Source organism: Phyllostomus discolor, chromosome 9 (assembly GCF_004126475.2).
Source record: "Phyllostomus discolor isolate MPI-MPIP mPhyDis1 chromosome 9, mPhyDis1.pri.v3, whole genome shotgun sequence".
Taxonomy (NCBI): Eukaryota; Metazoa; Chordata; class Mammalia; order Chiroptera; family Phyllostomidae; genus Phyllostomus; species Phyllostomus discolor.
The window spans coordinates 97,644,546-97,784,261 of record NC_040911.2 but is presented as its reverse complement, the minus strand read 5'-3'; the positions used below and the strand labels follow the sequence as shown (position 1 = coordinate 97,784,261).

The window sequence follows — 139,716 nt, the reverse complement described above, 5'->3', positions numbered from 1 at the left end:
ACAGAGAGGAGAGACACAGAGAGAGACAGAAGGGAGAGCAGACAGGACAGCGATAAACAGAAGGATGGAGAGGAGAGGAGAGGAGAGGAGAGGAGAGGAGAGGAGAGGAGAGGAGAGGGGAAGAGAGGCGGATAGAAGAGAGAGACAGATGCAGAGAGAGAGAGAGAAACACAGAAAGGGAGATGAAGCGGGGGAGAGACAATGAGAGGGAGGAGAGAGACAGAGATGAGGAGACAGGAGCGGGCAGAGAGGGAGAGAGAACACCAGCGAGCGAGCGTGGCCTGGCTGGCGGGGGGCTCCAGGGCCTGCCGCATCTCAGTGCCTCCAAGTCTGCAACTATTGATCTGCAGGATGTTAAGAACCTTGCAACGATTGCAGGTTTGATGTTAAATCACTAAGGCTCATTCATTTGCCAAGCACACATTGAGCACCTACTGCATACTGCATGCCAGTCCTGTTCCGGGCACGAGGACACAGCCCCTCCCAGGGCTGACCTCCTGCGGGGACGCGGGTGTTTTCGAGTGAGCAGACAGACCCTCAGTGTGCTTCTCCCTGATAAAGGACTCAGAGGGTGGAGATAGACGGATCCAGAGTGGGTGTCTCAGGAGACCCTGTCCCCAAAGGCTGGGCGGGGAAGGCTGCTGGGAGCCAGGCCGGCCGCACGAGAGGAAGGGGAGAAACGGCTGAGTACACGGGGAGGGTACGGCGGGGGCGGAGCAGGGGCGGGAGGCCCTCAGCGCGGTGATGGGGCCCCTTCGTGCCAGGCCCTGTAGGACCTCACAGGGCCCCTGAGCAAGCCAGGGCCCTGGGGGGCTCTGGGCAGAGGAGCGACACGGTCTGCCTGAGCTCTAAGGGTTCCTCTGGTTGCCGAGGAGGAGAAGTGACGGAGGGGCCCAGGGCGGACGCAAGGAGCCCGGGGTGGGGGGAGGCGACCGCAGTGGTCAGAGGGGGAGATGAGGGGGTGGACCAGGCAGTGTCTGGGGAGGCGGGGAGACACCGAGGGGCCCGGAGGCTCCGTTCTGGAGACAGGGAGAGGACTGCAGGTGGGACCGGGGCGGGTCCTGTTCCGAGGCTCTCGTCCCCAAGCGCTCCGTGAACCACCGCCCCCTTTCTGACAGTGAGCCGCCTCCGGCCTCCGTGCCACAGACCCCAGAGAACTCCCGCATTCTCAGTGGCCCCTGAAACGAGACTTCCCGGATTCGGGGGCTTCCTTCTGCTGAACAGTTTGCAGAAGGGAAAGAGGAGGGGAGGGGAGGCGGGGGAGGGGAGGGGAGGGGAGGGGAAAGAGGCACCCTCCCCTTACCACAGACACAGATACAGATACACCCACCCCACACAACCACCTTCCAGACACCCTCAGAACGCTGGGGTAGAAGAAGGACGCTCCACTGGAGGTGTTTGCTAACGCCGCAGGGATAATCATTTCACAGTGCACAAGTGTACCAGATCAACACCCAGTACCCCTTACACTTACATGTCACACGTCAGTCACATCTCACAGGAGCTGGGACAGAAGAAGAAAGGCGCTCCACAGTGGGGCAAGGCACAAGGGTCCGTTGCCTGTTTAGGAAAAGTTAGAAATAAGTGATTCATCCCTACCAGAAATAAGAAAAAGAAATAATAATAGCAGTTACTGCTCCTGCAGTTAAACAACATGCCAAGAGCTTCCCAGGTATTATTCCTATTTTTATAGGCTGTCATTTGCATATTTGGACCAAATATTAAGAGGCTCATTGTTAAACAGAATAACAATGACGATGAGAGAGGAGGAGGAGGGGCGGGGGAGGAAGGAGAGGGGAGGAGAGGAACGCCGACATCACGGAAATGCACAACTCACCCTCCCCCAGTCACACTGGCCTTTCCGCTGCCCCTCGAGCACTCCAGGCCCCTGCCTGCCTCGGGGCCTTTGCACGTGCTGCTCCCCCACGTGGGATGCTCTGACTGCAGGGAGCCAGCCAGGAGGCCTGCTCCCTCTCTGCTCACGGAGGGGCCTTCCCGACCCAGCAGCAGCCCCTGCGTCACGCCTGCAGCTCTTGGTCACAGACCTGAGTGCCCCCTGACCCTGCGCAGTTTGTCTGCCACCCTTAGAACGTCAGCCCCGTGATGGCGGGGGCTTTTGTCTGGTGTGCTCAGCGCCGCATCCTCTGCATTCTGAACAACTCCCGGCACACAGTGGGTGTTCAATAAACACATGTGAATAAATAAGTGCACCCAGTGTCTCTCCTCCCAGCAAGACCAGGAAGAAGACTTCCCCGGCCAGCAGCTGGGTCTCACAGGTGCCTGGCACACAGTAGGCATTTGTGGAACACACAGATGGACAGTGGGGGCATCAGCAAATGGGAGGTGCCAACGCCAGGAAGACAGAGAAGGAAAACAAGAATGAGAAGGAAATATTTGCCCAGGTTCCCCAGGTGCCTGGTCAGAGCAGGCCCTGCCCTGGGCACAGCCCGGGTATTAGTTCACTTCCTCCTCACCACAAGCCCATTTTCTAGATGAGGAAACTGAGGCTATGCGAGCAGAAATGCTTTTTCCCAGGTCCCACAGGCAGGAAGGGGCGGAGCTGGCACTGAAAGTCAGGCCCGTCTGCTGCCAAAGCCCAGGCTCCAGGCTGAGTACGTCTGGTCCATTCTTGCTGTCGGCTGCGGCCAAACACCTACTGTGTGCCAGGCGGAGGCTGGGCCAGCTGGTGGGAGGTGAGCCGGGCTGTCAGGCTGTCCACGCTTTTACGAGAGGCTGGGTGTCCGCACGCTGTACATGAAATCTCCTACTCCAGTGCTAGCTGCCCTTCACACTGTGCGGGGTACAGAAAGCACATCTGAGGGCCTCTAGTCTGAGACCCTTGGTCTAGGCTTGGGATTTCGGGAAACATGTACATCATTGGTTGGGGGCAGGCAGGGAAGACTTCCTGGAGGAGGTAGAATGAGGCTGGGCTGGGGCTTGAGGAAGGTGAGGCCAGCCTGAGTGGGGGAGGCCTTGGGAGAGAGAAAGCAGGAGGGTCTTTGGTCTTGCCCCAGGCCACGTGGGGAGTCCGGGCGGGCTCCTGTTGAAGACGCCCCGCTGAGGAAGGCCAGAAGGTCAGGCCAGGCTGAGACCAGGAGCACATGGGGTCCGGGCACCAAGGCTGCCTGTCCCCTCCTTGCGCCCCGGCTTCCTTCCCATCCCTCTTCAGCCTGCTGGGATCCGCGCTGCCTGGGAAACGCTTCCCAGAATACTCTGTGTTTCTGCAGATTCCCGCGGGGCCGGCTGAAGAGAGGCTTGGGAAGGACGGCCCATCGCAGCGGCTGGGTGAACCGGTGCCAGCGATGCCCGGGCTCTGGCACCCACCGGTCACGGGAGAACCTCGAGCAGAGGGTGTCTGAGACCCGAAGCACCATGGCACTGGCCTTGAAGGAAACCACGCCGTGTGTGTTTGGCGTCTTTGAACTCTTCCACGTCCACCACTCAACTGCAAGGCGGCGTTTCGTCGGCTTGTTTTGATTTTAGCTGCGTGTGAATTCTATTTGGTGAGAGACGTGGATGCCTTTTACTGTTTGACGTGACAGCGGAGCCTGGGTTTGAAGCCTACCTCATCACTCACTCGCTGGAAGGCTTTGGGCAAGATACGGATCTTCTCCGTGCCTCCATCTTCCCATCTGTTCAGTGGGGTTGAGGGCAGTAACCAAGGTCTGGGCCTGTCACGCAACTTAAAGGAGACAATGTCGTTAAACACTTAGAAAGTCCTCCGCACAAAATAAACAGTGAGTGGTAGTGATAATGACGGCTATCCACGTGGTGATGTAACGCTGTTTTAAGTCCCATCATAAAATGCAATGGATTCTGGAGACATCAATATGAGCTCATGTTTGGCTAAATATAGATCTAGACGGTTACATATAGACATATTTACAGATACGGGCCTGTACGTGGGTTGTTATACCTACATGCATGCACATGCATGAATATGTCTTCGTTCTGTCCGCTGAGAAGGCCTGAAAGAAAATGCCACCCCACTCGCAATGGGCATGCCTGACACCCAGATCTTGGTTTCTAACACCATTCTCCAATCAAAGGCGCCAGCACTCCGTGGAGAAACAAAGGACTGATTCTCAGACTGGGGCAGGACACAGGCCAGATGAGCCTGAAGCATCTTGTAATGCCAGAAGTAAGGGATGCTGGGGAAAGAAGGAGGAGGGGAAGAAGAAGAGGTGGAGGAGGGGGGAGAGGAGCAGGGGGAGGGGAGAGGGGAAGGAAGGAAGAAAGGAAAGGAGAGGAGAGGAGGGGGAGGGGAGGAGAGGGGGGAGGGGAGGGGAGAAAAAAGCCCTACATTGATGCGGGCACAGCAAGGGACAAGAGAGCCACTGAAAGAACTCCCAAAGCTCAAGGTTGGAACAATTCAAGCAACAAAATTAACTAGTATTGAATTACAACCCCAAGCATAAATAAAATAAATACCCAGGAGTCCCTACTGACACATGTAAAAGCCTGAGTAAATAAGCGGGGGAGAGCAGACAAATTTCCCGTGCAGAAGAATTCCAAGCCATGTACGCAGGGGGCCTGGCTCTCTTCTCCTTCGGGTGGGGCTACACGGAGCGACCCCCTTCCACACAGGACAGGACAGGAAGGGGAAAAGAGTGTAGCTTGACAGTAGAGACGCACGACAAGCAACTACCTGAGCCAGGTGATCGAGGTCAACATCAGATGAGATCGGGGGCGTTCAGGGCGGCATGGCCACAGACAAGGTCAATATTGACGCTGTTAAGTCGTGTCGATAGTACGTGCCATTGGTAGACAATAAAAACGACGTTTGACTTCTGAGAGCTCCCTCCCCCAACCCCAAAGCCCCAGGGTAACCGTGAGAACATCGGACATATTCCCGACAGAGGAGCGGCCTCTGAAACACGTGCCCGCCCGCCTCAGAACTGTCCGAGTCTCCGAAAACTGGGGAGACCAGAGGAAATGTCCCAGCCGAGAGGAGCCTACAGGGACATGACAGCCAAACTCGATGGGGAGTCCCGAGTGGGACCCTGGAACGGGAAGAGGACACCAGGTAAAACCACGGCACACTGGACGCACCGCGGGCTTCAGTTCGTAGCAACGCACCAACCGCGGTGCGCCGGCGGCGACCAGAGGTGTAATAACCACAGGAGAGTCTGGGTGCAAGGTGCTATCTCTTCCACTTGTCTGTGAATCCAAAACTGCTCTAAAAAGCCAGTCTATTTTTTATAACTAGATTCTTTTTCCAATATGCTCTGCCCCCACACTCTTATAGAGCCTGGGATGACCTTTTTTCTGAACCCGGCTGATGTGTCTTTGACGTTAGACTCTGTATTGCCCTGCCACCCGTTCTGTGAGCTCCAGACCTCAGGCTTCCAGAGCCTGGCCCGGTCATCCCCGGGTCGGTGGGAGGTGGCCCGTGTAAAGCCGTTCCTGTGCGAAAACTGGGACTTAAGCCAAAGGACCTCTTCGTCTGACATGGGACTGGTTCTCCGGTGACCTCACCCTACAGACACCTGGACGCCCAGAGCAGGCCGTCTCAGGCGCCATCACTAACGCTGGGTTCCGAGTCTTTCTTCCTTCCCTGTTCTCCAGCCCTATGACCTCAAGGGGCACCCCGGGGTCCGTCTCCAGGCAGGGGTCCGTCCAGCCCTGCAGAGGTGGTCTGTGAGCTCCGCCAGGACTGGAAGCCCCCACAACAGAGAAGTGGCTGGTTCAACACGGCAGTCGGGACTCCGAGGGGCACCCCTGTGGTGGAGCAGGGCGTGGGCCCCGAACCCCTGGACCCCTGCCCCGGCTCTCCACCCGGCCCCAGGGCAGCTGACTCCGTCTGGGAGGAAAGACAAAAGGGGAAACACGTGACAGAACACCCATTTCTCAGAAAGTCTGGGTTGGAAGTCAGGGGGCTTGGGTTCAAGTCCTGAGTCTGCCTGTGACTCACACTGTCACCTTTGGCCACTCACTTCCCCTTGTCTGGACCTCAGGTTCCTCATCTGGGGGTCAGGGGGTTGCACCGGCTGCTCTCCCAACCCTTCCCCAATCCCCACGGTGCTGTCGAAATCGGGGCAGGCGGTGCTGGGCCCCCTCCCCAGCCCACCTCACTCTCCCCACGAGCCCCGAAGTCCAGAGACGAGGCCGCATCCCCGACCCACAAACTCCCCTCTGCGTCTGACACGCTGCCCTTGCATCTAACAGGTTGCAGGGAACCGCTACCTCTGCATTTCTTCATGTAAAAGGGCCTGTGGGGAGGGGTGTGCTGGCGCTCTTCTTTAAGGTATCTGGGTCCCGAGTGCCCAGTGCTGGGCGGGAAGTGAATCACCGTGAGTTTGCACTTTGTCGTACACTGTTGTCTCTCATAAACTCTGGTCCTTGTTTATCATCGTCACCACTGGAATGAAACCCGAATTCCTTGCCCCCGTTTGGAGGCCCTGCAGAACTACACCCCCCACCCCACCCCCACCCCTCTCTGGCTCACTCTGTTCCCCCCGCAGAGGCTGCCCTGACTCCCCGTGAACCCACCCAGGTTGTTTCTACCCCAGGGCCTTTGCCTCTGCCGTTCCCTTCACCTTCCATGCCCCAGCTGCGTCTCAGGAAGGCCCTCTCCAGACGTGCCCCATGTAACGAAGTCCCCGGTCCCTCCCCATCACACTCCCTGCTCATTTCCTTCCGAACCTTTCCTGCGGGCTCAAGCGATGCTGTTTCCTTACTGGCGTGAGGTCCATCTGTCCATAGGCAGGGACTGTGTCTGTTCTGCTCTGTGATGAGAACCCAACATTCTGCCCTGGGCTGGGCACATAGTAGGGTCTCAGGAAAGCCGGGTGAAAGCAGCGGGTGAGTGGAACTGGCATCACAGACGCTTCCAGCGGCGGCCTGGCCTGCAGCTAGCACATCCTGTCTCCAGTGTGAGCAGCTCACCGTGCTACTGTCTCAGGCCTGGGGCCGGCAGGTTTACGGTCCCCATTTTGCCCGTGAGAGGACCAAGATTCCCAGGCCTCAGAGCCTCCGAGGACAGAGCTGGCCTTGAACCCAGGGGGACTCCAGGGTTCGGGCCCCTTGCAGCCTCCGGGTGTCCCTGTGAGAGGGACGTGGGAAGGGGAGCTGAGCCGTGCCTCCCCACCCTGACCCACCCCTTGTCTGAGCCAGAACCTCCTTAGCACCTCCCTGTCCCAGCCGCCTGGTGGAGCCTCTGGGGCCCAGATGGGAGCTGGGTGTGCGGGCAGCCTGGGCTGGTGCCAGTCGGTGCCAGGAACCGGCTTGGGGAGTAGGGAGTCTGGACCAGTCAAGGGGTAGGTGATGGAGGCCACCTGTCCCGGGTGGGTTCCTAATGTTCGCTGGGGCATGTAGGGTGAGAGTGGGTACCGGGTGGTTCTGGGAGGCCAAAGGCTTACATGCCCACTTGCCTTCCCCAGGGGTAGAGCTACCCCCGGGGCCCTGGCCCAGCCCCTTGCGCAGTTTCCTGCTCTCAGCCAGGCACCGGTCGGATCAGTCCGCAGGGCTTCTCCAGGCCCGGAGCTGAGCAACGCCAGGCACAGAGCTCACCTGGGCTCCCAGCACCGGCCCTCGAGGGGCCCCAGGGCGGGCAGGGAGGGGGGCAGGCAAACAACTGCCAAGGGGCGGCTCCTAAGCCCTTCGGGCAGATCTCTCCCTGGGCACTCGGGCTGTGTGTCCTTGGGCGAGTCCCTTAACCCCCCTGGACCTCCACTCTGGCAGGAGGGCGTGCTGCTGCCAACGCCCAGGCAGGCTCCTGTATTCAAGGTCTGCCCCGGGAATAGGGAGGAAAGAGGAGACAGTGCGGGGCGGGGGGGCAAGAGGGAGGACAGTGCCTCCGTGGGTCCGGGAAGCCCCCCAGTGCACCCCCCAGTCTGCCTCCCACCCGTAGAAGAGATGACTGCCCAGCCGGGCAGAGAACAGTGAGCGAGGGTTCAGCTCGGAGAAGCAAAGGGAAGGGCGCTCCGGGCAGGAAGGCACCGCGGAGGAGGCAAGCGGCAGGCCTGCTGCCCGGGGAGCCTCCTTCTCTCTCCCCCTTAGGTCTCAGCTCACATAGCACGTCCTCTGAGGGAGCCCCACCCCCTGCCCTCCAGCAAAGCGGCTTATTTTCCTCCTTGCACTTAACGACAAGCTTCCTCTTCTGTTTATTATTTGTCTCCCTTGCTGAGTTCCCCCAAGGCAGGGACAACGTCTGCCCTGCCCACTGCTCTGTCCCAGACTCCAGCGCAGTACTGGACTGCACACAGTGTGAGCGGCTCACTCCCCTGCCCGTGCCTCAGTTTCCTCATTGGTGAAACAAGCGTCACCCCAGCACCCACCTCGTGGGGCTGTTGTAGGAATGAAATGAGTGGATCTTTGTAGAGCCCTTAGAACAGATCCTGGCCCACAGCGTGGGCTCTGCACGGCGTGTCAGTAAGAAAATACGGTAAACACGCTACGAGAATTAAGGGTGCAAAGATTAGAACATCATAACTTTGTACGTTCCCAGGCTGTATAATCTAGTAGACGGCAGTTTACGTTTATATCTCATTTTCTGTTTCCCTTTTTCCAGAATCTTCCATTGTGACTCATTTCAAACCCATAGACACTCAAAAAAACAGGACACTGAACCCCTCAGCTCACCAGCCCTTGACTTTTTGCTTTGTGTGTTTTCTCTCACGCTGGGTAGAACAAGAAAAAGATGAATGTTTGTATTTTTATCTTTCTTACTGCAAAAATAAAATAGAGTTTTTCAAACTCTTCCGCTGCTGTGGTTGTTTTAAAAATCTCTTGCTCCGTGAATTTATGAATTCTCCGGAACCAATTGTAACTGAGTCGCTTGCTGATCTTGTGGGTCTGTAATTAGTCTGTAACTACTGGCTCACGGGTCCTCAACCTGGAAGCTGGTTCTTGGAGTCGGCACCTGACCGAGGGTCTCTCTCGAGCGCTGACTTGGGACTCCTGATCCCTTGCCCCCGTGGTCCAGTAACTCTACAAAGCCGGTGCCTCTGACCCCTGATTCCCACTTCCCAGAAGCCGGTGTCCGGGCCTGACGGAGGGGAAGGCCCAGCCTGCCCCAGCTCCCGATGGAACACCTGTACCCAAGGATGCCGAGTGACACGGGGCTGAGACCCTGGCTTTGCTGCGCCCAGTGGCCCTGCAGGGCCTCCTCGGGCCAGCTGGGCGAGGGGCAGATGGGCGGCCCCCACCCCCGCCCTGTGCGTGAAGCAATCGTCTGAGTCACCCCCACCTCATGACTTGCCTGTCCGCCACCACCAAGGCCTGTAATTACGGCCGCCGCCTCCTCGGGGGCTGGGTCTTATCGGCCCATCGGAGCAGGCCAAGGAGGGAGATGCCCTGGAGGTCCCCCCCAGACGCGGCCGGCCAGTCCCGGGGCCTGGTGGCACGCGATCCAGGCGTGCCTCTGCCCTCGGTGGCAGCTGCCCCAAGCCCAGCGGTTCGCTTTCAGCTCCCAGGATTCCCACTGTCCATCCCTTCCCTGCATGCTTTCTGCCTTGAATTCCGCCCTTCAAGCCATCTTCCTGCTAACGTGTTAACTGATCACTCACATGACGTTTCAGAGTGAGATTTTCCAAAGGCCGGCGGGGGCACCCAGTCTGTGAGGCATTCCAGGGGTCAAGGAAGACCCGGCAGAGAGTTTGCCGTGGTCGTGGCTGCCGGGCTGGCCTTGTCGTGGGTGCTGGAGGTGGGGAGAAAGGAAGGGTGGCAGTGGGGGGGACAGTCCCTGGGGACTGGTGCTGGACGGGAGGAGAAAGATGATGGGCAGGAGGCAAAGCTACCCTTTACCTCCATGCCTTCCCCCCTTGTTGGCTGCCCCTGCCCCTGGAAGAAGACACTCTGGGTCCCATTCTACAGATGAGGAAGCTGAGGTCCAAAGAGGCTTCACACCAATGCCCGTCCTCTCGGGGGTGCATTGGGGACCGTGCTGATATTGGGGGCGTGGGTGGCAGCCTTTTCTAGGGAATGGGGATCCCTGCACCCCCAGCAGAGTGGGGAGATGCCAACGAAGACAGTCTAGCTGCAATCAGACATCCTGAGTTCAGCCCTGACTTAATCCCTCTGTGCCTCAGTTTCCCCAACCGTCAACTGGAGATAACCATGCCAACCTCATCTGGCTGTTGTGAGAATTAAATCCAGCACATAGTGAGGTGCCTTCTAAAGACACATAGTCAGCTTTTTCCTTCCTCCTCTTGACATCGGCAGACCCCTCCTTCCCTGGGTTGACAGGAAGCAGGGAGGCCAAGATGTGTCACAACTCTGGGAGGCTGGCTCTGCCCCCCTCAAGGCCTCCCCCACCCACCCAGGCCCCTGGGAAGCTCCAGCTGATCCTCAGGCTGCTCCCCACTCCAGGGCAGGGTCCCTAGGATTAGCACCCCGAACCCCACACCTTCGAAGACACACGTGGACACATTTCAAGGCCTGCATAGGGCTGGCCGCTGCTCAATTATTAATAATTTCCTCCCTCCGTCCCTCCCCCAGACCTGCTCAACCAGTCTCCCCACAGGCTGCAGAGCAGGCCTGACATTTGAACCGACTATTTTTCTCTCCCTCCTGGGAGAAGCGAGGAGAGAACACGGGCCCTGTGCCTTGGTGCTGGGGGAGGGGGGCCAGCGCAGACAATCTACAGGTCCCCCCGGATCTTGCGCCCAGCATTGCAGCTCCCCGGGGAGTGGGTTCGTTGCCCCTTTCCTGAGCCCAGGTGAGAGAGAGCTCTAGCCCCCCACTAGGGGATGCACTGGGAAACCCTCCTGAACAGGAGCAGGAGTGTGGGGAGGTTAAGAGTCAAACTCAGGGTCTGTGTTCATGCCCTGGCTCTGCCCTTTCCTTGCTGTGTGGCCTTAGACAAGTCAGTTCACCTCTCTGAACCTCTTTTTTCTCATCTGTAAAATGGGGCAGTTATGTTTCCACCCTGCAGGGCCGGTGGGATGTAAAAGCCCCAGGTCCAGGTCCAGTGCCCAGTAGGACACGTACAGGACAGGTCTCTGGGCCTAGGGTCCACTCACACTCTCTCCAGAGGGCCTGGGCCCAAGTGCCAACCAGAGCTGCACCCGAGGCAGAGCCCTGAGGCCCAGAGACATCAAGACCTCAAGGTCGAGTTCCGTCTCCAACCACATCCAAAACCCACCAGTGGGGACAGGCCAGGGTATGTGCCCCCCTAGTTACTCCCTTGCTCCCTAATTACTGTCCGTGGCTCTTCCCTGATAGTTAGGGAGCACCTACAGCACCCAGCATACCTGGCCAGACCTAGAATTGTTGGGGGGTTTAAACGCAGCAATGACTTGTAAAAATAACTGAGCACAGTACCTGGCACATAGTAGGTGCTCAATAAATCGAAGCTACTAGTTGTTTCTGCATCCACCAAGTAGTGACGGTCTTCATGCTGTTCCCTCCACCAGGTAGGCCCATCTCCAAACTTTTCATATGAACACCTATGCAGCCCTCAAGGCCCCACTTAAATAGTTCCTCCTCTGAGGAGCCATGCATGGCCCCTTCCATACACATGCACACGCACACGCGTGCGCACACACACAGAAATCCTGTCCTCTGGGTTTCCTGGCACCGCACAGGGGCACCTCCTGCCAGAGCCTGGCCACACTGCAAGGTGATAAGCAGGTGCCTGTGGGGTTCACCATTAGATCCCCAGCACCCGGCGCAAGGAGATGTGGGTGGAAGGTGCTCTTTCTCTCTGATGCACGCTCTCTTTTTCTTCTATTTCTCATATGCTTCCAACCAAAAACAGACACCCCCCCCCACCCCCTGCAAACATGACACAGACATGGGAAAAGCATATGACTCCAGTCAAACTTTGAAAATGTCCTCTGGCCACCACAGAGTGAAGGACAGCACAGATCCAAAAAAAAAAAAAAAATCAAATTCAGAATTTAAAAGCCCTTTCAGCCAATGTGTTATAGATTCTTTTTCAGAAATAAAAGGAATGCCATGTGACGAGGTAAGAAGAATGAAGCAGCTCCGTGTGTGCTGACCTGGAACAGTCTCCAAGATGAGTTATCAAGAAAAACAAAAATAAAATGAGGGTCAGGACGGGGAAGGAAGTGTGTTGGCTCTCACCTGTGTGGGAAGGGGGCAGGGAGGAAAGAACAATTTATATATGTATTTGCTCGTATGCACATATATTAGCTCTGGGAGGGAATCCGTTCATGGTGGCTGTTTCTGGGGAAGGGAAGTCTGAGACTGGGGTCGGGGAGAGTGGAGGCCTACTTTGTGCTCCATAGCCTCTTGTATTTTTGGATTTTGTACCATTTGCTCACAACAGCTACTCAAAATATGCAGATGAGTAAAGCTTAGGGGTTTGGAAGCCATGTCCTTCAGCACCAGGCCCCACCTGATGCAGGAACGTTCCTCGGCACCCCCGACAGGCTATCCTTCCTTGAATGCTCCTGATGACAGGGAGCTCAGTAACTCACCAACCAGCTAATCCAGCCTGGAGTAGCTTGGAAGTATGGGTGTGGGCACAGTGAGAGGAGGCACGAAAGTGCTTCTTGGACGGCGAACAGGTGCTTCTCCCTTGTCCCCAGAGTCGGCAGAAATTGGAGTTCCTGACTTGGGACCGGCTCAGAGGACCTGCCTATTCCCAGGCCCAGGTGGAAGGGAGGTAGGGTGGTAGGGCGTGCTCTGCCGTGACTCAGGTCCCACGGGTGCCCGGGGCACAGTCAGCTTCCCAGGACATAAGGCTGTGACTCAGGGCCACACAGCAGGGCCAACCCAGGTGGCAGCTGGCGGGCCACCAGCACACCCGTGCCCTTCCCAGGCTCGAACCCCAGTGGGGCCTCGGTCCCAGGCACATATCGCCTGCCTTGCCGCTGCCCCTTGGCGGGGGGCAGGATGGGGAGATTAAGGCTCTGGCGCCAAGCAGCCTCAGTGCAGAGCCTGCCCTGCTGTTCACTGGCTTGAGCCTCAGTTTCTCCGTCTGTAGAGCAGGCAGCCGCGTGGCCCTGCCTTCTCATAGGGCTGCCCGACCAGACCGAGTGGAGTCCACACTCAGTACCTGTCCGACATGGGGTCTGGTGCTGGAGCCTCTCACGGGCACTTGGGTGTCCCAGCTCACCACGCAGGGCCTGGTCGCCTGGCCTCTGGGGGCCCCTGGCTCCAGAAAGACCTACCCAGAAACCTCTGAACAGGAGTCCCAGGTCCCCCCAGCAGACTGTCAGCTCCACGAGAGGACGGGTTTTTCTGTGTTTTATTAGCTGTGCCCTGTGCCTGGAATGGTGCCCGGCACACTGTGGGGACAGGCTGCACAGGGGGGCGACCCAGGCCATCCCATGGACCCATCACATGGGGCTCCGAAGTTCTCGTGCTTGGTTTACTGCTGGCGTCACATTGAGATTCTTGATTTTGAACAAGGGGACAGCATTTGATTTTGCACCGCGCCCCCAAAATTCTGTAACTGGTGCTGTTGGTCGCTGACACCCAGTATTGTTTTTGAATGAATGAACGAATGAATGAATGAATGCCGCCCTGTGGCATCACCTGTCTCGTGGTGGCATCGCTTGTCTCATTTTACTGTGGGTTTCAAGTCTCCTTTAACGGGTGGAGAAAGTAAGGCTCGTGGAGGTGAAGAGACCCACCCAAAATCACTCAGAATTTCAACCCAGGCCTGCCGGGCCCCGAGCCCTGGCGCCCACGGCCCCCTCGGGTGGAGTCGGGACAGCTTCTGTGCGGCAGGAAAGCCGAGGACCCCAGCACCAAGGGTCGCAGGGCAGCTGGGTCCGACATCAAGCTCTGTCCCCCACACTGGAGCTGTCCTGCTGCCCTTTTCTCAGACAGGGAAACTGAGGCCCAGCTCATGGTAGGAGCCGGCCCAGCACATGGCAGGAGCTGGCCCAGCTTGGTGAGGGTGCCTGCCCAGGAGGCAGCCTGGCTGGGTGCCCGGTCAGGGGGCGGGGGCCTCTGTGAATTGCTCCTCAGTCCCCGCCGACCACAGGCGGGTTGGGTGAAAGGCGGCTGCTCCCCGCCCGCTTCCCCGCCAACGTGGGCCCAAACAATGGGCCTTTGTGCCCGTCGTGGGCGGGTTGTCAAGGTGCGCGGCCCTGGCCCAGAGCCCTGGCCTCAGCCTCCACACGGGCAGGAGGGCCGAGCCAGGGGGTCTGCAGGGGCCAGGAACCCCGCAGACAAGGGACCAAGGCCTCCCTGAGGCCATCGGAGCCAAGGAGACTGGGGCACAGAGAGGGTCCACCAGAGGCCCGGCACCACATGTGTCTCGGGGGCAGGTAGGAGCCTGGGACACAGCCTCCCTCTCACTGTGGCCTCAGGGTCCCCGCCCTGCAGCGAGGGGCTCGGACACCCCTGCTGCTGAAGTCTGCCCTCATGGGGTTGGCAAGGCCAGAATCCTCCTGGTTCTCTCCTCTCATTGCCCCCCACGCCCCCTTGGCACAGGGGCTCAGCCAGAAGCTCCGACCCCCTCCCCGTCTCTGGGAGGCCCCCTGGACTACATGAACCATAACATGGCTAGGAAAATGTCACTCCCTCACAGGGCCCCGCCTGACCCGCTCTGAAACTTTCCTCCTTCAAGATCATGCGCCCAGCAGGAAACCGCCTGGTCAGAAACAGGCGCTGCCATGGACCCCGTTTTATAAGCAAACACTGGGGTTCTGAGAGGGGACAGGGCTCATCCAAGGTCGCCCACCCAGGACACAGCGGAGGCATGTGGTTGGCTCCAAAGGTTTTCAGAGGCCCCCAGGAGGAAGGGCAGGGCCTGCCCCCCACAGCACCCACCTGCTGGTGGGAAAGACAGAGGAGTTGACCCCGCCACCAGTAGTAACCACAGGCGCTGTCCATTACTGAGTGTTGAGTAAGTGCTTTACGTGCAGGCTCTCATTTCAAGGTCGCAGAATCACTGGGCGGCAGGAATTATGGTTACAATGCCCATTTGTACAGATGAGGAAACTGAGGCTCAGACGAGGCAACCTGCCTTAAAGTCAACCAGCTAATAAATAAATGTAAACCCTGGCGAGTGTCCCCTGAATGCCTTGCTTACCCAATGCTCACAACCACCTTGCAAGGCAGGGCGAATGGTCCAAACGACAGATGAGGAAACTGTGAGGACCTCGGCGGCAAAGTCACGTGCTCAAGGTCACACGGCCAGAAAGTGGGCAGAGGGATTCGACCCTGGGCGTCTGGCCCCCAGAGCGTCCCAGGCTTGTTTCCTTCCTCCCCCAGCACAGCCAAGGTCCCTGGGTGCCCCTCAGACCTGTCTGCACCAGCAGCCCCTCGTCTTTGTCTCCCACTCGGATGGAGGTGGCCGGCCAGCCGCCCGCCTCGTGCTCCCTGGCCTCGCCCAGGGCAGAACCAACAACCGTGAAAATCCAGAAGGAAAATCCAGGCAGGAACGAGCCCAACATCTGCACACCGGAGCTCGGAGGAGAGCGCTGTGGCCTGTTCACACCACAGACCCGACATCGAGAATGAACGGCGACACCCAGGCCGCCACGCCGTCTCCAGAACAGAGCTTCCGGGGGGGAGAAAGCGCATTGTAGAAGCAAAGGTGCAAGAGGCGTCGTCTGCACCGTCACACCCACAACCAAAGTGGCGACCCAAACCCCTGCCCCTCCGGGATGCATACGTGTGCGTGTCCAAGCATAAAGAGGTGGTAGAACTCCTTTGGGAAACAGGCCGTAGATACAAAAACTAAATGTGTGCCTATCCCATCAGCTAGCGACTTCACTCTCCACACTAAAAAAGTCCACCCAAACATGCGTAGGAGGGCGTTAGAGCAGCACCACCGAGCATCCTGGGACCTGGACACGACGTGCCTCTCCACAGACGGCAGGGCGGCTGAACACACCGCGGTCCATTGACACAGTGGAGGGCGTCGCGGCCGTGAAAAGGAAGGGACCACCGACGCAACGCACGGAGAGCTCGAGTGGGTGTCATGTTGCGTGAAAGCACCAGACACACAAGAGCACGCGGGATACGGTTCCATGTACGTGAAGGTCAAGAACAGCACGACCCAAGGCTGGCGGTGGGCTCTGACTCGCTCCGGGTGTGGATCCCGTGGGCTTTCAAACTGTATCATTAAGGTTTGTGCCTTTTCCTCCGTACACTTCATACCTCCATCAAACACACAGCAGAAGGACAAAGACGTGCGTGGAAACACAGTCACCGAACCCAGGACTGCGGTAACTTTTCGGAGAGGTACCAGCGGGGAGGGGCATACAGGGGTGTCACCTACGCTGGGGTGTTTTCTTCTTAAGCTGAGGGATGGCTGCATGGAAGGTGACGTTATTATCCTATGAACATCTTTGCGTCTCTAAAATACTTCACGGAAATCCAACCAAACCAGAACCAAAACCCATGCCCGCAGCCTGTCCTGCCCCAGAGCGCGCGTGAGGGCTCCCCGCCGCCTACACGCTCAGGCCCGCCCTCCTTTTGCGTGCCACGCAGCCTCTCCTCCCGGGCCTCAACCCGTCTTTCCAGCCTCCTCACCTCTCCGCACCAGCCGAGCTGGTCTCCTCGCTGTTCCCCAGCACACCCCGAGCATTCCCGTCTCCACGCCTTCCCTCCCACCTGGAATGCCCTCCCCATTCCTGTCTGCTTGCTCTGCGCCGGGCATTCTGCCGGCCGCCGGAGGCTATTAACTCCCGAAATCGGGGACTGAGCCACGGGGAGGTCGGGCCACAGCTTGCAGCCCCGAATACTCCCTATTTATTGTCACCTCCCAAAGCCACGTGAGACAGTCCAAGTGCAGAGTGGTCTTGCTGTGTCCACAGTTTTGAGACAAATCCCCCCCAAACCCCAGCTGTTCCCTCAGCCCCTCCAGCGTAGAGATTTGGGCTCACCACGGATTTCATCTCCACTGGTCACCGAGGATCAGGGCTTTGCTGTCCTCACTCTATACAGGGGAAGCTGAATTCAGAGAGGGCAAGGGGTTCGTTCAAAACACTCGGCAAAGACTGTCTTGCTCTGCGAAAGCTTCTGATCATGAAAGACCCCCCAAGTCTGTCCCCCACCTCGGGGTCCTGGGACTTGCTCTTCCCTCTTCTAGAAAGCCCTTCTCCCGGAAATTCCTTGTCATCATTCTGGCCCCCGAACCCAGGCCACAGCAGCCTCCCCAGAGCCCTAACTCCAACGTAAAGCAGCCCCACCCCTCTCTTCCCGTCCCATAACCCTATTTTCCTCATCAGATAATGTAGCACTATCTGAAATTGTCCTGCGTGTGTATTCATTTACTTCTATACAATCTGGCACGTGCACACCCCCCAGGATATGAGCACCTTGAGGCGGGGCTCCGGTCCACCGTGCTCACTCGTGCCTCCCAGGGTCCGCGGCAGCAGGTGCTCAGGGAGCCGGCTGGAAGAACTCTGACCAGCAGCTGACTGAGCTCTCGACCGTCTCTCTGTATCCACCCAGGCCCAGAGTCCAGAGGGGCAGACAGGGAGGCGAAGATGGGACCCGGCCACAACCCACCACGCCAGCTGAAAGGACCCCACATCCCGCTAAAAACACAAGTGTTCTGCCGTTACTGTTTTGGAGTTTGTGTAAATGATAGGATTTGCCCTTTATGTTACTGTTAATTTTTAGTTTGCGTGTTTCCCAGGTTTCTAGCATTTCCACAGATGCCCCACAGGCTGGAGGTGAAAACAGGGAGAGACCAACATGGAGAGACAGGGAGACAGAGACCAACATGGAGGGACAGCACAGGGAGAAGCGGCTGGACACGGAGAGACAGGCGGGGGGGACAGGGAGAGGCAGAGTCAGTGGGGGCAACTGAGACAGAAAACGAGACCGACAGGCGGCCCGAGAAATCTGACCGCCCCATCTTCTTACACAGTGTGCACCTCGATAACAATAACAGTATTAATTGAGCACTTGCTATGTCCAAATACGTGCTAAACACTTTTCTGCGAATGATCGAATGATCGTGTTTGACTCTCACCACCACCCTATGAGGTTAATAAGTGCTACTCTCGTTCCCCTTATAGAGACGAGGAAGCTGAGGCACAGAGAGGCCCCTTGGTCACCCCCAGTCACACAGCCGGCGCCCCGAGAAGCCAGGTCTGGCCTCGGGTCTGCCCCAGAGCCCCGGCTGGACGGTTCCCCCCAGGAACAGGTCCTGGGGTCTCTGTGTTTGTTTTAGGGCAGTTCCTCTCCCAACTGGCCGAGCCAGCCACATGCAGGCCCTGGTTCCAGAGGGCGGGGACAGAGCCAAGGCGCGACATCTCTCACGGCCCCCCAGGGGCTGACAGCCCCCCCAGGCAGGCCGATGCCGTGGGTCCCGGTCTGTTCTCCAGCAGGGTGGGGCCGGGGGAGTCTGTTACTCGGAGGAGCCTCTCGGTAACCACTCCAACCCGCGTCCGTGCCCACAGGCCCCGAGGCCACGCTGGCCCCTTCGGTTCAGTTTTCTCTTCTCAGCACTTCCTGTTGATCCGCCTCGGATTCCTGGGAATTCCCCGCGCGATGACGGGCCTGCACACAAAGACAGCCACACAAAGATGTCCATTGTGGCACTGTTTATAGGAAAGACAAATTGGAAGCACCTAGGTGCCCACAAACAGGGGACTGTTAAATACACCAGGGTCTGTGCAGCCGTTCAAAAGGATGACAGAGAAAAGCTCCAACGCCCATGGCGTCTGGCCTGGCAGCTCCACTTCTAGAAACACATCCTACGGACTTGCCCGTGGACACGAGGGGTTTTTGCACAAGGCTGTCTGTTGCTGTGCCTAGGGGGCGAAAGCCAGCAAGCGGCCCAGTGTCTGTCAACAAGGAACTGGTCCCTGTCCTCAGAGTCCACACGACTGCAGCAGAAAAGGCAGGCGCTCCTCGTGCACCGGCGTGGGCCATGCCCTCGATCCACCACGACGTGAAGCCAGCGGGGCACGGGAACAGTGCGTATAGTCAGTCTGCCGCTACAGGAAGCCTGTACACTGCTGACAACATCATTAAAATTTTTTAAAAAGTTACACGATGGAGCAGTGGTGCAACGTTGGATACGGGAAAAGGCCTGTGATAAGTCATTGAGGGAAGAAGGGGCTGACTCAGTTTACATAACAGTCCCATACAGGGAGTGGGCAAAAGTAGGGTCATGGGCGGTTTGCAGTAGGAAACACAGAGTTTATTCTTGTAGTATTTATTTATTTATTGTTACATCATTTTCCATACGGACAACTGCAAACCTGCTTCTGTCTGTCCCTGTACACCCACCCATACAGGGAGGTGCAGAGAGAAAGGTCTGGAAAGGCTGGCATCCAATTGTTAGCAATCGGAGGGGCTGCTATTTACGCTCTGTACGCGTTCATTCATGTAATCCTTGCCACAACCAGGGGAGAGTCTTCAGTTATCAGGTGGGGAAACTGAGGCCCAAGGGGCAAAGTCTCCCGCCCTGGGTCTCACAGCCAGAGAGAGGCAGAGCTGGGATTTGAACCACGACCCTAGGGCTATAGAGCCCACTCAAGTCAAACTGGGTGATGTTTACATTTTGTTGTGAATTTTTTAGCATGGTTGGAAATGGAGCAATGCACCCAAGACTGTCTCTGTCTGTCTGTCTGTCTCTCTCTCTCTCTCTCTTTTTCCCCCTTCCCTCCCTCTCCTTTTAAACCAAGCTTGATTTAAACCATCCTTGATTAGAGTGTAAAAAAAAAAAAAAACACCAGCTACCGAGGACACTTTGGAGCAGTCTCAGCCTCCATGCTTTGGACACGGACTGGTCACGGGGCAGCGTGGCGGAGCCAGGGCTGGATTTGGCTGGTGGGATAGCGCATCGCAGCTGCGTCGCAGGGTACCCCCGCTCCCCGGAGATGTGATTCAGGGTGAAGGGTCACGACGTCTGCAACCTGCCGACGGCTCAGTCCAAGTCACGTGGAGAGAGAGACAAAGGAGGCACACAGGGCCAAGTGTCGGCAGTGGGGATCGGGTGAAGGGACAACAGCAGTTCATTGTGCGGTTGCCTATAAGTTTGAAATGTATAAAAAAAAAAAGTCGGGGGAGACCGGTGGGTGTGCGCTGCCAGCGGTGGGGCGAGACTGACTGCAGAGAAGCTCCAGCGAACTTTCTCCGGGGACGGAACTATTCTCTATCTTGATCGCGGTGGGGGTTATGCAACTGTGTGAGGAGTCCAAATGCACAGAAGTGCACACCGAAAAGGGGTGACTGTTACTGTACGTAGATGATCCTTTCCGAAAGGTGACTTTTACAATGAGAACTTGGGGGTGGGGGCAGAGCCAGCAGGGCTCCGTGGGCACGGGGCTGGGAGGCCTCAGTGTGTCCTACCTCGAGCCGGTCTCGCCCCAGCCTGTCCCCACAGTGACCCCAGGGGCTCAGTAGGGCGAGGGGGTGGCCCTCCAGGGCCTGGGACCCATAGCCCAGCCTCGGACAGCACCGGGCACCAGCCAGGAACTTCCTCCCGAGGCCCGCTGGCCTGAGTCCAAGGCCTCGGTTTCCCCGGGGCCAGGAGAGACGTGCCACAGACCTGCCTTGTGCTCCCCGAGGAAGCAGGTCTGGGTGCCCCTCACGAGGCATCCTCAGCCTCAGAAGAAACAGGGGTGCAGCAGGAAGGACCCCCCCCCCACCACGTGCAGCCAGAGCTCCAGGGGCCCAGAGGAGGGGAGTAACCTCCCAAAGTCACACAGCAAGTCCAGTGGCTCTGTCTGCGGTGCATCACCCCTACACTCAGGCTTTGAGCCCGGGACCATCACCTCCAACCACCGCATCTCTCAGGCCAGAAGGCCAAGGCCCAAGTCTCTATCAGAGTTCAGGCTACCGAGGTCTTGGGAACCCCAGACCCTGCCACTGTTGGTTCTCTTTGGTGTGGTTCCCACAGGCGTGGGGGTTGGGGGGAGGGCTGGGAGGCTGGGAAGTGGGCCTGCAGTCCTGACCACCATCCTCCGTCATCCCCCACGCTCCATCCGCTCCCACCCACCACACAGGAGCAGAGGGAGGACAGTGAGGAGGCGGGGGTCCCACGCCTGCCCCCCACCGCCCCGGGGAGCGCCCACATGGCAAAGAGCCATGGACTCTGCCCAGCCCACGAAACTCACCTCACCCAGAACCTGTTTCAACTCCTCCAGCTCTCCTTGGCAGCTGTGGAGGCCTCATTAAGCGATGCCAGCGCCTCCCACACACCACCCAGAGAAGGGGAGGGGGCACACGCCAACAATGGGGCTCTTTGGCGTCCTCCCCCAGAGACCCCCAGGCCCTGACGGGGGCAAAGACGGGGCCGTGTCTGCCCGGGCCTGGGGGGCAGGGGCCCCACTACGAGACGGCCCTGCCACCTTCTCCCCGGCAGGCCCGCATGGGCCCCGCGGAGTGGCTGAACCTCCTTAATTAACCAGGCGTGATTAACAGGCCACCTTGGAAGGCCCCCAGGGCTTCAAGGAAGGCTGGGGGCCAGGAACTGGGCGCAGGGCCCCCCAGCCACGGCAGGCGGGCTCCCAGGCCCCTCCGCACGAGGAGCGGGGAAGGAGCCCCCATCCCACACCAGAGCATCAAGGGCGAAACAGCCCATCCTCCCGGCCTTGGCTGTGTGATGCTGGGAAAGTGGCCTCACCTCTCTGTGCCTTGGTTTCCAGCGGGAGGGCGGGCAGGGTGGTGGCAGGGCTTGATTAATGACTGTTTGTGAAAAGGTCCCAGAGATGCTGCTGATAATAGGCCCAGCTATTATTCTGGGAAGGCAAGGAGGAGTGCCCGAGCCCATAATTACTGGGAGGAGGAAAACAGTAAGAAAGGGGGAGGCCTGGCTCAGCCCTGCCCGCTGCCCCCCACGCCCACCCCCCCACCACAGGGCAGGGCAGGGGTCCCAGGGGAAGCAGGTCTTGGACCCCAGCTGGGCCCTCAGCCTCCTCTCCCTCCTCCCAGCTCCTGAATTCATGAACGGCTTCCACCCACTCCTCCCTTCCTTCATCCATTCCATTATTTTTCACTGAACACTTTCCATGGGCCACGCAGGACCGCAGGCGGCAAAACAGACAAGGTCCCTGCCCACAGGAGCCTGGGCCACGAGCAGAGGCAGGCGATAACAAATAAGAAAAGTCCATCGAGGGAGCAAGAACGTGTATATTTTAAAGGTGACATGATAGGAAACAACTAGGGGAGGCTCGAGCTCAAGGGCTCAGGGAGGGCTTCTCGGAGGAGGTGACGTTGGAGCTGAGAGCTGAGGGACGGGCTGGAGCCGCCGTGGAAAGAGTGTTCCCAGCAGAGGAAGCCACACGTACGAAGGCCTTGGGGTGAGGGACTGGCGCACTGGAGGAGGCCGGAGCAGAGAGCGAGAAGGGGAGAGCTGTGGGAGGTGAGGTCAGAGAGGCGGGCGGAGCGGGGAGCGGATCGGGTAGGGCCTGATGTGGGATAAGCCTGGATGGTTTCCTTGGGGCAGCTGGCAGCCACACCACAGGGGAACTCGGAGAGGGGAGGGACGAGGGAGGGACCTCTCCCCGGCCCACTGAGCAGGTTCATGGCAATCCAAGCTGACGACCCTAACGGTGGCCGCCCTGCCTGTTTGTGGAATCCTTTCCTCCTTGAGGTTCAAACCCTGACCGCCCCCCCGCCCTGCCACCACAACTCCTGGCTGGGTGATCTTGCACCTCCGTTTCCCTTTCTGTGAAATGGCAGAGACGACCAAGGCTTCCTTTGAAAGGGTGAGGGCTCTCCCAGCTCGAATGGCAGTGATGAATGAAAGCCCCATAAATTCGCAGAGCAGGGATTTCCTGAGCACCTACTGTGTGGAGCATAGACCTGCAGCAGTAGCACCGGCCCTGGGAATTTGGAATAGGACACCCAGCTGTTCCTGGGGACTCTGGGGCACCGACGCCCCTGAGGAGCTGTGTGCCTTGGGCAAACGTCTGAGCCTCTCGGGGCCTCGGTCCCCTCATTGATAAAATAGGGTTAATCGTAATACCTGCCTCATGAGATTATTGGGAGGATTAAATTAGTAAAGTGCTCAACAGTAACAAAAAGAAGAAGGAGGAGGAGAAGGAGAAGGAGGAGGAGGAGGAGGAGGAGAAGAAGAAAGAAAAAGAGAAATATGCAAAGAGCTATGGGGCTGGTTGGGCAGAAAGAGAAAGGCCCACACTAAGCCTGGTGGGGGCTTCCCCCTTTCCTAAGACCCCAAAACCACTCCCTGGTCCCCAGGCTGGGATGGGGCTCTGGGGACACGATGCTGGATCCCAGAAGCTTGTGTCAAGAGTGACTGCCTTGCCCTGGCCAGGTAGCTCGGTTGGTTGGAGTGTCGTCCTGATAGGCCAAGGATGCGGGTTTGCTTCAGGGCACAAACAAGAAGCACCCGATGAATGCTCAAATAAACGGAGCAGCAAATCAGTATCTCTCTTCTCCCCTCTTCTCTCTCTCTCTCTCTCTCTCTCTGCCCCTTCCTCTCTCATAACAGACTCACTGTTCCCTCAGCACCCATGCGGGCCCCAAGGGGCGCAGGAAGACGCACTCTCGGCCATGCACACACCCAATGACACCCCCCGACCTCCAACCGGTGACTTTACCCCCCTGAGCCTCAGTTTGCTCACGGTGGAAGTGGTGAAACATCCCCACTCACAAGGGGGGGGAAAGAGTCATCTCCCACTCAGGATGTCGGGGTGGCCCCACACTGGTCATCAGACTGGTGGAGACCCAAAGCTCCCATTATGGTTTCCCACTGACAGTGCACCCACTGTGCGCCAGGCACCAGACTGGGCACCTTACACCTGTGGTCTGATCCCCGCAGCAAGCCAGGGAGGCAAGGCCGGGACCCAGACCCAGGGCCGCCTGACGCTCCATCCCTGCGGGACCACTAGGCCGTGGGCAGGGGCTGCCAGCAGCCCTGGTCGGGCGCCTACTGAGTTCCGGGCACCGTGCTCAGGGCTGACGTGGGCTCATGTGCCTCGTCACGGGGAACCCTGTGAAGTCAAACCCTCTCCGTGTCCGGTGCATGAACGGAGGCTCAGAGCGGTGTGAGGGCTTGCCGGGGGACACAGAGACGTGGAGAGCTGAGGCCCAAGCGTGCCTGCAGCTGCAGTTCCAGCACACTCCACGGCGCCGGGGTGAGAACAAGACAAGAGCTGCCACGCACTGGGCACTAGCCGTGAGCCTGGCCCTGCCCAGACGCCTTATCTGCACCATCTCCCCGAGTCCTCACCACACCTGGGAGGCCGATGCTGTTATTATCTCATTTTCCAAACGAAGAAACTGAGGCTCAGAGGGAGACGGGAACGTGAATGCGTTCACACAGGGGGAAAGGGGCGGAGCTGAGATCCGAAGGGGCGGCTCTGGGACCGCTCCAGCTTCTGCCGCCCCACCCCTTTAGAGCACACCTCCTTAGTACTCGGTGGGGCTTTTCCAAAATTTACTTGGCATGGGCCGTGAGTACCCTCTTCCCTAGGATTTTTTTCCTTTGACATCCACCCCTTCCCGTTCTCCCCACCAGCCAGAGCCCCATGATGACTAATTAAACCCCCAACTGTGACCTCTGTCCCGGGTCCAGGCCTCGAGCCTGGTGACCTCAGCCAGCAGCGGTGAGGGTGGGACGGATGGGGAAGCGGCGGAGACGTTCCGTGGGACGATGGGGTCCTCCCTACCGCCCGCCTGCGCCCTGAGAGGAGCTTTGGCAATCAGAGAAGGGAGTGGGTTTACCAAGAAAAGGAGGAAGAAAACAGAGGCAGAGGGCAAGAGGCTCGTGGCATGGGTGAATCAACAGCCAGTGGGCGGGCGGGGGCCTAGAGAGTGGACTCCACGGAGCCACCGGCCTAGGGGGGAGTCAGCAGCCCAGCAGGAGGGCCAAGGCCGGAGGGCCTCAGCAGAGAGGGGACAGGCACGCTGCTCTGGGCACCTGTGTGCCAGCCGTCATCCACTGGAACCTCCCTGGCGCCCCCGAGCAGCCCCACGAAGGAGGCACCGCATCCCCATTTAACGCAGCAGGACAGTGAAGATCAGAAAGGTAAAGTGACTAGGTCACATACCACCCAGGTGGCGGGGCTGCGAGTCAAACCCGTATCTACTATGGCTCAAAAAGGGGTAAAAGCACCATCTGTAGAGTCAGATCCCCGCCTGAGTGGCCCCACTCGGAACTGCATGGCCTTGGGCACGTCACAGCACCTCTCCGGGCCTCAGTTTCTCCACTGGCACAGCGGACAGAACAGCACGCCAGCCTCGTCGGGTGGCGTGTGTGAGCCAGCACGAAATTCGCCTCATACCAGACAGGGGTGTTGTGGGGCTGGTCGTGGGCCTCCTATTTGACTGCCCCCGTTGCTGGGGAGCTCAGTGCCTTACAGAACAGATTTTCTAGCCATAAAACGTCTCTTTATTTTGAACTAAACAGAACCTACCTTTCCCAACTCCATCCCCGGCTGGCCGTGGAGGCCTCCCTGCCCTCCGCTCCTCCTCAATAAGAGGACCTTACAGAGGAGGCTCAGGCACTCGGCACACACCGGCTGGGCGCCTACTGTGTGCCAAGCCTTGGTCTCGGCACTGGGGACACGGAAGTAAACAAGACCAGCAAAGTCTCTGGTGACACCGGGCAGAAACCCTTAATAAACATAACCCCTAGATAAGCATTATATAGGAAATCTAAACACAAGAAGCATTCATTCAAACAACAGAGAACACTTAGAATTTATCTTTCTGATCGGCTGTTTGTTAAGTGACAGTATGGTATGAACCAGATAACGCTCCTTCTCGGTTCAAAGCCCCTCCACAGCTTCCAGTATCTTCAGGGTCAAGGCTAGACACCTTCGTGCAGCTGCAGGGCCCGGTGTGGCCCAGCCCCAGCCCACCTCCCTGGTCTCACTCCCTTGCCCCCTCTACTCCTGCCACACGGGTCTCCTAGCTGTTCCTTGAACAGGCCAAGCTCTGTCAGTTCTCAGAGCCACCGTGCGTGCTGTTCCCTCCACCTGAAGCTCTTCCCCACAGTCTCCGACCGGCCGATTCCTCCTCAAGAGAGTCGCCATCCTCTACCCCAGGGAGACACATCTGGGCCCTGCCTGGCCTGTCCACGGCCTCCCTTGGCCTCCTTCCCTGGCCCCTGCAAACATCCACGCAAAAGGAAAAGAAAAAAATGGCCAGGAAAAAAACGTGAGTCATTTGTTTACAGACTAATTAATTACTAAGCTCAAAAACTTGATTTCCATTCTTCCTTTTTTTTTTTTCCTTTCTCTGCCCTTTGAGAATGTTTGGAATCCACATTGTTTCCCAATGCAAAAGTATGTCAAGTTTATTTTTAGCAAATGCACATGATGCCTGGGACTGTTATTCACCCCCTTCCCCTCCTCACCTCACGTCAGTGAGGAGCTGCCACAGAGCGTGTGGGCTGCCTAACACTCTTCAGATGTGGCTCCGGGGATGGATCTGCAATACCCCAACTGGGGCGCTGGGGCCGAGGGACCCAAGCCAGGTGCCCTGCCAAGGGACTGGGGATAGAGCTTCCAAGACGCAATTTCTCCGCCCAACCAGAGAAAGCGCTGTGACACAGGGTGGGGGAGGAGCTTCTGCCAAGCTGGCTGAGCAAATGCCTTCTTCCTGGACTAGCACGTCCAGGATATTGGGGTTTGATACCCGGGAATTGGGGTATTTCAGCAACTGGTCCCTCCACTTCCTGTCTTTAGAAGGCGGGGTGAGAGAAGCCTCATTGGTCCACCTTCAGTCCAACCAGGATGGAAAAGTCCTCATGCTCCGTCTCGCGGACACGACTGTGCCTTCTCAGCCCGTTTCCCCACCCTCCACTCCCGCTCCTGCCCTCCCAGCTCCCCCCGGCCACCCCTGCGATCCCACCCCACTCACCCCGCCTGCTGTCGGAGAGCCCAGGTCAGGGAGCAGGCGCAGCCTGGAGGGAATGCTTGCCAGAAACTTCCTTCCAAGACCACCGCCAACAGGCCCTGTCCTGGGGTGGGATCCACCCGCTGTGGGGACTCTGCGTCCGAGTCCCTTCAGGGGATAGGAAAGGATCTGTCCCCAACAGACACTGCTGCCCAGCAGGAAAGGTGACAACACGGCTGTGGGACAGCAGGGTGTCCCCCCCGCTGCCCCAGAAAGCAGGACTTATATCTGTCCTGCTCCCTCCGTGTCCCCAGGGCCTGGCACTCAGTGGGCACTCGGTGAAGACTTGTCCAGTGACAGCGGCCCGAGTGCCAGGCTCCGTTCGTGACATCAGTTAAGTCACTCGGCGTCTCTGAGCCTGGACGTGCCACCCTGCAGACGGGCGACTGCCCTCGGCCCCCGCAGCAGGGGCTGCGGACTCAACCGCCTGCAGCCTGCAGGAGCCGGGCAGGGACAGGAAGGTGAACCGAGTCGGGGGCCACGGTGGCCGTGCCCCGTCTGCGGGGACGGCCACCCCTCGGCCGCAGCGCATGGCACCGGCGAGCCCAGACTTCCCAGATCTTCCCGTTTCGCAAGAGAAGCCAGAAACCTGGATGTTTGTCGTTTTTAGCGTCAGCAGCTCATTTCGACTTGAAGCGAAAGCACCGCACAGGCGGGACCCAATTCCCCTGGAGGCTGACCTGGCGCACGGCCCCCCGGCGGGAGTCCTCGGGGTCAGCGTCTGCGGCTCCCCGGGCCTTCAACAGGCCTGCCCCGCCCAAGCCTGGGACAGGGGGTTGGCATGGAGACGGCAGCACAAGCCTCGCCCGGTGTGGGAGTAGCTATTATCCCGGCTTATGGGAGGGCCGGGCTGGCCCCGCCGGTGCTGGGTGCTGGGGCCGTGGGCATCGCCGGCAGAGCCCTGCCTGCCACTCAATTAAGGCGGCCGATAACGATCTAGGTGGAGCATGGAGATAGGCCGACAGTGAGTTAGCAAACTGTGGCCTGGTGATGGTATCTATTGTAAAGAGCCCAGATATAATATCAGATTAATACACTTTGTGTGCCTATTATAACACTGTCATTACGGGACACGTTATAATTAAGGCCCAAGCGGGCCCCCTTCTCTCCCTGACTCTGCAGGCCCAGGCACAGTGTCTCCTGCCCACTCCCTCCCGGCCATGATGGGCCCTGCCGGTGGGGCACGGGACACGAACCCGATCAGCCGGTCACTGATGCATCCCCCGGGGTGCCGGGCCCCGTGCTGGGCACCAGGGCACAGACTGAGCACCCAGGCCGACCAGGCCCTGTGTTCAGAGAGCTCAGAGCTGGGCATGGCAGGAGGGGCTGGCTGGTGATAAACACGGAAACACACAAAACGAGTCAGGCCCACCGCGCATGCTGGTGGGGCGCTGGGAGAGGGCCTGGGTGGGAGGTGGGTGGTCTGGGGGCCGCTCAACGGGGTGGCCAGGGAAGCCCCCACTGCAGTCTGAAGTAGGGCAAAGTGCGGGGTGGGCACCATCCTTGAGCCGTCGTCTGGAGAAATGGGGCTCGTGAGGTTGGCTGAGGCACGATTTCGGCCCCTTCTGCCCACCATTCACAGGTTCAGCAAGTCTCCGTGGAGCACCTACTGTGTGCGAGGCCCGGGCCACCTGCCAAGGGAGCGTCACAACCAAAGTGAACAACAGTGCCTGCCCCGAAAAGAGGGATGTTCCAAGAAAGGGGACACCCGACAAACAAATAATAAATAAAGGTATAATATGTTGGCAAGCCGGGAAGAAAGGTGCCGGGGGTGACGGTAGTGGTGACACTTTAGCAGGGGAGCCAGGGCAGGGTTCCCCGAGGCAGTGAGATAAGATTGGAATAAAGTGAGCGATCCAACTGTTGAAAGAGCTGGGGGAAGAGCATTCTAGGCAGAGGCAACAGCAAGTGCAAAGGCCCTGGGGTTGGGTCCTGCCTGGTGTGTTAGAGGAGCAGTGGGAGGCCGGGGTGGCTGGAGCTGAGTGAGCACGAGAGAGAGGGTGGCAGAGCTGCTCGGGGTGGGAAAGGCAACAGGGCCCAATGAGGGGGGACCTGCAGCCCTTGTTGGGACTGGGGCTTGTGGTCTTCCACAGGAACCATGGATGGTTTGAGCAGAGGGATCCCTCTGGCTGCCTGTGGAGCATGGACAGAGAGGAGAGAAGGCGGGGCAGGGAGACCAGAGGCGGATGCTTTGAGTCCAGGTGTGCAAGCGGAGGGGGAACCTGGTTGGATTCTGGACGGATTTTACAGGCGGAGCTGACAGGATTTCCTGACCAACGACTGGACGTGGGGAAAAAGAAGAATCCAGTGGCCTCGAGGTCTAGGCCTGAGCACCTGGAGGGACGGAGCTGCCACTTGCTGAGGGTGACCACAGGGCTCTGGGCAGACCCGTGCCAGGGCTGTCCTCTGACCGCTGCCCGACAGCCCCCCGCTGACCCTCCGCCCCAGCTTCTCTCAGGTCGGGGCCGTGGAGGGAGAGTGAGGAGCCGGCCCCACCCAGGCCTCCGGGCATGAAAGGGGCACCCAGCGCCTGGCCGCAGGATGACACAACACTTAATAATTTCTCCGCTGAGTTTTGCAATGGGCACCCTTTATCGACTGGTGAAGGGAGTGGGATTTTGCAACCTCCGCAACGGGTGAGCAGTGTGCATGCCAGGCCAGGGGCATATCGGTCCAGGCCACGGTCGTCTCCTTGACCCACAGGACTGAGTCCCAAACAGGCCCCCCCGGGGCTGAGCTGCCATGGTGGCACGGAGGGCTGGGAGGGGACACTGGCCTCGGAGCTCCCCGGGTTCAAATCTCCGTTCCTCCACTTGGTGGGTGACCTCGGGCAAGTCGCTCCCCCTCTCAGGAAGACCTTGGCTCTTCCTCTGAACAAAGGGGTGGGGTTAGAATTGTTACCCAGCCTGCTGTTTCAGGTCGATGGAGCACTCGCTGTGGGCCTGGCCCCGTGCGGAGCACCTTCTGCGCATCATCACACGTGACCCTCGTGCCAGCCTTGACACTGTTGTTTTCCTCTTGTACAAACGGGGAAACTGAGGCGGCTCAGGGAGACGTGACTGCCCCGGTCCGCAGCCTCACGGGGGTGGAGCACGGACTCAGCCCCGGGCCTGACAGACCGCAGCCCCGGCTCCGTCGTTAGGAAGTTTCGGGGCTCCCTGAGAGGGCTTCCTCGTTTGTACGTGAAATTGAGAGCCCCTCCCACAGGGCCGGTGGCTGGTGCCCGGGGAGAATTCGGATCAGTGGCTCTCATTCTTCTCCTTCCTGGAACTGTTGTCACCAGCCAGCCTGAGATGCCCACGTCCCTGCCTCCCCGCCCCACCCCACCCAGCCCTGTGGGGCGCAGACAGCACACAGGACTTTGAATCACACAGACCACATCCCTGCTGCCTTCCTGCTGTGACCCTCCGCAGGTCTCCCCCGTCCACTGGGGTGACAGTTCCCATCCCCGCTCCAAGCCATTGACAGGCCAAAGGCAGCTACTGGGCCAGCGGTCATCCCAGTGTGTTGGAGCCCAGGGACAGTCCTGGGGAAGAGGGCCACTGGCCCCGCCTGGCAGAGGAGGACACCAAGGCTCAGGCAGGACACGTGACCAGCCCCCAACATCAAGCCAAAGAGCAGGGGACAGGACACCCCTCCCACTGTGACAGGGCCCCTGCCTTGCTGGCGAAGTCTCTCTCGCTGTCTCCCTCCCTGCCTCTCCCTTTCCCTCTGTCCTGCAAACCCACTCCCAAAGTGTGTCTCTCCTCGCCTGCCTCTCCCCTGCGCCTCGGCCTCTCCCTCCGTGTCTCTCATCGCCCCATCCTGTCTCTCTGCCTCTCCCTCCGTGTCTCCGGCCCAGGTTGCCTCTTCCCTACACTCTCGCCCTCTGGGCCCGCCTACCTCCTCTCCCTTCCTGGCTCTATAAATATTTATGGAGGTGAAGGTGTCTGCCTAATTTACTTGAAACCCTCACCCAGCCCCACCTCCCTCCTCACAGCCACCACCCAAGGGCTCTCCAGGGATGGAAGGCAGGTGGGGGATCCACAGCTTCAGGGACACTCAAAATACCCTCAGTTCAGGGGTCCCCAGCTCGTGGCTGGATCTGGCCCCCTCTAGGTTCCCCCTTACTGGGCAAGGGCAGACTCTGCCCAAGGTGCCCCGGGGGCAAATGCTGATTGGCCCAAGTCAAACACGGTCCTCTCCCTTCCCTGGCAGCGATTGGCGGAGGCCGGACGTGGAATGCGTCTGTGGCCAGTGAGATGGGGAAGTCTGCCAAGGGACTTCTGGGAACAGTTTCTTCATTCTTCAGAGGACACGTGAAGGCCTTTTCCTGCCCTGGCCGAGGCTGTGTGAGGAAGTGACGGCAGGAGCTTTGGCACCTTCGTGGAGTTATGAGGAGCTGGGCTCAAAGGAGATGGCAGAACCACGGGATGGGAAGAACATGGGGTCTTAACGATGCCCAGCCCCCACCCCCTCCACTTCTAACTCACCTGGCCATTATTCATTCAATCGTTCAACAAACATTGACTGAGCACCTACTGTGTGCTAAGCCCTGTGACGGGCACTGGGGGTGGAGCAGGGAACCTTGTCAACATGACCTCTGCCTCACAGTCTGGGGCAGGGGACAGACCTCAACTGAATGATCATCTGAGTGAGTGTAAAATGCAGCCGTGATGAGGGCTGGAAGGAGAGGTCCGTAGAGATCAGACCGGAAGAGGGGATCCAGCAAGGTTTCCCTGGTGACGTGTCTTAAGTCAGGTTGCCCAGAGACAAAGCCCCAGACCAGACGGGAACGCATGTGATTCACTGAGGAATGCTTTCGGGAGAAGAGACAGACGGGAAGCAGGACGGCGCTTGGGAAAGAGCTGTGCTAGGATATGGTCTCAGCTGACGTCTAGCTGCAGCCTGACCCCTCAGGAAGCTCTTGAACATGAACTGGGCTGCAGAGTTGACCCCGCCTTGAACTAAGAGGGTTGAGCTTCATTCCCCTGATTTAATCAGTTATTGGCTATGTCTGCCTCCGATGTTCGGGGTTGAGAGAACCTCCCAGGTGAGGCAGCTCCTGTGCGGTGGGGCAGATCTCCAGAGGGAGATCGGGCTAGCACCCTGTAGCTGCCACCACTGCACGGCAGCTGGGAGACGGGTGCAGGGCCCAGTGTAAGGGAGTCTGGGTGGGTCACCACAGCACCCACGACAGGAGTTGCCCCCGACCTGAGATCTGGGCCCTAAGTAGGTGACAAGGAGAGAGGAAAGCATTCCAGCAGAGGAAGCTGCGTGTGCAAAGGTCCCGAGGCAGTCAGAGTCAGATTCACTGCAAGGAGACCCAGCTGGCTGGGGCAGAGGGAAGGAAAGGGGGGCAGGAGACCACGAGGGAGGGGTCGGCCCCCATGCAGCACTGGCAGGCCCTGATTAGGACGGTCACCTGTATTCTGACGGCAGCGGAAGTCATGGGAGACTGGTGAGCAAAGGAAGGTGGTGATTTGGTTGACATTTTTCAGGCTCCATCGGGCAGCATGTGGAGAATGAACAGAAACTGGGAGCAGGAGACCATTTGGAGGCTATTGTAATCGTCCAGGTGCACTGCCCCAGCCGGAACGGCAGGCGTAGGAAGCACGAAGGAGGGTGAGGCGAGACCTTAGGAGGCAGCACTAACGGTAGTTATGGATCACTTCCCATGATCGGGCCCTGTTCCCAACGCCTCACTGAGAGCACCTCATTCAAGCCCGTGGCTGTCGAGTAGACACTCTTACCCTCCCTGCTTCACAGTGCGGAGACTGAGGCATGGTGTGATCGATGCCCTAGGCATGGCTCACACCCCCACTTGCCAAGACTTCCTGGCCCCCCCTCCGGGGGCCCCCAATCACCTGTCAACCTCAGGCACCCGAGGTGCCTTGGGGCAGGTCAGTCATCCTGGACGCCCCCGACCCCTGGTTGGAGACCCGTGGGAATCCCAGCATGTGTGACCGGTTTCTCCGGCCTTGAGAAGTCAGGGTTGTTACTATGTTTAAGGTGTCCCAGCCACAGACCCCATTTCCGCCCAGTTCCTACTCCTATGGGGCAGGGACTCACCCCGTGAGACCCAGCAACCCAGAGAGAGGCAGGGACTTGCCGAGGCCATCCAGCGTGTCCCTGGTGCAGGTGCCTGTGAGGTGGGGGCTGGGGAGCGCTGTCAGCTGTTATCTGTGGCCAGAGGCTAGTGACCCAGTGAAACACCTGGCTCCTCTGATATGGTGGCCTGTGGTCCTAGCCCCTGTGAGGACGAGGAGATAATCAAGACCAGATGCTGGCCAGTGATTCGTTACAACACCACCACAGCCAGGACCGCCCCGAGGAGTCTCAGAAGAAGATGCAGAAGCAGGATCTTCTGGCGCTGGGACTGGGGAAGGGGTGGGGATGGCGACCCACAGATCAGCCGGGTCCCTTGCCAGGAGGAATCCACACAGCAAAAAAAATGTCCAGGCTGCTTCCTGGAGATCACTGGCTGCTGTTGGAGCACCTGCTGTGTGTCAGGCCCCATGGGACACCGTGGTGACCAAGCAGATCGGTGCCTGCCGCCAGGGAGCTGACCCTTGCAGGAAGGAAGCACATGTCCAATGTGGAATCCCATTAAAAGAACAGAGAGTGCCGAGTGCCGGGAGGCCGGGGTGCAGGGGACTGTACGGGCGTGTACCCAGAGGCGGCTGCGAGCTGAGGCCCGCAGGCTGCACAGAGGAGAGCTCTGAGAGGAGACAGAGGAAGAGCATACGAGGAGGGGATGCAGCGTGTGCAAAGGTCATGGGGTGGCACACGTGTAGAACGTTTGAGGGTCAGAGGGTGGAAAGGGAGGGCCAGAGTGACAGAGGCAGGAGCAAGGACAGATCGGCAGGCATCCCTGCACTGAGGCGAGGAGCTCGGATTTCAGCTCACGGACCATGGCGGGCCACGGAAGGCTCTAGGCAGGGGTTGTGGGGTCGGCACGATCAGACCAGAGTCCAGCAGGTCTGCTACACAGGATGGCCTGTCTGTGGGGGCCTGGGAAACTGTGGTTTCTAAGACCCAAGGAACCAGGCCTCCTGAGTCCCCACCTCCCAACATTCAGGGCTGGAGCAGCCAGCAGGCTGGACCAATCCCAGGTACCCACGGGCCCCGGTTGCCCTCCCTCACCTGGACCTCCTAGGGAACATTCCAGGCCGTGATTATCTCAGTTCTGAGCACTAATTAGCCCGGTTTCTCCTTGGGCCTCCCCAGCTCTGCTCTGAGAGGGGCCCCTGGGGAGGCAGCCTGTAGGTGCAAGGTCCCAGGGGAGAACTGGAGGGGCAAGCAGTGAGGGGCCCCGCGTTGGTTCCTGGGACTGCTCACACCTGCAGCTGCCACCCGGAGGGGTGGAAAACGCCCTTCTGGGGACGCCTCCAGCGCCCTCCGCCCCAGCCCCACAGCCTCCCTCCCCCGGCACCGGCACCTCGGCTTCCTGGCCAGCCCCAGGCACCTGGCCAGAGCAAGCCCAGCCCCCACCTGCCCTGGGAGCGAGCTCTAGGTCTCCTTCCTCCGCGCTCTGATTCTTTGCCTCCCTGGGCCTGAACCTGGCTACCTGTGTGTTTGTGTGTGTCTGTTTCTCCTCTCTCTCTCCCGGCCCCACCCTTCCCTCTCTCTGTCTCCTGTCCCCCAAACCCTCCAGCTCAACGCCCAGTCATTCTCCCCTTCCTCAGGCCTCCAGCCTGAAGTGGGGGGCAGGGGAAGGAGGGGGAACATTCTCCTGGTCCCAGCCCCTCTGGGGCTGGGGGTCGGGGTGAGCATCCCTAACAGCCTCCACTCTGAGGAATGAAGCTGCTGCCTGCACAAGCCGCTCCAACCCTGCGAGTTTCTCCAGCTCAGCCGCGCTCTGAACGGGGCTGCGCCCTGCCCAGGGGCCCACCGCCCCTGGACCCAGCGGGGCTGCTAGCAGGTGAGGCCTGCCCAGGAGCATCCGGAGAAACAGAAGCCAAAGCAGGATCAAGTCGCCTGTGCCCTCCACACGTCCCAGCTGGAAACTTCGTGGCCCCAGTTACACATGGGGAAACGGAGGCACAGGGAGGGCTTAAGGTCACAGGGCTAATTAGCGTCAAAATTCAAACCCAGGACTGCATCACATCAGGAAGTGATGCAGACACGGCCAGGGTCCCCCTCCTGCTCCCGGTTTCCTTCCCCAGAGGCCACCGCAGTCCCCGTTTCCTGCGTGTCCTTGCAGAACCGTCCGCGCATGTGCACATTTTTCTCCTTTCAGGAATGTTTTAACACACGTGATGAAACCCTGGGCGCTATCTTGCACCTGCTTCTTCTACTTAACCATATCCTGGAGATCTCGCCTTGTCAGAACCTTCTTCCTTATTTCTGACACCTGCTGGCCCTCCGGGAGTGGGCGAGCCCAAGGCACTCAACCAACCCCACCGCGGGGCATCCGAGTTGCTCCCACCTTCATGTACGTACACACACAGAGAGGAAAATGTCACAGTGCCCCCAGCCCCCAAGCACCCCAGCTCGTGTGCACCCCTGGCTCCTGACCAGAAGGGCCCAGTTGTCCTGGAAGGGGCAGCGAGTCCCCAGGGCTGAGCTCGGGCCCCTAGGGTGGAGCTTCTTAAAACTGCAGGTTTCTGAGCCTGTTCCAAGGCACCTGAAGGGGAAGCTTGGGCAAAGGAACCCCAAATCTGCACTTTTAGCAAACACCCCAGAGAGGAGGGGCTCGCCGGGGCCATGGCAACGTCATGGACTGTCCAGCCACGTGTTCGACTTGTGTCTCCACCTCGCAGGGCTCCTGGGGGCCACCCTGCCCCCCATCGCAGCAGGGCCCTGTCGTTCCATTCACGTGGTGAGGTTCTGGGAAAACTGGTGGGAGGGGGATGGAAAGGGTTCTGTGCAGTGAGACAGAAGCAGTAATGAAGCTGAAAAACCAACAGACGGGGGAGACAGAGGCAAAGAGGGGATCAGACCAGCCCCAGGCCCCACAGGCCTTGGTGTTAATGTGCAGCAAGGCTGAACTTGGACCCAGGACTCCTAACTCTGGGGCCAGGAGTTTTCTGTTGCATTCCACCCCACCCTGGTCCAGTCTCCTGTCAGCTGGCCGTCACTCGTCCATCCACCCCACACGATAATCGGCCCACCCCCCTTCTCTCCTTCGCCTGCTCACTGCTCAGGGTGGGCAGTGGCTCAGATCGGTCCAATCAGGGTTCCTCTCAGGATTCGCTTGGCAGCCACAAGGAAGCCGACCCCTAGCCATCCGAGTCCATCCACCCACCTGTCCATCCTTCTCTCTGTCCAGAGACACAACCGTTCATCTGGGATTCAGAGCACCTACTGTGTGCCAGAGGCCACCTCAAGGGCTGGGAACACAGCCTCAACACAGCAGACCTGTTCCTATCTCAGCGCCTGTGGGAGAGACCAACCACAGACGGACCATCGCACACAGGGAGACCCCCAAATGCGGGTCCTGGCAGAGAGTGCCACGCACAGGAATGGAGGGGAGCACGCAGGGGTCAGCAGGGGAGGCCTCCCTGGAAGACTGTCTCCTTGGAGAATCAAGCACTGAGCAGGCACCGACCCGGTGAAAAGGGGAGGAGAGGATGTGTCGAGGAGGGAGCAGTACAGGCAAACGGGGGAAGGAGGCACACGAGTGGGAGGGGCGGGGACAGTCACAGAGAAAGGACAGGTGGGAGGCCCACTCTCCTGGGTGGGCCTCCAGGAGAGTCGCTGCGGAGCTGGGAAGCTCCATGGGGACTGGCCCACCTCCTGCCCCCTCCCCGGGAGGACCAGCCGCGGCCTGCCCTCCTGGTCGGAACACCGTCTCCCTGGCGCCGCTCCAGCCCCCAGCTACCTGCCAGCCCCGGCCTGGCTGCCTCCTCCCACTCACCTGCCCATCCTGCTGCACTGCAGGGGGGTCTTCCTGCCCCGCCCCCAGCTCATGGGGGCACCAAACTCTCCATGGGGGGAGGCTGGGGTAGGCGGGTCCCACCAGGAACCCCACTAAAACTTGGCAGGTCAGTCCATCCAGAGCCCCCACACACCCTCTGCAGGGACACAGCGCTGCCTGTTGCGTGCCTAGCGTGGACCGGACCCTGGGCTCAGCCATTTCCACCCGCCCTCTCCTTTTGTTCTGTCCTGCCACCCCATACCCCTGGGGGAGAAGTCCAGCCACACCCCCGTCCGCTGAAAGCCCCGCCCACCCACTACCCCACACACGCCCCCCTCCCGCCCCTGCGGCAGGGGCAGCACGACCCCACCTCGAGGCCTTTGCCCTGGCTGTTCCCTCCGTCCCCAGGGATGCCCTGGCTCTCTCCCTTGCCCCCCTCAGGTCTTTGCTAAGACATCACCTTCTCCCACTGAGCCCTTCCCCGGCCTCCGCGGTTAAATGCGGCACCGCGCAGCACACCGCACACACCGGCGCCCCTTCTCTCCTCCCTCTTCCCGGTCCTTCTCCGCAGCGCTCCACCGCGGCCCGCGGGTCACCCACGAGGGAAAGTCGGCTTCCTGAAGACAGGGTTGGGGCTGCCTTGTTCTCCGCCGTGTGCACTCCGGGGCACAGCCCGCTGCCTGGCGCGTGGTAGGTGCTCAGTGAAGCCCTTCCCGGAGCACACCTGTGAGTGTCTTCTGTCTGCCAGGCGCACGGTCATGGTCACAGACACGGCAGAGGGCAGGGTGAAGATAGCGGGGAGAGCAGAGCACCGAGGCCCTGGGTCCCGGACCTCAAGCAGCCACTGACGCGTAGTGGGGCCCCGGGAAAACACGGGAGGCCTGAGGGGCAGTGCCCTCCCATGGGCCCCTTCCAAGGGCCCCGTGACATCCACGTTACTGTTACTCTTCCCCGGAAAAAGCCGGGCTCGCTTACTGTTGGTGCCGCATCGTCCCCGCTGTCACAGCTTCTGCAGGAAATGCCAACGGACCAACCACCCCAACACACAGAGCTCTCAGCTGCCCGGAGCTGGGTCTCGTTGTCTGTCTGCTCCTTTCGCCTCCACTAGTCCGTGGGCCAGCCACTCCTTTGCTGGGCCCCAAGCACGTGGCTGTGGTGGAGCACCACGGATACTCACCACAGACAGGGACTCGGGAACAAGGGGCGATGGGCCCGGAAATGGGGGGTGGGGGTGAGGCCACAGAAGGACACGTCACAGAGTGGGCGCTGGGCGAGTTGGGGTTGGTGGAGTTGGATCCCCTCCTCCGGCCCCAGGTTATACTTCCATAAAAAGTTTATATTTTAAAAGGTATAACAGGAAAAAAAGAAAGGAAGGAAGGAAAAAGACACATTGGCACACAGGTGAAAGTCACACACACACACACACACACACACACACACACACGGAGGTCTGCAAGGTCACGGCCCAGAATCACAGAGCCGCCCTGGGAGGGCGGGGAGGGGCCGGCCCTGGGTCAAGTCCTCCGAGGTCAGCTTCAGCCTGATCAGAAAGGGTTTCATGGTTTGAGAGGATGGGTGTGTGTATAGCTGGCATCGTTTTACATCAAAATTTAATTGTAAAAAAGGCAAAAAGACAGGCCCACCAGGGAATCAGAGAGCAAGTAGTAGCTATTGAGCACCTACTATGTGCTCCCGTTGGGCCCGCCAAGTCCGTCCTTTCCCAAGTTCCACCTTAGCTCAGCCGCCGACGGAAGCGGGGAACCAGAACACCTAGGTTCCTCTCTCGTCTCCCTGCGGCCTTGCACCACCACGCACTGCTTCCCACCTCCCAGGTGAGGAAACTGAGGTCAGCGAGGTCGGTGATGGGGACACCTACACTCAAAGAATGTTCCTGAACCTCCAAGGAGACAACTCCAGGGAAAGTGCCTCGTGACCTTGCCAGATGCCACAGGCCTGCCCGGGACCGGCTGCCCCTCCTCCTGCAAACGCTTAAGAATTTCGGTGCGAACCAGCAGAGCATTAAACCAGGCTTGGGCCTCGGGAGCACATGCAGCTGCCCAGGAAGCCTGCCCAGTCTCGCCTCCGCTTACCAAGAACTTCTTGAAAACCCAGAGTGGAAAGTTAAGAGTTTTCCCAGTAACCTTCAGACGGTCCGAAAGCTCCTTCCTCTGGAACTTTCCATCCCACGCCAGTGTTAACACGCCGGTGTTCGTAGGGCCTGGGGACACCAGGAGCTCCCCCTGGCCGCACAGGTAGCAACGATAACAACAGCCACAGCTACCATTACTGAGTACTTAGCAAGGGCGGGCATTGTGTCCAGTTCTGTGTGCATTGAACTCCTCGACTCTGCTCAACAATGCTGTTAGGCAGATGTTCTCATGTCTGGAAGTGGAAACTGAGGCACAGAGAGGGGAGCCACTTGCCCCAGGTCGCACAGCCAGTTAGGGGCCCAGCTGGGATTTAGGCAGACAAACCCGCGGGGCTCCAGGGCCCACACGCTGGCCCGGGGAGGAAGGCAAAGGCCAGCTGGAGGCAAGCAAGGTTGGCAGGGCCACCCCGGGCCAGGGAGCAGGGAGCGAGCCCGTGTGCGGGGGCTGCCGGCTGGGCCGCCCTCTGCCCCACTGCCTCCCCTCCCAGTTGGAACCGCCAGCTCTGAGCTGGGCTGGTCTCTGCCAGGCCACGGTTTCGCCATCCCCTGCCAGGCCCCGGGGAGCCCCTGGGAGCTGAACAGGGCCTTCCAGCACAGCGAGTCCAAGCCAGAGTACTGGGTGAGGAGCACGCCCTGGGATCACCCAGACCCACATTCAAATCCTGCCTCCGCCACCCACCAGCTGGGTGGCCTCAGGCAAGGCAGTCCGTCTCTCTGAGCTCCTGGGTCCTCCTCCGTCTTTCCCTCTCGACCTCAGGTGCAAAGGCCTGAGTTGCCCGACTAGATTCATGACGCAGTGTCCTCGTCACCCACGCAGGGCTCCTCTCTGGGCTTACTTATTTCTTCTCTCCAGCCCCACTCCCTGCCCGCCTCATTCTCTCGTGTTTGATGTGGATCTTTAAGCTCATTCTCTTCGACTTTGACTTCGAGCTTAACGTACGCCCAGCAAAGTGCAGAAAGGGAATTCGCCTCCACGAATCTTTGTCTCGGGGAATGTTTACACGTGTGCAAATCCACGTGGCCACCTCCCAGGTCAAGACACAGAACCTTTGCCGCAGCCAGGAGGCTCCCCCAGGCCCCTTCTCGGGCCACAACTCCTCTACCCACGAAGGGAGCCACCACGGTGACTTCCAGACGCGCCTGATCTGTTCCCGAAGTTCGTACCAGGGGCCTCACGCTGGTCTTCTGCATCTGGCTCCCTCCCCCGAGCACGCTGCCGTGAAGGGGCGCCCTGGCATGGATGCATCAGCAGCTGCCTCCGCGTTACTGCCGAACAGTACTCTGCTTCTAGATGGATTGCAGTCTGTGGGTCTCCCTTGCTGAAAGACGTTTGGGTGGTTTCCAGTTCGGCGATGATAAATAAAACTGCTGCAAACGTGCTCCCAGGTCTTTCTTGTGGACGCACATTTTCACTGGTCTTGGGTGCCTTACCAGGGACTCCAGGATATCCTTTGAGCAGACTGTATTCTGTCCGACTTCATCATTTCCCCGCTACTTATAGTCTCTCTCGTATGGGATTATTTGAGGGTCGGTTGTAGACATGTTGTGATTGGATGCCTGACCCCTCCAGCAGGGCCCTCCTGACCCCTGTCATACACACACACACACACACACACACAGAGCACTGTTATCAAAGTCAGGACACTTGTCATCGATAAGCATCGCTATGAAATCCGCACACCATCCTCAACATGCCACGGGGCCCATCAGGGCCTCGCTGATTGTTTTCGGGTCCGGAGTCACACCTCTCTCCTCCCGTCAACTGCATGTAGGGTCTTTCAACAGCTCCTCGGTCTGTCCCTGACACTTCTTTTGAGAGTGACAGCCCTGCTGCTTGGCCACACGTCCCTCATTGGGGATCCGTCTGACGTTTCCCCCCGCCCCCCGAGGCTGGGCTCAGGTCGAGCATCATCTCGGGGCCGTAGCAGGAGCGATGCCGTGCTCTCCTCGTGCGCCCTGTCAGGGGGCACACAATCATGACCGGTCCCAGGGCTGCAAAACGGGGACAATAAACCTCCCGCCTCCCGGAGCTGGTCCAAGGATTAAACGAGGCACAGCCCAGAGCCTGCTGTTGTAATTATTATCTCTCCTGCATTTGGAGGGAGGGCCTGGCACGGAGTGGAGGAACAAACCCAGGGCTGTCCCCACCCACACCTGTCTCCTGGGCCCCAACCCTGGCCCTGCCTCTTAGGACTTGCGCGCAGGATGGAAGGAATGCCCGGGAGCTGGGAGTCTGGTCGGATTGGGCTGGGGAGCCGGTGAGGCCGGGTCACGCTGATCCCCTGACTGAGTGGTGGGCGCCTGCGGCCGTGAGAGGGCAGAGGGGCTTCCCCGGCTCCGCCCGCCAGGCCGTTCGACCCACAGGGCTCAGTCAGGCGGCTGCGCCCTCCACACCAGGGTTTTCAACTGAGGGGACACTTGGCAATGTCTGGGGACACTGGAGTTGCCATAACTGGGGGGAGGGGGATGCCAGTGGCATCTTGTGGGTGGAGGCCAGGACTGCCGCCATGCACAGGACAGTGTGCCTGAGCACAGAATGATCCTGCCCCCAATGCCAACAGTGCTGAGGTCGAGAGGCCCTGGCCCACACTGAACTAAGGACAGTGGGCAACGGGTGAGCCCCTGGCCAACCCACGCTGCCCACTCCCTCCCAGGGCCTGCCTGGCTGGAAGAAACGGACATTCAGGCCCTACAGCAGCGTCTAGGGCCTCAGAAGGGGGTCCCCACTGCACAGACGGGGTTTTACGTGTTGTTTTTCTGAGTCCACGAGGGTTTAAATCAGTGCTGTTGGAGAGGGTGTGTGGACGTCACAGCACCTGAAGAGCTGGCTGGGGCGGTGGGGGGGGGGGTTGCGGTTACAGGGGCGTCAGGAGCCCTGGCCTAGAAATAGAGGGGGCGGGGACCTCAAACCACCCTTGGCAGCCAGAATGCTAGGTGGGGGTGGTTACACCCCAAGAGCTGGTCATTTTTTCTGGGCTCTGATTGTGCAGCACCTGAGGTTCTGGGTGGCTCTACTTGCAGGCAGACAGACAGTTAACCCTGCCATGTAGCAGATTCTCCGTAAACGATATGTTGGAAAAATGAACCGTGGTTAGTAATTGATATTCACTGAGCATTCACTATGTGTCAGACACTGTTCTGAGTGCTAGGCATGTGTCATCTCATTGAATCTCACTACGCCCTATGACATAGGTACTGCCATTGCCATCCCCATTTTGCAGGTGAAAACACTGAGGCACAGAAATGGTAAGTCACTTGCCCAAAGCCACCAGCTGTTCAGAAGAACATGAATGAATGAATGAATGAATGAATGAATATCAGTCCCCACCCAGATTACCACTTTTCCTTCAAGTATCACTGAGTCAGAAGTCTGGTTACCACCCTCCTTGCGACATAACACCTCAGCCCCGGTTCCCCGGCTCCCCGTCCCTCCCCAGCTCTGCCCCTTTCTCTCTCGCTGCCTCGGGGCACTGTGTCCCCAGACCTAAGCTCGAGGTAGACACTTAAGCCATGAAAGCCTGGGGACCCTCCTATAATGGGACCCTTGTGCTTGTCAAGAGCTTGCGGTGCGCCAGGCCCCACACTGCACAACAGTCAGGGGAGAACGCCGAGGCTCCGAAGGGGGGAGCTGCCCATTCCAGGTCCAACACCCACGTGACAAAGCTGGAAGGGGAACTCCCACCCACCTGACTCTCGAGCTGGACAGGGACACAGTGAAGGAGGAGAAAGCATTGAGGAAGAACAGTCCGACACTGGCAGGGGGACCGTGGGGCGTCCACCTTAGTGCCTCTGCCAATCACACACGCACCCCAGAATCCATCTGAGCACCCCGACAACCCTGCTACGGCAGAGGCACCCTCGGTGATTGTCATCACGACCGTGTGTGTGGCTCTGGGGACCTGGAGGCAGCGTCGGCGTCCATCACAAGGGGGAGAGGCCATGGCAATGCCACGAGGAACACTGTGCTTCACGGTAAAAAAATGAACTAGAGGGACACAGAGCAATGCGGAGACGTCTCCAAGGCCCGGTCTTCCGGGAAGGCACGCTGCAAAACGTGACCGATTCGACGTGGTTGTCCCTTACAGCATTGTGAGAGCATGAAAGAAGTTTGGAGACAACCTAAATGTCCATCAAAAGGGGGCTGGTCAAAGAATCATGGTGCGTAACACAATGGAAGACTGAGTGATCATTAAAAAGAATGAAGCAGCTCCATACTACTGACATAAGCAACCTCCAAAATATGTTATCAAGTGAGAAAAGCGAAGTATAGACTGGTGTGGAAAGTGCTTGGATGTGTGACATGTAGAAATATCGTGTGTGTGTGTGTGTGTGTGCAAGCGTGCGAACTGCAGGGTGACCTCCGTGGAAGGGAACTGGGAGTGCGAAGGCAGGAGTGGGGGGCCCACCAAATTTTCACTACAAAACTGCTCATCTGCTTTGGATTTTGAACAATGAGCATCTATTATGTATTCGAGTTAAGTAAAAAAATTTTTTGAAAAAAATTGCACAGAGGTCACGGGGGCGTCGACTGGATGGAGGCCATCCACAGGAAAGGGGGCATGCTGGGGGGCCCGAGGCAGGACCAGAAGGGCCTCCAGTCGGGGAGGGAGCGGGCGAGGGAGCGTGCAGAGACCGGAAGCCGGTTACATGTGGGGGACTCGCCAAACAAGTAAATACATCAACAATAATGGAGGCCAGTTTTCTCACCGTCGGACGAGAGGGCTGCAGATATGGAGAGAGGTGGTTGGGATAACTTGTGTGGTGCTGGCGTGGCACTGGAGGTGTCCGTGTAAACTTCAAGTCCCCTAAACAGACGACAGGCAGACAGACTGTCATCAGGTGCAGAGAGGACACAGGTGCAAGCGAGTACCTACGTGTATGCATGCACCCAGCCCCTGGTTCTGTCCCCTGGGGGGTCTGGGGCCACCCCCCAGCAGCAGTGAGCGCCCTTGGTGCTGACGCCTTGGTTTCTAAATACCACTGTCCACGGAGAGGAGCCAGGGCCCCTTGCAGAGATGGCCGACTCCAGGGCGGGGGCCGGAAAAGCACCCGCCGAGCCTGGAGCACCCGCGCCGGAACGGTAAGGAAGTGCCCGATGGCGGCATGGCAGGAGGGCACAGGAGCCAGCCACAAGGGGCCCTCAGCGGTCACAGGTGGGAAGGGTGAGCAGATACATAATGGACAATAATCACACTCGACTGGAACCCGCTGAATAAAACACAAAACCGTGAGCCCACACTGAGAAAAATGAACGAACCGCTGGAAAGCTGATGAGGAACAGGGTATTTCCATAGTTTCCAAGTACCTCCCCTCCCATACTCATTGCTGCAAAGGGGAAAAGAGGAGCTTGACAGAGGTGAAGGCTGGCAGATACCACTCCAATCGAGTGTCAGCGTGAACATCATTCTCATCGCAAGGAAAACCATTGCAACTGTGTGAGGTCGTGGATGTTGACTAAACTTACTGTGGTCCTCATTTAACAATGTGTGCATAGGCGAATCATTGTGGTGCACGCTTTAAACTTATACAATGTTATATGTCAATTATATCTCAATAAAGCTGGGGGGTGGGAATGGTCATCAAAACAGCAGGACAAAGAGAAGACAGGGGACGAAAAGAGACACAGCAACGAAGTGTGATGTGATTCTGAACAAGATCCTTTTACTGGACATTCTCGGGCAACTGGCAACGGCATGAGATCATGGTAACATATCACGCTCATTTCTGAATTTTGATAGTTACATACTGTGGTTATATGGGAAATGTCTCTCTTTATAGAAACTATATAGCAAAGGATTAGGAGGTGATAAGGCAACAGGTCAGCAATGTAGTCTCAAGTAATTCAAGAAAAAATATTCTTCATCCTGTTTTTGTAACTTTTCTAAAACTTTGAGCTCTATTCGAACGCAAAAAGTGCTACAGACTGGATGCTTGGGTCCACCCAAATCCATGCTTTGAAACAACCCCGTGGGATGGTCTTTGAAGGTGGGTCTTTGGAAGGTCAGGAGGGTGGAGCCCGGGTGGATGGGATTCGTGCCCTTGTACCCGAGAGCCCTCGGAGCCCCGGAGCCCCTCCCACCAGGCCAGCACGGAGTGTCCCTGAACCTGGACGCAGGTCCTCACAAGACAGCAGATGGGCCGGCCGGCAAGTCGATCGTGGACTCCTCAGAACCCAGGACGGTGAGACACAGACTTCTGTTGTTTATATAATCCACCCGGACCACGGTATTGTATTTGAGCAGGCCAAACTGACTAAGACAAATTTTTTTTAAACAGAAAAAACTAAGAAACAGTATAAGGTCTGGGGTTAAATACCATGAACAGGAATTAAAACACACACACACTCATAGCATTTCCTATGAGTCAGCAAGGCGCTCCTGGGTAGATGGCCAACTGAAATATTTATGTGCATATGTTCACCAAAAGACAGGTATTCTAGAAGGTTCATCACAGCCCAGTTCTACAGAGCTAAAGCTGAAAACAACCCGAATGTCCCTCAGCAACAAAATGGGGAAATATACACAGGGTGGGCAAACGTAGGTTTACACTCATTTGTATGGAAAATAATACAATAATTCACACATAATAATACAAGAGTAAATTCTGTGTTTTCACCTACTCACCACCGTAATCCTACCTTTGCCCACCCCTGCACTGCGTCTGTGCAAGCCACGGAATTCTATCTGGCCACAGAAAAGGAACAAATCCTGATCGGTACACTCAGCAGCTCAGATGAATGTTACAGTTACAACAGCGGATAAAAGAAGTCAGATACAAAAGAATACATAGTGTGTGGTTCCACTTATACAAAGTGGAGAAATGGACAAAAGTAACGTTCGCAGTTAGAAATCAGGAGAAGGATCACCCTTGGGTGGGGGTGGTGACTCGAAGGGGCATGCAGGCGTCTGCGCTGCTGGAAGGGCCTGTTTCTTGCTCCGGTTTCGGGTCACAAGTGTGGTTCCTGGCCAGGAAAACTCCCCGGGCTGTGCACCTATGCCGTGCACACTTCCTGTGTGTGTGTGTGTGTGTGTGTGTGTGTGTGTGTGTCACTGAGAGGAAAAGGCACAAAACAACGCAGCGAAGCGCTCAGAGAAGAACAGACATCCACCGCGTTGAAGTGGGGCCGCGAGAAGTGGGTGGGGAGCCAGGACGAAGGCGGAGAATAAAACAACAGGCACCGCAAGCCTTGCAAGGACGGAGGGCAATCGTGCCCTGAGAACGGGCAAGCAGAATCCGCTACATGCCCTGCACCTAAGTTTCAAGAGCAAAGCAATGAAGGGATCCCCATCATTCACACGCCCTTCACCTGAGAGGGTCGGCAAGGCGAACCTGATGCCAGCCACATTTGGCACGAGAGGACAAAGGCCGGGCTTGGGTAGGGTAGCCCAGGTAGACCCACCCTGTCCCTGTCCTCCCTCCTCCACAGCTTGCTGACCCCCCACCACCCACCCATGTCTCTGAAGAGCCGTCCTCCTCCCTAGCCACCTCCGTCCCCCGCAGGGCTCCAGGGCCCAGGCCTGTGAGGCAGGGATCCTGTGACAGCTATAAAAATAAAAGCTCTCCTGCCCAGTTCCCTGGCCTGCAGACTCACCTCGCTCGCAGAGCTCCCGGCTGGGCTGGCCCCAGGCAGGCTGGCAGAGCACTCCGTGGAGCAGGTGGCTGTGGCAGCAGCCTGGGGCACAGGGGTTATTCGGGGTGGTGGGGTATCTGGTCCCAGCACAGCTGCCAACACGCTCTGGGAGCTGCAGTCGGGGCTGGCCCTCTCCGTCCCCGAGCTGGGGGCCTCCTCGGTTGGTCCCATCTGAAGGGTGGGGAGCAGGGTCCCAGCTCACTAGAGTCAGCGGAAGAGATTCCAACCACTCCGGGGCCTGGTTCCTGCCCGGCCCCAGGCACACTGACATTTCAGAGTCTCAGGGGAGACACCTGAGGACAGGCAGAAAATTTTCATGGCACGGTGTCTTCACGCATTACTTCTGCAATTAAAATGGATTCAAAGAAACCCCTCCACCACATCTGAGGCAAATTATCCTTCCCAGGCAAAGAGCGGACCCTTTGTTCTGCACTCACGTGCAGCAGCCTCAGTGGAACACTTTCGGGCGAGGAAGCGCCAGGCATCGTGGAGAAATGCGGGTCACAAAAGAGCTCACACAGATCGATTCTGTGCTGGCACGTGTATCAGAAATAGATTTAGCTGCCGGGAACAGGAAGAGAAAATGGCAGAGGCCTCAATAAGCAGAGATTTCTTTTTCTATCGGGTAAACAAGGTCAGAGCAAGGCAGACAAGGACCTGCACGGCTGGCTCTTCCGCCACCACCAAGAACCCGAGGGCCTTTTATCTTCTGGTGTCACCGGCTTCACCTTGGGGCTTCCTGCTTCAGTGTTTGCCTCATGGTTCAAGATGGCCCTTGGAGCTCCGGCCATCGCATCTCAGTCCCAGGAAGGAAGTAGAAAAAAAGGAATGGGGGGAAAGGAGGTTGCGGAGGAGAGAGGCAGAAGAGATGTCTCTCACAGCTGAGTCAGCCGCTTTGAAAGAGCTCTCCTGGACACCTCACCTACAACTTCTATTTATATCTCTTTGGTCATCCCTAGCTGCAAGAGAAGCAGGGAAATGTAGTCTTCCCCTAGGGTACTTGCTCCAGCAATACAGAGGTCTCATTGCCAGGGAAGAAGAAGGTAGGTATGAATATCAAATAGGCAACGTCAGCTACAGGGAAGGGAGATGCCTGTGAGGCAGGGGATACGCATGGCACACAAATTCAGGAAGTAACAGCTGCCCCGCATACAGAGCGCCCCCTCTACAATCATCCCGTGCGAATTAACCTGCCGCATCTTTCCAAAACTCTGGGAGGAATGTCATTCTCTTCTTGTGACAGATGGGGAAACTGAGGCACGGTGCGAGACAGTCACTTGTCCCAAATCAGAACTAGAAGGCAGGCAGCCAGATGGTAGCGTCTGGGCTCTTGACCCACTGAAGTGGTAACGATGTTACTACTCGGCCAATACCGAGCGCGGGCACGCCGCTAAACCTGCTGCACGGCACGGACTGACGGACTCACCCAGCCCTCACAACCACCGTGGGGGCAGGCACCAGTGCTCCGTTTTACAAAGAAGGACATCGAGGCACGGAGAGGTGGAGCGACTTGCCCAAGACCACACGCCAGGAGTCTACAGGGTTTATTTCTGGGCAGCAGAATCACGGGTGCTCTTCACGTCATGTGTTGAGACTACATTCTCCAACCCTCCCCCAACTGCACCCCCGCAACCCTGTGCTACTTGGGAAATCCGATGAAAACAGCCCCCTGCGTGCCCCCGGCCCCCTAGCGCCCCCGCCCCAGAGACTGCAGAGAGTCCCGGCCCCGCCTGCCTCTCCAGCCTCACCTCTCCCCCTCCCTGTGCCCTCTCCCCTGCAGTTCGGGCTTCCCAGAGAACTCTCCCTCTCTTGGCGCCCAGCCTCTGCCCGCCTCCTGGCAGGCCCTCGCCCTCACTCCTGCTGGCGAACAGCTCCACGTGGCTCCAGGCCCTGGGTCAGAGGCTCCTCACCCACAAGGTCTCCCGGACCCAGGCGGGGGCCTCCCTGTGCCCTTCACCCACAACGCCTGGCCTCCTCCAGAGGCCGCTCGGCCTGCTTTGGCCCACTAACAAACTCGTCCAGCACTCGCTGGGTGTCAGGCCCTGGCATGACCCCTCACAACGACCCCCCTCAGCCTCACCCTGGCCCCCGAGGCCCCCGAGGCCCTTGAGTGAAGGACCCTGCCGCCCCTCCATCCTCTCCTCACTCCACCCCTGGCTGCCTCTGCTCTGGCCACACTGCACTCTGTCCTATCTCAGGGCCTTTGCACCTGCTGCTGCTTGTGCCTGGAATGCTCTCTGAAACGCCCTCTCCGGCCACCCTCTACCACTTCCCCGGGGCCTTCATCATGCTCTACAATTCACATGCCAGTTTCCTGGCTGCCTGTTGTCCATCTTCCCACCGGAAGTCAGCTCCAGGGGCACGAGGACCGCGGAGGTCTGCAGGAGGTCCCCCGTGGTCCCCGCCAAACACACCCGTGGAAGCTGGCACTGCTCTCTGTCCACGGGTGAGGAAGCCCAGGCCCAAACTCGCCAAGCACCTCGCTCAAGGTCACCCAGCAAGTGAAGAGCAAAGCCCCGAGTTCCCCCCTCCAACGTGCCCCTCAAATGGCATCAAAATTGTGGCTGCCCACCTGCTGCCCCGCAATGCTGGGAGTGACTGGCAGGCAGGAAAGCGGCTCAGCCTGAGCCGAGACAGACCTGGGTGCCACTGCCAACCTTCCTGCTTTGTGGCTAGTGGCATTCCTTCTCCAAGCCTCAGGTCCCTGCTCTTTGAAATGGGACTGCTACCTCCTGGCTTCCGGGGACACCCGGGGGCGCTCCAACCCCAACGACCTGTAGCCTCAGAACACCCACCCCCATTCCCCAGCTCACCCTTGCCCCTCTCACTGCCCTGCACAGCCAGCACGAGGTTAAAACCCCCCAGCGAGGGACAGCTGGGCAGCTGGTGGCCAGCCGGGGCCACTGGGACGCCACCACAGGTCACCTAAGGGGTCAGCCAGGGTCAAAAAAAAAAAAAAAGGACTAAAATGGGGGCGAGGGCAGAAACACAGAGCGAAGGAGAGTTTAGGGCGATGGGGGAGGCGGGAGGCCAAGTCCTCCCGGTTTGAATGTGAAGTGTGAATTCAAACTGCACATCAGTCACTCTGCAACTGGTGGGCCAGCGGCCTCGCCTCCCTGAGACCCCACTGCCCCAGCCGGGGAAGGAGAGCGGAGCACAGCCCGCGTCACCGGGCACCGTGAGGACACGGGCACAGGACGCGCATGCGCAGCAGCACCTGGCGAGGGGCGCGCTCTCGGCAGCCCAGGGCCCTTCCCCTTCACGCCTCCCCTCGGTCTGTCAGCACCTGCTCAGGCGCCATCCTAGGAGTGGCCTTCCTGGGCCTCCCCGCCCGTCCCTGTCCCACTTTCCTTCCCTCAGAGCCCTGGACCCCACCTCTCATTAGCTTGTTCCTGTCACCGGATACTTAGTGTCTGTCTCTCCCTACTAATTGTCACCTCCAACTTGCTCATCGCGTGTCCCCAGCACCCAGCAGAGGTCTTGCACACAGCAGGTGCTCCATAAATGCTTGTCAAACAAATAAAGTTAAAAAAAATAACTGGACAAATGTCTCAGAGACGAGGACAAAACAGTCCCAGGGTGGGGGCCAGGGCAGGACTTGGGGAGAGGAAACATTCTTCAGGTGTTCACGTGGAGTCTAAACTCCATCTGAAGTCCACCTTTTCTGTCCTACTCCGACCTCTGCCCTTCTTAGCTGTGCAACCTCGGGCAGGTCACTCCCCCTCTCTGAGCCTGCTCGCTGGGCAGGAAAACGGCAGTGGCGAAGCCGAGGCCTCCGAGAGGCTGATTGAATGGACCTGCACCCGCTGGGCACGGGGCCTGGCAGCCAGCAGGGGCCCCGGCTTTCGTTTCTCACACCTTCTTCTCTCCTTGGAGGGATCCGCAGGCCGCGGGGCAACTGCACAAAGTTATGAGGCGCGAACGTGTCTCGTCAACCGTCCTGTCCTGAGCAAACACGGGGGGCGGGGGGGGGGCGGGGGGTGCTCCCAGCTGGCCTCAGCGGTCAGCCCCGCTCAATGGGTCTGTGGTTAATGCCCACAGCCCTCCCGGGCGGAAGGATCCAGCCGGGCCTTGGAGCAGCGCCCCCGCACTGTAAGCCCTGAACTCGCGCGCCCCGGCCTCCTGGGCGCTCCGCTCCTGCTTCACCGCAGCCTGCCCTTTCTTGTCTCCGGGCTTTTTGAACGAAGTGGTCCCTCCTCCCCGCCAGCCTTTCGCCCTCCCAGCCTAGTTAGTGCGCCGTAGGGTGGGTGCCTGCCAATCTGTGACAGTTCTCGGGTCCTTGGGCACAGCTCTGCCCACCACGCTCCCACGCTGGGCAGCCCGGGCCATCCGCAGAGCCCTGGGCCTGAGCACTCGTGTTCCCAGCCCTCTTCGGGGGCACTTCCAAGGGGCTCGGGTTCCGATCTCCTCTCTGTTGCTTCCGAACTGGGACACCAGGTGCGGGTCACTGGACTGTGGCGCCTGGGGTGCCCGAACTTGGGGCCAGGCAGGGAGCCCTCCAGGTAGGCCTCAGGATGTAGGGCAGGGTGGTGGGTGCTGGGTGCGGGGTGGGGGAGGCTGGGATCACAAGCCAGGTTCTCCATCCTAAGCTTTCTCCAGAGGCCGGCGATGTTGTCACCTGCTCCACGCGTCCCACCTGGAGCACCAGCACCACTTGGGTGGGCCTCAGTTTACTTCTGTAAAACGGGTCTGCCTACTGCCTCCCATGGGGTGCTATGTCGGCCACAGCAGCAGGAGAGCATGTGAGGAGCCTCACTGCAGGCCGGCTGTGAGACAGAGCCCAGGACAGCAGGACCCGGGCGTCACCATCTGCCCAGGCTGCTCACCCCTTGCCCTCTTCGTTCCTCCTACAAAGTGGGTGAGCAGCGGCCGCCAGCCAATGCTCAGTGACAGGGGGGAGAGCCTGGACTGGAGAGATTCACTCCTGACCTGTGACCCCTCCCCCACCCCCCTCCCTGGGTCCGCAGCCCTGGCCTTTGCACTTCAGCTGGTGAATCGCAGAGGTAGTGAGCAGACGTGTCGTGGTTGGTGCTGGACTGACTGGGAGGCTCCGGGGTCACACGGCAGGCCAGGACAGGGAGAGCTGTTCGGGCCACACGGGGTGGGGGCGGGGGGGCCCAGATCTGAAGTGCAGTTTCCTCTGCCCGGTCCTGTACGTGGTCCTCGTGCCAAGAAGAAGAGGCCAGGGGACACTCGCCTTAGGGGGGCAGAGCTTGCCTTGATCCTCGGCTCCGGGAGGGTGGAGAAAGAGTGTGCCTGTCCCCCACATCCCAGGCTCCCACGGGGAAAGCACCCCCGGGCACCCAAAGGGAAAGGGAGGAGAAAAGCACTCCGCGTTCCCAGCCCACAGAATCAACAGCTGCTCCCAAAATCCCAAGCTGCCCCGGGCCCTGGGCAAAATAATCTATGAACTACCCCCCCATTTCATGTCCCACTGCTGAATTCCTAGGGCAGAGGGACCCCTGAACCAGTCCCTTGCCCACAGGGATCTGATCATCAAAAAAAAAAAACCTGCTCGAAAAGCAGGCCTCACGATAGCACCCACCTCTGCAAAGGTTGTGAAGTTTAAATGAGATGGGGCCAGTCCAGGGCTAACACGGACGCCTGGCCCCTGGCAAGCCTCTGCCACTCTCACACTGCACTGCAGACCCGGTGCCAAATGCCAAGAGCCTCCCAGTGAAAAATAATAACAAGAGCAAAGGCTTATATAACACCTCCTGCGTGCCAGGCACCGCGGGATGCCGTGCATGTATCCACTAACCCTCGTCTACATCCTCAACTCTCAGGAATGCGGGCCAGGGCTGCAACGGGGGTGCGGGCACCGTGGAAAGGGGTGGGAGGCTATCAGGGGGCAGGGATACAGAAGGCTTGCCAGGAGCTGTTTCTGTCCCGGGGAATCAGCAACAGGGGCCCCGAGTTCAAACCCAGGCTCGGCCACCTTGAACATGCAGGTGAGGCTGGGCCTCGGTGTCCACATCTGGGCCAAGAGGGCAAGTGCGGAATCTCTCATCCCCAAGAAAGGGATGAGAAACCCCTTCCCCCACCTCCCTCCCGCCGGCCAGGGACACCCAAACTGGCCAGGAACACCCAAACACAAGCTCTCCCACACACCCAGGCTCCTCTCTCCGGATCTATATAAACACAAAGGGTTTTCTAAACAGCCCAGCCCACCACACTTACCAAAGGAACCTGCCCCAACTTGGGCTCAGCAGCACCCAGACCTGCACCCCCTCCTCCAGCAACCGCAGGCCCTAAACCCCTCCAGGCCTGGCGCTCAGGACCTGCTAGACACCCTGGACCCCATCCCCAGGCCGGGTCCCCAGTCACTCCTCCCGGCACCCCGGGGCCCTGAGTCATCTCGAAAGGGTGACCCAGCACACCTCTGCTCCTCCCCCCACCCAGCCCTGGTCCCCCCACCTCGAGGCCGAGTCCCCAGCGGGGAGTAGCAGAGGAGGAAGAGTAGCTGCAACACCCCCACCCAACAGCCAAAAAAAAAAAAAAATAGCAGCCCCCACGCACAACAACCCCCCCCACACACACACGCACACCAGAAAGCCAAATAAAATCATGGAAACCCAAAATAAAGGAAAAAAAAAATCAAAAGTCAACTACTGCCCCCAAAAGGCTTTTTAACCATTCTCAAAAAAAAAAAGTTTATTAAAAGTGTTCTTAATGCTTGAAACGGAAAAGATTCCCAAATATACAGACGTCTCTTTTCTCATAGAAATAGATTATTTTTTATGATACAAAAAAAAGACAAAAAACACACACACAACAACAACAACAAAAACAGCATCAGCAACACCCTGGTGGAACATCTTGAAGCGATTACTCAGGGCCCGGCTGACAGTTACACGTGGGTTGCGTCAGTCCCGTGTACACGCGCGTTCAGCCATGTTTGAGCCGATTGCATCAACTTCGAAACCGGCCCGCCCGCCGGCGCCTGCAGATGGGGCAGAGGGGGAGCCAGAGAGTTTATCATTCATCTGTACACATAGACATTTCTTCTTTAAATACCACGGGCGGGCGCCCCATCTGCATGTGCGGTTGGTGTAGACAAAAATATAGATATATATATATATATATATAATAAAATATTAAAATTACCAACGAGCTCCCCGCGCTGCCAAGTGCCCCAGTGCCAAAGTTTTGCCGGCGCCACCACGGGCGGGGGCGGGAGCGGGAGCGCGGGCGCTTCCCGGAGTCTCGCGGCCACCCCGCGCCCGGCAGCGCGGAGGCCGACCGACAGGGGGGCGCGCGCGGGGGCCGCGCTAGCAGTGGCCGGAGGGAGCGAGCAAGGGCTCGGGCAGCTGCTTGAACAAGTTCCGCAGGGTGCTGAGCTCGCGAGACAGCTGCTCCACCTTCTTCTGAAGCCGCTCGTTCTCCGCCGTGAGCTCCAGGACCTTGTGCTGCGTCTCCAGGTTGCGCATCTTGGCTTTGTCACGGCTCTTGCGCACCGCGATGTTGTTGCGCTCGCGCCGAATCTTGTACTCGTCGCTGTGCTTGTCCACGGTCTTCTTGGCCTTGCTCTTGACCTGCGAAGGCGTCGGCGCCGTCCCCGGGTAGCAGGCAGTTGGGGGGGCCTTGGCGTCGGCCGGGCTCGGCGTGCCGGGCGGGCTGGAAGACGAGGAGGTGGACAGGCTCCCGCTGCTGCCGCTCGGCACCGCCTGGTAGCCGAGGTACGCTCGCAGCGCGTACGGGAAGCCAGCCGCCATGCCTGCGCCGCCGCCGCCCGGAGCCCCGGCCTCCTCCTTCCGCTTGCAGTCCGCGGGCTCGAAGCCCGGCTCCGCCTTGAGCTCGGCGGGCTGCGGCGGCGGCGGGGGCGGCGGGTGCAGGGGCGCAAAGCAGCTGGGATGCAAAGCGCCCTTGGCAGGCCCCAGGCGCCCCAGGTTCACGTAGCCGTACTCGGCTGCCTTCTTGCAGTTCTTGCCCGCGTAGTCGTCGGAGAAGAGGTCGGAGAGGAAGTCGTGGTGCTGCCCGGAGGAGGCGGGCGCGGGGGCGGGCGCGGGCGGAGCCGCGTCGAAGGTGTCCGTGGCGGTGGCCGTAGCAGGCGCCGGGGCCTGCGGCGCGCCCAGCGGCTCCAGGTACGGACTGAAGTCGATGGCGCGCTCGTGGTCGCCGATGCTACCCAGTTCGCCGGCGGAGGGGCGCGGCAGGGATCTGGCCGCGGGGGGCGCCTTGCCACCGTACGGAGCAGCCAAGCAGTCCGCCTCGTAGTAGAAGTTGGCCACTTCCATGGATTTAAAGGCAGGTGGCGGTGGCAGGGGGAGACATGCTGGGTCCCAGGCCACCAGGCGTTGCATGAACGCGGGTGCCCGGGGAGAGGGCTTGGGGCTGCCCGCTCCGGCCGGCCCGCAGGTGGCGCGGCCTCCTCGCTGCAAACAGTTGCGCTGTGTCGCTTCTTCTGCTGCCGCTGCTGCCGCTGCTGCCGCCGAGGTGGCCGCTACTAGTACGTGGGCTGGCGGCTGGACCCTCGGGTAGGTCCCCTTCCCGGTCCCGTGCGCGGCTCTGACTCGCTGAAGTTTCTCCTGAGCCCGGTTATTTATAAGGCGGCGCATGGCAACGGTGCGTCACGCCTGGGCCCCTCCCGCTGCCTCCGGGACGTGGCCACACCGTGGCTGCCGGAGACCCCCGAGAGGTAAGCTGCCTGACGGAAAGCCAGGAGCGCATCCTCGGGGGTCCCCTGGCCCCCGGGGGCCTGGCCCCGGGGGGCGGCCTGACGCCCCCTGTAGACTCCCACCCAGCTGCCCCGGGATTGGGAGCGAGAAGGGGAGGTGCGACCCCGCCCCCGAACCGCCCCTCTGGGCTAGGAGGATGTACTGAAACGAGGAGGCGAATCCCTGGAGCGGGCAATGCGGTCGCCTTCCCCGAGACGGCGACGGCCCGCCCCCTGCTGGAGGAGGCTGTGGCTTCAGGCTCCGCGGCGCCCAGACCCGACGCCCCGCAGAGAGGATGCTCCCCAGGCGGCATCCTGGAGACGAGCAACCCCGAGTCGAGCTCCGTCTGCGGCAGAAGTGACTGTCTCCACTGCCCTTCCCCGGACGCGCCCGCGCCTCTAAATGTGCCCCAGTCCCCAGCTCTTGGAAGGAGGGAATTCCACCTCTGTGGCGACTCCCCTCTTAAACCCACCTCCAATACGGACGCCCGGGGGTAGGAGGGGGCAGATCAGGGGCGCGCTCCCCTGGGCTCTGTGGGGGTCGGCCCCGCCCCTTCCCTAGCCCTATCCACCACACCTGCCTGCCCCCCCTGAGACCACAGCTGGGTCTTCTCCAGCCCCACCCGACCCTGCCCTGGGCCTCCGGAAAGGGGGCAGGGTGCTTGGTTCTGCTACACTGTGTGACCCTGGGGAGGTCACTCCACTTCTCTGCGTTTCCATGAAGGTGTCCTCACTGTTACGAGTTGTGTTACCGTCTCCCCCACAGACGCCCAAGGCTTACTTTTCAGTCCACTCTGGGAAGCACTTCGGAAAGAAGAGCCCATCCCAGTGGGTGCAAAGAGGTCTGGAGGGGACCTACCACACCCCAAAGTCACGTGGCTGCATGCCCCCCCTTAGTCTGGAAAGAAGAGCCCTTACCTGGGCACCCTAATATCTTGCCAACCCGAGGTCACAAAACCTGTTTCTGAGGCTGGTGGGGAGGGGGTCAGGCCAGGCCCCGTGGCGGCCATGCAGAGAGAGGAGGAACTTCCTCCTGTCTAGCAAGCCTGCAGCATGCCCTGCGGTGGGCCTGGGCCCAGGGCCCCCGTCTTCACCCAGCCCGCGGGAGGCCTTCCCTGCCCCTGGTTCACAGTTGGCAAAACGCTCGGCCGTCCTGGACTCGGAAGGGTGCCTGAGGCCCTCCCTGCTGAGTGCGCTCAAGCAGCCCCTTGCCCCCTCCAGTCCCGTTCCTAGGCCATCTGGGCAGCGCCTCGGGCCCACCCCTCCGTCACTCAGGCCCAGGCAAGAGCTCCCGGCCTGCCTGGAGCTGACCCCCGGCCCACTGACCCCAGCCCTGGCGGCCGAGCAGGCATTGCTCAACCTCTAGCATTATCTGCTGAGCTGGGGTGACCTCTGCCCCGGAGAGCGGGAGAAATGACATCTCCAAGCACCCTTTGGGGGGGTGGAGCGCAGGGAGGGACGGGTTGAAACACTGGCCGGGCCTGCTGGCTTTCCGGGCCTGCCCAGTGCCAGGGAGGGATCCAGAGCCCCAGGGCCACCCAGCCGGGCCTTCCAGGTGCACGTGGGACACTCAGGGCTGAGCTTGAGGCCCACCCAGGAGGCCCTCCCTGCTCCACCTGCGGGTGAACGCCCCCCTCCCCGCCCCACCCCCAGCCCTTATCTCCAGCTACCAGCATCCTGGTTGCCTTGCTGTCTCGTCGACCTCGGTCTCTCCCCAGGCTGCCCACTGCACGAGGGCTGTCCCCCAAATACAGAACGCCTGGACCAGACAAGCCCGAGATTGACCAGTGAGCAAATGCATTTGCTGTCACCCTCTGGACCAAGAGCACTGTTTCCCCAGCTCTGCCCCAGGCTCAGTTCAAAGGCCGCCTCCTCAGAGAAGCCCTCCTGGACCTCCCCATCCAAAGTCCCCCTGCTCTGTTTCCCTCCCCTTGCTCAGTACTGTCAACATCACTGCACAGCTACTCCTCTGGCTCTCTGTCCCTGCTGTCCCCTCCCCAGGTCAGCCCTCCGGGGCTGTGTCGTTCACTGCCGTCCCCTCAGTGCCTACAGCGGTGACCGACACACAGAGGGGGGTCCAGTGGATGAGGGCGGTGAGGCCCCTCCTTAGCTGGGCTGGGTGGCTCTCCCCAACTCCTCAGGGTTCTGGGGAGGTGCAGCAGTACCTGGGGGGGGGGGGCATCTAAAGCTGATTGGAGGGTTTTCTTCGCACCCTCAGGCCAATCTTCCACCCTCTCTGAGCCCCGTTTTAAGCTCTGCATGTGTTCATCCATTTAACCCTCCTGACCACTCACAGGAATCAGGTCTGATTCTTATCTCCACTTTAAAATGAAGAAAACGAGGCCTGGCAGAGCTGAGCGTGTGGCTGCTCAAGGTCACACCGAGGGAGTGGGAAGGGCCAAAGTCTTTGCAGCCTCACCTTCCCCTTCGGGTCTGTAGCAAATCACAACAGGCCTGGCAATGTGAACCCCATTTTCTGGGTGGAAAAGCTGAGGCCCAGAGAAGGTTGAGTAGGGTCGAAACCATTCATCCAGAGGCACCCCAGACCCTGGAGACGGGCCCCCACCAGGTCTTGCCCTCCTGGCCTCTGGGATGGAACTGCACCCCCCAAACACTGAGCTTTTTGCTTTACCCCCTCTCCTGCCCGGGACTCCCCATTCTGGCCTGAAAGGGAAACCAGTGCAGTTGCCACCTCAGTGCCGTCCCAGGTGTCCTGCAGGGAGGCTGCATGCCGCCCAGGTGACGTCAGCCCTTGTTTGTACAAGGCTCATTGCTCAACAGGCCCTGCCTGCTGCCTCGCCATTAGCGCCCAGCCTTTCCAGGGGAGGGGGCCAGTGGGAGCCAGACCCCTGTGACCCAGAGGCCCGGAGCACACCCCGGTGGCCTTGGAGGCAGCGAGGACCTGGGGTCCACGGGGCAGCACCCACAGCACCCTCTCCCAGTTGCGTCCTGCACGGGCGTCTGCAGAGACCGGGACGGGAAAGGGGCTCGCACTGGCAGCCCGCAGCCACACCTGCCCTGCAGACACATTCAGTTCGGCCCCACGGTGTTCCCCTTCACCTGGTTTTGTGTTTTTCAACGCAGGTGTTGCCAACATTGAAAAGTCAGGAGACTTCACGTCAAAATTCAAATGTTCAGCTTCTCCTTTGAAAACCGACGGCCGTGAGCTGGGCCCACGTGGCTGCAGCAGCAGGCGGGCAGGAGACAGGCAGGGGCTGTGGAGGGAGCAGGCCCTTTGGGCCCCGGGCGCACACCCTCCTCCGCCCAGAAACTGCTCTCAGAGCTCCTCCTCCCAGGCTGTGCAGCGGCTGGCTCCTGTCCTGCGCTCTGTCCCGGGAGGAGAAGACCGCGGTGACTTGCCCAGAGAAAATCCCACTGCTGCGGCTCTGACAGACAGGGACGGAGGAGTTTGCAGAGGGGCCTAGAAACCAGCCGGCGGGTCGAAAAATAAGGCAGAAAGGGGACCAATCAGAGACGGCCCGTGGAGATGGTCTCTGGTGGACTTGGCGTGGGGGGTCGACAGGGGTCGGACCTGTGTTCTGCATCTGTAGCCCCCTGGCTGGGGTGCCCTGGTGTCCCCCCCAGACCTCAGCCCACGATCTGTAAAGTAACAGTATCCCCCCCTCTCTCTCGGGAGTTCTGGGGCATGTTCCCCCAGCTGGCACGTGGGGGTGCATCAGACCGCCCCCCAGCCCCACAAAAGGCAAGTCACGAAGACCTCACACAACGGGCAGATGGGAAACAAGCCCACGGAGGGTGAAGTAAGGTCTCCCCCAAGATCGCAGTGAACTGGTAGGAGTGCTGGTCTTAAAAGCCAGAACCCCGATTCCAGTGTCTGAGATTTCCCACACCATGCCTCCTCTTTGAGGCCTCACTCCCCCCCCCCCCCCCCCCCCCCCCCCCCCCCCCCCCCCCCCCGCCCAATGGGACTAAGATGAAACCCCGGGGGACTGCCAGGCCCAACATCCTGGCGTTTAGAATTCGCAGGTCCTGGGAAACCCTCAGGGCTGGCTAGCAAAACTTGCCTGAGCATATGCTGCCACCGTGTGGCTAGTTCCGGGAATGCAGGAGCGATTTAAAGGAATCCTTTTGAAGGAGGAGCTAATCCCAGTCCTTTTGGGTGCTCTGCTTTGGGATCCAGAGGTCAGCGCTGTGGACATGACAGATGCTCACAGGACATGAGCAGGCCACTAGGAGACATAAAAATGTCCAACAGGCGGCCGAAAGGTGCTTACTTCCACTTAGTCATGCAGCAAGTACTTTTTGCCACCTTGTTGACAGAAGCGACTCCTGTTCCCGTGAAGCTGACAACCTCCTTGGGGAAGGCAAACAGTAAATACGGTAAATGGGGAAAGCACACATGGTGTGGAATTCTGGGAAGCATGGAGGGAAAACACAGCAAAGGGGGGTATGAGGGTGCAGGGGGATTTGATTTTAACTCTAGTTCAGTGGGGGTGACGTTTGAGCAAACGAATGTGGGGAGGGCGTGAGCTGTGCAGGTGGCTGTGGGGAGAGTGTGCCAGGCAGCCGGAACAGCCAGTGCAAAGGCCCTGGGGCAGGGACATGCCTGGCCCAGGTAGTTGCTGTGGGTGGAGTCCAGGAAGAGAAGCAGGAAATGATCGCATAGAGACAGCAGGGGGCGCATCACACAGGGCTTTGTGGGCCTTTGTAAAGACGTGGGCTCTCGCTCCGGGTGAGCGGGAGCCACGAGGAGCTCTGAGCAGAGGGCGGACGGGCTCTGCCTTGGGTTGGCACAGAATCCCTCCGGCTGCACGTGGCAGGTGGATTGTACTGGAGGCAAGGGCAGAGTCGGGGAGCCCCAAGGGGAGGTGACTGCCATTGTGGAGGCAGGTGACGGGATGGTGGGCTCCACCAGGGTGGCAGCCACGGAGGCGGGGAGAAGTGGCCAAATCCTGAATCTATTCTGAAAGCAGGGCATTCAGGATTTGCTGATAGGTCCCATATAAAGCAGCCACACAATGGGCCACGCCAGAGCCATTGAAAGGGACAAAGTATGTGACACCAAAATCACTGGCAACCAGAAGAAAAAAAAGTAGATGAATTGGACTACATCAGAATTAAAAACCGCTGTGCAGCATAGCACCAGATCAGCAGCGTGGAAAGGAAGGCAGCCTGCAGAATGGGAGAAAGTATTTGTGATCACGTATCTGATGAGAAGTTAATACCCAAATTGTATTTAAAAAAAACTCCTACAACTGGGCAACAGAAAATCCAACTTAAAATGGGCAAAGGACTTAGGACAGACATTTCTCCAAAGAAGATATATGAATGGAAAAAAAAAAAAACCGAAAAGATGCTCAACATCACTAATCACTAGGAAATGCAGATCAAAGCCGCCATGAGAGACCACCTCTCAGCCTCCAGGGTGGCTGTCATCGGGCAAAGTAGACGCTGAGGACCGGTGGCCCACGGAGAAGTTGGGCCGCTGCGCACTGTGGGTGGGAATGTGACTCGGTGCAGCCACTGCGGGAGACACGACGGCTGTCCGCGTTTCAAAATATTGAAACATTACAGACAGAGCTGCCCTGTGAGCCAGCAGCTCCACTTCTAGACACCCACACAAAAGAAGCGAAAGCAGGACCTCGAACAGATATTTGCACACCTGTGTTCACAGCAGCATTACTCACAACGGCCAGAAGGTGAGAGCGACCCGAGTGTCCACTGATGTATGAAAGATAAACAAGATGTGGACCACGCCTACCGTAAAGTATCATTCAGTCTGGTTTTTTTTTTAAAGATGGGGAAGGGAGGGAAGAAGGGAGGGAGAAAGAGAGGAGAGAGAAACACCTACGAGAGAGAGAAATATCAGTTGGTCACCTCCTGGGGACTGAACCTGCAAACCAGGTGTGTGCCCTAACCGGGAATCAAACCAACGGCCTTTCCTTTGCGGGCTGAGCCACACAGGTCAGGGCTATTATTCAGTGTTTGTTTTGTTTTTAAAAACGATACATGCTGCAGCATGGATGAGCCTTGAAGTCATGGAGTCAGTCAGCCACAAAAGAACCAAGCTGGGCCCTGGCTGGTATAGCTCAGTGGATTGAGCACAGGCTGCAAACCGAAGTGTCACAGGTTCAATTCCCAGCCAGGGTACATGCCTGGGTTGCAGGCCATGGCCCCCAACAACCGCACATTGATGTTTCTCTCTCTCTCTCTCTATCTCCCTCCCCTCTCTCTCTAAAAATAAATAAATAAAAACTTAAAAAAAAAAAAAGAACCAAACTGCAGGGGCCCACTCACATGAGGTGCCAGGAGGAGCCCCACTCACAGAGACAGGAAGTAGGAGGGCAGTCACCAGGGTCTGGGAGGGATGTGCGGGGGCGGGGGGAGATCAGTGCTCAATGGGCACAGAGGGTCGGCTTGGGGAGGTGACCACGTCTTAGAGGCGGGACGGTGGTGGTGGCTGCCCAGCAAGGTGGATGTACCTAAGGCCACTGAACCGTCCACTTAAAAATAGTTCAGATAATAAAATTCATGTTACGCGAGTTTCACCACAAATGTCCAAAAAGACAAGGGAGGTCTTCCCGTGTCGACACGGCCAGACGCCTGTGGCGTTGCGACACGACAGAGGCCGTGGCAGCGCAATGTCCCGATGGCCGCTTTCGTCTCGAAAACCGTCACCATCCGCTGAACGTTTTTAAATGCGAGCCACACACGGTGGTGGTGAAGGCGTGGGGAAGCAGCGGGCACCCTTGCACGCACGCTGGGAGCGGTGGTGCGGAGGGGTACGAGCCTCCGGTCTCAAGGAGCCGGGCCGGAGCCGTCGACACGGGAACCACTGTCGGACCCAGAGTCGCCAGGCGCTCCTGCTGCAGACACACTCCCACCCGCCCCGAGACACAGGTGACAGCGGAAGCTGCTGCTGCCACAGAACACTGTGCAGCTGCTAAAATGACCGAGACAGCGCTGCGGGAGAGGGTCCAGAGCAGCGCTGTCCCACGGAACTTCCTGGGGGCACGGAACTACATCAGGGCAGTCCTGGGCCACGGTGCCTCGTGGGAAGGAGGAGCGTGGTTTTTCATCTTGTTTGATTTTGATTACCTTTAAGTAGCCTGTGGGCAATGACTATGGTACTGAACAGCACACATCCAGACTCGCCTCCAAGATCTATTTTTTTAAAGGTTTTATTTATTTATTTTTAGAGAGAGGGGAAAGGCGGGAGAGAGAGAGGAAGAGAAACATCCATGTGTGGTTGCCTCTCCAATGCCCCTCACTGGGGACCTGGCCCGCAACCCAGGCATGCGCCCTGACTGGGAATTGTGGAACTGGCGACCCTTTGGTTCACAGACCCGCACTCAGTCCACTGAGCTACACCAGCCGGGGCAGATCTATTGTTAAGTGTTTTTTTTTAAAAGTGCTGGACAAGATGCGTGGTGTGCAAACCCCCATATAAGTGAAGGGAGGTTCGGCAAGGTACTCATGGGACCGTTTGAGGATCTCGTCTCCCGCTGGGAGGGCCAGAGAAATAGACAGCAGTGGCAGGACAGGGCCCAGGATGCTCGGAATATTGTGTGATAATGCGCCCCAGAACTTAACGGCTGAAAACAGCCACCATCCTGTGGGTTGGGAATTTGCACAAGGCACAGAAGAACAGCGGAGTCTGTCTCCGCTGGCTGCTGGCTGGAACCCCCAAAGTTACTGCATCCCCAAGTGTGGCGTCTCAGCCAGGGGGGCCCAGCTTCGTCCAAGGGACCTCTCCACAGGTCGCCACTTCGTGTGGCATCCGCACAGGGCTTTCTACGTGGCCCCGGCACGTGGTCCAAGTTGTCACTCCACATGGCCTTTCCACGTGGTCTCCCCAGCATGGTCGCCATGCTTCTCACATGGCGGCCAGCGTGCCCAGAGCACAGAAGTGACAGCTGCTAGGCCAGGGGCGTCCGACCTGTGGCCCATGGGCTGCATGCAGCCCAGGATGGCTGTGAATGGGGCCCGACACAAACGTGTAAATTTACTTAAAAAAAATTTTTTTTTGCTCATCAGTTTTTGTTCGTGTTTGTGTATTTAATGTGTGGCCCAAGACACCTCTTCTTCTTCCGGTGTGGCCCAGAAACGCCCAAAGGTCAGACACCCCTGTGCTAGGCCTTCTTTAAGCTTCGGCCCTGACCTGGCAGCACACCACCGCCTCCGTCACATCCATCCATCAGTTGGCTCAGAAGCAAGGGCAGGGGACTGGCCAGGGACACCCACCAGGCAGCCGGTTCACCAGGAGCCCCTGCGGTGAGTCTGCTGCAGGAGAAGGGCTGGGGGCCCGAGGCAGGAGGAAGACCCACATCTTCTTCTCCCCTGAAAATGTTCGCCGCAGATTCGTAGGACTCTATCCGGTGGAGTTTAGAAAACCAGGCCTTGCATGGTCCTGCCTCCACACCTTCGTTCATGCTGTTCCCTCTGCCTCTAACACCCTTCCCTGTCACTCCAGCTGAGAAACACCCAGAAAAGCTTTCCCTGAATGTCTAAGTCAAGTTACTCCCTGCTTCCTCTGCCCGCTACACTAGGTCCCTCGGGGCCCTTATTCCACCCCTACTAGAGCCGGCTTTGTGTAACCTCCCTCTCCTTGGAGCCCCTGGAGGTCAGCCCAACCTGGATCACCTCTGTACGCGCACACACAATGGACTTAGGCAGGTGCTGAGCAGGTGGTCAGTGATTTGAGGATGCAACCCAGGAAAATAAGCTCTTGCCTGACCCCGCCCAGCTGGGCCCAGTGCGGGCACGTGTGGTTGCATTGCCTAGAATGGCCACCAGGTGGCGGTGGAGCCCAGCTTCCAGCCTCCCCAGCTTGCTACCTGAACTGAGAAAGCACAGGTAGGTAGGTGATGGGCCTGAGAGGTCAGAGACCCCAGGGCAGGGGACTCCAGGCCCAGCTTTGAAGAGAAATTTCCCATCCTCCTTGTTCATTCCTCTCCTTAACTTCAAACCCAGCAAACTGACTTCCGTTACAGGCATGCCGACCACTGATAAAGGCAAGAAGCAGCCTGGATGACGCCACAACCTCGTACCAGGTGAAAGGTACCAGCCACGAAAGGGTTCGTGCTGCATGAGTCCACCTACAGGAAGCGGTGGGACGAGCAGAATTACTCTGTGTCGGAAAACAGCTGGGCTGGGGGTGGGACGGACTGGGCGGGGGCCCGAGGTGCATTGGGGGATTGTGGCTAACATCCTGTGTCACTTTCCTCGGGCTTCCGTAACAGTACCGCAAGCCGGGTGGCTCAAACAACACATATCTACGCTCTCGCAGTTCTGGAGGCCAGGAGTCCGGAACCAGGGCCACGTCCCCTCTGGAGTCTCTCGGGAAGATTCTTCCTTCCCTCTTGCGGATCACTGGTGGCTTCTGGCAGCCCCTGGCGTCTCCCTGGCTTGTAGATACGCCATGGCAGCCTCTGCCTCTACCTCCGCACGGCCCTTCTCCCCACCCGCGGGTCTGTGTTCAGGTCTCCTTCCCTCTCTCTGGTCAAGGCGCCAGTCACTGGAGCTAGGGCCCACCCTAATCCAGTCTGACCTCACCTTCGCTTGGTTACATCCACGAGGCCCTATTTCCAAGTGAGGCTGCGTGCACAAGTGCCCAGGGTTAGGACTGGAATGCATCTTTCTGAGGGACACAGTTCAACCCACTTTGTGGTCAGTGTCTTGGAAAGGGTTTGTATAACACGGGTAGGTGCATTTGTCGAAAATAATGTAAAGGACACCTGAGGTTAGTGCATTTCGCTGAACGTGAGGTTTATGGACAGAGAAATGAGCGTTGACCTCTCAGTGTCTACATAACACGACACGTTCCAATCTGGACCAGGTGCATGGCACGTGCCCGGCAGCCACAGGTGGCTAGTGGCTGCTGTACTGGACCTCTCGGGGCCCGGCACGTGGGCCCCTTCTGAGGGCTGCTTGCGTGTCCCCGTGACACGTCTTCCCCCAGAGTGGGGGACCGGAGAGGGTGAGAAAGAACAGGCCTTTGAGGACCTCCTTTCCTGGCCACCGCATCCAGTCTGCCGCAGTCCATCCATCAGAACCGAATCTCCGAGTCTGGCCCCAGTCAAGAGGGAGTGAATTAGATTCCACCTCTGAAGAAAAGTGTCAAAGTGTCTGTGGACACACCTTAAACCCGTGCTGCTGTGTGCTGGTCTGTCTACACCAGTGTGGACTCTCGGCTTCCTTTTACTCCACAGGCTCTAAGCCCATCGCCACCATCATTGACTGTGGTGCTCAGACTGACCCGGCCTTGGCCAGCATGAGCCCCCTTCCTGCTGACCCCTGTGTCCATCATTTCATGTGACCACAGCTCCACTATCCGTTGAGCATTTCCTTATTTTCGGGGACAAGCTGTTCCCAGGCTCAATTTTTCCCTTCTCTTAGCTCTGCCCAGATTGCTTTTACTGGAGAACGGGGATTTTGAAACCTGCATCTGGGTGCTGTCCAACTTTTTAATTTTTACCAACGAGTCTCCTGGGTGTGAGGCTTTCTCTCTGCTGCCTTTTTCCGTGTGCATGTCCCACTGCTAATGTTTCCGAGCCTCCTTCCCGGGCCCGTGGATTTCCGCTGCTGCACGCTGTTCTCTCGCCCCTGCCGACCCCACCCCATGGGGGCTGTGGTCTCTCTGGGGTTCATCTTTAGAGTCCCCGCGCAGTCTCGGTACCGCTGCTTCAGACCCCGTGGGGCCTGCCCACACTGACATCTGTCTGCTTGTTTTGGCCCTGGTGTTCCTTGGCTGGAATCCCTTCACTGGGGTGTCATCAAAATAAACTTTTTTTAATGGTTTACATACCTTTTCTATATCAGTGCTCTTTTTTTATTATGGTAAAATGTGGGTCACATCAAATGTACCACTTTCACCATTTTTTAAGGTACGGTGTGGTGGCATTAAACACACTCACAGTGCTGTGCGGCCATCGTCACCGGCCACCTCCAGAACTTTCCAGCGCCCCAAGAAAAAACTCTGTGCCCCTGAAACACTGACCCCCATATCTGCCTCCTGCCACGCCCCCCCACCCAGGCCCTGGAAACCCTCACTCTACCTTCCGTCTCTCTGCATCCGACTCCTCGCGCCACACCTCATGGAAGTCAATCACACCTCACGTGTCCTTCCATGGCGGGCTTATTTCATTCACCACAGTGTTCTCAAGGCCCATCCACGTTGTGGCACGTGTCGGCAGTTCTCCTTTTCGGGGCTGAGTAGTATTCCATCGTGTGTGCACAACTCCGACTAACGTCACAGGCTTGCACTTTAAGTCTTAACTCTGCCCAGAGTCCCTCTGTTCGCGGTGTGAGCTGAGGATCCAGTTTATTTGGGGCCGGTTTCCCGGCAGCATCTCCTGAACAATTCCTCCTCCCCGGGGTGGGCTGCCGGGCGGCCTTCATCACGTCTTCTCTCCTCATGGGCCCACGGGCTGCCCTGGCGCCCCCACTCTGCCTCACCACACCAGCACCCCACGTACTGTAGCGGTGTCTACCTTTTAGCTGCTGATGGGGGGGGTCTCCTTTCCCCTGTTCTTTTTTAAGGCTGTGGCTAAGCTGCTTCCCTGCCACCGCTCATAAAATCCTCGGAACAGCACTGAATTGAGGGGTATGACCCTTATGCCCCGCCCCCACAGGGAAGGAAATTGAGGCCGAGCAGGGGGAGTGACCCAAACGGGGCATTTATGGAGCTGACCAGCGGCGGAGAGAGAAGGAAACGCGGCCTGTCCGACTCCAGGGCCGCCTCCTGGTCCCCCGGCCCCCCCTCCCCCCGGCTGCCTCTCCACGTGTCTGCGGGTTGCTGGGGTCTTGTCTGTGGGAAAGAGGCGGGGCAGGAGAGGCCTGCCGCGCAGGGGCACTTGCCGGGTCTCCCCCACCGTCTTTCCTCCTGTCAATCACTGCTTACCCTGGAAACCACTGGGCACTTAAACAGGGAGACTGCCCAACAGGGACGTGGTTACGGGGATGATGGAGGCACCCAGAAGCCAAGCAAGAGACTGCAAAGAAGCTCAGGGGCGGGGCAGCGACAGAAATCCAGTGCCACCTCTAACTAAGCTGGGGGGACTGGGAGCAGAGGTCGTGTCACCGTAGCCGGGGTCACCCAGCCAAGCGAGAAGCACAGTGGACTGTCCCGCGGGAGCTGGAGCCGTGGAGGAGACCCGGTCCCTGCCGGGGGTGCGGTCCAAAACGCAAGCCGAAAGGGAGAACGACTCTGGTCTCCCCCCTCCCCCGCTTCTGGCCTCCCATTGGCCGCTGGGAAGTCAGCTGACCTGGAGCCTGGGAAAAGCAGCCTGCAGGGGTCAGCTCCCGTGTAATTCAGAGCAGATCAGGGAAGGGGCAGGAAATGGGTCTGGGAGCAAAGAGGACCAGTCCCTGCCCAACAAGGCCCCCGCTTCCTGGTCCCGGCTCCCACCAGGAAGCCCCCACTAGGGTTCTAGCTGTCCCAGCACCTGCCCACACACTCCCCTGCAGCCGTTCCTTCTGCTGGAAACTCCAAGAGCGGCCTCCACCCCCCAGGCTGGACCCCAGCTGCTGCACCAGCCACGCCACCGCTTGCAGGAGAGCCACAGCGGCACCCTGTGAAGTCTGCGGGTCGACTGAGCTATGGACCAGCGGGGAGGGCAGAAATCAAATGAGCCGGACCCCAAGTCTGGGCCAATCCCGGGGCACAGCGTGGGCCCCGCGGCAGTCACCTCCGTCATCGCGAGACTACTGACCGACTCGGAGTCTCGCGGAGGACAGATGAGCCAGGCCCAGGCTCAGCTAAGAAGCAGCACGGGGCCGGGCCACGGACTCCAGCCTCCACCAGGGGCCTCTTGTGCGCCTGCTGCGCCCATCGCCCTGCGCCCATCGCCCTGCACTGGCTGCTCGGGCGGCCAGAACAAAGCACGTGCACGGGCTGTGTGGCTTACACCACAGAAACGCACCGCGTTTTCTCGGTTCTGGAGGCTGGAAGTCAGAGAGCGGCGTGTCCACGGGGCTTCCTTCTGAGGCCTCTGTCCTGGGCTGGCAGGTGGCTGCCCTCTCGCCCTGTTCACACGGTCTTCCTCTGGGCACGTCTGTGTCCAAATCCCCGCCTCTTAGACGGTCACGATAAAGACCCTGTATCCAAATACAGCCGCGTTCTGAGGTGCTGGGAGCCGGGGCTTCAACACATGAGTCGTGGGGGGGGCACAGCCAGCCCAGGACACGCCCCATACTCACAGGGCTGGCATCGTCACCCTGTTTTCCCAAGGAGGGAACGAAGGCCCAGGCTCGAGACCTCCCGGAGCGGGGTCTGTTCAGGGAGCAGCTGCTTCTCCACCCACCGGGCCCCAGGAATCTCCTCTTACTCTCCACGACTGCATGGGAGCCTGGGAAATCGACTCCAATCGGCCCTTGAATTCCTTTGCCGGCTGAGACTGTGATCCGCCACTTACTGCACACTTGGGGTTGGGGAGGGGGGAGCCAGATTCTCCCGCTGGCATTGCACATGCGCTCTGCACACACGAGATGCGGCACTGCCGGGCCCCTACCCAGGTCTCCTCGGAGATGCCCTCCCCAAGACACGGTGCCTCCACCCACACAGGTCCCTCTCCTGCTGTACTTTCCTTCCCAGTGTCAACACTACCTGAAGTGTCTTTTTTTTTTTAAATCCTCACCCAAGGACAAATGTTCACTGCTTTTAGAAAGAGAGGAAGGGGGCAGAGAGAGAAAGAAACACACGTTATGGCTTTCCCATACACGCTCCCTACTGGGGTTTGAACCCACAACCCGGGCATGTGCCCTGACCAGGAATCGAACCTGCAACCTTTTCAGTCTATGGGATAATGCTCCAACCAACTGACCCACACCGGCCAGGGCTGAACTTTCCTTATATGCATGTTTGCTTCTTTATTGTCATCCCCCCACCAGACTGCAGGCTGCAGGAAGGCAGGACCCAGGTCCCAGGTGCCCTTCGTACCGAGACGAAATTCCCAATCCATCACCGACATCACTGGTACCCAGTGTTGGTTCAATAAATGATCCCATAACTCATCACTCACGGAGTCCTCACCAGACATCTACGAGATGGGCCCCAGGGCCCTTGTTCTATAGAACAGGACCCTGAGGCTCAGGGCAGGTCCACACTCTGTGTGCGGTCACCCGGCCAGGAAGTGGCGAGGCTGGAACGCAGACCCAGGCCGACCCCCTGGCCTGGGCCTGCCCTCCACGCCCCTCCCTCTTCTGTGGCTTCCCAGACTGTCCTCACAGCTCCCCAGGGCCTCCCTTGTTCTGGAAGTCCCCGCTCCTGGCTGCTGGGCTACAGCGTCCCTTTGTGCCACGAGCGTCAGCAGAGAATCCCTCGTGGCCGCCACCGTCAGCACTTTATGCTCCAAACCACAAATGTGCCGTCGCTTATGTAAATCACCTCCAAGGATATTTCCGAGTGTTTGCTCCACAAGCTACATCGCTGCACCTGTGTTCATGGGCTACGACGAGGTGGCAGTTTCTCTGGGAATGGAGTCCGGGAAGTGGAACTATAAAGGGCATTGCACGTCTTTAAACTCCACGGATCCTGTGAACTCGCTAAGCCCGGATTACCACCGGGGCGAGTGGGGCCCAGACACAGAGCACGTGTCACCCAGGGAAACACAGCAAGCTCACGGAAAGCCCCAGTTTGGAAATGGCTACCTCCGACCATGAATGTTTCTTCTGTGCTTGGACTGTGCCTCCAGCCTCAGCGTGAGTTTGGTCTTTGTACACTTTTATGTGTGTGGGGGCCTGGGTCGGACTGCTGTCTCTGTTATTTAATCACCCATTCAATCAATTAATAAATGCATTGGTGAAATGCAGGCTCAATGCTGTAAGAAAGGCTCAAATAACAAAGGTCTCCTAGACAAGAAAACAGTTCATTTTTCTGTGTCACAACATCTGAATAAAAGCTGTCTGAGTTTGGATGGTGGCTTTATGGCGTCAGGCACCTGGACTCTTTCTATCTTATAGCTCTTCCATCTCCAACCAGCAGTTTCCTGCTCGTGGTCCAAAGTGGCTGCTGGAGCACTGCCATCATATCTACAATCCTGCCAGTGGGAAGCTGAGAAAAGGAAGTAGAAGTTAGCCTCTTTAAGGGCACAAACCAGACTCTTTCCTGCCATTTCCATTTTCATTCACTATTGGCCGGAGTTAGCCATATGCCCTGTACTACTGCAAGGCAGGCTGCGACAGCAAGTCATTCTAACATAGCTATCCTGTTTTCCACTAAAACTCAGGGTTCCATTACTGGTGAATAAGCTGTCCATTCATTTCTCTGCTACTCATACCTTCTCTGACATGTGGGAGGAGGCACAGCACACCAGAAATAGTGTGGACTTTGGAACGTGACCCATCTTAGGGTTGGAAGCCGGCTCTCTCCTTCCCTGAGCCTCAGTCCTCCCCATTCACAGAATGGAGACAGGGGAGCAGGGGTGCTCACCCCACACGGGAGCTGTGAGAGTTACGCCGTAGGCTCAGGGTTGAGCCTCGTGTACAGCTGGCACTGAAGAAATGGCAGCTGCTTTTAAGAGGAGCCCGACCCTGAGCTGCAGGTGACTCAGCAGAGGCCCTGCCCTGTGTTCCAACGGGGAGACATCCCGGGGCAGCCCCCTGCCAATAAAAGCCAGGAAATGTGTCAGCACATAACTTCGATGTGTCCGCCGTGTGTGAGTCAGGAGCCATCATGACCATAACTCATGACCGTAAGTCACGGAGTGGCAGCGGGGCCCCAGACAACTGGCACCCTTTGAATCCCAGCTCCCCAGCCCCACTTTACAGAAGAGCAAGCGGCGCCATGGCAGGAGCCACGAGAACACAGCGTGGCTACACTGTTTTATTGTATCAGTCTCCTCCCAATGGGGCGTGTAGGTTGGTTCCAGTTTAAAACGATCATTAACGGCCTTGGCTGGGCCTCCCCAGGCCTGTAGGAACGGGGCTTCCCAGGGTAGCTGGGAAGAGGCGGAATTGCAGGCGTGAATTAGAAACCCACGGGACGCTCTAAAACACAGCAGGGGGAGGGGGTCTCTCCCCAAATGTCTTACAGATCAGAGCTCCTGAACCCTCAGCGCTATGGAAATTTTGGGTCAGAGAATTCTGTGGGGTGTGGGGGGGCTGTCTGGCGCACAGTAGGGTGAGCAGCAGCATCCTGGCCTCTACCCACAGGATGCCAGCAGCATGTCTCCACCCCGAGAGTGACAACCACAAGTCTCCAGACACTGGCAAGTGTCCCCTGGGGACCCAAGTCATTCCCCGCCTGGGACGACTTCCAAGCACAGATTCTTCCCCGGCAGACTGGTGAATGTCACAGATCCTCTCCTCCTTGGCCAGGAGCATGTTTCATCTCCTTGGAAGAGGTACGATGCCCTTGATGGCCACCAGGTTAAGAATAAGGACTTCATGTCATTATCGAAACAATTAGAGGGATTTGAATGTGGACAATAGAAATGATAGGATAACATTGTATCGACATTGAATGTTCTGATTTTGAAAGCTATCCCGTGGTTGTGTAAGAGAATGTCCTCCTTCGTAGGGGGTGCACACTGACATTTTCCAAGTAAAAGGACATTGTATCTACAACGGACTCTTAAATGGTTCAGAAAAATTGCACGGAGAAAGGATAACCAACCAAGTGCAGCGAAATGCCAGCAATCAGGGAAGCTGTGGGAAGGAGAAATGGAAGTTCACTGTACTATTCTTGCAACTTTTCTGTAAATTTGAAATTACCATAGAGATTATTTTAAAGGTTTTTAAAAACATTGCCTATGTTTTATTCTAGTTTTTATTTATTTGTTTTTAAAGATTTTATTTATTTATTTTTAGAGAGGGAAGGGGGGGGAGATAGAGAGAGAGAGAGAGAAACATCAATGTGCGGTTGCTGGGGGTCATGGCCTTCAACCCAGGCATGTGCCCTGACTGGGAATCGAACCTGCAACACTATTATTCTAGTTTTTAAAACGTGGTTTTAATGGGTTGCTCCCACTAAAGAGAAAAACCACTCGTGACTGTGCCCAGGAGCCAGGCCCCACTCAGGCCGTGGGCCCAGGAGTCTCCCAGGGAAGGGCGCTCAGTGTCAGCGTGGCAGGCGGGAAGACCTTTGGCATTTGCTTAGGGCTGTGAAACGCCTAGAAAGAAATTCCGCCCAATATTCACAGTGGTTAGCAATGCCCCCGACTCTGCCTCCAGTTTTGGCCCCATGTCCACTGCCCCTCACCACCACCGGCCCACACGCCACAGGGCAGTGACCTCACCCCCAGGCCCCAGCGAGGCCCTGATGGGTCTAAGGTACTCCCACCCCCATGCCAGCGACTGGCCCAGGAACGGGGATGGGATGCAAGGGACCGAGAGGGCTCCAGGCTGGTCTTTGGCTCGCTTTGATCAGTAACATGTGAGGAAGTGACTTTTTGTGAGGCCTCGGAGACCAGGATTCCTGGGTGCTGCCCTGAGAACGCCATGTGAGGAAGCCAGTCCTTCTGGAAGGAGAGAGGCCGCGAACAGAATCAAGACACCCCGGCCGACAGCCAGCACCCACCGCTGCATGTACAAATAAGGCCACCCGGGGCCTTCCAGCCTCTAGCTGGACGCTGAATGAAGCTGCGTGAATGAGCCCAGGTGAAACCAGACGAGAAACCACCGGCCGATGCGCAGGGCTGTGAGAAGCAGTAAGCCAACGCTGTTTTGCGCAACTGTGTTTGGGAGGGACGTGAAGACCCGTTGAGGTCACCGAGTGGCCTGGCACGGCAAAGTGCTCGATAAACAGTCATTACTGCTGACCACACACTTCCGCTCTCATCCCCCATGCCGATTGCTCCCCCGTTTCCCCCCAATGAACCAGGTACCCCCCATCGTTCTCCAGCCACCTCTGCACCCCACTTCATTCCCACATCATTTGTCCGTGTCACCTGACATTAGATTACCCTTTTCCCCATTTATCCTCTGCCCCTGTGGCAACTGCAAGGGCAGGGGCCTCATCTGCCTGGTTCGCTGCTGTGCTGCCAGCATTTTGCACGGTTCCCGGCCCACGCAGGTCTCAGTCAGGACTTGGCAATGAAATGAATGGGGTGATCTGCTGTAACTGCAAGTCGTGGAAGGCTCCGCCCCTCAGCACTGTGACCCCCCCCCTCCCCAGGGGTGTCCAGCTCCAGCAGCTTTGCAGCCTGAGTCTCAGAGCTTGGAGGAGCTGGAGAACAAACACCGAAGGAGGAGAAGAGGCAAGCCGCATGGCTCTCCGGGGAGAGCACGGACCAGGAGGCAGGCACAGCGCGTGCAAAGGCCCTGCACTCCGGACAGTAGGAGACACCGGGAGAGGAAACGAGAGAGTCAGCAGGGCCCGATCTGCAGGGCCTTGACCGTCAGGTGAAGGAGCGGGTCTCCTCCCACCACCGTCCCAGTCAAGCGTAACAGCGGGGCAGGTCACAAACATCTCCACAGTGTCTCCTGCCTGCCAGGGACTCCACCTCTCGCTACACTCTCTGGGAACCTCACAGTAAACCTATGAAGCAGAAGGAAGATGGTCCCACACAGGCTCAGAAGCACAGCAGGGAGCCCCCACGCTTCCAAGGCTGGGCTCCTCCCACGGCCCACCTCTTTCTTCCCTTGCCCCCCACACCCACATCTCATCGACCAGCAAATCCTGGCTGCTCCACCTTCAGAACACGTCCAGAGTCCACCCCTCCTCCCACTGCCACACTCTCCCGGTCTGACCCTCCACCCCTCCTACCTGGACTACCGCCGTCGTCTCCTCCCCGGCCTCCTGCCTCAGCGCCGTCCCCGAGTCCACTCCGCACTCACGGCCAGAGGAGCCCTGTTAAAATATGAAGTCAGGGTCACGGTCCAATTCTTCACCACAGGTGCCCCCCAGGACCGTCTGCGGTGGTGAAAATGTTCTCTAGCTGCATCGCCCAGCTCATCGTCCATCCACCAGACACCTGTGGTGAATGAGCACTTGAAATACTGTGCTTAGTAGAGCTGAAGGACTGAATTTTTTTCTCTTTTTTTAAAGATTGTATTTATTTATTTTTAGAGAGGGAAGGGAGGGAGAAAGAGAGAGAGATAGAGAGAAACATCAATGTGTGGTTGCTGGGGGCCATGGCCTGCAACCCAGGCATGTGCCCTGGCTGGGAATCAAACCTGCGATGCTTTGGTTCGCAGCCCGCGCTCAATCCACTGAGCTACGCCAGCCAGGGCAGGACTGAATTTTTAATCCTACTTCAGTAGCTGCACTGGGCGGGCAAGGCTGTGGGAAACGGCCCCTCTTCCACGCAGCTGGTGGGAGCAGAGATGAGCCTATGATTCCGACAGCGACATCTACTCACCTACCTACTGACAGGTGTGTCTATATCCACCCAAATAACAAAGGCATTTAACCTTTGTCACAGCAATTCCACTTCAAGTCACTGGTCTACCGTCACGTGTCAAATGACATCATGCAGAAGGTCGCAACACCCGAAGACAGGGAGCAACCCACGTGTCTGTCAATAAGCAGCCAGTAAGTCAGTTATGGCCCAGGGACACAGTGGCGTCGGAAGGAGCTGTAAACAAGCATGAGGAACCCTGACACCGAAAGCAGGAAGAAAAAAAATAGAAATAAATTGGACTTCGACAAAAGTAAAACTTTTGAGTTATTGAAGGATAAGGTCAAGAAAGTGAAAGTGAAAAGAAAAGGAAAGTGAAGCGACAGCCAACAGAATGAGAGAAAATACTTGCAGCTCATATACTGATAAAGGCCTAGTGTCCAGAATATATACAGAACTCTTACAATTCAACAACAAAAGACAAATACGAACAACTCAATTTTTAAACGGCAGAAGGATACTCCAAGAATATGTATTCATGGCCAATCAGCACATGAAAACATGCTCGACCTCGTTAATCATTAGGAAAATGTAAACCAAAAACCACGGTGAGTTCCCATTGGTTGGGGTGGTGTAACCAAAACACGGAAGCGGACAAATGTGGGTGAGGATGTGGATGGAGCAACGGGATCCCTCATGAACTGCTGGCGGGGATGTGAACCATGGGGCTGCCGTGGGAACAGCGCGGCGGTTCCTCCAAAAACTAAACACAGCCACCGCGTGGTCCGGCAATTCCACTCCCAGGTATATACCCAAGAGTATACGAATTTGCACATGAATGTCCATAGCAGCAGCACTTACAGCAGCCAAAACGTGGAAACAACTCAAGTGTCTATCAACTGACTGTGCACACCAATCGTGGTCTCTCCACACGATGGGATATTATTCAACCATGAAAAGGAAGGAAGCACCGCAACACGGATGAAGCCTGAAGGCATCACGTAACGTAAAAGAAGCCAGACCAGAGCCAGACGAAAGGTAAAGATCCCATTATATTATATGAAATAATATATATATAATTTTGATTTTCAAAGCATGTGAATGTCCTATATGTTAAGAATAAAATTATTTTTCAAATATAAATCATCATGTACTTCCTGGACTCAATACCCCAGAGGAAAGAAACTGCGCGGCTCACTTTAAGTAAAAACTGAAGACTCTCTCCCCTGGCTGGCGTAGCTCAGTGGATTGAGCACGGGCTGGGAACCAAAGTGTCCCAGGTTCGATTCCCAGCCAGGGTACATTTCTGGGTTGCAGGCCAGAACCCCCAGCAACCACACATTGATGTTTCTTTCTCTCTCTCCCCCCCTTCCCTCTCTCAAAAAATAAATAAATAAATAAAATCTTTAAAAAATTTAAAAAACAAACAACAAAAACTGAAGACTCTCTAGGCCCTTTCAAGGCCCTGCCCCATCTGCCCTCCCCCCCCCCCAGAGGACCTTACCCCTCCCACCCACCCCCTTACTTAAATCCTGTCTCACTGGCCTCTTTGCCGTTCCAGCATATTCCTGCCTCAGGAGCATTGTTCTTGCTGCTGCCTTTGCCTGGAATAATTTGTTCCCAATTATTTGCACAACTGGCTCCCTCAGCTCCTTTAGGTCTTGGCCCAAATGTCACTCTCTCGATAAGGCCTTCTTCCTTGGCCCCCGCCTCCCAGGAAACTCGGTCCTGTCCCCTGCTATTTCCCAAGAACAGTGCGTGGGCCAGGTTGGTGCTTAATAAACATGTGTTGAGTGAACGAATTAATAAATGACCTCAGGCGGTCCATTTGGTGCCGGCCCTTGGGAGGGCTCCAGACGCCAGCGCCAGCGGTAACCAGCCACCCCAGGCTGCCTGGAGGTCCGGGGTGCATGCAGAGAACTGTGGGGGGTGTTTCTCTGAAACCTGAGACCCAGCCCCCACCAAGACTAGCAGCCCTTAAGCTCCCGGGTTCAAAATCCAAATGTATCAATAAACGGCAGCAAGGAGAGCCAGTTTCTCCAGAATTCACCGGGACTTGGGCTGCAACCTGTCCCTGCCATCGAAATGAATGTTTCTTCCTTAAAGTCAGGTGGAGAAGGAGGCAGGGAGGGAGCACGGGCCTGGCTGGGGACATGGGCTGCCCACAGCGGGGACCCAGAGGAAACAGACCTGAGGTGACTGGGGTGACTAGGAGCTGAGGAATCCAGGGCTTAGACCTTCAGGGAACCAGGGCAGAATGGAGACTCCAAAAGACACCGGGGGGTGGGGGGGGCGGGGAGCAGGTCTCACCTCCCTCCCCTGCTCCCCTCAGGCACGTCTCAGGTCCTTCCTTGTCCTCTAAGGGTGCCTCCCACTTGGTGACACTGTGTGGACTTCTGAGAACAACTGTGTACTTTGAAGGCAGCCAGACCCTGCCCCTGTCATTTACCTGCCAAGGGAGTACAAGTGCGTGACTGAGCCTTAATTCTCTCAGCAGCCGTTTCCTGGACCTACCGTGCGCCCTCCTCTCATCAAGACTGTGGGGTTCGTTCACTCGGGAACAAAGCAAGTCCTGGCCCTCAGGGGCTGGATTTCTGGTGGGGGAGATGAACTGCAAGTTCATCATCGCCCAGGGCCGGCATTGTGAAGGCAAAGCAGGGTGATGTCACAGTGACCGGAGGAGGGGGCAGCTTTGAGCGACGTGGTCAGAAAGGGCCTCTGGAGAGACAGCATCGCTGGTTGGTACGAGTAAATGAAATGCAGCCGGCTAGCTCCTGGGCGGGCGCCTGACAGATACTCGGTGCTCACCAAATCTTACAGTGACTCCTAGGGTCACTGTCATCAGTTTAGTGTCCTCCCCCTCGGGAGAACCGGAGCTCCCGGGGGTCAGGCGTTTCTCCTCCCCGGGGCACGGCACCAGTTGGCACACGGCAGGTGTACGCACGGTCCTCGGCACCCCTGCACGCGGGAGGGCTGTGTAAGCTGGCCCAGCGGAAACAGGTCCCAACGAGGGAGCCCTGGTGTCCAAGTGCCCACCAAGCGAGGGCTCCCTGGCCCAGCGCCCACGCGTTCCTTGCACACAGTAGGCGCTTGACGGTGCTTGCTGAAGAAATGCCCGTTTCTGGCTCGGCTGCAGAAGACCTCGGCCCATTGCACAGGACGGTAAAACGAGACTGACGTGGGAGGCGCCGCGGCCCGTCTTTCCGTGAGGCGGGCACCGTGCACAGGCGGGGGCGGAGCGAGGCGGGCGGAGACGCGCCAACGCCCCTCGCTTCCGCGCCCAGCTGCGCCCAGCTGCGGCCCTACCCCCGGCGCGCCCGGGTTGGCTGCGGCTCCACGGCCGCTGACTGGTCGGCGCTGCCCCGGCGCGGGCTCTGATTGGCTGTGACGCGCGACCGGGCGAGGTTCCCGGCGGCGCCGCCGCCACCCCCGGCGCAGGGCGGTCATTGGGCGGCGTGATCGCGCCGCGGTCCCGCGGCCCTGCAGCCGCTGCCGCCGCTGCCAGCAGAGCGCACCCGCCGGGCCGGGCCAGTGGCCATGGCGGGCACCGAGGACTGGCCGGGCCAGCAGCCGGAGCTGGACGAGGACGAAGCAACGTATTGCCGGCGCTGGGGCGCGCAGCACGCCGGGGCCCGCGAGCTGGCCGCGCTCTACTCGCCAGGTAGGACCTTCGCCACCCCCACCTTCACCCGGGCCTGCAGTCACCAGCCCGGGCAGCGGACGGCGACCCCGGGTTCCCAGATCGGAACCCCAGACTCAGGTCCCGATGTAGAACTCCAGCCTCGGCTTCTGTTTGCAAATAGTGCCCCCAAGCCTGGGGACCCCATCCCAGCGCCACTCCAAGCCCAAGCCAGATACCCAGCCCCTAGGATTTCTGGATGCCAAGCCTCCCCATATCAAGGAACTGCAGTAGCAGTTCCGGGGACGACAAAAGAGCTCGTGCAGCACTCCCAGATTTGGATCCTAGCCCCGGGGCACCCGCGGTTGCAAAGAGCGCCGTTGGACTTAGGGCCTCCCCCAACCCCAGAGCTGGAGGGAGTTCCTCAGCTACAGGCACCGCCCAGGCCCCCTAAAAGGCACACCCCATCCCAGGTTGCCCAGTTTCGGAATACACGCCCTAGGGCCCTGGGCTAGAAACAGTGACCTCAACCCCTAAATCTAGCACCCAAATTCAGAGGCCTCCAGCTACCCAGAGTCCCAGATGCCCTTCCCCCAAACCCCCATCCTAGTTACAGTTTCAGTGGCTGAAACTACAGACTACTATTCCATCCCTCCCCTCCATCACTCTCCTCACCCCCCGCCCAACAATTCCCTGCAGTGAGGACCCCTCAGCCCCTCACCTAGTGTTCCGGAATTCCCGGTGGGGAGGGCATTGCAAGTTCTCCAGTTTAAATTCCTCCCAACACCAGCCATAACTCTATCCCTTGCCCCTTACCCGTGTGGATATAATAGCCCCTCCTTTGGGACTTAGATATGGATCCCCAATATTCCCCAGACCAGACCACAACTTGGAGACCCTTGCTCCCATTCTGCCCTCAGGCCAAGGCCCCTGGCTTCTTACCACTGTGCCTACCATTTACGCTCCAGCAAATACCAACCCCCAGCACCTGCTCAGACTTCCTCCTGAGCCCCAGGAATCCAGTTGCCTGGCCCCAAGAAGGCCAAGTGGCCCCAGGCCTTAAGGAAGTGCCTTTGAGGACTCCAGAGTCAGGTGACTGGAAGTTGTCAGAGGCTCCTCTGCTGAACATGGTTATCACCCCAAGCTTTGTTTGTCAGACATCCCGATATCTTAACGTTTGCCACTCTGCACAGCCCTAGCCTGGGGTGGGCACGGGCCCACTACCACCTCTGGCTTGACTGGCCTGACTGGGCTACACACCATCTCTGCCAAAATGGGGGCCATTTGCATTCTCATGGCGGATCACCAGAAACCTTTCTGCACCTGCAGTACCATGCTCTGCGTGTGATTTTTTTTCTGACTTGACGTAGGCACCTGGCCCATGCTGTCATGGTTTCTTCAGCCTTTTGCTTTTCCCCAAACACCCAGCCTATGGACTACCCCCTGCACTCCCTAGGGCAGCCTGAGCTCGGCCTCCTGACTCTGCTACCCAGGTGTGCGGCCTGAACCAAGCCATTCTCCTCTCTCTCTCTCTCTCTTTTATTAATTGTTTTAGATTTTATTTATTTTTTAGAGAGAGGGGAAACATTGATTGGTTGCCTCTTTCATGCCCCCAGTTGGGGACCTAGCCCACAATCCTGCCACGTGCCCCGACTGAGAATTAAACCAGCAACCTTTCAGTTTTCAGGCTGGTGCTCAATCCACTGAGCCACACCAGCCAGGGTGCCATTTTCCCTCTCTTAAGCCTCTAAAATGGGTACAAGGTACACCTTATTTGTTCGTTAGTGTCATTAGGAATAGGAAATGAGATCATCCACTTTGACTCTGCCTGGCATACAGTAGGCGCTCCCTGTTGCTAACCCAATAGTCTCACCTTTCCTGGGAATCTCGGAGTAAACTGCCTCACTTCTCTGGTCCTCAGGCTCAGCGCCTGAGAATGGAGGGTAAGGATTCAAAGGCCTCCTCCTTTGGTGCCCAGCCCTGTCCATTCGAGTAAACCCTGCCCGCTTTCCGCCAAATCATGCCTGAGCATTTCGAGCCTCCCATAGGGACCCCATCTCCCCATTGCACCACAATGCTGTCTTTGTCTAGTTCTGGTCTCCCCAAGGGCCCCCCACTCCGAAGAATAGCCATGCTGGGATCTGAGGCTGCAGGCGGCCTCCTGGTCACCCAAGCCTGTAGTCAGGGTGTAACACCTCCCGACATGGAGCAGAGGTGTGCGGAATGGAGGGAGGGAAAGTGGCCACACTAGCTCTTGCAAATGTCATAGGCTTCTTCCCTCTGTCCCTTTCCTATGTGGCCTTGAGGAAATACCTTGACCTCTCTGGGCCTGACCTATAAAATGAGCAACGAGGCTCACTATATATTAAGCAACTTTGTCCTAATCCCTGTCCTAGACCCTGGTGTCAAAGTGGTGAACAAGACGAGAAAGAATGGGGCTGGCATTTCAGTAAGCCCGACACAGAGGTGAAATACCTCTCTTGCCCAGTAGGACAAATATATAGACAGAGAAGGGGGAAATGAAATATGGGGGGTGGTGGCATTTTAGAGGAGACAGTTAAGGCCTCTCTGAGCAGGTGACATTCTAACAGAGACCTGAAGAGAGGGAGGCACGAAGATACTGGAGGAAGGACTAGTCCAGACCAGGGACACAGCAAGTGCAAGGGCCCTGAGGCAGGAGCGAACCTGGAGTGTCCGCAGAACAGCGAGGAAGCTTGCGGGCTGGAGCCGAGTGAGCGAAGGGAGAACAGGAACGGGTCCTGGGTTGCAGGAGTAGATTCTTTTTCTTTTAAGATTTTGTTTATTTATTTTAGAGAGAGGGGAAGGGAGGGAGAAAGAGAAGACGAGAAATACCGGCGTGCAAGGGAAACATTGATCGGTTGCCTCTCGTGTGCCCTTAACCAGGGACCTGCAACCCTGGCATGTGCCCTGACTGGGAATCGAACCAGTGACCTTTTCTTCCGTGGGACAATGCCCAACCCACTGAACCATACCAGTCTGGGGAGGACTAGATTTTTGAAATTCCTGGGGTCAGTGGCGGGTTGGCACTGTGACAATTGGCATCAATAACAAGGCAAAGAAAATTTATTGAGCCCTGTCACACGCTGGGCATTTTCTTCACATGCTCTTACATCATCCTCACTACAAGGTTGTCTGAAGAGCACCTTGGCATTGACTCCATTTATAGGAAAGGAAGCTGAGACCTCCCGCCACCCCCCACCCCCACCCTCACCCTCTGTAGCCTCCTCATGGAGAAGAACGTCTTCTTCCTACACTTGTACCACCTGGTTTGCACTTGGACCTGTCCTCCCCAGAGGGGAAGTTGGCTAGGCCAGGTATTGCATCCACTTGCTTTTCCTCAAGAGCCAGCGCTTCGCAAGTACCCCGCCCACCTTGACGCCATTTCCTGAGGCTTAGCCAAGAGCAGTGACCTGCCCGCGATCACACAACCAGTGAGCGGTGCCAGAGCCAGAACTCCGGTGGTGGGCACTCTAGGTTCCGTGTGCTCAGTCTTCACTGGGGGAGTGAGCCAGCCCAAGGTGGGTGTGCAGGCAGGGGACGGATGTTCCAGGTCAGCGGAGCAGGGAGAGTGGGCCTCGTATCTGCTGGGAGCTGGGAGTCACCTGATTGGTGAGGCCTGGGGTGGAGGGAGCCTCAGCCCAATCCCATGGGCCCCAAGGGTCTGGCTGGGCAAGGACCTGCTGGTGCCAGGAGCCAGAGAGTCCCATTGTCTGCCCCGCTCTGGATTTGGGTTTCACAGCAGCAGCCGCCCTGTGCCAGGTGCCGGGATTTGCAAAGGGCCTGGAAGGCTCAGCAGGCCCCCCCTGGCCTCCTGGGCAAGCCTGCAGGTGAGGTAGGTGTCCGCTGAGGCCTGCCCATGGGTATGCCAGTTCTTCGGGTGCCCTGGGCTCCAGCGGTGGATCCTGAGGGGTCTCTAGAGTCAGCTGTTCACCTGCCCCCTGGCTAACCACAGGTGCCCCCTGCCCTGGAGAACACGGGGGCTCTTAGTACCGGGTTAGCAGAGAGGTAGAGGGGGTCAGGGGCACGGAGCGCAAGTCCTGGCCTGGAGTCCCAGAGCTGAGCCTGGGTTCAGTCCCCGAAATGGGCCTGACTGAAGCCAGAGGTCAGAGGCTGGGGCCCCTTCCCTGGCCAGGCCTGCTCCCTGCCACACTCTGGGACCAGCTTTCTCTCTGCCTCCCTCAGTCTGTTCTTCCATTTCTCTATCTCTCCTGCCCTCCGGCCATGCATGCTGTTTCTCTTTTATTACATCTGCCTCTACCCTCTCCCTCCATCCGCTTTTCTCTTTCTCACCTCTGTCTCTTGTTCCCTGTTCTCTCTCATGTCAGTCTGTCTGTCTCTGTCTGTCCCTCACCTGCTCCTTACCGCCTGTCCACACTTTCCTGAGGCCACGGGTCTCCGAGTGGCCAGAGGCCGTCAGAAGTACAGGGTATTCAGAGCTCGTCTGCCTGAACTGGAAGATTTGGGCCTGGCGCCAAGCCCCTGGCGGCAGCCTGCCCCCAGGAAAGCAGAGAGGGCCGAGGCCTGGCCGCCCCTGCACGCACAGCCCTCCACAACCGCCACACACGGTCCGGCCCCCTCCCCGGGCCACCCGGCAGTCACTGCTGTAAGCAGCCCAGACGGGGGGCCCTGGCCAGGCCTGGGCTGGCTCAGGAGAGCAAGGCCCCAGCTCTCTGCCAGTGGCAGCCCGAGCTCTCGTGTCCCAGCAAAGCCCTTCGCCTCCCCGGGCCCCAGTCTACCAGTCTGTAAAGTGACAGCATTCAGACCACGTGGTCATGCAGGCCCCACCGGGCTGACCGCCCCTGACGTGGTTTAGGTGACTTTCGGCTGACCTTGGACAGGTCACTTCATCTTTCCAGGCCTGGCCTCTTCCTCCGAAGGAAGGGGCAGAGGTCCACGGCGCATGGTGAGGGTCCACCGAGGTTACTCCTGGCATGTAGGAGGGACTTAATGAAAGCCATGCATTACTATAGATATATTTTATGGGTCAAAGTTGAGGCCTTTGGTCTGCAGAAGAATCCAGAGTCCAGGGCCAAAGAGAGTTGAGACGGGAATACCAGGTCTTCTCGGAGAGAGTCCAGCCATCGTTAATATAACAAGAATGGTTTGCGTGACAGTGATGTCACCTGGGAACCAAGGAGAGCGGACTGGAATGCATATGTATGAACAATGACGACTTCACTGTACTAGTCAGTGGGGGCGGTAGGTGCTGTAGAGTGGGCGTGTGTACTGTGTGGCCGTCACCTTCAAAGTGACTGAGTGAGCAGAACAAAGAATGTGCACCAAATTTTGCATTAAGCTTGAACATTCCTCTGCGGAAAATATTTGGATGATTCCGGAGGCCGCAGCTATGGGCAACTGGTGATTGGCAGCTTCATCACAACAATACATCTGGTCATGCATCACATCTCTCACAGTTTTTTGGTGAAACATCAAATCACCCTGGTGACTCAGCCCCACTACAGCCCAGATTTGGCGCCCCGCAACTTCTGGCTTTTCCCAAAACTAAAATCACCTTTGAAAGGGAAGAGATTGCAGACCTTCGATGAGATTCAGGAAAATACAATGGGGCAGCTGATGGCAATTGAGAGAACTGTGTGAGGTCCCTGGGTGGCTGCTTTGAAGGGGACTGAGGCGTCATTGTGCTACATATAATGTTTCTTGTATCTTGTTCGGTCAGTGTCTCTACTTTTCATATTACATGGCTGGACACCTTCTGGGCAGACCTCGTATACTCAGATTTCAGGGACTTTCTCCATTCTCCATGGCATGCCGGGAGAGCTGACCAATCTTTGGAATTAGGACAGCCCCGAACATTCAGGCTATCGTGTCTCCCATTTGTGAGTTCAGGATTTAAAAAAAAAAAAAAAACACAGCTCTTCATTTTTACTCAGTTCCTCATCTGGGAAATGGGGTCACAGAGTTCCTACCTGGAAGGACTGAGAATTGAAGGAGAGACTGTGCCTTGGTCTGAAAAGCTCAGATGACTGCAGGGACCTGGCCAGGACTGCCACCAAAGGGGCCACCCAGAATGAGGCCCCCAGCAGTGGAGGGGACCGAGGAGAACTGGGAGCCCTTGCTCGCACCCTTCTAATGGGAGTGGCTACTGCTGCTCAGGCCCCAGAGTGGCCAGAGTCCTGTGTTCTCAAGGGAAGCAGGAAACAGAATTGTATGTGACTGTGTGTGTGTAGCTATTTTTTTTTTTAAACTGGAGAGCAAACTATGCCAGAGGTTGTGGGTCTGTGGCACCTCCGATGTGGGATAACCCCGGCACCCCAGCTGTGGTAGGCCTCAGTGGGTGTCATCCCTTGTTCCTGGCATTGCGGAATCACCTGTCTCTTACCACCCCCCGCTGGCTCCCCTCCCCAGGCTTCCTGCTTCTGCGCCCCAGGCTGGGCCACAAAGAGGAACCAGGCAGGGAAGGCCCTGCGGAGCCAGATCGCAGTGACCTCAGCTGGGGGCTGCAAGGGTGTGCACAGCCCACAGGAAGCAACCGAGAAGCAGGAAGCGAGGGGTTCTAGGCCCTCTTCTGCGGCTCTGTGACCCCTGCCGGGGTCCTTGCGGCCTCAGTGTCCTCGCGGCCTCAGTGTCCTCATCCGTATGAGAAGGGGCCAAGGGAATGTGACCCTGGGCACGTCCCTTCCCCACTCTGAGTCTCCTCGGACTTTTCTCAGGGCAGCGCCAGGAGAGGGCAGCTGTTCTGAGTCTGGCTCGGGGTGCAGCTTGCTGTTGTGTGACCGGGGAGAGGCCCCTGCTCCCTCTCTGAGCCTCTTTCCCTACCGGGAACAATGACGTGTTTCCTTCTCAAGTGCTTGAGGGGGTGGCGCCCAGAGACAAAGCCTGGCAGTTTATCTCTTAGGATCATCATAGGGAATTTTATTCCACAAGCATTTATTGAGCACCTACTGTGTGCCAGGGACCTGGTGAGCAAACCAGGCACAGTCCTAGGCCTCCTGAATTCACATTTGAGTAGGGGAAGACGAATGTTATACAGACAGTGACAGCCCCACATAATGGACCCCACGTTGGGGGAGCCCGGGGGTCAGAGGAGGAATCGTGGATGGCTTCCTGGAGGCAGAGGTTCCAGGTCGAGATTTGCAAGGGCAGTACCACAGTCAGCCTGGTGCAGAGAGGTGGAGGAAACAGCACATACAAAGCACTAAAGAGAGGACAGAACAGATGCAGGAGGAATCTATCTTTCTTCCATTCTTTTTTTTTTTTTTTTTGGTAGAGGAAACATCTTTACATGCCCTGGCCCCTTTGATGGTTAATCACTCACAGGGGCCTGCCTGGCTTTTGTTTAAGATGCTTCTGTCCCAGAATGTGGCCAAGGCCATAAGGGTGATAGGGAGGGACCAAGGACAGCAGGACAGGTAAGACCTTCTGGCCACAGTGTCCTGGTCTGTAGCTGACTAGCCAGGTGGCCTTGGGTTGCTTCCTTGGGACCGCTCTGACCCTCACATTTCTCATTTGCAAAATAGCATCCCCTCAGCTGGTTCCTGGCACACAGTAACTGCTCAGTAGATATAAATGCTAATGATAAGAAAATTATTGTCATTAAGGGTCTTTCATGCCCTTGGGACCAGCTGCCTGGGAAAACAGTTTTTGTAGGGGCCCTGTCACCCATTCTGTGTCACCCACGTGGGTTTTTCTTTGTTTTTTGCATAAACGGCTGCTGTTTGCACTTACCAATACGTCCTGGATATTCTAATACACGCACACCCTGGCTTTTTGCTAGCTAGGGAGATCCCGTGCACCCCGTTCATTTGGCTGATCCCCCAGGCCATGGACACAAGCTATTTCAGTGGTTTGACACCTCAAACAAAGCTGCGCTGAGTCTCAGCTTGTCCAGGCTCGTGTGCCTATTACAAATACGTGGCAATATTTAAAGAAAAGATTTCACTCCCACCTCCAGATTCTTGGCTGCGTTTGAGAATTAGAAGCTGCCCTGCACGCTCACCTCTCCCCTCCCTCCCCACAGGCAAGCGCTTCCAGGAGTGGTGCTGCGTGGTGCTGTGCTTCAGCCTCGTGGCCTACAACCTGGTCCACCTCCTGCTGCTGGCCCGCTGGGAGCACACGCCCCTCGTGATGCTGGGTGTCGGTGAGTGCCCGTGGCTCTGCCCCCTGCCTCTGTTTCCACGGGGGCCAGGGGCACGCCTAGAGTCTGTGCCCCTCTGCTGGCGACTTGTATGCATGTACACGTGTGTGGGTGTGTGTGCACTAGTGCAGTACATGCTGTGGGAACCCAGCCTCTCATCTCAGTCGGTGGCATCCGTGTCCTTCCTGTCCCTGGGGCCAAAAGCCTGGGGGTCATCCTCAGCAGCCGATGTCCTCGGCTCCACCTTCAAGCTGCATCCAGAACCTGACCGTTACTCTTTCCCTCCACCGCCCCACCCTGGCCGGCCACCGTCCTCGCCCCGCTGGACTCGGGGAGGAGCCTCCTCCCTGGTCTCCCCACTTCCAGCCTCGCCTGCATTCTCCACACACAGCCAGAGGGATCCTGTTAGACCCTCAGTCGGGTCAGGCCACTCCCCCCCGGCCCCGCCCCCACCCTGTACACTTAGAAGGAAACCCCAGCTCCTCAGCAGAGCCCAGCCCCCGCTCCTCCTCGGGCCTCATCTCTGGCTCACCCAGCCCCCGCCACACTGGCCTCCTCCCTGAGCCTGTGCTGGTCCTGCTCCTAACCCAGAGCCTCTGCACGTCCTTTCCCCTGGGCCCGGGGCACTTCCTGTAGGTACCTGCGTGGCTCACGACCTCGTGCGGTTCTCTGGTCAGAGGTCACCTCCCCTGGGAGGTGCCCCGCCCCCCAGTTATCCCTAAAAATGGCAGCCCTGTCATATGCTATCCCCTACCCTATTTTTATGCAATATATTTCTTTATCTGTTTATTACGTTTCCTCTATCAAAGGTCAGCTTCCTAAGAGCAGAGATTTCTGTCTGTTCACTGCTGCGTCCCCAGCCCCAAGCACAAGGCCTGACACACAGTAGGTGCACGAAAACTATGTATTGAGTGAATGAATGAAGGAGCTCACTGCAGCTCATCAGTGCCTTCTGAGCGGTTTCCCCGGTCAGTCCTCCCCGATCCACAGCCTGGGAGGCAGGTGCCACAGTTACCTCGTTACTTTTCAGATGAGGAAACTGAGGCTCGGAGAAGGGCCTGGCTCAGAGTCCCATCTCAAGCCGGAAGCACAATACACTTCTTCATTCACTGTCTCCACTCCTAGCGTTCAGCTCCCACACTCTCATTAAAATCATTCTGGCCGCTTAAGCCAGTGGTGCTCAGGCCAGCTAAGTAAGCTGCCTGGGTCTGGGGTGGGGGTGGGCATGTGCTAGGGGGCCAGCTGGAGGGGAGGGGGCTGAGCCCATCCGGTGCTGGGGAGCCCGGGCCCCCCCCGCAGGAGCCAGACGCGCCCCCTCCGCCCAGGGGTGAGAGGGGCCTGCACTGCCAGCCTCTCATTCAAGGGCAGTAATGCAGACAGTGTGGGCCTACGGCCCCGCCTGGGGTGGTTCACACAGCACACACCTGGGCCCCTGCAGACCCGGGTTCAGTCCCGGCCCCACCTCGTCTTGGCTGTGTGGCCCTGGGCAAGTGTCACTGCATCTCTGAGCCTCATTTTCCACATCTTTTAAGTGGAACGGCTCACGGTACCTGCCTCCTGGGGCTAGTGCGAGGGCAGAGTCCAGGTGTGCGTGGTGCTGAGGGGACCCGTGACCGAGGAGAGGTCGGGAGGGGTCACCGGCCAGCATACCACTCACCGGGGCCGGGGCCTTCTGCCTCGGTGGTCAGTGGATATTCCCTGAGCACCTACTGTGTGCCAGGCCCCAGGCTGGGCACTTTTAACTCTTGGCGGCAACCTAGTGAGAAGGTTCTGACCACTGTCCTCTGAGTGGCCAGGCGACTTGCCCCTTGGCCCACCCCACCCTCTCCCTCCGCCCGAGCAGCAGCAGAGCCTGGGGTCAAATTTTCTTTCAGACCTGCCCGGCTCTCCAAGTTATCGCTGGGAGGAGACAGTAGGCAGCGGGCCCAGCCGGGGCAAAGGACCGGCAGCCCCTGGGCCTAGGCGTGTGCTGTGTGAGCCGGCACAGCGAACATCCCGGGCAGGCCGCCGTCCCTTCCCTGTCCGGGACCAGGCAGCTTCCAGCCCTGGGCGCAGGGGACCTCTGACAGGCCAGCGCCTCTGATGCCAGTTCCCCAATCTCGTACCTTTGCCTCCGGGCTGATAAGAGCAGACAGTCCCCTGATAGCAGTGTTGACACAGTCCCTAATCAGGCTAAGTAGCTGCGCTGATTTGTGTGGTAGCACGCGGGAGGCGAGGGCACGGTGCCAGCCTGTGCGCTGCACCCCCCGCCAGCGTGATCTCCCCAGAGGTCCTGGCGCCTCTGCAAGGCCTGTGAAATCAGGGCAGGCAGAAGCGTGAAGGCGCGCCGTTAATAAATGCAGACAGGTGGCGCAGTGCCACGTGATCAAGATAAGGGCGTAGGCTGGGAGGACGGGAGAGGTCAGGGGAGGTTTCTCTGTACAAGTGGCTGGTGTAGAGGGCAGGGAGGGCGCCTGGCAGACACTTCTGGGAGGGGTAGTCCGGGCAGCAGGAGCAGCACGTGCAAAGGCCCTGAGGCTGGTGTGTGCCCAGGGATTCTGGGAATAGGAAGGAGGCCAGGGTTTTTATTCCAAAGGTCGTGTGGGGCTTGTGAGTTGGCCCTTGAACAGGAGAGTAGGAGTTTTGGTGACCAGTCAGGTGGGGTGTCTCCGTGTGATCTAAGCAGGAAGCCAGGGTTTGGCCCAGGACCCCATGGGCCAGCCCTCAGCAGTGTCCGCTCTGTCTCACGTCTCCACCCCAGGCCGTGGGTTGGGCAGGGACGAAGAAGTCCCCGCTGGGTGACCTGTGAGGAAGTGGGGGCCCCCCCGCCCCACCCAAGCAGCCCAGGGATTGTTTCCGGGTCACCCGGTGAGTCAGGGCAGCCTGGAGTGAGTCATCCCCCATTCCCTACCCCGCCCCAGTGTCCTGCAGACCGGGACGCAGTCCGGCGGAAGCAGTCCCCAGGGTGAGCCATCCGCCAGCCGCCACCGGCTAGGACAAAGAAGCTTCTGTGTGCCCGCCTCTGCCACCGCTGTCCCCATTAAAGCAGCCTCCGGCAGCAGGCCTGGAGTCTAGAAAACAGCCTGGGGCCCGGGGGGGGCGGGGGGGACCCCAGAGCCGTCTCCTCCCCGAAGGAGGGGAGAGCGCATTCTCCCCCAAAGTAGTGCCTGACCTCTGTCCAAGCGAACGCCTCCCCCTGCTCGGCAGCCTGCAAAGGCCGGGTGCTGGCCCTTTAACAGGCGACGAGACCAAGAGGCTCTGAGAGGAGTAGCATTGACACTGCTTGGTACAGCTACCTTTGGGAAGCCCTCGCTGTGTCCCGGGGACCGTGCTCAGCACTTCACCCGCACTAGCCCACCTTATCACTAACTTGCTTTTAGTCAGGTGAAGTGAGTCCTGTTAAAATCCGCACTTCCCAAACGTGAAGGCTCGGCGTCATCCCAAACACCTCACGATGGTCTCTGGCCACGCGTGCTCGGAGCCCTGACCCTCCAGCCACTGCAGGACCCTGGCCAGTCCTTACCCCCTGCGTCTCATTTCCTCCTCCGTCGGGATGCGGTAGGGCCCATCCCAGGAGACACGAAGTGAAGTGATGTGCAGTTTTGCAGATGTTATTTTTGGAAGAGATTTACAGAAAGTGAGCAGAGAGTACAGACGGCTCCCGGGCGCCCCTGCCCCCAGTCTCACCTGTGACAGGCATCCCACGTCCTGCGTCCGTATCGTGCATCGGCTGTGATCAGTGTTCCAGTCTGGATGCGTGTGCCGTGGTTCTACCTGGTGTGCTCTTCCCGTTCCAGGATCCCACTCGGGACTCCCCATCCCGTTTGGCTGTCGTGTCCCTGTAGGCTCCCCATGGCTGGGACCGGTTCTCACGTTTTCCTTGTTTTCGGTGACCTTGACAGTTCTGAGGGGGGCGGGCATTTCGCCGCATGCCCCTGTGCTGGGGTGCAGGGCTCTCCTTACACTGGGGTGCATGTTCTGCAGAGGAAGAGCTCAGCGGGGAAGGGGTCATTTTCATCACATCCTAGCAAGGGTGCGTACTGCCGGTGTGGCCCTCCAGCCCAGGCGGCGTTCGCCAGCTTTCTCCGCGGCAAAGCTCCCCGCCTCCCCCTTCCGTCCTGCACGCTCTGTGGAAGGCACTGAGCGCGCAGCCCTCATGTAAGGTGTGGGGAGCCGTGGCCCCCGACGGTGCACTTTTCAACACCTTCTGCATAGGATCGGACTGGCAGGAAGTGCTCCAGTGTTGACCGATACCACAAACATCGTTTCTTCTAATACAGATGCTCCTTGATTTAGGATGGGGTTTCATCCTGGTGAAGTATTGGAAGCCAAAAATGCATTTAGTACGCCTAACCTGCTGAGCCCCATAGCTCAGCCTGGCCATCCTGAAACGAACTCCGAACAGTTACATTAGCCCATAGCTGGGCGATGCCAGCGCACAAAGCTCATTTTATAATACACGGTGAAATGCCACGCGTAATTTATTATGTGTATTGCTCTCGTGCCATCATAAAGTTGAAAAGTCATAGGTTGAACCATTGTAAGTCGGGGACCATCTGCATTACTTCTGTGGCTATTTCTGTCTCCTGTGAGGATTAAATGCTTAGGGTGGTTAGGGAGATAAGATGTGTAACCGGTTTAGGACTGGCCTCCCTGCAGTGCAGGGATTAAAAGAGATAAAGCATTTAAGGTGCTGACTCAGGGCCTGGTACCTGAAGTGCCCAATAAATGTCAAGGGGAAAAACTAATTCGCCCTGGCTGGTGAGGCTCAGCGGACGGAGCGCCGGCCTGCGAACCAAGACATCACCTGTTCCAGTCCCAGTCGGGGCAGGTGCCTGGGCTGCGGGCCAGGCCCCCAGTGGGGGCGTGTGAGAGGCAGCCAGTCCGTGTGTCTCTCACACATCAGTGTGTCTTTCCCTCTCTTTCTCTCTCCCATCCCCTCTCTCCAAAAATAAATGAATAAAATCTTAAAACTAAACTAAATAGATAGATAGCTGACATCTTGACCCAAAGGAGACGAGGGCGTCTGCCCGGACACGGGCGGGTACACGAGCGCTTTCCCGGAAGGAAGGCGAGTCAGCACAGCCCCACCCTAACGCCACCCACGTGTCGGGCGGCGGAACGGATGAACACGCTGTGGCACCTCCAGACCTCGGGGTGCAGCTCGGCCATAACGACGGTGAAGCTGCTGCTATGTCAGCTACACGGGTGACCCCAGAAGCACTGTGCCAATGACAGAAGCTAGGCCCAGGAGAGCACATTCCATATTTACGTGACATCCTAGAACAGGCAGAACCAGTCTAGGATAAGAGGCAGATCAGCGGTTGTGTGGAACGGGGGTGAGAGAGAGGGACATTAAGGGGCACCAGGTCACCCCCGGGGGGCCGCCTTTGCGTGTGGGCAGCATGTAGTGGCACTGCCAGAGCAGCTGGGATGGAGCCCCAGAGGCCCCTCGGTGACGGGGGAGGCTCCACCCCGGCCGCTCTGCAAGGGAAGATGCTGAGGCCCAAAGGGTCACAGAGCCACGGGGGAGCAAGAGAGGAGGCCCCCCGATCCTTGATCTGGATTCACCCTAAATCTTGGCCACCTCTCCTCTTGTCCCCTGACCCCCAGGAGACACAAGGTGGGGTGTGCAGAGCCCCCTGCACTGGGCCATGGGAGCTCTGCCAATGCCCCTGGACCGACTGAGGTGCAGTCTAGGGGCATGAAGGGTGCTGGTGTTAGAGGCAGGCAGGCCCGCCTTCTCCCATCCCACGGCTGCCACTGCCACACCATGGAACAGTGGGGGGGGGGGGGTTGTCAACTTCTCAGAGCCCCTTTCCTCACCCAAGAAGTGGGGATAAGAAATGGCACCATCTCAGGCAGTGACAGGTGCTGTGAGAGAAATTCAGCACAGAGATGTGACCAGGAGCACCTGACTGAGGGGGGAGGCTGGCTTTCCCCAGGGGGTTGGGTGATGTTGGCCCCGAACTAGAAGGCTGAGGAGGGGCCAGCCACTCGGAGAGCCTCAGGGAGGGATGGGGTGCCAGCGGAGGGCGGGGGGGGGGGGGGCAGAGCAAGTGCAGCAGCCCTGGCTCCCGCCTGCCTGGCCTCCCGCACCCTCTTAGCCTGAGTCCACCCGCCCAGCGACATTGCTGGGGAGGAGGACTGCCCGGCCCTGGGTGGGGCCCTGGGTACACAGGCCCAGAGGGCCCCACTTGGGCAGTGTCGCCCTACGGCTTGTCCTTCGGCTTCCGCGTTCCAGGAGGTGGTGCTTGTCCTCACCTGCCCACCTGTCCTTGGCCCCAAGAACTTGCAGGTGCCTGCGCAGAGCCGCATCTCCCCCGCCCCCACCGTCTGTTCCATGTTTGGCGCCCATGGGGCGGAGGCGCCAGGGCTTCCGGGAAGTCCTCATTCGTGGCTGCCCCTGCACTTGGACTCGAGCTTCAGAGCTGCCTGTCTGCAGCGACCTGCACGCCCTCTCTGGCCCCTCGCTCGTGACCCCCATTCCCCAGGGAGGCCCCTGGGGGCTCTGCTGCAGCCTTCGAGGTGCCCCAGGGCCCTGGTCAGCCCTGGTGCCTCCGTCACCGAGGGGCTGAGGGCCCTAGCAGAACTCAGGGAACCTAGCAGTGGCCTAGCTGGGCCTGGAACCACACGTTCACACAGAGAAACTGAGTCTGGGAAGGAGCCTGCCTGAAGTTGCATGGCCCAATGGGCTACACTTACAGTCACTGAAACCTGCATTTGTTCCCTGACACGTTTCACAGCTTTTCCCGCCTCGTGTCTCTCTGCCCAGGGACAGGGAGCTCATGTCTGGTGCGCCTCTGGCTCCAGAGCCATGGTGCACGGTGCAGGCTCCGAGCCGCAGACGGCCAGGCCGTTTGCAGACTGAATGACGGGGTTACAGTTACAGTGAGTACTAAGGACTCACTGTGCACCGAGCACTGTGCTTTGTGTTTACATCGATCGTTCGCTGGGTATTTACCGAGCCCCTGAAGTCCAAGGTGACGGGAGACAGGAGATGGGGATGCCGGAAGGTGACAGTGGTCCAGTTTTAGAGCAGGTGTGCCTGGAGGACTTTGAGTAAAGACCTGAAGGAAGCGAAGGAGTGAGCTGTGTCACCTCTGGGGCAAGAATGTTCCAGGCAGAGGGAAAAGCAAATGCGAAGGCCCAGAGACGCGCAAGGGAACGCACCCTTCAGTAGGCTGAGATGCGGCGAGAGGCCAGCGTGGTGGGCGGTGGCCCAAGGGGTATTACTTTGGAAGGTGGTCGCCTCTCTGCCTCAGTTTCCCCGTGTGTATGAGGTGATGGTGCCCCTCCTGCTGTGCTACACTTGGACCCCGAGGCAGGTCTGCTTGCCACCTGTGCCACCTTGGTCTAGTTACTGCTCTTCTGCAAACCTGTGTCCTTCTCTGTAAAGTGAGAATAAAAAGGGACCAACTTCAAACAGGTTATGAGAATTTATTGAACTCAAGCATGTAAAGCACCTGCGTCTGACACTGAACATGCTCAATAAATGGTAGCTGCTATATTTTTTAACTATCATCATTCCCATCTATCTGGAGGAATCTTGGGCACAGAGAGGTTGAGTAACATGCCCAGCATCACACAGCTAGTCAATGACGGCTGGAATTTAAGTCCAGATCTAACAGCTCTTAACCTCTGTGTCATACTGAACCCTCAAGCGAGTGGTGTTGGGGTCTCTAAAGGGACCCCACTCCAGTTCTGAACCAGTTGGGAACAAAGACAAGGAAAAGGCTGCTAGGTGCCAAATAATCACATTTCTTGTTGATCAGAGCTAGGTAGGACTGGGGAGCGTGGTGTGTGTCTGCAGCTAAGGAACTTTCTCGACACCAGACCCCAGAAGGGCAATGCCGCCTAGTCACTGGCAACGCTACAGCAGAGTGGGCTTCTCTACAAAGGACTTCTGGGGGCCAGAGCTGGGGACAGTCAGTCCCGAACAGGCAGCTGTGGAGCTGATCTGAGCATGCCCAGTGTACTCTCCCCAGTCCCTGCGTCTCCCCTGGGGCAGAACAAGTGAAGGGACAGATCCAGACTGAGGCCAGCAGTGTTATGCCCGAGGTTCCATTCACAGAAAAGAAAGTGTCCCAAGTAGAGGAGGGGCAGCCTTTCCCCTGACAGATGAGTGAATGAGCAAGCAAGCCACCGAGTGAGTGAATGTGCGACTCCCTGGCTTGGGGCGGGCGGGCGGGTAGGGAGATGCCCCTCGTGTGTCCCCGCCCACCACTCACCCTGTTCCTGTGCACAGTTGCAGGGGCTCTCATCGCTGACTTCCTGTCTGGCCTGGTGCACTGGGGAGCCGACACGTGGGGTTCCGTGGAGCTGCCCATCGTGGGGAAGGTGTGTGCGTATCTGGACCCAGCCCAGTCTGTGTCCTCTGGCAGGGGGTCGGGCTCTCTGCTGTCTGAGCCTCTGTTTCCCCGTCTGGAAGGTGGAAACCACCCTCCCCGCCTGCCCTGTATGCCCCTCCTCCAGGACTAGAACGGGACTCCCCTGGGATTTTCTGGAGATCTTTGATGTGTGCCCGCCTCACCAGAACCCTTTGACTTTAGGGCCACTTCTTGTTCTCCTTTGCCTGCCCTGCTGTGGCTCACTTGTTTGTTTTTGTCGAACTTGATGTTGTACCAGTCAGACCTTTATGGTTGTAAGTTATAGAAAGTCCAGTACAAACTGGCTGATGACAAGCTAAGGGACTGATTCATGTACTGCGAATTTCAGGAGCAGAGCCTGGAAGTTAAGGCATGGCTGGGTCCTGCAGGACAGACAGACTATCCATATTCTTCTCAGTCTCTCTCAGTGTCTGTCTCTGCCTTCCCCTCTGTTGGCTTCACTCTCACTTAGGTTTTCCCCCTGGTAAGGCTGTCTGCTAGCTTCCAGCTTCCAAGAATTTCATCCTCCCAGCTCGGCAGCCACCCCCAGGGGGAGGAGCACTTCCGTTCCCAGAGTTACAGCCAAAATCCTAAGGCTCACTCCCATTGGCCCAGCATGGGTCACATGGCCATCCCTCAGCCAGTCACTGGCCAGAGGGAAGGAATGCTCTGATTGGCCAAGCTGGGGTCACATGCTCACTCTTAACCAGGGAATGGTGGGGGTAGCCCCATCAGAATAATTCTACTAAGAAAAGAGGAGGAGGAGGAGGAGGAGGGGATTACCAGAAGGAAGGACTTAGATGCTGGGAAGAAGCCAAGGGCCCTGCCGGTCACTGTGAGGGCCTCCTCAGCTGTCTCCGGGTGGGAAAGAAGGGCAGAGATCGTCTCCAGGACTCCTCACAGCCCAGGTGGGGAGACTGAGGCCCAGAGGGGGTCAGGGCCAGCCCGAGGTCCCCGCCGGGTCCTTTTGGCCTGTCTTCCGCTGGAGCTGCTAGACCTAGACCCGAAGGCTGGGTGGGGTCTGTACCCGTGGCGTGATGGAATGTCCCCGCATCTCAAAGTCCAGGAGGTGAGCTGGGATGAAGTGTGTGCAGGCTGCTGTGGGGAGGGGCCGGCCACCGTGGGCCGAGTGGTCCCATGTGCCGGCCATGTGCCCTCTCACCCCACCCCCCGTCCTATGCAGGCTTTCATCCGACCGTTCCGGGAGCACCACATCGACCCGACGGCCATCACGCGTCACGACTTCATCGAGACCAATGGGGACAACTGCCTGGTGACACTGCTGCCACTGCTGCACATGGCCTACACGTTCCGCACCCAGAGCCCCGGTGAGCGTGCCCGCTGGGGCCGGGCCCCCGTGAGCCCCCTGGGGCTCCTGCGTGTGCTTCGCCCCTCACAAGGTCATGAAAATGTTTTTGGCAACCTTCGTGTAGAATTGGGGTATTTGACATACAGCTCTGTGTTCCCAGCTTCTCTCACACAATTCAACCTGGTCGCCCCAGGTGCTTGCTCACACTGGGCTTCTCCGCTGGGCTGGAGCGGAGCTGCGGCTGCCGCCTCAGACAGGGAGAGTCCACGCTCCCCGGTTCACCGCGGTCCCGCACTCCCGGCTGTCCCGCACGCAGCCCCCCTCGCTCATTTGTATATCACCTGCCCGGCCCTGCGAGCTCCTGGTTTCGCTGCACTGGCTTCATGCACTGCCTATCAGCTGCAAACTCAGACAGCCCCGGGTTCAGATCTCTGTCCTACCTATTTTAGAGCAGGATCGTGTCCCAAAGCAAGTCCCTTCGCCTCACTGCGCCTTGTCTGTCAGGTGGGGGAATGAGCCCTTCCCCTTTCCGGTCCTGTTCTGACGACTCGACACCTCGTTGATGCTCAGAGCAGCCTCCCGTGGGTGGATGTGAGGGGTGCCTGTGCTGTAGTGGGAGCCATGGTGCCCCACCCACATCCTCTTCCCAAGAAGGGAGCCCTCCCCTGGCCACTGGGAGTGGTGGCCCCCGGCTGCCGCTTCTGAGAACTGCTAGGGCAGGTCCCATCTCTCCCCTGGAGATAAGCCCGAAGCCAGTCACAGGAAACACCTACAAAAGACCAGCCCCCTCCTGTCTGAGTGGGACCGGCTCCGTGGAGCCATTAACGCTCTGGAGATCCATGCCCGCCTCCCGCCAGCAGCGGGCGAAGGCAAGACTCCCCCCTACCCCATCTTTGCTTAGTGCTGCCCCTGTCCTGCCTCCCTCACTCTCACAGATCTCCCAGAAGAGGATTCCCCTCACTCCCCCGATAAATCACATGCACCCGAGTCCTTGTCTCAGGGTGCTTCTAGGGACCTAGACGAAGACTTACGCCCACTTCATTGACGAGGGAGCTAGGGCGTCAAGAGGCAGTTGCTGACCCAGACTCCTACAGCCAGGAAACGTCACAGCAGGGATCTGAACCCAGCGCTGCGACTCCAGAGCCCACGTCCTTAACTAGTACTTGGGCTTACTGAGCAGGAGTGTCTGCCCATGAGCAGAGGGGAGTCTGAGCTTGCCCGAGGCCACGTGGGAGGCTGGCACCCGGGTGTTAGCCTGGGATGGGAGCTGCCCCGGGCAGGTGGTAAAGGCCAGGCTGGGGGTCAGTCCCCACCTCGTGTGACAATTGTGTGGGTCCTGTGGGCACCCACCCTCTCCCTGCCCTGCAGAAGCCCTGGAGCAGCTGTACCCCTGGGAGTGCTTCATCTTCTGCCTGATCATCTTCTGCACCTTCACTAACCAGATCCACAAGTGGTCGCACACGTACTTCGGGCTGCCACGCTGGGTCACCCTCCTGCAGGACTGGCATGTCATCCTGCCACGTAAGCACCACCGCATCCACCACGTCTCTCCCCACGAGACCTACTTCTGCATCACCACAGGTGCGGCTGTAGGGCGGCCTGGAGTAGGCCACCCCCACCCCTCAGGGTCACTCCATCCTCCGGGTCAGAAGGGCACAGGTCACAGTGGGAGGTCATATAGATAGCCCTTACTCTGGGGGAACGTTCTCTCAGAACACATTAATTGAGGACCTGCTATGTGCCGGGCGCTCTTCTAGGTGCTAAGGACACAGCTGTAAACAAGACAGAAACCACCCCCCCACCCTCATGGAGTTATAATTCCAAGCACTCATCTACCTAGGGAATATTTATTAAGCACCTACTATGTGCCGGGCACTGCTCTGGACGTAGGACACAGCACTGAACAAAACAGTAAAAGTCCTGCCTTCCTGGCATTTACATTCTAACGGGGTATTCCAGACAATAAGTACTGCATCTGACGGCGCTAACTGCTGTGGAGGAAAGTAAAGCAGGGGGTGGGAGAAGGAAACGGGGAGCTTCGCCTGTTGAACAGGGTGGTCCAGGGAAGGTCTCACTGAGCAGGTGGCATCTGAGCTGAGGGAGAAAGTCCCAGATCTGAAAGCACTGTGGGCAGCGGGAGCAGCTGGTGGGTGCGGAGGCCCTGAGGCGGGGGCACGCGCATTTGTTTGCAGGGCAGCGAGGAGGCCGGTGTGGCTGGAGGGGAGGGCTCGAGGGCAGAGCGATGAGAAAGGTAACAAAGTCCGGGTCTGAGAAACCCTGAGGGGGGAGAATGAAGCAGGGTGGAGGGCAGAGAGTGGCTGTCCCTAGATGGGGGTCAGAAGCTGGAGTACGTGTAGGAGGGACCTTGCAGACACGTGGGGAAGGACCAGGCCAAGCAGGGAGACACCAATTACAGACGTCCTGAGGCAGAGAGATGCCCAGAGTCTGACTGAGGAACAGCAAGGAGGCACGCACACGTGCCATTGGTACTGGGCCAGTGCCGGAGAAGTCAGGTGCGCAGGTTTGCCAGGACCAGCTGGGTGTCTTTCAAGGTTAAGTACATAAACTGCTGTCAAGTCAGGCCAACTCAGGTTCACCTGCCTCCTTCCTCCACGTGTGCCTGTGGAAGACTCCGGCCTCCCCGGGCAGCGTGTTTCTCGTCCACAAAATGGGGCTGCAGCCACTTCCTGCACATCCACCTTTGTTTGCAGGGCTAGGCTGCGGATGGCACAGGGCAGGTGCAAAGTGCTTAGCACGTAGTAGGTACTCCATAAGCTACTGGGTTTTTGTTTAGGGGGGACTGTTTTGTTTTTCTGCAGGCAGAACTGAGAGCCACAAAAAAATATTTTTTTGCATATTTTTTGCATATCCTAAAGTCATGGTCTTTGAGAGCGGGTGCGGGGGCTAGAATTTAGGCTGGGCAGGCATTCAGCTAACTGCTCGGCCACGCCTGGGGCCCGTCTCGGATTGGCCACCCACCACCTGGGAAACTCCCCTCTGGGTCTCAGTCTTCTCCTGTGGAAGAGGGGGCTGGTGCCAGTGTCTGCCTGGTTTGGATGGGAGACTACTACAGATGTGAAATAAGATTGTGAGCAGTGTATGTTGAGCACCTACTATGTGCTAGGCACCATTCGAGGCACTTGGGCATCAACAGTGAAAGAACATGAGGTTCTGCTGTTCAGAGCTGACATTCTAGTTGGGGGTTGGGGGAAAAAAACAAAAAACAGGAAAGTGCTGACTTAATGACAATAGTTACATTATCATAATGGCTATAAAGAAATAAAAGATGGGGCTGTGACAGGCATGGAGTGGAGTATAGTTTAAGTGATGGTCAGGGAAGGCTTCCTGGGAGAGGTGGCATTTGAACCAAGTGATAGGAAACAGCCACCATACCTAGCACACAGTGAGTGCTCAGTAAGAAAGTGAACGAGAGAGGGTATGAAGGCTTGTCTGAGCAACCCGAGCCCACTGGTGGGTGGCCCCCCTCCCAGATTCTTCGATCACTCCTTGCCCCCTCCCCTCTGCTCACCCGCCCCCTGTAGTTTCTGCCCCGGGCAGGATCGGCTCTCTCCCTGTGTCCCCTCAAGCACTGCTCTCCCATTCACCCCCGGCGCCCTGTTTCCACTGCAGGCTGGCTCAACTACCCTCTGGAGAAGGTGGGCTTCTGGCGCCGCCTGGAGGACCTCATCCAGGGCCTGACGGGTGAGAAGCCTCGGGCAGATGACATGAAATGGGCCCAGAAGATCAAATAACTCCTCCAGCCTGCTGCCTTGTTGCCAACCTTCCCCGGCCTCCCCAAACCGAAGCCATCTGCCAAACTCCAGCCTTCCTCGCGCTGGCCCCTCCAGGTGGAGAGGATGCCTCCTGGGCTGGGCCCGGGCACCCCCGGCCCACCCTTTGTGACACAGAATACTTGAGCCACTGATTTTTAATTTCCTTTTTTTTTTCTTCCGTTTTCTTTCCTCGCCCCCTCCCTAGCTACCTGAGCTGCTCTGTCTGCCAAGCCTGACTCTGCAGAAAAAGGAGCCCCTTGGGTGGAGGGGACGCTCGCCCCCACTCCCTACACTGCAGCCTCCCCCAGCCCCACTGGGCAGCCAGTCCCCCTGGGTGGCCCTTCAGCACGGCTGGCGTTGGGGTGACTGAGTTGTCTTAAGTGTCCCTCTCTGTCTGCCCGCAGTGGTCTGGGAGCCCCCAGGCACACCCAAGTGTCCCTGGAGCACTGCCCCGCCATAGCTCTGCACACTGACCCCAAAGGCCTTGGTGGACAGCCCTGACCCGGCCTGTCCATTCACAGATGGCAAAGTGCAGCAAGGGTCTGCAGGCAGGCGGCCAGCAGAGGCCAGAATCCCCTCCCCACGTCTGGACCCTCCCCTCCCCTCCCCCATCAGCCCACGTGGTTCCAGCCAGAGCGGATGTTTCTAAGCGAATGAAGGATGACTTCACAGGGCGCGGCCGGCAGTGGGTCTCAGTCACTTGTAAGGGGACACAGTGCTCGCGCAGCCGGGGTCTGTCAGGGAAGGAAGAGTGGGGCTTTTCTCGTTTTGGTTTGTTTTTTTTTTTTAAAGGTGCTTGCTTGTTTAATGTAAATAATAGAAAGCCTTAATATCTTTTCTGTAACACGGAGTAATATTTTAATGTCATGTTTTGGATGTACATAATATATTTATAACAAAGCAGCAAGAGTCTACTTAACCTCGGCAGCCTCGTGTTTCCTGGTTGACTGGGGAAGGCGGGGGAAGGAGTCTGGAGGGTGAGGCGCCACCCTAGCCACCCTAGCCCGTTCCCAGCTTCCCCAGCAACCCCGGGCTCAGGACGGAGGCCTTGCCACCTGAGACAGTTAATGAATGGTGACACCTGCTCCAATCACTTGGAGGGGACTCGTGATTTGCTTAAGGAATGATCCTTTTGCAAGAGATCACGATGACAGAGTAACGAAGGCTGATCCCTGTTAGTGAATTCCTTCAGCAAATGTTCTTTGGCAACTAGTGTGTACCAGGCTCTGGCCTGGACCCTGGGGCACAGCAGTGCACAGGCCAAACAAGGACCGCCCTAGTGGAGACGACCCCCTGGGGAACTGGACAATAAACACAAATAAATGCACACGGGCATTCAGATGTTGGTTTGTCGAGAAAATCAAGCAGCACGGAGCCACCCTGGAAAAGCAGAGTGGGCTGTTTGGCAGCGTGGCCTGGGAGGGCCTGAGGGGGTGACGTTTGAGCTCAGACCTGGAGGTGGGGATGCAGCCAGCTGGGGTGAGCACTGGGGAAAGAGGACTCCTGAGGGACAGCAAGTGCAAAGGACCTGAGGCAGGAACAAGCTTGGGGTTTTTAAGTGACAGTGTGATTGGACTGAAGTGAGCAAGGGGGGGAGAGGGGGTTGGAAAAGTGGACACTCGTTACACAGAACCTCACAGGCTGAGGCGCGTGGGGAGACACTGGACATTTCGGACAAATGAGTGTCTTGTCCATTTATTCACTGAACAAGGACTCACAAGGCACCTCCTTCGTGCGACACACTGGGAATCAGTGGTGAACACTATAGGCATCACCATCAGAATCTAGTCTGGGCTGGAGAGTGTCTACGTTATTAGAAGAAAAGGCCTGTTGAGGACACAGAAATGACAAAAAAGAGCAGTCACAGATGCACTTTTTAAAAAAGGTGACCCATAACTTCATTTTCCTTAAAGTTTGTCCACCACTAGACTGGATTTGTGACTGAAGGGACCACAAAGGGGTATTAGAATTCATCGACTCATAAGTTATAGAAAACTATAGCAAGCAAAAATAATTCTGTAAGTTCATATAACTGAAAATTTCAGAGGTGGTTTTGACTTCAGGTTCATCAGGACTCAGGAGCCTACGTGACTTATCAGAACTTGGTCTCTGACACTAGCTCTTGTTTTTCTCCGAGTTGACATTGGACCAGCTCGGCAGTCTCAGTGGGACAGTCTCCCTTCCCAGTAGTTACAGCAAAAGCCCTAGGGCAGCCTCTCATTGGCCTGGATCGGATCATGTGCCTACCCCTGAGCCAATCACTGTGGCGGGGGTGGTAGACTGGTGGAGAAGTGTTGTGATTGGCCAGGGCTGAAACACTTCCACCTGGAGTTGCAGAGACCAACACTTCCCAAGCTGCAGAATGTGAGGAGAGAAGGATCATTCCCGAAAGAAAAACCAAGGTGTTATCAAGGGAAGTCTGTAGTGGAAGCAGAAGATGTCCGAACCTTTTGGACGGGCCAGATAGGCAGCCTTGGAGCTGCAGGCCTCGGTTTCCCATTCCCAGGCCTGCTAGGAAGATAGATTTGCTAGGTCCCAGCAACCTGTGTTAGTTCCCCTGAGCCAGCAAACAACAACAAAACCACAGCCTCGCTCCGGAGAGCTGAAGCGCCTTGCCCACAGCTAGTGAGGCAGAGCCAGGCCTCGCATACACATTCTCCCTGCTCTCGGATCCCAGGGGCTGGGAAACACTTCCAGAACCAGAAGGAGGTGTGCTGTGCATCAGGTCCGAGAGTGCGAGGGCCATTGGTGAGACGGGGTGTTGCAAATGAGTGCCTATGAGGGCAGCAGGGGGCGGGGGCAGGGGGGGGTGGTGAGCTGGTATCTCCTGAGCACCTACCATGCGCCAGACTGTGAAGATCTCTCTGCACTGGGACCCATCAGGCAGTCCCTGCGCTCTGAGAGGGAATACACTTAGCCCGGTTTCCGAACGGGGAAACTGAGGCACAGAGGTCCTGTACCATGCCCAAGGTCACAAAGTGGGTAGGTGGCAGGGCTGGAATCTGAGCCTTGATCTGCCCCAGAGCCATGGTGCTCTAACGCCCGCCTGCAGCCCCAGTGGAGGGGCCGGGGCGAGGGAGGTGGCCAGTGAGACATGTCCCCTGTGAGCAAACAGCAACCCAGCAGGGTGAGAAACAGCAGCTGACACTGATGGCCCGGAGACAGGCCCAACGGCGGGCTGCTACTCACATCAGCTGATTAACGAGAAGCTGGAAATCCAGATTTGTAAATGCTGGTTCCATACCAGCATTTTTTAAACATACCTTATGCGAATAAACATACCTTGGGCGAACAAAACAGGTACGTGTGGGCGGACTTCTGCCTTGGACTTTCCAGCTGGTGCGGGGACGGCCGGTTTTCCGTGGATTTGTGCTGCCACCTGGTGGTGGAGTGGAGCATGTGGCAGCGCAGGGCAAACAGGGATTTCTAGCTCAAGGGAATGGCCTGCATCGTCCTCTCTGCTCACTTCTTAGAGGGGTCTGGCCCGGGCACCTGCCCCCAACTTCACCCACCCCCACTTTTGATAAACCTAAAATTTCAGGTTCCCCTCTTAAACATTATATTGTAATAGTAATGCGTGTATAAGGCAAAGAATTAGAATCAAATGATACAAAAAGGTCTAGAGCAGAGAGGTCAGCTGACTGCGGCCAGAAGGCCAAATTGGCCCAACCTGTTTTTCTTTGGTCCATGAGCCATTTTTTTTAAGTTGGGGGAAAAAAAGGATCTCCCAATTCATGAAACTTCAATTTCGGTCCAGATTGCAACCTTGGACTGGCACACAGCTGCACCCATGCACTTGCATTTGATCTGGCTGCTCGTTCAGTACAGCAGTTCAGACCAAATGGCCCACAAAGCCTGAAATATTTACCATCTGGCTCTTCACAGAAGAACGTAACCAACTCCTGGGCTGGATCGAAGAATAAACTGCTCCCCACTCGTGTTCCCTGAAGCCCCCCGTTCTCCAGAGGCCATCATTTCGACAAGACCCTTGCAAGGCCAGGCCTAGAGGCGTGTCCGTGCCCCCTTCTCTCAAAGCAGGGAGACCATTAGAGACACACGGTCCTGTCCTGCACGGTGCCTTTTTTCACTCGGAGTTTTGGAGGCCAAGTTGTATCAGTGCTTCCTTACCCCGTGCAGCATTCCGACTTCAGGACGGACCTGCCTCTTTAAACTCACCTCGTTGGATGTCCGGTTGTTTTCGGTCTCGGGCCATACGAACTGTCCCTGCCGTGGGCATCATCGGAGAACCGATGTCCTTGCCCGTGAGGGCCTGCAGACCGGAGGGGTCTCCCCTGCAGAATGGCTGGGTCGAGGGCGAGTGTTAGGTTTCGGGAGCTCGTGCCGCGCTCGCTGCCTTCCACCGGGCCGCGCCCACGTAAGCTCGCGCAGCTGTGAAGGGCGCCAGGTCCCTCGCACCCTTGCCAGCACGGCGTGTTATCGAGTCTTTTGTTCTCTGCCAATCTGATAGGGGGTTTTAATTTGCATTTCTCTTACTGTATTTCATTGAATCTAAGATGTCCTTGATTATAAAGATGCATCCTGATTTCACGGATGTTTGAATGTAAAAATTTGCCCTTTAGAATAGAATCACTGAAATACAATATGTTAAATGAGACGGGGTTTCTTATCTATAATTTCCTTACTCTGTACACGTCCTCTTTCCATTTTTCTTGGGAAGCAGGACAGTAGTGGTTAAAAGTTTGGGGTCAAATCCCAGCTCTGCCACTTACAAAGCTTGTGACTTTGGGCAAGTCACCTCACCTTCCTGTCTCAGTTTCCTGTTCTGTAAGATGGGATAATAATGGTACCTACGTCATAGGGTAGTTGTGAAGATTAAATCAATCAATACAAGCAGAACACTACGTTTCTGGAGCACACTAAATGCTCCATAACTGCTACGATCATCATCTTTCTTTGGGGTCGTTTATCTTTTTTTCTTAATGAGTTGCAAGGGCTCTTTATAAATCTATGAACCTAGTCCTTCCCCTCCCCCACTCCAGATCTCTGGTCTCTGATTCCTTTTCCCCTCACCACAAAAGTAACAGCTGACACAAAAACTCTGACATTACAGAAATAAAGCGTATGGGAGGAAGCCAATGGAAGCAGCCCAGATGCCCGGCAACAGAGGAGTGAGTGAATGAGTCGTACCACGACTCCCTACCCGCCTACTCCAATCCCTTCCTGGTTGTGTATTTTAGCAACTACATAAAACATTAAATAAAGTATCTCAATGCCATACTTCAGACACACCCCCGGGGGACATAACTCCACGTGTGTGCCATGAGATACCACTAGCAAACGTGTCGCACACCCCACCAACCACAGACACCTCCCCAGGTGTTCCACCCTCTGTCTCCTGGGCGCCCATGCCACCTCCTGCCAGCAGTTCATCGGCTGTGCTTTCTGCAGTTTGTGTTACCAAAGCTACAGCATGAGGTTGGGGTTTTCTTAACCGTAAACTGGAAATACAAACAAAATTACGTAATGTTAGCCATGACCTTGCTACCGTTCCAAGTGTGGTCTGCAGGTCAGCGTCAGCAGCCCCGGGAGCTTGTTAGATCAGCATTTTAGGAAGATTCCTGGTGATTTCTGTGCACATTAGAGCTTGACAAGTATGCATTGCTCTAAAAAATAATACCATACATTTTGTGAAGCATACTGCAGTTTTTATATTTTGAATATGCTTCTTCAAACTATCCGTGCCTTGCATATCCCAGAGGTTCCAACACTGCCCTCCAGTTTTCCCACCTCGCTGAGAACAGTGTTTGGGGGTGAACGCTGTGGAACAGTCTATACCCGAGGGTCTCTTGACTGGAGCACTGAGCCGGCTCCCTGTAACCGCTAGGCAGACTTTGGGCTATACACAACAAAAACTGACCTTTCACAGCAACCTGCCCTGACTGGGTAGCTCAGTTGGTTAGAGTGTCATCCGACACGCCAAGGTTAAGGGTTGGATGCCCAGTCAGGGCACGTACAAGAAGTGCATACATAAGTGGAACAACAAATCGATGTTTCTCTCTCTCTACAATTGATAAATTTAAAAAAAAGAGCAACTTAAGCAATGAGGCCCTTATTACCTAATGTCTTAAGAAGCCTATAGGTTGGCAGCCCCGGGGTTCATTCCGCAGCTCAGGCACCTCTTCCAGGTTCTTGCTCTTGTTGTCTTTCTGTGCTGTCACCTTCGGTCTGTCAGCTTTTTGGCCTTAGGGTCATGCCTCACGGTTTCATCATGATTGCAACAGCTCTAACCATCACAACCTCATTATAGCAGAGATTTTCAACCAGTGTGTTGCAAGAGGCACACTGGTGTGCCACAAGAACTTTTAAAGCATGCAATACCTGACACTTTGGTCAGGAGCACTAACCTCTTTTCCTGTCTGGTGTAAAGGAATCAAAATTATACCTTTTTTTCTCTTTTGTCAGATAAACAAAAAACATATATACTTTTTGGTGCACCACAGAATTTTAGTAATTAGTTTATGTGTGCCATGAGAAAATCGCTGTGTCATAGGAAGAAAGGGGACAAAAAAGGCTAATATCGGGGGAGGAAAACGTTCCAAAAATGTCCCCTCCCCAGTTCATTGGCCAGAAATAACTAGGTCACAGGCACACCACGGGATCAACCCATGGCAAAAGGAAATGGCGGGGCCCAGCTCTGGCTTGGATTCACACCTGGCCACTGGACCTTCTGGCCTCCTAAACAGAATTGGGCTACTGTGAGCATGAAGGGACATGGTGACCAGACAGACAATCAGCCGTGCCCAACACGCCTCTGTCAACTCCCCACCTCCCGTCTTGCTGCCACCCAACTCGGTCTCCCGGAGGCAGCCAGGCAGCACTTGGTGAAAACACAAAGCTGCCCACGTTTTACTTAAAACCTCCCCAAGCTCCAGCTCCCTCACCACAGAGGCAGGTATCCCAGGACTCAGAGAACTGAATTCTAAACCTGATTTTACTCCTTCCTTGTTGTGTGGCTCAGGGAAAGCCATGGAACTCCTCAGAGCCTCAGTTTCTACGAACCTGACAAATGGAAATGGTAGTAGCTACTTTTCAAGGGGCAATACGGATTAAACAATATAATGGCAGCTAATACTTACATAGCATTCACTCTGTGCCAAGCCCTTTTCTAATTCATTAGTTCTATTAACCATTTTAACTTTCCCAACAATCCGATAAAACCGGACTCTCTAATCCTTATCAACTGAAGTTACCAGCTCAGACCTGAGCGCTGGATCAGGCACGCTAGAGGAATCTTGCAATGGGGACTGGCTGTGACCTCAGGGGAGGGGGCGGAGCCTCTCCGAGACGCGTGAGCGAGGGGCGACTACAACTCCCAGAAGGCTCCGCGACACCGCAGGACTACCATAACCAGCATGCCCCGGGCCATTCTGCTTAATCTATTCTCTCCTGCGAGTTTCTTTGCATGGGAATATACTTTATTGTCGATTTGCTTGCCAGAAATTCCCTACGAGAACCACGGCATCTATGCAAGTAAACATTTATGAGCACCGTGGATCAGAGGCTTGTGTTTTAATCCTCACTTCTCCATCTGCTAGCTCAAAGACTCCGTTTCTTCCTCTCTAAAATGGGGATATTCCTAGGAGTTGCCACCTTGAGTTGTGAGGATTAAAAACTGGATATATCTTGGTAAATATCAGTTCTTCTAGTGTCCCCTCTTCCCAATGTGCCAAGTGTTTTAGCAAAGCATCTTTATCTCCACAGCCACCCTCTGGGGTTGATTTGCTCATCCTTTTCAAAAGAAAAAACTAACGCCAGGAGAGGTTCAAGTCTCCCGTCTGAAGTCACGCAGCAAAGTGAACGGTAAAGGGGGACTCGAACCCAGAAAATTACACACCAGAGCAGGGTTCACCTTAGAAGCCTAAGTGCTTTCCCACTTACTCCCTGATGCTATATAGTGACCCAAAGGCCAGGGCAAATGTTTTCTGTTCTCTTCAAGGTAAACTTGAATCATGTGGTACATGGAATAATGTCAAGGTAATTGTGTGTGGCCAGTGATGGGAAGGAGATGCACAACTGAGAATCTATCATGGCTGAATTTGACCTCGGTTGTCAAAACCACGGGATGATGCTGGCCGTGAGGACTGGAGAGTAGGAACAGCACAGTCCAAGGCCCTGAGGAGAGAAGAGAACGTGTCCCAGAGGCCTTGAGATGGGCCAGTGTAACTGGGGATACAGTGAGGCTCAAGGCGCAGGCCATGCGGTGGGGGCGGGGAGAAGGGAAGCACCCAGGGTGCAGATTTCAGGGAGGCACTCACAGGGTTGCGCACGTGCAGCGCCGGGGCTTCAGGGCGAAAACCTTCTTAAATTTGGTGCCTTAGACACCTCCCTGGCCCAGAGTGCAGGGTTGTGGATAGGGCAGCCATCCATCCTGGTTGGCCCTGGAGAGTCCTGGTTTCTCCTTGTCCCTATAAGATTATACTAGGCCCACTGTCATTCTAATGATTGTCCTTGTTGCATGATAATTCTGTGATCACTTAATTTGTAGAGTCTGTATTTTCATCCTGCGGGAACAGGGAATTTCTGGAAGTTTTAGCAGAAGGGCTTTTGAGCAGACTCTGCCACCATGTCGAGGACAGACCATGGAAGCCGGAATAAAAGCTGCCGGGGTCATCTGAGTGGAAGACAAGGGCGGCCTACCCCAAGCAGGAAGAGGGGATGGAGTTGAGAAAGGCTCAGGAAGCAATGCTGTCGGAACAAGGTGATGATGAATTGGATGTGCTGCGTACAAGGGGCTTCTGGCTTCCTGGTTCCTCTCCACTGAAGGTTCTGGTCCTTCGTCTGCCAGTGTGTAGCTGGGTGACCTTGAAGCAGTCCCTTCCCTTCTCACGGCCTGTTTCCACAACCATATAAGGGCTTCTCAGACCATTTACAGTAAAGGAGGAAATATGCTCTCAGGGCCTGTGATCAAACCGTGTCCACTCTGCCTCCTCATCCCTCAGACCTCCTTCTCATCATTCGGGGCTCCCCTGAAATGTGAACACACCTCGGGAGTCTCTCTGAGCACCCCCTGCCACCCCTTCCCTGGTTTACTCTCTATCCTATCCTAATTATGTATTTTTCCTCTTTGTTTCCTTGCTCTGTCTCCAACTAGAACACGAGCCAGTGAAGAATGGAAATTTGCTTCTTCAGGGCTATACATCCATCCCCAGCACCTAGCACAGTGCCTGGCACGTAGTAGACGCTTGTTTAATTATTTGTTTGGATGAACAAGTGAATTGATGAGTGGATGAATGAATGGTTTCCCTGCCACCTTAATGCCCTCAAACCAATTATCTGCGCCGCTGACAAGCCTCCACTGGCCCGGAAGTATCAACTCAGGAAGCAAGAACATCTGGCCTGGGTTCAAATTCTGACTCATTTACTTAACAGCTGAGTTTAAATAAATCGTTTAACCCCTTTCAGCTTCATTTTCCACATTAACCCCGACCTGGTAGAGATGTAGCGAGGATCCAACCAGATAGGAAAATGCCCGAAGCGAAATAGACGCTTTTTTACAGCTTCCTTCCCTTCTACTTCTTTTACAGCTGCGCCCCCCCAAGACGGATCACCCCTGCCCTCTCCCCAAGCACCTCAATACCTCCTTCGCACCCGAGCTCGGAAGGACATGCAGGATGCTGAGCCCTCGCGCACACAAATATTTGCTCACTGTAAATAGGCAGGGGGAAAAAAAAAAACTCTCCCCCGCGTCGGGTCGCGTGGTCTGCGGAGCGGGCGTCAGCGGCGGCGTCTGCGCGTTCGCGCACGCCTGCGCAGAAGGGCCCGGGATCGGGTGGGGGGTGAAGAAGGGGCCGGCCTTCGAGCGACAGCGACGCAAGATGGCAGCCACCACGGGCTCGGGTGAGCGGGGGTGCCGGGGCCGGCGGGCTGAGGGAAGGCGGGCCCCGACCGGGGATCGGGGACTCGCAGAGGCCCTTGCAGCGTGAGCGGGGCCTTGGCGCTGCCTCTGTCCGCCCGGCTCTGCGGCGGCGACCCGGCCGGCCTGAAGTGGGGAGGAGGAGCAGGCTGCGGCCGGAAGCACGGGCGGGGGCCTGAGGGGCCTGTGGGCGGCGCGGCGAGGCCCAGAAGCTCCCTTGGGCGGCGTGAGGGCCCCGCTGAGAAGAAGGGACGGGCCCCGCGGCGCTGCTGAGTGGCCTAAACGGGACAGTGGCGAGCCTAGAGGCACGCTCGAGGAGATCGGGGCCGGCGGCTCTTTGGGGAGGACGAAGGGTTCCCCACAGGAGGAGGAGGCGCCCCAAAGCTGATGGAAGTCCTCTCCTGGGTGCTGTGGGTGCGGGGGAAGGGGGAGCCTGGAGATGTCCGTCTGGCAGGGACTTCGAGAAGGCCGTCGGGATGGGTGGGAGGAGGCACCGAGACCCGGAGGGAAGACCGAGAGGATCCCTCCCCCCTTGGCTGCGCGGACGCTTCCAGCGCTGGTTCTGGGGACGGGGTTAAGCCGAGGGGACGTCCGTTTTAATCTGGAAAGGGGATCCTTAGGAAGTCTCCATTATAATCAGAAAAGAATGGGGAGCCTTGGGCTGGCTGCTCCTGGGGCGGGGGGGTCCAGGGCGTCTCCCCATGATCGGTGAGCGGGGGGCAGAGGGTGCTGGCCGGTGCGGCCGGTCGTGAAGGGAGTGACCCTGTCGTCCGCAGCCCCCGTTTGAGGACACAGATGCTAGGAGGCAGGCTCCGGTGGGGCGGGAGCGGGGAACCTGCGATATTGGGTGAAAGGCAGGTGAGCTGGCAGCCGCGAGGGTTTCAGAGATGTGTCTGCCAGAGGGGGACGATCTCCTCCTTCGTCGGGTGAGGGGAGCTTGCCCCGGAAGGGTCTGTTTTAGGGAGACCCCTCCGGCCACTGGAAATACGCATGCGGGGTCCGAGGGCCCAGCGCGATGGGACTTCCTGCGCGGCTGCTTAGGGAAGGGAGGCGGGCGAGCAAGACCCCGCTTCTCCGGGATGGGCAGCGGGACTGAGGGATCCCCTTGGGGAGGGGGAGTCCGCCCGGTCCCTGGTAGGCCAAGAGAAGCAGCGCTTATGTTGAGACTGGGTTCCCTGCTCTGCACCCCTAAGAGGGCCCGGGGATTGGCTCCCCCCTCCCCCAAAGGCCCGTTTCAGACTTAGCATCCCACCGTTGGACCTGGGGTGGTTAACACCCCGAGGAGGCGGGGCACGGGGGGAGGGTTGGCTGGCCGAGGTCCCCAGAGGAGCTGATTCCGGAAGTGCGGGGTTTGGGGGCGCGGGTGTCCCTCTTTTGTTGAGAAGGCTGTGCCCTGGAGTGCCTGCCGGTGCTGGTGGCCGAGGACGCCTCCCAGGTGGGGGCGAGCTCGCAGGGAGGAAGTGACCAGGGCCACTAGCCTGGGTCCTGAAAGCCTCGGCATTCACGGCCGCAGCAGCAGCAGCAGCAGCAGCAGCAGCAGCACTGTTAGGGCTGCCCTGAAAGGAGCGGCTGAGTGGAGGCCGTCTGTCCAGGCTGGTGTTCTCCGGGATCCCAGGCAGCCGTCCTTGTCTGGCTGTGGGTGGGAATAGGAGGCAGTGGATGGGGGTGGGGGTGGGGGGGTCTGACCAGCCTGACCTCCCTCGGGTTGCCTTTTACGCTAGAGCAGGGGGTCTTCCGGGAGGGCAGAGGAGACCACAGGTTCTCCCCAGACTGCAGTTTCAGTGGAAACAGTGCTGAGTCGATTCGTTACCGGGACAGCGCAGGCACTGTCAGAAGAGAGAGGCTGAGGCAGGCCAGGCTGCTGTGGGAGACTTCTCCCCAGAGTGACCCCCCCTGCCAGGCTGCTCTGAACTGGGAAAGGGAGGTGCGATGTGCCCGTGGCCGCCAGCGTTCTGGCGGCATCACATCCCAGCCCTGTTGCCAGTCACTTAACACTGGCCACCTGTAGTCCAGAGTGCCAGCGACCTGATCCGAAGCCCCTGAGGCCCTGCCCGTTGGAGAGCGCTTCAGAAGAGCAGTGGTGACCCTCCGAAGCGGCGTCAGCTGCTCTCTGGCGCAGTCAGCGGAACGCTTCTGCACAGTTTAGGGAGCGGGGGCAGGCTCCCAGGGGCCTTAAAGTGGTCTCCCCACACTCCTCTGCCGGTGCTTTCCGCAGACACTGATAGAGGGGCTGCTGCGCCTCACTGTCAACAGCGGGCAAGGCCGGCATGGCCCCTGTCCTAGCGGAGCTCCTCCCCTCGTCAGGGAGAAGAGAAGGCCGTGGAGGAGCAAATAACAGAGACAGTGTCAGACGGCAGTAAATGCTGGGAAGGAGACCCTGCCGTGTGGGAAAGGGTGTCTGGAGAGGGGGTCAGGGAAGACTTCGGAGAGGGGCGTCTGAACTGAGACACATGATGGGAGGAGCCACTGGCAGGAAGGGCGTCGCAGGCAGGAGACGGGGAGACAGTGAGTGCAAAGGCGCTGTGGCAGGACCAAGCTGGGCACGTTGAAAGAAGAAAATAAAGGCCTTAGTGTGCAAGAGAGGCGTGCTACAGATGATGAGCTGGAGAGACATGGCTTTGGATTTTGTTCAGTGTGAAGGGAAACCATTGAACTAATGTGTGGTATGAAGTACAGATACTCAGTAAATATTTGTTGAATGAATAAGAGTCTGAGAAAGAGGGGATGACAAGACCCGACCTGCGCCCCCAGGCAGTGAAAGCAGCACAGAGCGCTAAGAGGGGAGGCTGAGAGACCTTAATTGGGCTGAACTACAGTGAGTGTACCGACCTCTTTGCTTTCTAACCCTGGGAAGTCTTTCAGGTGTGGTCAGGGGACCTGAGGCCTTCCTTAGTCGAGTTGAGAACAGGCCCCTCGATTGATCCGCCCCTGGTGGCCAGGAAGCAGCTGTGGAGCCTCTGAGTTCCTGTAAGGGCTGAACTTAGTTTTTCTGGTCACTGCTTTCACTCTTGGCTGCAGCACCTTCACGCCTCCCTTGCTTCTGCAGGATGTGATTTCTGCATGTATCCTAGAGGGGGGATTGTGAAATGTCCACTAGAATCCCTCCCTGTGCCCGTGCTGTGGCAGGTGACCTCCTCCTGCCTTGTCCAGGCTTGCAGGACCTCATACACTGGCTCCTGGCTGCCAGGTCCTTCTCACCCAGCATCCCACGGGCTTCCCTGACAGGTAACCGGAAACTGTGTGCCGGAAGAGTAAGCCCCAGCTGGGCATGGCTTTAAATTTGCATGCATTGGCGTGGCCTCATGCACACACGCAACCTACAGAGATCTAACCGTGTGGGCAGTGGAGGTCCCATTCCATCCAAGGGTGTTTCCCAGAGAGAGGCGGAGATGATGGGAACCTGTAGGCTCTTTGTTGATCTTGCCCCGAAGTGTCTCACTGTGCGCGCATCTTGTCGTGCCTGTTGTAGCCTAGTGCCTTTCGTACACCGTGGGCCTGGCTTCAAGAAAACTACTCCATCCAGTGCTCAGCTGAACAGACAGGCATCTGCGCCAGGGGTGGGGGAGCGCTTTGCCGGGTGGTACACCCTGTTGCTCCTCTCGGGGACTGCCAAGGTTGATTTTGAGGATGACAATTTTCCCCTTCACAGTGACTTTGAAACCACCCCTTCCCACCAACCACATTCTCTTTCTTCCCTCTTCTCTTTCACGTGAATGTCGCTTACAGTAATTTGATGAAAGTGGAATACAAAATGTATTCCTGGCCCCTTGGTATTCCATTCTGGGTAATATGAGGTCCACTTCTAAGGAAGCTGTTCCTTAGACCTTACACTCAGTAACTCGTGCTTGTTGGGCTTGGGGACCCCCACCCCATATCATGTACAACGTGCGTGCAAGCCCTTCAGACTTCTTTCTAAGCTGCGCTCCTCAGGCTCGCGGCGGGCTGGATCTGTGTTACGTACGTCATCTCGTTTCTCAGAGCGGCCCCGTGAAGCAGGTGACCGTTGTGAGTGTGAGGAAACGGAGGCGCAGAGCCAGGGCCTCGCAGAGCCAGGGTACAGAACCAGGACGGTTCTGTTCCAGGACCTGTGCCCTTGGCTGCGTTGTTGTCGCTCTTCCAGCCCCGTCGCCTGTTCTGCAGCTCGGCATCCCGAGTTCCTGCCACCCTCGGCAGGTCCGTCGACGTTTCTGCCTCAGCTGATTCTTTCTTTCATGGGCGGGTAGTGGTGACTGTCAACTAGGATTCCTTCCTTGCCCTTGCATTCTTCCCATCGCAACCCAGTAGGTGTGGCCGCACGGCCGGTGCCAGGTCCTCCTGTTCCCCGTCCCCATTGTCATCCCGCCCAGCCAGAACCATCTCTCTCTCGCCTAGAGGACTGCAAAAGCCTCCTGCTTCCAGTCTTGCCCTTTTTCAATGGATTGGGCGTAGAGTTAACTCTGTCCTCTCCTTCACTTACTGTTCCTACACACTTCCCTCGTCCTGTTCTTCGTCTCCACCCTGTCAGAGGAAATCTGATCTTTGGCCGTGGTGTCCCTCACAGCCAAAAAAAAAAAAAAATCACAGGGTCTTGCATTTTTGTCATCAGGTGTTTGTTGTCACATTATCTGGGTTGTAAAGAATGATTGCCACCATTTCTTCTTCCCCTTAGATCAGTGGTTCTCAAATGAGTGTGCATCCGAATCACCTGGAGAGTTCATCCGCTCGCTGGGCCCCACCCTTGGAGTTTCAGATCCCTAGTTCTGTGGTGTAGCGCAGTGGCCTGGTGTGTGGCCTGAGAATTTGCATTTCTAGCAAGCTCCCAAGTGATTTGTAGGTGCAGGCCTGGGGACCGTACTGGAGAACCATTGCAGTAGAAGAGAGAAATGTGCTCATGGCAGGCACTAACCAGGCAGCCAGACTGCACTTGCCAGTTGCTCAGAAATAAAAGTTAACTTCCCCTAACTTTATATCCGCTTTTCAGGAACAATGAATCCAGATGCATCACCTTCTAGGCCTCCGTATTTTCCAGCCAGACTCCTAACTCAATGCACTGTCTTCCCTGAATAGGTAACCAAACCAGTTTCAGTTAGCAGCTTGCTTTTCAGGAGAAACCTTTGAGGCTCTGCCACTTTTAAATCAATACCTAGGCCAGGCCAGGGTTGTGGGAGCGGGGTGTGGGGGAATGGGTGAAGAGGTGAGGGGATTAAGAAGTACAGATAGGTAGTTACAGGATAGCCATGGGGATGTCAAGGACAGTATAGGAAATGGAGTAGCCAGAGAAACCACACAAGACCCATGGACAGGAGCAGTGGTGTGAGCGGGGCTGGATGAGGGGAAGCAAAGGGGGAAAAGTTGGGACAACTATAATAGCACAGTCAATAAAGTGTAGTTTTTTTAAAAAGATGGGCATGCTGTAATAGCTGCTGCTTTGTAGTCATGATTTCCCCAAAAGATGCTTCAAAATCCTTTTTGTACCAGAAATATTTTAATATGTTGCTGTGTTTCAGATTACTGCGTTAAATGTTATACTATAAATAAACACATTCTTTTAAAAAATGCTGTACTATGACATGGTGTAAAACCCTATCAAATATTCGTGCTTTTTCAACCCAAGTGTCGTACGCGTATTCTTTGTAATGTCCTGCAGCTGCTGGCTTTTCCGTTTCCGTCAGCCAGGAGAGTAACTGGCTGACTTTTGATGCTGACACAGATCCAGGGAGAATCCTTCTGGAAAGAAGAATTCTCAAGTAACAGGAACAAATGTTTTCTTTTTTAAAAAATCATGGATTTTCTGTGGTATTTTAGCACCTTGGTGAAGTTATCTTCACATTTTCATGGTTAACTTTTTAGTGGTTGAAGTCTATTAGCGGCAGTCACCTTGACCTCCTCTGTGCCGTCACTTGCCGCTGTTTCTCCGGCTGCCTTTTAGGAGTCAGGGTCACAGGTTAACGTCAGGGATCTGAACATTTAGGTTGATTCGGCGGATTAAAGTGCTGTAGGAAGAAAAATATGTTAGAGTGTATTTGATCTGCTGTGTTCCTGGGGTTTGGCATACATGGATTTAATTAATTTACTATATTCAGTGAAGTCTTTTGTTAAAATTAATATACCATAGTTTTGAGCTTCTACTCTACATTTGGGATGGGATGAGATCCTCACCTGTGCCTTAATACGCTCACAGGACCTTGGTCTCCGGGATCTCCGAACTCCACCAGTATTTGCACTCATGTCCTTGGGGTGCCCGTGATGTCCTAGGACTAGGATGTGGTCAGGCCACTTGGAGTACATGCTCTTGCTTTGTAGAAAATATTGGTGCATCAACTCTGTGTTCAGTTTCTAAATGGTTTGGAATACCAGGAGCATGCTTTCATATGTATTTTATGAAACAAAGTTCATTTTACAGTGAAGAATCCTTGGTTTTATGGTTTGAATGAAAACCCACTTTTCCCTCATTAAAAAGTAAGTTTCCCCCAAAATCTCGATTATACTTCATTAAAAAATAAAACTAAAAAAGATGAAAAGAAAGCTAGTTACCAGTAACAGTCACCTCAAGCCCGAGAACCGTCTCAGTGCCCAGGGTGCCGTGCGCAAGATGCTGTTTGCCCAGGAAGCATTTGTCGAGCACCTTTCCGCGCCAGACAGCCTGCCAGATTCGGGGGGGCGGGGGTGGGGGGGCAGGACCGGGTGAGTCACAGCTGTACTTGAGAAGCGCAAAGCATGAGTCAGACAACACAAGAGGAAGAAAATAAAATTAAAGAAAAAAAGGACAGTGCAGACACTGTGTGGGGGTAAAGGTGTGTGGGGGGAGGGGGGCCCTGAGAGGACCTCTGCAGGCTGGCTTCTAGTTTAAGATTCGTGTTTCTGCTTGAGATCATTATATTCCAGTGTTAATATGTGGTGTTTCTCAGGCTCTTTAAAATTCAGCTGAGCCTGTTTGATGGTGTTTATAATGTTAGACTTCTGTTAATAGTACTATGAGTGTCCCTGCTGTGTTTTCAGAAATAAACCAGAGTTAGAATTTTGTGACATCGAGCACCATTCTGAAATAATGTGCCTGGCTTAGCGCCGAGTCCCTCACTCACTCATTCAGCAAGCGTGGGAAGTGCACGCTCCGGGCAGAGCACTCATCAAGGTACTGAAGTCAGCAGTGCACAAAACCGATGAAGTTTTACCCTCGTGAAGTTTATGTTCAGATTCAACAGACAAATTAATTTCAAGTGGTAGTGAGCGCTGTGAGACGGAAAGCAAAACAGGGAACGGAAAGTTACACCTTCATGAGGATTAAGGGAGCCAGCCAGCTAGTTAGAGCTCTGGACGGAGTAATCTAGGGTGAGGGGACAGGAAGTGCATAGGTGGGAAGGCAGTTGGCTCATTCAGAAACTTAAAGGAGGACGGGGTGGCCGGGGAAGGGTGCAGGAAGTGGGAGTTGGAGAAGCAGGTGCATCGCTGTAGGGGAGGTTGGGAGTTTGGGTGTGTACTGCTTGCAAGGGGGGTGCCGTGGGGAGGGCTTTGAGTAGGGGAGAGGTGGATCTAACTTACCTCTAAAAGGCTCACTGTGGAGAAGGTAGGCCAGGTAGACATAACAGGTATGCTGAGGCGGTGTGGACTGCAGTGGTCACAGTGCAGGTGGGGAAAATGGTCATATCTGGGGTGTATTTGGAAATGGGTTGGCTATGGGATATAAGGGAAAGATTTCTTGTTATGACTGCAAGATCTTCGGCTAGAGCGATCTGGTACGATACACTGAGATTGAAGAGCGGGTAGGTTTTAGTTTTTGAGTAGTATGAGGGTTTTTGGAAGTTTCTAAGTTGGAGAGACCTGTTAGGCATCTAAATGGAGATGCCTAGAAGGCAGTTGTTTGAAAATGTAAATGAGAGCGTCATCAGCTTCCCTGAGCTGAGTAGAAGCACGTGGGTGATAGAGTAGGCAGAGGAGCCCGGTCTGTGGGCTGTGCCCGGAGGAGGCCCGCAGCTGGTGCTGGGAGGTTAGGGAGGTGGAAAGAACCTGGAGCTGAGGAAGAGTTAGAGGAAGGAGCGATCAGGTGCTGCTGAGAGCTCCGGGAGCTCGGAGTGGGGACTGAGGGTTGGTGCCCCTGACGAGAGCAGTTCTGGTGAGTGACTAGGCAGAAAAGCCCGATCGAAGTAGGTGCAGGTAGCATGAGGAATTGCAGGCAAGGAGTCTAGTCAGCCCTTACGAGGCTTTTTGCTAAAAAGGAACAAAGAAATAAGATGGTAGCTAGAAGGGCGTAGAGGGTCAAGTGAGGGATTTTTTAAATCTTATGATGGATACTACAGTGCTGACTGGGGTTCCCTTCATTCCCTCATCCCGCCACCCACAGGGAGGGGCAGGAAGTTCTGAGAGCCTCAGGGTGGCTGGGGCTCTAAGTCACTTGCACGGGCTCACAGCTAGATTGCTAGAAAGTTGTGGAGCAGGGTCGTGAGCCAGTGCTTTCAGTCCTCTGCTGAGAAATTAAAGAATTTTCTCTGAAGTATACTACACTCTGATTCTTATTGGTGAAAAATAACTTAGCCGTTACCCCGACCAACCTTTTTGAAATGGAGTGGTAGATCAGGTATCTTATTGTGGTCATAAAAAGTATTTAAAGATCACCCTGGCCAGTGTGGCTCAGTTCGTTGGAACATGATCCTGTTAACCAAAAGGCTGCAGGTTCAGCTCCCTCTCAGGGCCCATGCCCAGGTTGCAGTTTGGTCCCAATCCAGGTGCCTGGCTCCCCAGTCCCGGCACGCCCGGGAGGCAGGCAGTCGGTGTTTCCTCTTGCATCGATGTTTCCTCTAAAAATCAGTGAAAAAGTGTCCTCGGGTGAGGGTTTAAAAAAAGTATCTAAAGATCATTTATGTGAGTATACACTTACATGGAAGCCTGGGTTGACTTTGTATAGTCTTCGTATCAAAGATTCCTGTCTCTTCTGAAATAGAGTTTGTATGCTTTTTTATCCTTTGCTTGTTTTGTGTTTATTTTTTTTAATTTTCAACAAATATTTATCTGAAGCCTATGCGACATAGTAAAAATGGCATCTACCACCACAGTCATTTTAAATCCCTGCCGTAAATCTCTTAATATTCCTTCTGTTTTCTGCCTATCTAGGCCAAACAAAGAAGTTTGTTAACTTATGCTATCAACAATATTTGCTCTAAGCAAATGTCTCTGGTTTTGGAGACGGTTGGTATTGCAGTAGCACTTTCCTAATACGGCCTCCAGGCCTCCCAGCCCATGGTGAATGGTCCCCAGCAGTTCGGCTGTACCCCACATTTTACTCAGAGCCTTTGCAGCCCTGCACCGATCACCCTCAGGATGAAGTCCATCCTGACTAGTAATGGGGCCCCACCTCTTCAGCTTTCATCAAATTCAGAGGGGTCTGTGAGCCCCCCAGAGGTTGAGCAATATGGTCCTGTGATAGATTATGTTTGGCATATATTTTAATGATCCTTTTTTATTGAACTTGGTATGTGTACATCTCGTTTCCACAGTGAGACTTCACACTCTGCTGGGGAGGCCCCGTTTCTGTTTCTTTCACGGCACCTCTGAGGTCTGGCACGGTGTCGGGTCATTACCGCACGGGAAGAAGGCATGTGTGTGTGTGTGCAGCAGGGAAGGACTTCGCTGTGGAAGCTGTCGTGCTTTGCTGCTGTTCGTTTGACCTAACGAGTTAAAAAACACAGTCACTTAGGGAATAGCATTCAGTGAGATTCCCACTCTCTGAGAATCCGCGGTCCTTACTGCCGCCTGGGGTCACACAGCGGAGCCCGGAGCAGGCGAGGGAGCACGGCTGACGGGTGTCTGGGGAAGAGAGTTCCAGCCAGAGGGGACAGCGAGCGCCAGGGCCCGGAAGCAGGACCTGGCCTGCGGTGTGGTTGACGTGGGTCCTGAGAGTGTTGTTAATGTTTTGTTCGCTATGCAAATAACAAGAAGTAGAAGAAATCAGGAAAATACAGAAAAGGGAAACAATCACCCATGATCTTTGTACCCAGAGATACCCACTCTTGCCACCTTGGTCTCTGTCCTTTCCAACTTGAACTTAAGATGTCACTCGGCATCTCGGTTAGCTGACTGGGGCTGCCGTGACAGAATGGCAGGCGGGCGGCTCAGATGGCGCGTTGACTTGCTCAGAGTTCCCGCGCCTCGAAGTCAGAGCCTCCCGAGTGCAGGCGGCTGCCTGCCCGCTGTCCTCACACGGTCGTTCCTCCTGCTGTCTCTTGTGCGTCTCAGTTTCCTCTTTTTTAATTTAGTTTTATTATTCGTTGTATTGAATTTATTGGAATATTAATAATTTAGTTAATGAGCTCACATAGGTTTCAGTTGACAGTTCAACAGCACGACGTCTGTCTGTTGTATTGTGTGTTCACCATCCCACGTCAGGTCACCATGTATCCCCCCTTCACCTTCTTCTCCTCCCCCAGGCCCCCTGCCCTCCGGCGGTCACCCCATGCTGCTTGCTGTTGTCGGTGTCCCTGGGTCTGTCTTTCTTTCATTTCTTCCTTTTCTTTCTTTCCTTCCTCAGTCCCTTCACCCTTCTCCCCGGTGAAGGGATTGAGCCCCCACCCAGTCCCTACCCCCTCCCCTCTGACAGCCGTCAGTCTGCTTGTTCTGTGTATCCTGGAATCTGCCCAGTTCCGCTTTTCCTAAGGACATCAGTCAGCTCAGGTAAGCGCCACCCGGGTGGTCTCGCTTGAACTCACCACCTCCTGGAAGGCAGTGTTTCCAAGTGCAGTCCCATTCTGCGGGCGGCGCGGGGGTCGGGGCTTCAACAGGAATGAGGGGGAGCACAGTGCAGCCGCTGCACCACCGGTGACAGGTGCCTCGGGTGCTCACCGGTCTTCTGTCCGTGTGATTCTGTGCTCCTGGAGCATTCGTTTTTGTTAGTTCCGGTTTTTAAATGAACTGATAGTGATACACGGTGATTTTTTCCCTAAACCAAATTAGTTAGGATTATTAAAGATTTAGATTTACCACTTTCTGAACCAAAGATGTTGTATTCTCTGGCTTTTTGCTTGTAATGTCATCAGCATCCTTTAGTTGCGTGTTTGTTGGAGGACATTTAATTCAGAATGGCTAAAGAATCCAGTTGGTTGTTCTATGGATAGAAATGCCAGTGTTTCCCAGACAAGCCATTCAAGTATGATTTCAGGTTTTTGCTATTTGATATTTTGCTGTTTGATTTTTTTCAATCAACTGACTCTCTTGCTTAACATTTATTTTACTTTATTTATGCCCTCCCCGGAGGACATGCTTCTTGGTTTTAGAGAGGGGGAGAGAAACATCAGTCAGCTGCTGCCTCTTGTATGCAGCCCAGCCAGGGACTGAGCCCACATCCCAGGCATGTGCCCTGATCGGGAGTCGAAGCCATGGTCTGGTTTGCAGGACGACGCTCCAGCCAACTGAGCCACACCAGCCAGGGCCTACGTTTCTTTTAAAAAGGGGAGTTTTACCACCAGCATGAATGGGATGTTAGTATATATTACTTGCCCTAAATAAGTTATTCTTTTTTAAGATTTTATTTATTTTCAGAGAGGGAAGGGAGAGAGAGAGAGAGAGAAAGAGAGAGAGAGAGAGAGAGAGAGAGAGAGAGGGGGGGGGGGGAAACATCAATGTGCGGTTGCTGGGGGCCGTGGCCTGCAACCCAGGCATATGCCCTGACTGGGAATCGAACCTGCAACACTTTGGTTCGCAGCCCGTGCTCAATCCACTGAGCTACACCAGCCAGGTAAATAAGTTATTCTTAAAAGTAAACACATAACTGTAAAAGCAAGCGTTCACTCCTGTGCCCCCTACCGTCCTCCAGTGCGTTGCTCAGGCCGAAAGCCTGGGAGCCGTGGTGACGCCTGTTTCCCTCGTGCATCACAGGCCGTCTGACCGCCGATCTTACCGGCTCGGACCTCAGGACACCTGGGGTTCCTCGTGCTGCTTCTCACTGCCTTCCCTGCCGTCACCGGGTCCCAGCCGGTGTTACCTTTCTCGGGGTTCCGACAAGAGCCTCCTGGCCGTTTCTGCCCTCGCTCCCCTCACCGTGTCCTTCGCACGGTCGTCAGAGGGACCTGTCAGAAACAAGTCAGGTCCTGGTACTCCTCTGTTTGGAACCCCAGTGGCTTTTGTGTGTCACTCAGTGACAGCTGGAGTCCCTGATTTCCTGCTGCAGCGCAGTTGGCATCTTTGCCCGTCTTGGGCGCTGTGGGCAAGGTCCTGCTGCAGGCGGGGCTCTTGCACTTGCTGTTCCGCTGCCTGGAACACTCCCCTGCGGCCAGCCGTAAGCCAGGCTCCCGGTCTTCGGGTCGTCCGTCGTGACACCCGGTTGTAACATGACTTTTTGATCACCCTACTTAAAGTTGTAACTCCCCCGTCATTACTTTCTGCTTCAGAACACCACCTGGATGTGTCTTTTGTGTCAGTTCTTTTGGTCAAGTACGTGTGTCCCACTAGCGTGTAAGCTCCAGGGGGGCACGGCATTTCTGTGCCGTTCCCTGCGTCTTCCCCAGTGCCTAGAAAAGTGCCTGATGTGTGCAGTAGATGCTCAGGCAGGTGTTCAAATTGAATCAGTAGTAGCGTGCACCCACACTTTGGGAAATACTGAGACATACTGGGAGTGCCTTCCACGGTCTTGAGTCCCTCCAGGGGGTCTTTGTTCACAGTCACACGTGAAGGGCTACTTGCCCTCGAGATTCTAGCCCACGGGGGGCTCGGCACTTAAGGCAGAGAAAGCTGGCGGCATGCCTGGGTCCTGGGGGTTAGCCGGAGGAAACAGGCTGAATGCCGGGGTGGCGGGGTGCTCGGGCGGCAGCACTGACTGGAGGAGCAACCCCAGGAGACTTTCCCCATGCCCTCCCACAGTCCGGTCCCCTCTCGGCCCTGGCACCGAGGCTCTGCTCTGGAAGACCCCCGGGAACGGCCCCAGCCTCGGCCTGAACTCGGGAGGAGTGGCTGGAACCTGTGGGATGTGGCTGGGTGCTTGCCTTCGTGAGCTGCTCATCAGGCTCTGGGATTTGGGGGAAAGAAGTAAATCAGAGAACTGGCTACCTTCTTTTAGGTTTCTCTTCTCACAGAGAAACTGTGCCTGAAGTAACCTAAAATGTTACCCTCGGTGCCTTCGGTTGACCCTTAGTTGATCAAGAGGACGTCGTTGTTACTTGGTATAGCCAGGGCGACTCTTCCTCCCCAGGTGGTTTGAGTCACTCCGGCAGATGAGCACACTCGTCCCCTCAAAAGTGTGTGTTAGGAACAAAACAGATTGTTCCTTTTCTTCCAAGGCACTTTCGTTAGCCCTCGATGTTGATGGTTTTCATCTCAAATTAGTGGACCCAAATTAATCAATATTCCACGTGTAAACCTTTACCAAGTTTGTCAAAGCTGTGGGGGTGGAGTGGGGTATCTCTCTAGGTTTGGGCACCCCGCCCTGCTCCGGTCACCCCTTCACCTGTAACAGCACCCCATGCTCCTGGCTGGTTGTGCTGGTTGATTACCAGTAGCTTCGGAGAGCAGCAAGTCCAAAGAACGGCGACTCACGGCTATTACGTGCATGTTAGCATCTTCATTCCCACGTGGTTGTAATGAGCTAGTAGCTCTAGGTTTACAAGTTCCCCTGGAGTTGCTAGTATCTTGAATTTCTTTCCATTTATTTTAGGAGTAAAAGTCCCTCGCAATTTTCGACTGTTGGAAGAACTCGAAGAAGGCCAGAAAGGAGTAGGAGATGGCACAGTTAGCTGGGGTCTAGAAGATGACGAAGACATGACACTTACCAGATGGACAGGGATGATAATTGGGCCTCCAAGAGTAAGCGTCGAGCTACGGCTATAAATGTCAATGTCTTAAATTCACTGTGCCTCCTTTTAAAAATAGTAGCCTTATGACGGAAAGAGCTCACCAATGGTATATTTTCTGAAATGTGGCTATTCTTTTTTGACCAGTTTCAGTTTATATATTTGAACCTCCTCTGATGCAGTTTAATCCCTCTAAATGGTAAGCAAAAACCTGTTTAGACTCATAGTGTGAATTTACATGACAATGTAGATTGCAGTGAGGGTTGAGGTAATGGTACCCTCAGATGTAGTTTAGAGCAAACTCTTGGGCTTATCAAATAACAAGGCTCCAGATACAGCCAACGTTCCCGAACACAGTGTTGAAATAAACCTTGGAAAGCCTTCACGGTTGTGGTTTTCATTCGTTGTTCCCAGGTCTGCCATGCATCTGTATCCTGAGTTTTTGGGCCCTTGGACGAAGGGTCACTACTTCCTGCCTGGTCCTCTCTGGTCTGCCCCAGGCTCCCTTAGGCCCAGAGGCCATTGCAAAAAAGAAGACAGTGGAAGGCACCTCTCTTTTAGAGCTTTGTGTGTGATACGTGAGAGCTCCAGTCTTCATAATGCCAGCTGACCTTTTTTAATGGCACCATAGTAACCCCCCCCCCCACCCCGAGAAATGTCATTTAATTCTCAGGAGAACCTCTGGCCAGGTTATTTATCAGCTGCGTTCCACTGAACTGATAAGGAGACAGGCTCAGGGAGGCAGAATTACTTGCCACGTGGCTCGTAATTCCCAAACCAGGTCTTGCCCCAGAGGCTATGCTCTTAACCACTCTGCCACGTTGTGTCTCTCCTGTTTGTTTTGAGTTTTCCTCTGTCCCCGGCATAGAGTTGCCCGGTGTGAAGAAGTGATGTGAGGTGGGAGTGAAGAAATAGATCCCCACACTGTGACACTCTTCGGACACACAGTAGGAGATTTGGCTTCAGTGCAGCGGGGCCTCTCCCGTGTCGGCTTGTGCTTCAGGACGACGGTGTTCATTCTTTGCTCTCCACGCAAGGCCCTGCACCCGCTGGGGGGGGCAGAGAGTCCCGGCCAGAGCCCAGAAGTGTCGGCACACAGAGCGTTGGGACAGTCTGACATTGACCTTGTACGGTCGTGAACGCTCAGCAGGTGGCTGGCACTGCCGTGTGGAGTTAGTTCCTGACTCAATTTTTAACATTATAGTGGTGTTCAGGGTGTTTTTTTTTAAATACTCAATTTGCTTTTACTCATTTCTTGATCTTTTTTAAACCTATGAAAACCAGGATTTTCTGGATTTGTTAAATACTGGGGAAACGCGATCTAGAAAGCTCGTTCCTCCATGGAGACCATTGTGCTTGCTGTCCCTGAAAGTCTGCTGTATGACGATGCTTCCTTCACTCCTCTGCTTCTCCTTCTAAGAGTGGTTTAGAATTCTGGAGGATGAGAACTAGTGTCCCCTGCTCCTCACTCTGCAGAGCTCCTGGAAGTGACTAAGAGTGAATGGGCCGGGTGTGCAGTAGGTGTGTTCATCAACGGGCCGGTGTTCAGGTTCTAACAGCTTGACGGTGAGCCAGTGCACAGAGCGTGCACGCACTCAGTACCACTGAACTACCGTGTCTCCCCGGGTGTAGTGCCCGCCCACGTGTGATGCACACCCATGTTTTTGGCCCAAACTTTCATGGGAAAAAATCCTCTAATTTTTTAATTCAGTATTTTATTTATTTGCATTCAGATATTTGATTTTTGTATTATAAAGGAATTTTAGCATCTTTTTGAATATATGGTACAAGAAATCTTATGTAGCAAATAATTATAAAACACAGGAACAGACACAAGGTATTTCGGGTACTACCCATGTATAATGCACACCCTTGTTTTTCCCTCAAAAATTTGGGCAACAAAAGTGCATATTACACACGGCAAAATACGGGTGTGCACTTGAACAAATAAGTAAACAGGTGAAATAAACCACTAAGGTCTGTTGAAAAGATTCCATTCTACCAAAAACACGTTCGGTCACCCTGAGTTTTGGTTTCTCTCCTTCCCAAAGTGGCTGACGTTTCATGAGTAACCTCAGTGAGCCAGGTGCTCCCCATACAGCCTTTCAAAACAACAGCAGCTTTATTGAGATGTAATTCGCAGGCTGTAGAGTTCGCTTGCCATAGCATACACTTTTCAAATGTACAGTTCAGTGGTTGTTATACTCAGAACTGTGCGCCTGTCGCTGATGTCGAGACATTTTCATTATCCCAGAAGGAAGAACCCCAGCCCACTGGCAGTCACGCCCATTCTGTGCCCCCTCCACCCTTGACGGTCACTGATTTCATTTATCTCTGTGAACTTGCCTGTTCTGGGCATTTCGTGTAAATGGAACCATGTAACATGTGGTCTTTTGTGACTGTCTTTTACTCGGTATAATATTGTCAAGGTTCGCCCATTTAATAGCACTTACATTTTTATGACCGAATAATATTCCGTTATATAGTATACCATATTTTGTTTATCCATTAATTAGTTGATGGACATTAGGATTTTTTCCACGTTTCGACTATTGTGAAAGATGCTGCAAACATTCGTGTACAGATTCTTATGTGGACATACGTCTTCGACTCTCTCGGTGTCCAGGCCGAGGGCGGGCGTGCTGGCCCCTTGGGTAGCTCTGTGTTGAGCTACCCAGCCGAGGGCGGGCATGTTAATGAACTGCCCGAGCTGCTTTCCAAAGTGGCCGCACCACGCTACACTCCCACCAGCAACGCAGCAGGGTTTCAGTTTCTCTGCGCCCTCGCCTGCCCTTGCTGTCGTCCCTCTTGTCACCCCTGTAGTTTAGATCGCCCCCGCTCCCCAAGGCTAAAAGCAAACTGGTAACAGGAACTTTCTGCTTCTAGGTGCCTCCTGTGGCCAGTCTGTTTAAGGCTGGCTTACAAGGTGTATGTGTATATACGCCGTCACTGAAGCGTCCCTGTAGAGCACTCGAGCACCTCGTCTCCCTCTTGTGTTCCTGTCGCTGTGCGATCCCAGGGAAAACCCATCAGCATGGGAGAGGTGTATCTACCAGATGATCCTGAAACCCCACTAGGAATTTACTCAGCTTTTCTTGAATGTATTCCCCAGAAGCAAGATTATTTTTATGCAGCGTTTTCAATAGTAGCAAAATACTGGAAACCGCCTCCGGGTCTTTCAAGTTGACGATACTATATACTGTTTAGCTACTCAAATGAAGAAATAAATTTATGTGTGCTGAAGATGGGGTGAGCTCCATGGTATTTCAGGGAAAAGAGTGAGGTGCAAAGCTGTATACAGAGTTTGCTACCACATGTGACAGGGCACTGCAGGAGGAAAGGAAGAGGTCACACGTGCGTGATGCACGTGCTCTTGTGTGCTTGGGGTACTTTTGGAAGAAGAGAACAGACATTGATGATGGTGGCTGCCTTCTTCAAAAGAGATCTGGCTGGATGGCTGGGGCCAGGATGGTCATGGGACTTACTTTTTACCATATGTTTCTTTTCTCTTTTTTTAGATTTTATTTATTTACTTTTAGAGAGAGGGGAAGAGAGAGAGAGAGAGAGGGAGAGAAACATCAATCAATTGCCCCCTGCATGTGCCCCAACCAAGGACCAAACCCACAACCCAGGCGTGTGCCCCAACCCGGAATCCAACCGGTGACCCTTTGTTTCGCAGGACAACGCCCAACCAGCTGAGACACACCGGTCTGGGCTTCCATGTACCTTTTCGTACTCTTTGAGTATGCTTTAATTATGTATGTATGCTAGCTATTTGAATGCTTTTTTTTTCTTTTTTTAAGGGGAAAGCAAGTTCTCCAAATTCAAACCCACCCAAGTGCCCCTTGCAAAATGCGGGCACATGTTCAGCTGTCCACAGCGTTAGATGTGGGGTAGTTCTCCTTGGACCACAGAGTATTTCTGTTCTAACCTGTGGGCTCTGGACCTGCTGTGCTGGGTGACACCGACAGAAACGGGAAGCGAGTGGAAAGGAGTGAGCGCCTTTCTTCTTTATTAGTATCATGTGGTTGGCTTGACAGTTCAGCCTTCAGCTTGTAGACTGTTGCTGTGGCCCTAGGGTTGAACTAGGGAAGTGAGTAGTTGCTGTGGCCTCTTGGTGGGTCCCCTGGCTCCCTCAGAAGGATGCCCTGCCTTGTGGAGAGAGGGGGAGTTTCTGTGTGGAGCAAGCGGTGTCTAGGGAGCATGTGTGGGGGCTGGCGAGTGAGCTCCAAGCCTGGCTTTCCCTGCTCTGCGGTGGGTCCTGGGGCTGGTGCTCAGCAAACTACATTTTCCTTCGTCAGCTGGCTTCCTGTTAGGGTCACCACTCAGGACACAGGGGGGGCCCAGAAGGTGGGAGAGGGGACTTGCTCCTCCTGGTTTGCCAGTTGCTCTGTCTATGCCACTCTGGTGGCACAGCCCTCCATTCTGGCAGAAACTACGGGCTCCAGCCTCCAGCTTTTGGGGACACTCCCAGCACCGACCGCACAGCACCCCCTCCTCAGAGGTCATCGATCAGCTCCCGAGACCTCTCCTCTGAGCCTTCAGTCTGTCTGGCTGCAGCCTCTTCCCGTTGTTCCCCCAGCCTTTGGGGTTACCACCTGCTCCCTGCTGTTGTTATCCATGTTCTAGCTCAGGCCCCCTTAATCAGTCAGTGACACAGGTGTAACCCATTCCCTGTACTAACTCCTCTGTTACGGCACCTAGTGCGGTGCCCGTCCCCAGCTTAGCCCCTGCTCCGTGTTCCCACTTTCTTCCCCAGATTCACTGCAAGCAGCGGTTTGGTGTGGCTCCTTTTGCACCTGCCTCTGATCGACCTGCCCGTTTACACCTGAGTCAGCACGCTCTTCTCGGGCCCCACGCAGCTGCACTCTCAGAGGGCCCGCCCTTCCCTCTAACACGGCGTGCGCCCACGAGAAACACCGTTTTTCTGTAACTGCATAAAGTTCAGACTGAGGAGCAGTTGACATTCAGTTGACCTAATGTCACCATTTTATTATATATTAATTTAAATTTTGACATTTTCTTTGCGTAAATTTCTTTTTTCTTATACATTTTTCAAATAAATTTTAATTTATAATAGTTTTACAGAAAAGTTACAAAGATAATACTGAAAGTTCCCATTCCCCCCTGCACCCTGCCTGTTTCCTTTATTGTTAATATTTTATATTAATGTAGTACATTTGTAAAAACTACTGAACAAATATCGATACATTATTCTTAACTAAAGGCCATCATTTATCCAGGTGTTCTTAGTTTTTACTTACGTCTGTTTTCCGTTTCAGAACCCTACACAAGATACTACATCATATTTTGTTGTCATACCGTAGATTCCTTGAGGCTGTGACACTTTCGGGTTTTTCTTGTCTTTGTTGCCCTTGACAGTTTTGAGGAGTACTGGTCAGGTGTTTTGTGGAATGTCTCTCCTTTGGAATTTGCCTGATGTTTTTCCTCCTGATTAATATGTATGGGATTATCTCGTGTGTGTATAATTTTCAGGCCCAGGAAAAGCTTGTGATCGCAGGCTCTGGAGCTGTTCTGTCACGTGGAGGAGCACCCTGCGTGCGCAGGGGTGTCCCGGGGCCGGAGGCAGGCCTCTGTCCGTGTCTGGATCGTACGTGTGTTGCAGCTTGCTGGCTGCGCCACCAGCAGTATCGTGGTAGTGCGTGCGTCCGTCCCCACCTTTGGAAAGGCCACAGGGTGTCCGACGGTGTGAATGTGCCGTGTTTGCGGAGTCAGTCCCTTGCAGGCAGACATTTCGATCGTTGAGGTATTTTCCCGGAGGCTGACGGTGCTCTGTGTTTTGTGTGCAGGGAGGAGTCCGCCCGCGGGGCGCTCCTAGCAGGCGCCCTGCTGGCTGAGCAGGCCTGCCCGCCTTCTGGTCGGCACTGCCGGACTGTCCCGTGCAGCTCAGGCCCCGACAGCACTGGGAAGAGGTTTATTTCGTGATCAAATAATGAATCTGGAGAACTGCGTTCTTTACAGAGACAGAATGTTCTAGCAATTCTCCATCAGGCACATTTCCTTTCTGCCACAAAACCTTTTCACCAGGTCCCTAGAGCACTCAAACAGAGAGGAAAACCAGAGCCCTGTTTTCTAGAAAAACCTTACTTCGGGCTTTTCAGGGACCCCTCAGGGGTCTCTGTGCATGTGACCGGAGGCATTTTTCACTCTGTTTTAATGACGTTTCCAGCAGAACATGAGCGGTCAGAATTCACTGTGTATTTTTTTCTAAGAAGTGAGTCATAGCATGGATGTATTTAAAAATTAGATTTCGTAGCATCAAAGTGATGGTAAGGTCTGATCTGTGTAGCAGTCAGCATTCTGCTAGTGAGCTGCCCGCCTTCTCACCGCTTTTATGCTGCTGTTAATAGATGTCAGTGCAATTTTAGCCACATTGGTAAGCTGCCTAACAGACCAGCAGAGGGTACCTGCAAAATGTGGTATCGAAACATTTTAAAGGACTTTGTGATTTTGGCAGTTACCACAGGCTCATCCCCCAGGGACTTTTTTACGGAAGAAATTGTCTTTGAATTGTATGTCGGACAAAGCCATGGAGTGCACACACAGCTGGGGCCCACGCACTCGATGGGTGCCTTGTGTGGTTGCTGGTGGAGACCGCACCGGGTCCTGAGGACAGACCTTCTCTGTTGTCCGTCAGTCGGTCCGTAAAGAGAGCACGTCTCCCTTTGCCTCCCACTTGTTTCGTTTACTGAGTAATTTTCTTTCCTCTGAGGAAATTCCTTAGTGGCAACAAGCTGTTCATTTTAAATTAACATGGAGGGCAACATTCATTCATTCAACAAACATTGAGTACCAGTTCTGTTGAGGCCCCTTCCCTCCTTGCTCTGTGTTTGGCGGGGGGGAGGTCCCACACCACCAAACTGGGTGTCAGTCTCAGGTGGCGGGGCGAAGGACACTTGGGAGCTGCATGAGGGACTGGCGGAGGGGCCCCAAGGGAAGGCAACCTGGCAAGTAAGCAGACCAGAGCACGGGGGGGGGGGGGGGGGGGGGGGGCGGAAGAACAAAAGGAGAGGAAGGCAGGGGTGCGCGGGGTCGGATCGGGAAACTTGGGCTTCCTTCTCGGGTCACTGGGAAGCCTTTGGAGGGACGGTTTCCAGGCTGAAAAGGCCAGCCGGGCCGCTGTGTGGAGAACGGAGTGTAGGGAGCCAGAGAGAAGGCAGACTTGGGAGGTTCAGATGAGGGTCCCCAGTGGAGGAAAGGGGGTGGGTGCGGGGTCTCTCTTGGGGGTAGAAGCCGAGACTGGTGATCAGAAGGTAGGGGGTGCAGGAAGAGGGGGTCGTGGCTGGCTGCTAGGTTTCTGCTTTAACTACCTGCGGACGGTGGGGCAGGTGGAGGGCAGGTGGAAATCCAGATACAAGCTTCGGTTTTGTCGTAGTCGGAAGCCTCTGTTAAGTGGACGTGAAGGGTTTCTGTGGACATATTATGAATGTCTTCTGAATCTCAACATACGTTCCAGTTTTATTATTTGGGACAGGTCACTGTTTAGACAGGGTTTTCAGGGGTTTAAGTCACATCCTCTGTCGTTTATTTCCCCGAAGACCGCCAGATGTCGCTGTTTTCTAAGGAGCACTCACGGGTGCCGCAGGCACTGAGGAAGGGGCCCAGGTGCCAGAGACGGGAGCCACAGGGGTGGCCCCTGCCTTCGAGGACGAGGGCGGCCGTCTGATGGGGAGGCATTGCCACAGTGCGGTCCTCAGACACAAGTGATAACGCGGCGTGATAACAGGACAGCCGTGGACTGGCCTCCTGCCCTGCGCAGTGCTGGGACCGGGAGGTGCTGTCTGCATGGGGCTTTGAAGGCGCTGTGGTAGGCAGTTCAGGTGGGGGCAGGGCGCTGTGGGCAGAAGGAACGGCCTGGCAGTGGCGGCACGTTTTGCTGCTCATCAGGCAGTGAGAAGTTCACTAACGTGGGAGATTGGACTTGCCCAGTGTTTCCCAAAAAGGGCATGGCTGGTGTTTGAAGAAGGAAAATATTTCATGTAGGCCCAATGGCCTTGGTGCTCTCCCCACCCCACACACACTGAATGTCAGTCCCTCGGGTCGTCATAAAGACGGCGGGCTGGGGTGGGGGGTGGCACCTGCTGGCTGAGGTCCCTTGCACAGGGCACAGCCCCGGAGTGGTGAAGGGGGAAGCAGCTCTCGTATCTACACCCCAGCCCCACCTTCTGCTTAAGTTTGAAATTCTCTGAAGAGCTGCCTGTTCTGTGCTTTGGACACAGTGACATTGAATACACTGGCTGAGGACCCTGGTGTGCATGGACCTTTCGTGTGGCTCCCTGAGTGGAGAATGCCTCTTGCACACCGCCTCAGAATCCAGGGCGGCTCTGCAAAGTCGGGAAATTAACGTAAAAACAAGTCCTGATTGGACTTAATAGTATTGACCAAAAACTTCCACGATGCTAACTTTTTTGCCTTTTCTATTCTCCCAAGGCCAGAATTCACAGACACTAGTGTAGGGACCGATGCCCACTGGCTTATCGAATGTGACGGGTGGATCCGTGCGGTGGGCACAGCGGCACCGGTTCAGCGGTCGGGGGTGGCGGGGACTTCGGGAGGTCTGCCTGAAATGTTGAGTCTCTGTAATTGCCTGACATCTCTGTACCCTTCTCTTCCAGACAATTTACGAAAACCGAATATACAGCCTTAAAATAGAATGTGGACCTAAATACCCAGAAGCACCCCCCTTTGTAAGATTTGTAACAAAAATTAATATGAATGGAGTTAATAGTTCTAATGGAGTGGTAAGTTGTTTTTTCTGCCCTGCCTGTTCCTCGAGGTTGAAAAATGCTCTGTGCTTTACCCTCAGGGTCACTTTGGCCTGATCCCACGTGTCCCTCAGATGATAAATTAAAACGTGCTGCGGTATGGACACGTGCGGATTTGGGGTGGGGGTCTGTCTCCCAGTTGTATCTGACCATCCCCCACACAGCACCTGCTCGGGGCCAGCACTGTGCTGGCCACTGGGGGATGGGCACTCCCTCCGCCCTCTGATACCTCCCAAGGCAGAGACGAGGATCCTGAGGCGGGGGGGGGGGGGGGTGATCTTGCCCCCCAGGGTCACACTTCTACCTCGTGGGCCTGATTTGTGGGCCACTGGTGTATCATATATATATTTAATCTAATGGCCTGGCTTTTTTAAAACTTCTTTTCACTATCGTAAATGGAAACTAGTCTCACTTGTCATAAGGCAGTAATGGCAACAAGAAATACGACAAAACCAAAGAAGAGTTAACAGATTCTTCCTCCTCCCGTTGCCCACCAAAGGCACGGAGTCTGTGAGACCCGCTGTCTGTTCAGAGGGGAGGTCAGTAGGTGTTCAAGGGCGTGGCTCACGTGGCATCATGTGAGCCAAGCCTGTATTTTGAGGCACTCCAAAGATGTGGGGGGAAGGGGGGAATTGGAAAGAATTCTGTTACTGTATGTTCAGAGTTTAATATTGTATCTGAGTTCCACCTACAGTCTAGAAGTCAACCCACATTTTTGAGAAATGTCTTTTAGGGCATCTGTGTCAACTGGGGAAGGATGACTCTGAGGCAGGCCCCTGTCACTAGAGCTTGGGTCCAGGCCACCCAGTGTTTGGTCCTCCAACCACCCTGCACAGCTGTGCCATCTACCGCCTGGGTGGGGGGCCGAGAAAGGACAGGCCCTGAGCAGGGCGGCAGCGGCGGCCAGCCCGCGGGCAGGTCACTGATTTAGAGCTGGGTGTGCGGAGTCTTGCCGAGAATCAGGGCCATTTCTCCAGAGGTGGCTTTACTTGCCCACAATTCCTTCTTCCAAGCAGTGAGGGTCTGGGTCACAGAAAGAGCAAAACAGACTAGACTGGCGGGAGGTGTCTTGCAGGTACTCTGCGTGTCAGATGGCCCTGTGCGACCAGCGTGTCCAGCTTGAACAGTGCATTCTGCTCGAGTCTGCGCTGCGGCGCGACTCCGGCGTTCGGCACTCTTTCATCGGGAGCCTGGCGGTGATCTGTTCCTGTTTGCCTTTTTCTAGGTGGACCCGAGAGCCATATCCGTGCTAGCGAAGTGGCAGAACTCATATAGCATCAAAGTCGTCCTGCAGGAGCTGCGGCGCCTGATGATGTCGAAAGAAAACATGAAACTGCCCCAGCCGCCCGAAGGACAGTGTTACAGCAATTAATCAGAAGAGAAGCCGCAGGCCCGCCCTTCCCCTATTCGATTTAAGCAGTCTTCATTTTCCACAGTAGTAAATTTTCTAGATACGTCTTGTAGACCTCAAAGTACTGGAAAGGAAGCTCCCATTCAAAGGCAATTTATCATAAGATACTGTAAATGATACTAATTTTGTCCATTTGAAATATATAAGTTGTGCTATAACAAATCATCCTGTCCAGTGTAACCACTGTCCACATAGCCGAACTTCTGGGATCAAGAAAGTGTATTTAAATCAGCCCCCACCGTAATCGGCGGGCGCACCTGACGCAACTGTGAAAAGACACACCACACAATCACCTTGCTGCTGAGTACATGGCCTGGGGTCTCTGCCTCCTCCCGGCCCCCCCCCCCCCCCCCCCCCCGCCGCCCTCCCCTTCCCGGCAACAGCCCTCCAGCTCGGGGCGGCTCCTTAGAGTAGATGTGAAGGTTTCAGGTCACAGCCTGTGGGACTACTGCTGGGTGTGTGGGGGTGCTTCGTCTGCACCCCTGGTTTCTTTTTTAAGTCTTAAACGATGTCCCCCTTCCAAGCCATCGTCCCTCCCCACTCTCTACCACCACCCTTGGCCGAAGCATAGATTGTAACCCCCCTCTGCTCTCCTCTGAAATTGGCCTTTGGCGAGGAATTCAGGGCTTTCCCCGTATCTTCTTCCCCCTACCCCCACCTTTATATCGAGGGGTGCTGCTTTCTCCTTACTCCTCCTCAAGTCCCTTTCTAAATGGCTCCACCCAACACTATCCGTGACACTCCCTTGCTTTGGCCGGAAGCCATCAGGTGAGGCTGGGAAGAGCCTCTGGCCCGCCTTGCTGAGTTCCGGAACCGCGTGGGTTACTCCACCAGCCTGGGAGATGACCGTCGGGTCCTCCGCCTGCCCCTCTGCTGCCCCCATCCGCTGGCGCGTTTTCTTTTAGCTCAGGAAGGCCACAGAAGACACTCGTAAGCACACATGATCCCTCCGGATGAATTTCTTTCTGTCCCTACAATTGCTTTTGCTTTTACAAATTGAAGTTTTAAACAGGGCTTTCACTTGGTCATCGTTGCCATCCATTCGGGTCTAGTTTGGAATCTGACAACTGGAACAAAAAGAACCTTGAATTCGGTGCATACTTTGGTTTTGGTGCTGTAGCTTCTCGCGGTCCTCAGCAGGGATTAAGAAAGAACTCGGTGTGCACCGCAGAACCCCAAAATTGGCGGGCTCGATTTCCTGGCTAAACGCTCCGATTCTCCACTTTTCTGTTCAGGACCACTAAGCGCTGACATGTGGGTGCATACGAAATAAAAACAACTCATTGTGTTTTGAAGGGGTTTTTTTGGTGGTTGGTTTTTTTTTTTTTTTTTTTGGTGGTTTTTTTTTTGTTGTTGTTGGTTTTTTTTTTTTTTTTGTAATTTAGTGTTTGTGTAAAACCACCTTTCAAAGCAGCAACTATCCACTCTGAAAAGCACCTGATGTTTCCATTCATCTTTTTCTGGGGAAAACCTTAGTTGTGAGGATTTAACATCCTGTAAGTAAAGTTTAACATAACAGTATTCCATAAGCAGCCTTTTTATTGTCAGACCATTGCCTGGTTTTAATATAATAAAAAAAAAAGTGTGCGTTAATATTTAAGCCGCTGTGCTCTCCTTCCTTCTGGCACGTAACAGGGACAGAATTGGACGTTTCGGACGCTCTGGGCTTGCCGCGGGTGCTCCAGGGCCGGCTCAGCAGACGTGCGCCAGGCTTTGGAAGCCGAAGGGCAAAATGGAAGACAGCCTGTAGATATTTATGATATCTACAGAGAAAACAAGTTTCCACAATTTTTCATTGATGAAATTCAAAATACAGTGATGGAGCATGACTTCTGTAATGTCTCGGGCCTACTGATGAGAAGAGGGGAATTCTTTTCTTAGGGGAGAAGGTTCTGCTTCGTCGGGGTACAGAGTAGCCCCTGCTAGCGAATCCGTTGCACGTGTTCGTGTGTGAAACTCGTTCTCCGTTTGAGGGGTCGCCCGGAGGCAGGCGGTGGGCCGGGCTTGTCCCACAGATGGTGGTCTGCCAGCCCTGTCCTGAGAGACTAGTAAACGAACGGAGGGGTGGCGTGCTTTGGTTTAGGGTGCTGTGTGTGACTCAGTCGGTCTCTAGAAGCTGTTTATTGGCTGGCTTTAGTCTATTGGAGGGGGTGAGGTGGGTTTCACACGTATTTCTGCTCTATGAAAAGAGGCTTTGGACCTGCCGAAGGACAATTTGTCTGCCGTTCACTGTGAGGGGTGGACCATCTGTGGCTGTTTTCACCCAGGATTTGAACTTCCTGCTGTGGACCCAACCGCCAGCAGGCAGGCCTCGGTGTCCTGTGCCAGGAGCCGGGCCATTCCCTGGTGGCCGTTGGGTCCGGCTGGGTGTCTGGAAGGAAGGAGCCGCGTTGTTGCTCGCAGGCCGCCCTCCAGAAAGCGCGGCCTGGGTTTCTGCCCGCGGGCGCGCGCTGAGCCCTCCGGAGTGAATTGCCGTCTTTCAGCCTCCCTGCAGGGGCCCTGGGCCAGGGACATTTGTGGGTTCTTCACCCTCAGTGGACTCTGCGAAGGGAGAATGGACAGAGAGGTTCTAACATCACTTCAAAATGCTGGAAAACCCCAAAGCAAGTTCAGGGCTCTGTCGTTGCTGGTGGGTTTACAGGCGGTCAAGTTCACAGCTGGCGTTTAGGCTTAACCTTGGGGTGGAGAAGAAGCGGGTGGCCTCCGCGGATCGCACTCCAGTCCCGCCTCCGGCTGGTCTGCTCCTGAGAGAAGATCCTGCCGCCATTGCTGCTCCTCGTGGAGCCAGCGGGTGTGTGGGAGCTCCGCCCAGGGACACGCGGGGGGCGCTCGGGGCACGGCGGCACCACGTGCGGCGGCACCACGCACGGCGCGGGCGGAAGGTGCGGTGGGAAACATCCGCGTCTCCCCGAGTGCACTGTGCCCACCGTGAGAGGCGCCCTCCGTACCACCGAGCGACAGTGTGCCAGTTATCCGTGCCAGACGCGATTTTAAGGAACATCCCACCCAGTTCAGGATTAAGATGGGAAAGTGTCCATTTTTAGAGCTGGCGAGAGGCAGGTGTATTTGCCAGTGGTGACAGGGACGGAGACGGCGGCCGCCCTGGTGGGGAGGCACAGAGACCGCATCACAGTCCCTGTTCAGAGGAATCTGCCCCTCACACCCCGATGGGCGAATCAGAGCTGCACCCCGTCTCCTTGTTCCTACACGGAGAACCCACGAACCTAGAAAATACTGCGAACAGCAGAAAGGGGATCGAATGAGAGTTCCCCCCAGCTTCTGGCCCCACCCTCTCCAGGTGGGGGGGCAGGCGCGACTGCCCTTTCCTCCCACCCACTTTTTTTTTTTTTAACCTAATTGGGAGTGTGGCTTCCACTTTGCTCTTCTCTGGGTGCTTTTCTCCCTCACAGGCCCTCCCAGGGTCCCCACAGAGCAGCACCCAGGGAACTGCCCTGTGCTGCAGCGCACCCAGTCACTGGGCGTGCCATCACCCAGGGGAGCAGGCCCTGACTGATGGGCACCCAGGTGGTTTTGCTCACCAGCCTCTAGGACGTGGGTGGGTGTGTGTGCACATGCACCCAAGGGACAAAGTCCTGGAAGTGGACTTCCCCATCCGGGGACAGGAGCATTTTCAATTCTGTCATTTTCAAGTTGCTACAAAGAAGCATCCGCTTGCCCTCCCACCCACACGGTAGGACAGGCTGCTTCCCTCCCTCTGTCTGCGATCACGATTCTTCTCTGCCGGCCATCTCGCAGCTGTGCACGCCGCTTCCTCGTCTTCGTGTGCACGTCTTAGGTGCGAGGCCGGGCATCCTTTCCCACGTTGGAAACCATGTTTTTCCTCTTTGCTGGGACCCTCGGGGCCTGGGCGGTGATGAGGGGAGGGCCTGCTGGCTGGGAGGCCTCCTGCGGCCCCAGCCACGGCTCAGTAGATGAGGGGCGGACAGCAGGGCAGTCGGCTGGCTGGTGGGGGATAAACAGGTGGACTGGCCACGCAGGGTGGCGGTTCCGGGGAAAGTCTGGGCATGGGTGGTTGGACGGAAGGACAGACACACACGAGGGAGGGAATGGGGTGAGACCTTCAATCATCTCTCTGCCTCCCTGCACCCCAGCTCGGGGACCAGGGTCGTGCAGGCCAACCCCACCCAGCGCATCCCGCAGGTCCTTAGCCCGTCCGTGCTTTCCGGTATCCACTCCACAGGGTTGTTTCAAGGATAATGTGAGGTTTTACGTGACTGGGATCCTCACAGCCCTCGGGACATACCGTCAGTAAACATTAGTTAGCTATTGTTACTATCCCATTCCCGGAAGAGCAGAGGGAAACTCCCCAGGCCTCCCGGCGCTGGCGCTCCGGGTAGTGGCTCGGGCCTGCGCGCCCGCCGCGGGCCGTAAGAGGGCGCTAGCGCGCCGCGGACCCGCCCGGCTCAGCCCAGGCCCACGTCGGCGCTCAGTCCCGCTTGCAGGGCTGGGCGTGGAGCAGGCGACAGATGTGGCCTCCAGGCTGGAAGGCACCATCTCTGCGCGGGGCTGTCTCTCTTCTGCCTGTGTGCGTTTGGCGCACAGAAACCCGCAGAGGAACCGAGGAGGAGGGTGCATAACCCCACCCCAGCGCCATAGCTGGAGCAGCTCTCCCCCTACCTCGTGCACCCGCACCGCCGGCGCATTTTCCACTGAGGTCGAGCTGAGGCCCAGGAAGGGCGTGGCTAAGGCCCCGCAGCCCAGGTGCGCTGGGCTCCCTCTGGGTGCCGGGGTGGAAAACTCAAAGCCTCAGCCGGGAAGGCCAAAATCCCTCGATTTTTTGAGAGAAGGCCGACATCAGAAGTTAGTAAAAATCTCCCATGTTTACAGTGGCCATGGAGTCAAGTCTTTTTAAAATTCTTCCATCACCAGTTGCCACCCGTGAGCGGTAGCTCCCTTGGAGAAAGGCATTTGGAGACAAAACCATCTCCCTCCTTTTTTCACCTGCCCACCCAGTCCCCCTCCTTCAGGCCCCGCCCTGCAGCTGTCACAGGGAGTTTTCACTCGTTGGTCTGCCATTCACTCTTCAACGAGCATTTATGGAGTGCTGTGTGCTGACCCCCGTGCTGGGAGCAAAACAACACAACACAAAACAACACAAAACGAAAGCCCTACCTTGCTGGAGCTGATCTGTGAGCAGAGAAGATGGACAATAGACGAAACTAGCCAACAAAGTGACACGTGTAGCCTGTAGCACATACCCAAGGAATGGAACGAGAGGGCAGCCAGCACCGGGCAGGGAGGGCCTCCCTGAGGAGGTGACTTCAAGTGTGCAGAAGCCCTGCTGTGCCCAGGGCCTGGCACCGTAGACAGTTCCAGGCTCAGGGAACTGCAAGAGCAAAGGCTCTGGGGTGCAGGCCACACAGTCACATTAAAAGCCCATGGCAGGTGCAGCCCTGGCTGGCATAGCTCAGTGGATTGAGCTCGGGCAGCGAACCAAAGTGTCGCAGGTTCGATTCCCAGTCAGGGCACATGCCTGGGTTGCAGGCCATGACCCCCAGCAACCACACATTGATCGATCTCTCTCTCTCTCTCTCTCAAAATAAATAAATAAAATCTTAAAAAAAAAAAAAGCCCACGGCGCCTGTTGCTTAGTAGGCACTCTGGGAACAGGTGGACAATGAACACGGATGTGCTGTGCCAGGCTGGGGTGGGGAAGCCAATACCTGATGAACGAATGGATGGATGAGTGAGTGAGTCCAGGATTTGCCAGAGTCCAGCTGTTGCTGCCCTGGTTTCATCAACTTGATCCCAGGCCTCTCCCGCACGTGTTCCGGGTCATCCACACGGCCAGCTGGGAATAGCTTTCCCGTCCCACCTCTCGCTGCTGGAAGGGCCCTTCGCAGCCCCACACATCCCTCCCAGGCTGGCCTGAGCCCCCTTGTCCATGGCCTGGCAACTGGGTCACAGTCCAAGTGGCTCGTGCAGGGGCGCGGGGTGGGCAGGGGGAGCCGAGCTGATAGCAGATTTCCCCGGGCCAGGCTGGGCAGGAGGTCCCAGCATGCCAGGCTTTCCCTCAGAGGCGGGCAGTGATCTGGGGGCTACAGAAGCCCCCACTCCACCCTTGCCCCGGGCTGGAGCCCAGTCCGGAGGAAATGAGATCGTCCCTGAAACGTGGCCCAGTTGGCACAGCCAGTCCCGAGTGACACAGAGAGAGGACACGCCTCAGGACCATCATGAAAGGGCCGTCAGTTCTTTTAGGCTCTACCTATGGCTCGTTGCACCAGCAGCCCCCGCTGTTGACCCCGTGGCCCCCACCAGGGTCTGGCTCTGGGAACGGACACCGTGTGGCAAGAGGTGGCAGCTCAGCCAGCTCCAGCGTCCCTGGGCAGCACCCCAGCCCAGAGCAGTGGCCTCCCCTTCCCAGGAGATGTGACCTGGCTGCCAGGCCCCAGCCATTCACGGTTTGGGAGTACCTGGTGGGTGCTGAACCTCAGGTGTCGCCACCACCTGCCCAGGCCGGCCCTGCCCCTCCCCCATTTCACACCCACCCC

The 139,716-nt window shown here is 56.6% G+C and overlaps 3 protein-coding genes and 1 long non-coding RNA gene across 6 annotated transcripts; 3 read left to right on the top strand and 1 right to left on the bottom strand.

The window, feature by feature from the left end:
• Nucleotides 1-24,860: 24,860 nt before the first annotated feature.
• LOC118496916 lies at nt 24,861-32,864 on the top strand. The gene is made up of 3 exons (XR_004899472.1): nt 24,861-24,873; nt 27,987-27,993; nt 32,710-32,864. It is a non-coding gene; the product is annotated as an uncharacterized LOC118496916 (long non-coding RNA).
• Nucleotides 32,865-52,949: 20,085 nt separating this feature from the next.
• On the bottom strand, nt 52,950-55,069 carry CEBPB (CCAAT enhancer binding protein beta). The gene has a single exon (XM_028524743.2). It carries the CDS (start codon nt 54,879-54,881, stop codon nt 53,595-53,597), a length of 1,287 nt encoding a protein of 428 aa, XP_028380544.1. The 5' UTR covers nt 54,882-55,069; the 3' UTR covers nt 52,950-53,594.
• A 22,586-nt stretch (nt 55,070-77,655) lies between these two features.
• On the top strand, nt 77,656-100,698 carry LOC114506316 (plasmanylethanolamine desaturase). Of its 2 annotated transcripts, none has more exons than XM_036009962.1 (6): nt 77,656-77,881; nt 85,839-85,958; nt 94,183-94,274; nt 95,487-95,631; nt 96,981-97,133; nt 99,243-100,698. In XM_036009962.1, the coding sequence occupies exons 1-6, from the start codon at nt 77,758-77,760 to the stop codon at nt 99,362-99,364; spliced, it is 756 nt and encodes a 251-aa protein (XP_035865855.1). In that variant the 5' UTR covers nt 77,656-77,757; the 3' UTR covers nt 99,365-100,698. The 2 variants fall into 2 exon arrangements, with proteins under 2 accessions (XP_035865855.1, XP_028379754.1); XM_028523953.2 differs by having other exon boundaries at nt 77,657-77,881; nt 96,981-97,193.
• Nucleotides 100,699-109,136: 8,438 nt separating this feature from the next.
• UBE2V1 (ubiquitin conjugating enzyme E2 V1) lies at nt 109,137-134,499 on the top strand. Of its 2 annotated transcripts, XM_028523955.2 has the most exons (4): nt 109,137-109,243; nt 122,872-123,020; nt 131,644-131,769; nt 133,019-134,499. In XM_028523955.2, exons 1-4 carry the CDS (start codon nt 109,222-109,224, stop codon nt 133,163-133,165), a joined length of 444 nt encoding a protein of 147 aa, XP_028379756.1. In that variant the 5' UTR covers nt 109,137-109,221; the 3' UTR covers nt 133,166-134,499. The 2 variants fall into 2 exon arrangements, with proteins under 2 accessions (XP_028379756.1, XP_035865856.1); XM_036009963.1 differs by lacking the exons at nt 109,137-109,243; nt 122,872-123,020 and adding an exon at nt 123,047-123,206.
• Nucleotides 134,500-139,716: the final 5,217 nt, after the last annotated feature.

Coding starts and splice junctions, on each gene's coding strand:
- UBE2V1 (XM_028523955.2), top strand. CDS start 109,222: ATGGCAGCCACCACGGGCTCGG. Junction 123,021..131,643: donor TGATAATTGGGCCTCCAAGA/GTAAGCGTCGAG, acceptor CTTCTCTTCCAG/ACAATTTACGAAAACCGAAT. Junction 131,770..133,018: donor TTAATAGTTCTAATGGAGTG/GTAAGTTGTTTT, acceptor GCCTTTTTCTAG/GTGGACCCGAGAGCCATATC.
- CEBPB (XM_028524743.2), bottom strand. CDS start 54,881: ATGCGCCGCCTTATAAATAACCGGGCTCAGGAGAAACTTCAGCGAGTC.
- LOC114506316 (XM_028523953.2), top strand. CDS start 77,758: ATGGCGGGCACCGAGGACTGGCCGGGCCAGCAGCCGGAGCTGGACGAG. Junction 77,882..85,838: donor GGCCGCGCTCTACTCGCCAG/GTAGGACCTTCG, acceptor CCCTCCCCACAG/GCAAGCGCTTCCAGGAGTGG. Junction 95,632..96,980: donor GTTCCGCACCCAGAGCCCCG/GTGAGCGTGCCC, acceptor CCTGCCCTGCAG/AAGCCCTGGAGCAGCTGTAC.